This window comes from Polypterus senegalus, chromosome 6 (genome assembly GCF_016835505.1).
Source record: "Polypterus senegalus isolate Bchr_013 chromosome 6, ASM1683550v1, whole genome shotgun sequence".
Taxonomy (NCBI): Eukaryota; Metazoa; Chordata; class Cladistia; order Polypteriformes; family Polypteridae; genus Polypterus; species Polypterus senegalus.
In genome coordinates this window covers 94,065,120-94,209,298 of record NC_053159.1, presented here as the reverse complement: position 1 = coordinate 94,209,298, position 144,179 = coordinate 94,065,120, and the positions used below count along the sequence as shown (strand labels likewise).

The following is a 144,179-nucleotide window of genomic DNA, read 5'->3' as shown; positions in this document are numbered from 1 at the left end:
AAAATCCCTGAAATATCACACTGACAAAAGTATTTAGACCTTTTATTCAGAACTTAGTTAAAGTACCTCTGGTGGCGATTCTAGCCTGGAGTCATCTTGGGTATGATGCAGCAAGCTTTGCACACCTAGATTTGGGGATTTTCTGCCACTCTTCTCTGCAGATCCTCTCAAGCTCTGTCAGGACGGATTGAGACTCTTGGTGGACAGCTATTTTAAAGTCTCTCCAGAGATGTTCGATTGGGTTCAAGTCTGGGCTTTGGCTTGGCCACTCAAGAACTTTCACAAAGTTGGTCCTAAGCCACTCCTGTGTTGCCTTTGCTTCATGCTCAGGGTCATTGTCCTGTTGGAAGGTTAACCTTCAGCCCAGTCTGAGATCCAGAGTGCTCAGGAACAGTGTTCAAATTTGACCAGTCTTCCAGTCCCTGCTACTGGGATCCCCCTCAGCATTATGCTGCCACCACCATGCCGCAATGTTGAAATGGTATTGCACTGGTGATAAGTGATGCCTGGTTTCCTCCAGATAAGACACTTAGAATTGAGGCCAAACAGTTCAGCCTTGGTTTCATCAGACTAGAGTTCTTTAGGTGTATCAGGGTTCCATGTAACTTTTACTGAGAAGAGGCTTCAGCCTGGCCACCCTGTCATGAAGTCCAGATTGATGGACTGTTGTAGGGTTCTTGGTCACCTCCCTTACCAAGGCTCTTCTTCCACAATTTCTCCAGGATGAGTTGTGGTTGTTGCAAATATCATTCATTTGAGAATTATGAAAGTCACTGTGCTCTTGGGAACCTTCAGTGCTGCAGATTTTGTTTTTCTGTAGATTTACCCAGATCTGTGCCTCAAAACAATCCTGTACGTAAGTTTGTCAGGCAATTTGAACTCATGGCTTAGCTTTTTGCTTCAATACATGTTGTCAGCTGAGGGGCCTTCTACAGATGGGTGTGTTTGTGTCCTAGTCATGTCCAGTCAATTGAATTGACCACTGGTGGATCCAAACAAGGTGTAGAAACATCGCAATGATAATTAAAAGAATAGGATACACATGAGCCATATTTCAAGTGTCATAGCATAGGCTCTGAATAGTTGCGTCAGTTCAATATTTTATTTTTAATGAATTTGCCGAATATCTAAAATTATGTTTTTGCTTTGTTATTTTAGGGTATTGAGTGTTGTTTGATGAGGAGAAAAAAAATTAAGAGATTTTTAGCACAAGAGTTCAACATACCAACAAAATGTGAAGGGCTCTGAATAGTTTCTGAATGCACTCTATCTATCTATCTATCTATCTATCTATCTATCTATCTATCTATCTATCTATCCATCCATCCATCCATCCATCCATCCATCCATCTATCTTTAGATCTACTTATTCACCAGCACAGTGCTGAAATCTATCCCATCTTCACAATGCACAAGACAGTAACCAGTCCTGAATTAGACACTTGTTCACACAGCCCACGCACTCTCATAGTGAGACAACCTGGATCTGCTCATCTAATGTGCATGTCTTTGAGGTGTGGAAGAAGAAATCCCATTGCAAACAAGGAGAGAACTCCATAGGGGTAATGACTGAGGCAAGATGCGTGCCTTTTTGTTGCTGTTCTGTTGCCCTCCAAAGTGAATTTGTTTTGGTCAAATGTGAAATTGTTTGAAATTGCATGTAAACAAGGAGAACACACAGTGACTGGACTGAGATTCATACCTTTGTCCTCGTACTAATGTGCAGCCCTTGAAAATTAATTGGTTTTGGTCAGAGATTAAAGTGCTTGAAATGGCATTGGTACCCTGGTTAAAAATGAAAGGAATGAAGAATCTGCTTTAGTTCTGCCAGATTACACAGACATCTACATTTTTTCACTTTTAACTTTGTTAGTTAACCCAGGGTCAATTCCCTGGTCCTCCATTTATGAAGTTTAAATGTTCTCCCTGTGCCTGCGTGGGTTTTCCCTGGGTGCTCCAGTTTCCTCCCACAGTCCAAATCTATCTATCTATCATTAGTGAACTATGTATCATGTCCTATTATTGTTTGCATGTCTCTTACAAATTATACTCTTGTATTTAATTAGTGTAAATGCAGTTAAATGGCATTTAGTGTTCATCAGATGAAGCCATACTGCCAATTTCTGAACCTGCATATAGTGTTGGAAGATTAAAGCCCGTCCTGGAAGAATCAGATTAAAGGAAGGATCCATCCCTGGATAGGACATCAGCCAATCACAGGGCTCGTTTTGGTTATTTGCTCAGTAAAGTGCCCCTCACTTTAACACTTATTTTCTTTTGTGCTTCATTATTTTAAGTGTTTATGTGTGGCATGCTGAGATGGCAGGAGCATAGCAGTGTTCCATTCATCTATCTTATCATATTCTAATATGCTAATCTAGTTCTCTCAATTAGCCTGAATATATTGCAGCCAGAAAGAAACGTTTTACATCAAATTGTGATTATTTGTAGTACTGAAGAGTAAAAAATATCACTTTATAAATGAGCCTCACCTATTGAGTCTGTCTAAAGAATTTGAATGGCACCCTAGTGGTTTAAATGTCTATCTCTCCAACTATTGGGACTCATAGTGTAAGTTGCACTCCTTTTATCCTGATCTCAAACAGATATCTAGATCAGTCTATCAACTAATGTGAACAGGCAAACCAACAGTGCAGAGTCAGTGCACCAGCCGCCCCCTGGAGTTTGTTCTGTTTGCTTTGGCCACCACCTGACTTGGCTGCTCAAAACTCCTCACATTTACAATATGATGTCTTTCTTTTTAAGTAGACAAGTAGTTCAATCATGGTTCATCAATCCTAAACGGAGAGAACCTTGGTAAAGTGCAGCTTTTAATTCCAAATGCGTTCTTTTTTGTTGCTTTTAGCTAATACCTGAAATTAGGTTACACTAAAAGACATGCATCTCTTAATGAGAGCACAGGAATGTAAATTGTTGAGAATATTGATGGTCCATTTCTTTGAACTTCTCTGTCAAGTTCTGACTGCCTTAAGCCATTCGAGAGTTTATTAAAAATTGACCATCTGAAATAGTGAACAGATTTGATTACAAAAATGCTGCACTGTGAGTCACTCTCATTTTTCATAAAGAGTGCCATTGTCAATATTAAAAGTAAATACAACCAAGATTAAATTAGGTGGTCTTGCATGGGCTGAATAGCTTTTCATTGCCTGAGATTTCTTATGTTTCTGAGGAAACACATAAAACATAGTAAACACACATAGCTAATAATGTGCAGCTCTTTGTTCTTTGATGAACACAATACTTTACCCAAATGTTGAGATGATGTGACCATTGGCAGTGGATGGAGGCAGCTCTTGGGGTCAATTGCTTCTTCCCCGTTATCTCCCCACATAAAAGTGTTAATAAACTGGCCTTTTATCAGAGGTCGTCCACCAGGAGATGCCACGCTGAAGTTTCCAGGCAAGTGAAGGTTTCGGGCACTAAGGTTCCCTCAGGTGAAGATGCTGGCAAGACAGATTTGGCCCCCTTCTCTGGAGATATAAAGAATTTTCTATTAGGATAGCTTGAGTCATGAGAATTTCATACTGTATAGCATAGTTTCGAGAAGAGTTTAGCATACTTGTGTGTGATATGAATGAGGTATGGTAGGTAACCACAACAATGAGATTCAGCCATTAGAATGCTGAGCTTCCAAATTACCAGATCTAGAGGAGAGGAATTAAATAAATATTTTTTTATAACAATAAAGCAAACACAGTGGGTGGAAATCCCATTGAGTTTTTGGAGCTGAAGGCAGCTGTATTGTTAAGCCTAAGTGATTTTTTTTCTTTCCTTATCATATGTAAAATATCACTGGGTACATTCTCACAACAAAAGTTCATTACAGCCGAGGCTCCAGAAAATAAGGTTTCCAACAATTAGGCTGACTGACAAATGATTCTCCAGACAGCCCAGAAAATCCTAAGTCTGTTTTTTAAAAGCCATCAAATTAACGTGTTCCCTGAGTTTAGCCCAGCAATGCCCAAGCCTGAAAAGAGCTTGTGAAATGGGAATGCTGCTTCCTTCTTCACTAAGTCATGCCTTGGAAAACTTCATTTTTGATGACCTGAATCAGACACCTTTCCAGGCCACTGACATAATCTCTGGAGAATACCATCTTCTAGTCTCTTTTATCTCATGAGACATTTCAACCTCCACATTACTCCATGTTTGTGATTCCTGTTCTGGTCTTCTATCCTGTTTCCTCTGCTGCAAGTTCTCCTTAAAAATGGATGTTACTCCTGTGGTGACGATCACTGTCCCTTGGTTGTCTCTCTTTGCTTTTTTTTTGTACCATATTTACGGTGACAGTCCAGTTCTGTTATTTTCTTTGGTTTTGATGTCACTTTCACAATTATCTGCCATTTCAACTTGCCTATCCATCCATCCATCCATTTTCCAACCCGCTGAATCCAAACACAGGGTCACGGGGGTCTGCTGGAGCCAATCCCAGCCAACACAGGGCACAAGGCAGGAACCAATCCTGGGCAGGGTGCCAACCCACCGCAGGACACACACAAACACACCCACACACCAAGCACACACTAGGGCCAATTTAGAATCGCCAATCCACCTAACCGGCATGTCTGGACTGTGGGAGGAAACCGGAGCACCCGGAGGAAACCCACGCATACACGGGGAGAACATGCAAACTCCACGCAGGGAGGACCCGAGAAGTGAACCCAGGTCTCCTAACTGCGAGGCAGCAGCGCTACCACTGTGCCACCGTGCCGCCCTTGCCTATCCTTATGCTATTTCTTTTCTCATTCTTTTGTTTCAGTTCTCACTTCTGTCACACTTCTGGGTAGTTGTATTAACAGATAAACTTTAAATGTATCATGCCCCATAAGCAACGAAGCACCAGTGCTGGATATTTTAATGTAGTGGTTTGAATTTTGAACTTGAAATATTCATTTTTGTATGTAACTCACTAGTTGTCTACTGGAACATTCAGGATTCCCAGATTAAATGTTCAAAGATCACAAGTCTTTAAATTATCTAAAAAATGGATTACACTGTTTCTGGAATCCAGGCTATTTTAAAGATGATCAGCTGTGAGTGTAAACTTCATGGCTATCACTAGCTTGGTTTTAACTCAAAATGTTTTTTCTACACAGTTGGTGGAAGTGCTTCTGGATGGAGCGAATTCATGAGCCGCACTGACTGGTAGCATGTAACGTGTTATCACTGCACACACCCTCTGTTCGCTGCTCTTTACAGTTTTTTCCTTGCTATCGTTGCCAATATGGTAGGTTGCTGCAATCTGATCATGTAAGTGACATATTTGTGTTACTGTATATGTGCTTTTGTATGACAGTGTGAAATGACTCAGTTTGCAGCTACATTTAGCACATTGCAGTGAATGTGAACTAGCAGTGTTTCTCAAACTTCTTTTTTTTGGTGTCTTGATCCACTTTTTCCTATATAAGCGTCTTCAAAACCTGCAAAGGAGGGGTCCCCCTGGCATATTGAGCATAATCGTCAGAGCAGGGGATCCCTCATGGTGAATGGAGAGCACAGCTGTCACAGCAGGAGGGGGATAGAGTGACCCACCGCGACCCACTACCAATATAAAAAATAAGAACTCACAAACCCACCAGCGGCAAAAGTGGGTCGTCCATTCTGCTTCAGGGTGTTAAACAGTCTGAAGCATTAAACAATACTGCTGTCGTGTGTCTATTTAAATGAACAATTCTCAAAGTTTAAACGATGGTGCAATGCAACAAGGCACTGAGATTACTCAAAGCATAATTACATTAATTGTATAACAAATGGCATTATTCACTTTTAACAATGGTTGACTGTTAATATTGCTAATTTGTAGAAATGATGCCTTTAAATGTTTTTCAGTGTAGTTTCTTAGCAACTACCCCCTCTGTTCTCCCCACATTTTTAATCTGTTTAGTTCCTACAAGGCAACGTCTTTTATACAATTAGCCGGTCTAAATGTGCCTTTATATCACCTGTACTACTATACTCTGTCTCTCTCATCTTCCATCTATACCATTAACAAAGTCACTTAGATTTCTCAGCATAAATGTTTCTAACTTGGTGCAGGACATTGTTGCCTATACTGTAACTACCACCACGCTGTAAAGAGCATAAAGGAATCTCTCTCGCCTTGCTCTCCTTATCTTTTTGGATGCTTTTAAAATGAATATTAATTCCCCATTTTAATGTTGTCATCAATATTCTCCCCTCTTTATATTGGTCTGAGGTAATATCCTTTCTTTCTCATTTTGCATGGTGTGCTCTACCCTAATACATGTCAGGCTGTTTGGGGGAATGTCCTTACCTTTGGATATAAACCCTCTATCTAATGTGCAGTTTGGATTGACAGTCCTAATTTCCCATTGAACTTGAACTGGCTTCATCTCACTCCACTTCTGTTCTCCTCTTCACTTTAGAAGTTTGGTCATTTTATCTGTTATACTCTCAGAATGTGTTGTCAGTTTTAAGAATGCCAGGGCACACTCACGCTGCAGTCTTTCACATTGAGCCCCTTTAAATCGATGGACACTCCACCTTCTTTCCTGCTTACAATTTCATCAAGATAAAGAGCCAAGAGTTCCTCTGCTCAGTGCCACGTCCAGCTAGCTGCTTGTCCTCTTTGAGACAGCAGTGGCACGATTCAAATTCACAGTCTTTTGATCACAGAAGGGAGCGTTCAGGCAGCAGAGGTGAAGGAGAACTCACACAAAAGTTCTGAAACATTTACATCATTTGAAGAAAAATAAAGCAGTACTTTGTTAACTCTTAGTAACTTGTTATCTAAAAGAGCCACACAATCCATAAGAAAAACTCTACACTCCTAGAATTTGTATTGTCTTTGATACCCCTTTGATAAGAATGGATTGAAGAACAATGCAACTTTATTGATTAATTTTAGCACCTACTTCCTGGACTCAGATGATGGCATAATATATTTTTTATTAGTTAAGCATCCTTGTTTCATTGCATGGTATATAAATCCTAAGTGAATGGTCCAAATTGTCTGTCCATGCAAGTCTCTCAAAACGTGTGTAGTGTCTTGTCTCATTGCAGGATTTTTTTTTATTATAATAGAGAGTTTTTTTTTGCTCACACAAACAAAAATGAACTTAATCTTATAAGGACAGTTAAACCTTGTATCACTTTAAAACAAATGTTTTGCTCAGATGTACAGGATAAATTTAACACTGAAGCCAGGACATCAAAGCATCCTTTTTTCCTGAATTGTACCGGTATCAGGCACAGTAATATCTGGTTAAACAGAGCAGACAATCCAGGAGATGCTTCATGCTATATCCGATTACTTTACAAACCGACAAACAGAAGGAGATGCTGTGGAACTAGAAATTGCCAAACCAGTTTACAGCTTGGGACAGGAAGGTTCGTAAAACATCAAAAACTTCATTGTTTGTGAAACGAACATACTCAAACCGATTAAGCAATTTAAGCAAATTCGTCCATCATATTGATAGCCAGTCAATCCGATGTACGTAACAATCACATGTTGTAAAACTATTTAAAAATAAATATGACGGACTGAACAACAAGAACAGAGCAACATCAGAAGAGGATGAGAGCGACGTCAGGAGAGGGCACCAGCAACGTTCAACCATTTTCAACTGATCGTCAGCTAAAGCATTCCATGAATATTGATTGCTAAATCAATGCCGCCCTGGGACATTCATCTTTGTCAACTTTAATTTTTCGTAAACATTTTCTAAAGACTCTCTCTCTCTATATATATATACACTCACCTAAAGGATTATTAGGAACACCTGTTCAATTTCTCATTAATGCAATTATCTAATCAACCAATCACATGGCAGTTGCTTCAATGCATTTAGGGGTGTGGTCCTGGTCAAGACAATCTCCTGAACTCCAAACTGAATGTCAGAATGGGAAAGAAAGGTGATTTAAGCAATTTTGAGCGTGGCATGGTTGTTGGTGCCAGACGGGCCGGTCTGAGTATTTCACAATCTGCTCAGTTACTGGGATTTTCACGCACAACCATTTCTAGGGTTTACAAAGAATGGTGTGAAAAGGGAAAAACATCCAGTATGCGGCAGTCCTGTGGGCGAAAATGCCTTGTTGATGCTAGAGGTCAGAGGAGAATGGGCAGACTGATTCAAGCTGATAGAAGAGCAACTTTGACTGAAATAACCACTCGTTACAACCGAGGTATGCAGCAAAGTATTTGTGAAGCCACAACACGCACAACCTTGAGGTGGATGGGCTACAACAGCAGAAGACCCCACTGGGTACCACTCATCTCCACTACAAATAGGAAAAAGAGGCTACAATTTGCACGAGCTTACCAAAATTGGACAGTTGAAGACTGGAAAAATGTTGCCTGGTGTGATGAGTCTCGATTTCTGTTGAGACATTCAAATGGTAGAGTCAGAATTTGGCGTAAACAGAACGAGAACATGGATCCATCATGCCTTGTTACCACTGTGCAGGCTGGTGGTGGTGTAATGGTGTGGGGGATGTTTTCTTGGCACACTTTAGGCCCCTTAGTGCCAATTGGGCATCGTTTAAATGCCACGGGCTACCTGAGCATTGTTTCTGACCATGTCCATCCCTTCATGACCACCATGTACCCATCCTCTGATGGCTACTTCCAGCAGGATAATGCACCATGTCACAAAGCTCGAATCATTTGAAATTGGTTTCTTGAACATGACAATGAGTTCACTGTACTAAAATGGCCCCCACAGTCACCAGATCTCAACCCAATAGAGCATCTTTGGGATGTGGTGGAACGGAGCTTCGTGCCCTGGATGTGCATCCCACAAATCTCCATCAACTGCAAGATGCTATCCTATCAATATGGGCCAACATTTCTAAAGAATGCTTTCAGCACCTTGTTGAATCAATGCCATGTAGAATTAAGGCAGTTCTGAAGGCGAAAAGGGGGTCAAACACCGTATTGGTATGGTGTTCCTAATAATCCTTTAGGTAAGTATATATATATATATATATATATATATATATATATATATATATATATATATATATATATATATATCCAGACTTTGCTATCCACATTTTCTTTCATGTTTTTCTTGGATTGTATTATTGTTCTTTAATAAATACCATGGCTTTCAACTTTCTGTACTTTGTCTTCATATCTAGAATGACTGAAGTAATAAGGTAAATTATTTTTGAGCACCTGGAGCAGTAAGGATGAGGCCATATGATCGAGGTGAGGACAAAGAGCTCTGTCTGATAATGTACACTGCATCAAAGCAAGACATTTATTGGCTGATAAATGGCCTATAGCCAATGCTGAGTCTTTTTATGTTCAAATATATTCTTGGAGACCAAGAACAATATTTAGGTCTGAGATATATCTAGGACATCATACACTGTTTGTGCCTATGATAAGTAAGTCTCTTGGAGTACTAGGGAAAGTAATGTGGTATTCATCCTGTACTTATGTGGGTTTAAGTGCTAGGGAATAACGTGCATGTGTATAAGTCTTCATTACGGTACTTTTGTGGTTAGGGTCTGTCTGTCTGTATGTGTGTGTTAGTCTTAAGGTGCGACAGCAGACCAACACTTACCCCTAAAGAAAATAGGTAAAGGGTAAGTAGAGGGAAATATCACGATAATACAATGCGTTTAGTTTGAATGGCATCAGGAAACCTTTGAACACTGATAAACATCTAAACAGAGTTCAGGTGGCATCCAACAGCTGTCATTAAGAAGGGAATAGCACATTTTATCGAGCATCATTTAAGGAGATATGAATTTAAAAACTGCAGTAGGCTGGCACCCTGCCCGGGGTTTGTTTCCTGCCTTGCACCCTGTGTTGGCTGGGATTAGCTCCACCAGACCCCCGTGACCCTGTAATTAGGATATAACGGGTTGGATAATGGATGGATGGATGGATGAATTTTAAAAAGGTGACTTAAACTGTTCAGTATGTTAATATAGTTGTGAGTGAGAACTAGATAGACGGTAACTCATCTGATCAAACTGACACTGTGTCATAATTGGGCTTTTATACTTGTATTGGAAATTTATTGAGTACAAAAATAATGTTCCTTTTATCATTTGCTTGAATTTTGTAATAATTAAGATGTTGTGTTTTGTTTTGGATGCCATTTTTTGATCCTCTGTCAGGTAAACTATCAGAAAAGCCTTGTGCAAAACGTCTTGTGTATTACTTTTGGTATTGACCTCTTGCTTGATCTCTTGACCTCGATTCTTGTCTCTCATTTTGGCTTTGGTTTCTTTTTGCTCTTGTACCCTTTATGTTTTTCTACATGCATCTTCCAGTTGTACTCAAAACGTTTATCTGACAGAACACACTTGCAACAGGATACTATCGACCAGGTGACAATGTAAGCAGTTTAAAAGTAATTAAGTTCAGAAATTCCAAGTTCTTTATAAAAATTAAAGGCCCAGTCAGTCAGGATGGTGTTCTCTGGACTGCACAACTATATTCAGTCACATATAGCATCCAAGTTATAAGGAGCGGAGTATGAAGGCTGCCATCTGGTGGTCAGTCTGTGCTAATGCAGCTTCTCATCAATACAGTGGGGCTTTGTCCCAGGCATTAAGTGGGCAAAATTTGAAAAGGACATGTTTTCATATAAGAACATGTAAATTAGTACCATTTGATTAATTTTTTACAAGTCAAATCTGCCTGAACAATTGGCACCCCTGCCAAAGACATACAAATAAGAGTAGAACAACTGTAAACAAGACAGGCCAGTCATCCCAGCTTAATGAAGGATTAGCCCAGTGTGGGTGAGTGTGGTAAGTGAATATGCCAAGGAAAAGACAAGTGCCCAGCCCTGGTAGCCTCCAGGTGTCTGAATTGAATTAAGCAGGCTTAGAAAATGGGAGGACGCGGCTCTGCCATGGGCCACAACCACAGTAAGAGATACTGCAGAGTCAGAAGCCTTCCTTACTCATTTTGATAATACTATGTAGGACATGCAGGCCTCAAATAGCACCTCCATGAAGGTTAAGCCCTCTTCTGCTAGAAGGGACATGAGGGGTTTATCATGACTTTTCGTTCTTTATTATTATTATTATTATTTTTTATGCATTTCCTTTGACCACAAAAATAATTCACACTATGCAATCAAGGTTTTGGAGGTCAAGGACTCCTTTGATCACATTTGTTTTTCATTTGAATACATTTTTAATATCATAATAGCTAATGTTGTTTTGACTGCTGCTTGCCGTTTTTAGGCAGAACAGCCAGGAGTGTGTGACACGTGACGTCATTAACAGGCCTGTATAAAATGTCAGTGTCATGCACTTCTTGTTTATTTCCAAGTTTGTTTGGATTCAACATGAAAAGCCTCAAGTGTTATTTTTGGGCATCATTTTAATCCCCAGTTAAGAAATCTTTTGTCTTTTTGGTTACATCTTTCATCTTCATATTTTGGCTCTGTTTTCATGTATATATTTGAGCTTTTGACTTTCTTGATACACCCACTGACTACGCCCTGAGCTTGTTTTCTAAACTCTTGACTTTAGTCCATTTATACTTTTCCTTTTCTCCTGATTCCATTTTCTTTCAAAACTGCTGCAGCCTTGTGCAGTCAATAAAGGATTACTGATTTTGAGCCTTTTAACTAGGGTCCACCAGCATAATCCTTCTCCCATATTAAGCTTACCTTACTGCCTTTCAAACTCTTTTGATCTGCTTTCAGTTATAATCGGTCTCTATTTAATACTGTGAGTGTGGCCTACTGGGCACAGGCCTTCACTCTGACTCATAAGGTAACCCCTCAGCATGTCACTTTACCTGTATTTGATCCAATTGTAGAATTATAGTTAAAGTAATGTACCTCTATGCTACTAAGGGGTCATGGGATGGGGGGCACTGTTTATATAAATAAACCTTTATTGTATTACCAGAGGTTTTTATGGTGATTTCTAACATGAATCTGAACTGTATTTTTTCATTGAGGTTAAAAGAAACAAGGCTGACAGTGTGACTTTCAAAAAGTGAGAAGATTGGGGTTGCTACTTGCTCCACTCTCAGTGGGCAGACCGCTTCACAAATATCCATTCAGATTTTCATCCACTGATGTAGACCTTTAATCCATTTCAGGGATGCAGCACTGGGCACAACGCAGAATTTATAGCAGTAAATCCCAATTAACATTCCACTGATCACAATTATATTTGAGTGGCTGCTATTCCTTTCAGATTTATATCAGGAATTTCAGTAAAGCAAGATTCAGCAACCTCAGAGCTTTAGAGTGTTTTTTTTTTATTTTTTAATGCGGATTTGCCGTGACTGTTGCGAATTAGTCCTTGCTGAGGAGTCCTTAATATGAGTACTGTGAGTGCCCCTGTTGTTGAGCTAGAGCACAAGGTAGCAGCCATGTACAAAGGCTTTGCCAACGTTTAGTATCACAACTTTTATTAACAGATCACTCCAGTATTTCAATGCAAACATTCGAATACAGCTTGTGTTATCTTCTTGTCACCTGTTTTCTTACAGGCATATGAGCTCTTGCACGTCTAAATATTTAGAGCAGCTGCCCAGAGAGAAAGAGCGTGTCATGTGTCTCTAGTCGTGTGCAGAACCACACTTGCTTTATGTGTCACATCATTATAATGGGGCCTCTAGAAATGCAGCTCTTCCTTTTATCATCACAGATCAGCTTAAATACCTCGGGGTAAACATCACAAGTAAACATAAAGCTCTTTATCAACAAAATTTTGCCGTCTGTATAGAAAAAATTAAGCAAAGATAATTACAAAGTTTATAACTGATCACAACTTATCAGATCCCTGGAGGTTTTTAAACCCAAATTCAAGAACATATTCTTTCTACTCACCAGTACATCATTGCTACTCAAGGATTGATTACTTCTTTATAGATAATAACTTCTTGCCTAAGATTAAATCTTGTAAATACGATGCTATTGTTATTTCAGACCATGCTCCGATGATCTTGGAGCTGAAATTACTAAGCCCCATACACTCACCCCGCAGATGGCGCCTCAATCCGCTTCTATTAGCTGACGAGAATTGTACTGAATTTATATCCAAACAAATCGAATTCTTTCTAGAGACAAATACATCCCCTGAGATCTCTGCAGGAATACTCTGGGAAACTCTTAAGGCCTTCTTAAGAGGACAGATTATCTCATATCTTTCCCACAGAAATAAATCCGCAAGAAAGTAGCAGAGATAAAAAGTGAAATTACTAAAATAGATGAAGAACATGCCAGACTACCAAGCGAGACTCTACATAAGAGGAGGCAGGCTCTACATTCAGAATTAAACCTCTTGACAACTAAAGAAACCGAACAACTAATTTACAAATCCAGACATCATTATTATGAACATGGAGAGAAAGCTAATAAGCTTTTAGCGCAACAAATTCACAAGCAAGATGTACGCAACGCAATCTCGGTAATTACTAACACGAATGGAGATAAAATCATCGAACACAAAAATATAATGTACACTTTTAGAGACTACTATAAATCCCTATATACTACTGAGTTTAAAGAAGACAATATACAATCTAATGCATTTCTGGATAAATTACAGATACCACAAATTGACGCTTTTAGTGTGGAGGAACTCGATAAACCTCTGTCATTATCAGAATTACTGGATGCTATAAAGTCACTCCAAGGTGGAAAAGCAGCAGGCCCTGACGGCTACCCTGCAGAGTTTTACAAGAAATTCTCCGCTCAGCTAGCTCCCTCCTATTAGCAACATTTACAGAAGCCAGAGATAACCAATCTCTTCCACAAACCTTTCGCCAAGCACTAATCACTGTCTTTCCAAAACAAAATAAGGACTTATTACAATGTGCATCATACAGACCAATTTCACTTCTGAATAACGACGTTAAAATACTCTCTAAAATCATAGCTAGAAGGATGGAGAAAGTGCTCCCTCGTAATATCACAAGACCAAACTGGATTTATTAGGGGCCGACACTTATCTTCAAATCTTCGACGCCTGTTTAATGTAATATACTCACCAACTAAATCAAACACCCCAGAAATATTATTATCATTGGATGCAGAAAAGCATTCGACATGATTGAATGGAAATACCTTTTACTATTTTGGAGAAGTTTGGGTTTGGCCCAACATTTGTGCATGGATTAAATTACTGTATACTAACCCAGAAGCTTCAGTTTGCATCAATAACATTTGCTCAGACTACTTTAAACTAGAACGTGGCACAAGACAAGGATGCCCTTTGTCACCACTGCTGTTTGCAATTGCCATTGAACCACTGGCAATACATTGTCGAAATACTGATCAGATAAAGGGGATTAGCAGAGAAGGACTGGAACAGAAAATCTCATTATATGCAGATGACATGGTACTGTATATATCGGACCCAGAAAATTCTGTGCCTGCAGTCTTAGCAGCACTCACAGAATTTCAAAAGCTCTCTGGTCTCAGAATTAATCTGAATAAAAGTGTACTCTTTCCGTGAATTCGCAAGCATATAATATTAGATTAGACACCCTTCCTTTTATCATTGCAGAACAGTTTAAATACCTCGTAAACATCACAAGTAAACATAAAGCTCTTATCAACAAAATTTCGTCGCCTGCATGGAAAAAATTAAACAAGACTTGCATAGATGGTCAACCCTTCATCTCACACTAGCTGGAAGAATTAACACTGTTAAGATGAATATTCTTCCTAAGCTCCTTTTTATTTCAAAACATACCAATATACATTAATAAATCGTTCTTTAAGCAATTAGATTCAACAATAACCTCATTTATTTGGAATTCTAAACATCCACGCATCAAAAGAGCGACCCTACAAAGACAAAAGGCAGAAGGTGGCATGGCTCTACCTAACTTCCAGTTTTATTACTGGGGCAAATATACAGCGATAAGAACCTGGACACAAATAGAAGAACATACACAGGCATGGACCGCAATAGAAGTAAAATCCTGCAGTACTTCTTTGTATTCCTTGCTCTGTGCTCCAATAAACACACGCTATCGGCAATACACTAATAACCCAATTGTGCTCCACTCACTTAGAATCTGGAACCAATGTAGAAAGCATTTTAAGACGGAGAAGCTTCTTTCTGTGGCACCCTGCAAAAGAACCACCTCTTTCAACCCTCACAAACATATGCAGTTTTTAATATCTGGAAAAATTTGGAATTAACTTGCTTAGAGATCTTTATATAGACAACGCCTTTGCATCCTATGAACAATTACATTCCAAATTTAACATTCCAGCTACAAATTTCTTTCACTATCTTCAAATCAGGAACTTTGTTAAACAGAACCTTCCAGATTTTCCTCATCTTGCACCCTCATCCACGCTGGAAAAATTATTGCTCAATTTCAAGGAGTTAGACTCCATCTCTACAATATATAAAATCCTTTTACAATCCCTTCCTTTCAAAGATCCAAGAGGACACTGGGAAAATGACCTCTCAATTAATATATCAGAAAAGGAGTGGAAAGTAGCAATGCAGAGAATTCACTCAAGCTCCATATGCAAAGCATACAATTATACAACTCAAAATTATATATCGAGCACATCTGTCTCGACTAAAACTCTCCAAAATGTTTCCAGGGCATGATCCAACCTGCGAACGTTGCAACCAAGCCCCAGCCTCACTGGGTCACATGTTCTGGGCCTGCACCAAATTAACATTATTCTGGACAAAAATTTTAATTACCTCTCAGACAGTCTTGGACTCACAATCCCTCCTAACCCATTAACAGCTGTGTTTGGGGTTCTTCCAGAGGGTCTTAAAGTGGAGAAAGACAAACAAATTGTGATTGCATTCACTACACTGTTGGCACGCAGACTTATTCTGATAAACTGGAAGAACCCAAACTCTCCTCTTTAAGTCAGTGGGAAACTGATGTGTTATATTATTTAAAATTGGAAAAATCAAATACTCAGTTAGAGGATCTGTGCAGACTTTTTTCAAAACATGGCAGGATCTAATCAGTAATATTTTGAAATGAGTTTATAAAGCACAGAGAATTTGTTGATTTAGGTATTTTTTACAAGCCTTAAATTTTACACCATTTGGCTTGCTCTCTCTCTCAAGGGTGGGGATCGATCTGTTCTTAGCATAATTCTTTTTTGTAAAACTTGATTGCTATGTATTGATTATAATAAAATTAATAAAAAAAAAAAAAAAAAAAAAAGAAAAAATTAAGCAAGACTTGCATAGATGGTCAACCCTTCATCTCACACTAGCTGGAAGAATTAACATTGTTAAGATGAATATTCTTCCTAAGCTTCTTTTTTATTTCAGAACATTCCAATATACATCAATAAATCATGTTTTAAGCAATTAGATTCAACAATAACCTCATTTATTTGGAACTCAAAACATCCACGTATCCAAAGTGCGACCCTACAAAGACCTAAGGCAGAAGGTGGCATGGCTCTACCTAACTTTCAGTTTTACTACTGGGCAGCAAACATACAAGCTATAAAAACCTGGACACAAATAGATAAACATACACAGGCTTGGTGCGCAATAGAAATAAAATCCTGCTGTACTTCTTTATATGCCCTGCTTTGTGCCCCAATAAATGCAAGTTATCGGCCATATACTGATAACCCAATTGTGCTTCACTCACTTAGAACATGGAACCAATATAGAAAGTATTTTAAGATGGAGAAGCTTTTATCTGTGGTACCTTTCCAAGAGAACCACCTCTTTCAACCCTCACAAACATATGCAGTTTTTAATATCTGGAAAACATTTGGGATTAAATTGAGATCTTTATATAGACAACATCTTTGCATCCTATGGACAATTATATTCCAAATGTAACTTTCCAGCTACACATTTCTTTCACTATCTTCAAATCAGGAACTTTGTTAAACAGAACCTGCCCGATTTTCCTCATCTTGCACCCTCCTCCATGCTGGAAAAAATGTTGCTCAATTTCAAGGACTTAGACACCATCTCTGCAATATATAAAATTATTTTATAGTCCCTCCCTTTCAAAGATCCAAGAGGACAATGAGAAAAAGATCTCTTAATCAATATATCAGAAAAGGAGTGGAAAGTAGCAATGCAGAAACTTCACTCGAGCTCCATATGTGCAAAGCATACAATTATTCAACTCAAAATGATATATCGAGCACATCTGTCTCGCCTAAAACTGTCCAAAATGTTCCCAGGTCAAGATCCAACCTGCGAACACTGCAATCAAGCCCCAGCCTCACTGGGTCACATGTTCTGGACCTGCACCAAATTAACATCATTCTGGACCAAAATTTTTAATTACCTCTCAAGACAGCCTGGGTCTCACAATCCCTCCTAACACATTAACAGCTGTGTTTGAGGTTCTTCCAGATGGGTTTAAAGTGGAGAAGGACAAACAAACTGTGATTGCATTCACTACACCCTTGGCACGCAGACTTATTTTTGAAATTGGAAAAAATCAAATACTCACTTAGAGGATCTGTGCAGAACTTTTTAAAATCCTGGCAGGATCTAATCAATAATATTTTAGAATAAGCTTTTAAAGCACAGTGGAAGCAATTATCTCTGCATTTCTTTGTCTTCTGCATTCATCTCTATTGGCCTATCAAACTCATCAATTTAGGTATGTTTACAAGCCTTAAGTTTTCCTCCATTGGCCATGCTCTCTCTCTCAGGGGTGGGCTTGGGGGAATCGACTTGTTTTCAATCCTATTTTTTGTAAAAATTGATCTATTTGTATGGAATGATTACAATAAAATTAATAAAATAAAAATAAAAAAAGAAATGCAGCTCTCCTGCTTGCCTGATCTTTTCTGTCTGAACTGTTGGTCTTTATTTGTGAGTGCTGAGTAGACAGCATCGTGGTTGGTGTATCCGCTCTACTGAGCATGGTGTTTTAGTTTTAATTCTTATTTTCACTCTGTGGCATTGTGGTTAAAGCATTAAGTGTTGCTGCATCAGTTACTAGATTCAAATGAAGGCCTAGCTGTTTATGTGTGGAGCCAAGGCCAGTTTAAGACCTCCATGGGCCCCAGGGTGTAGAAGCTCAAAAGACCCAATCTCACTAAGCATACACATATACTCATTATCATCATGACTTACTCTATGTCAATAAAAAAATCAGGGACAGGAATTGGATTAGAACTAAAATCTAAAACATTATAATGACTCAGCTTCATAATCTTTTTTAGTTCACTACTGTATTTCAGTGAATCTAACTAATAAGTGTAAGATCACATCTTCAGGAAATCAGCTTTCCTCTGATTGTGCAGTTAATAAACATCCATTAAATATTTTTCAAAGGTCTATTCCACTACATGGAAAAAAGTTGATATAAAAAAAAAGTATTCATGGTGTCGCATATTTGTGACAAATAAAATAAAAGACCAGAAAGAGGATCCATTGTTGGTATTTGGTGTTGTTTGCTTCATCTTATCTAAGGCAGTGGCCTTGATGTCTGCCATGCTGTTGTTCATGACAGTTTTTGTGTTAACGGACTGCACTTTGCTGCTACTAGCTGCCATATTAGCTGTTTCCTGATTATTTTAATGGTCAGTCTCATTAACCTCATCTAGACTCGAGGAGGATGCCTGACTATAGCAGGGAGCCAATCCATTGAATGTCACACTAACACACACTGATTATTGTAACAAATTGATCTCCCATTCTATTTGGCATTTCAACTGCTTCTACACATTATTTGAAGGTGAGAATGTGGTGCTGATGTAAATCTCCAAATCCTTCCTTAGAAAGCAGTTCTCTTCCATTCACTGTTGTCCCTAAATTGTTTCTCAAAAGTTAAATTCAACACAAATTCAACACAAGTGAAAAATATGGCCAAGCCTGCTAAAGAGGAGGAGGAGGAGCAGCACACTCCATGGCACTTACTTTAATAGGCCACCACACTACTTCTGAAATTTGAATTTAAGAATGTCCTCACTTATTGCTCCACTTCTTTAAGTTCTAACCCTCAATGGTAGGCCAAGTGCTGGTCTGCCTCTTTCAAGTTTTACAGTTAACAGCTCCTTTATCCATCCATCCATTATCCAACCCGCTATATCCTAATACTTGGGTCTCAAATCCAGTGAAGACTTGTAAGAAAAAAAATCAACCTTTAAGTAGCTTATTGATTCATATATTGGTGGATTTTCTGAACACGGCAGGCTTGAACATGAAGCCATCCACACAGAACCCTTCTTGTGGAGCACAGTGATAAAGGTGTTTTTAATAGGCCTGTGTGGTGAAACATTGAGAATTCTGTTACTGTTATAGCCAGAGTTGATTGTTTTTGTAAGTTTTTAAATGTTCAGTAGCTACAGCTTTCATTATATCCTGATTTTTGACAAGCTACCTCTCCTAGTGTATAATGATGTGGCCTTACTTATCTCAGTTGTTTTGACATAGATTATCGAAAACACACTGAAGCTTGAAATGTCTCTCCGTTGGCCCATCATTAAGGTGTGGTTGCCATTTTCACATTCCTACAAGCAAACAAGTCTCTCCATAGCAGTTTTCGCCTTTTTCCTTCACACCCATGCCTCGCCTCTAAAGGACTTCTTTGGGTGGAGAAAGAGAGTAAAGTCACAAGATATGAGGTGATACTGGATCACAGGCCTGAATGCCATTCGGTTTAGGAATAAGCAAGCAAAACCAGGTAGGTAAGAGTGAGATGATAGGTCAGGAATTCACCAGGACCGAACTGAAAGGGGAAGTATAAAGTCAAAACAGGAAAGCCATAAATGAAGCTGTCTAGAAGAGGGACTCAGAAAAGTGAAGCAATGAGACAGACACACCTCTGGCTTAAGTAACTGGAAGAACTTGACATATGATCATATTGGCTTCTTTTAGGAGCTCCAGGCTCTTTACACTGTCCAAAAACATACTTCTTTATCACTTGGTGAAAAAAATGCTCTGCTGTTAGTCAGCCCAAGTGCATAATTGTGCTTGTATGTTCCATTTTGGGCTGGCACATCTTTTAAAACAGGTCCCAGCCTCATGTCCATTGCTACCATGTTAGGCTACATATCCTAGTTTTGTAATAATCCCAATAGAATTCAGAGTGTAGAGTTAATGGAACCACTAGGGTCAAGTGGCCATAGTACAGTACAGTGCGCAGTGTTTTGAAAGAGTGCAGATGCTAAGACTAAAACTGTAGCTGATTTTTTTTTAGCTTGGTTGCTTTTAAGTGCTGAGACAGTCAAGGAGCAGTGGAACAGGTTTAAGATCGTTTTACATATAATGCAGGACAGGTACACACCTAAACTTGGAATTAGTAGGATATTTTTAAAAACTCTGGGTTGGTAAAGAGTAGAAGAAGAATCTGCAAAGGAAAAAGCAGTTGTATAAGGCAGGGGTCCCTAACACCCGGTCCGCGGCCCACAAGCAGGCCGTGGCCATCTGACAGCCGGGCCGCAAGAGAACTGCTGGCAATGGAGACTCACTTAACTCACAAAACTGCTGCCCCCTTCACTGAGGACACTTACGCTAGGCAGCAGGCTTTGCAGCGGCACAGAGAGAGGAGAGAGACTGAGCTGAGGAGAGATACAAGCACATACTACAGGTATAATTCTATTACAACAAGTATCTTTACAATGAAATTTTCATTACAACAAAGTATTTTTATGGTCCTGACAGTTTCCCCATATGACACGAGTCTATAGAAATCACGTGTACTACGAAGTACATTCAGCAGATACAGTACTTTCATTACAATGAAGTGCACAAAAGACCTTGAAATGCCTGAAAGAATCATCCACAGAGCAGTTAGTTCTGTGGTTGCAGCTCAGTTGTGCACAACGATCCCCAAACAGAAACATTGTAAAAAAAAATATCTTTATTCAAACCTTCCTCGTACTATTTATTTTGCTGTTTTTGTTTTCGGTGGTTTTCAGTGATACCTTTTGCTTATTTCTCATCAATAATTGAAAAACATCCATTGGAATTGGAACTCATTGTCACCCTCCTATAGAAACGGCAGACATGAAAAAATGATAACAGTTCATATCAGAAAAAAAACTTTACATTTTTGCAGCTCTTAATTGCAGCAAAAAGAAAAAAGACGTTGCTAGTGAATTCGGATTTTCACCATCGACACTGTCAACTTTCTTGAAAGACCGAGCAAAAAAAGAAGAAAAATCTTGGGTTGCAAATGTATGTGAACTGCTGCATCCTGCTGTTCCTGTTTCAAGCTGAATAAAGCTGGTTTTGCTAAAGTACTGACACTCAGCCTCATGTTTTGGGGTGCAAGACAGGGACTTATAGCACGACTCCGATCTTTTAGGATTCGCTTCTGTGTCTCTTCACTGCAGCACTATGAGCCTGTTATTGCCCTGCCCTGGCAACGGACAAACAATCTTACACAGACGCAGCAATTGTGCTTCAGGACGCACTTCAGCATGACGTTCCCGTGTGGGGGGTGTCCCAAAAGAGTTCAGAAGCCTCACAATATGAAGAAGAAGAAAAAGATGATCCAGTTTCTGATTAATAACTGTGCTGCACACAACATGCTTCCATATTTAGATGTTTGTGTTGAATTCCTCCTACTCAGTTGCACAGCAGTGCTTCAGCCATTGGATATGGGCATCATTTGCACCCTGAAAGTGTATTATCGCAAGGAAACGCTGAGAAAAATTCGCATCAAAGTAACTTGTATGCATGAGGAGATTAAAATTAACGTGAAAGAAGCAATTGAAATGATTGCGAACGCCTGGACGCAAGTTAAAGAAAGCACTATAGTGACAAATACAGAATCTCATTACTATGAAATTTTCATTACAACAAAATATTTTTTAGGTCCCTGGCAGTTCGTTGTAATGGAATTTTACCTGAATTTGCACTACAGGCATACAGGCACTATTGGGCACCCCACCTTTACCCACTCTGCAGACTCAGTATCCAGCCAGGCTGGAGGAGTGCTGGAGGAGCATGAGGAGGAATATCTGAGGCAGTAGTGGAGCAGCAGCATGTGGGACAGAGGCAGAAGATACCCGTTGTTCAAGTTGGCAGATAAAGTGGCTGCATTCAAAGCCAAACTTGATTTATGGGGCCGACAAGTAAACATTGGGATTTTTGATATGTTTCAAACGTTAGCAGAGGTTGTTAAAGATACCAAGCCAGGGCCTTCTTTCTCCCAGCTGGTGTATGATCACCTATTCCAGCTTTCAATAGAGTTTGAGCATCATTCCCAACCACAAAAGACCCCCGAAATGGGAAGGAATGGATCCGTGACCCATTTGTGAATAAGCCAGGTGATTCAACTTTGTCTGTGCTTGAAGAGGATCAACTGCTTGAGTATGCAAATGATGGTGGCCTTAAAAGTATGTTTGAGACAACTTCAAATCTCCATACGTTTTGGATTAAAGTCAAGGCGGAATATCCTGAGGTTGCCACAAAAGCATTGAAAATTCTGCTTTCATTTCCAACAACATCCTATCTTTGCGAGGCAGCATTTTCTGCAGTGACAGCAACCAAAACGAGATTATAGAGTAGCCTGAAGATAAGGAACACACTTTGTGTGTCACTGTCTTCCATTGTCCCCAGATGGGATCGTCTGGTTGCAGGAACACAAGCTCAGGGCTCCCACTGATTCTGCATTATGATAAGTAATATCATTTCTATTACGATATTATAACTTAATAATAATAGAAATGTAATGTAAGTTATGCATAAAACTGCCGTACGAACCCGCCTCGAATACCCCCCACCCCCACCGGTCCCAGGAAAAATCTGCTTCTATAAAAGCGGCCCTTGGTGTCAAAAAGGTTGGGGACCAATGGTATAAGGCATATAAGACTAATAACTCCAATGTGAATCATAGGGCGTATGAGAACGTGAGGGCAACCATTAAGAAGCATATTAGGGAGGCTAAAAGGCAATTGGGGGCAGCACGGTGGCGCAGTGGTAGCGCTGCTGCCTCGCAGTTAGGAGACCTGGGTTTGCTTCCCAGGTCTTCCCTGCGTGGAGTTTGCATGTTCTCCCTGTGTCTGAGTGGGTTTCCTCTGGGTGCTCCGGTTTCCTCCCACAATCCAAAGACATGCAGGTTAGGTGGATTGGCGATTCTAAATTGGCCCTAGTGTGTGCTTGGTGTGTGGGTGTGTTTGTGTGTATCCTGCGGTGGGTTGGCAACCTGTCCAGGATTGATTCCTGCCTTGTGCCCTGTGTTGGCTGGGATTGGCTCCAGCAGACCCCCGTGACCCTGTGTTCGGATTCAGCGGGTTAGAAAATGGATGGATGGATGGATAAAAGGCAATTGGAGAGGAATATAGCAGATAAGGTGAAAGATGATACAAAGAGATTCTTTGAATATTTTAATAATAAAAGATCAGTCAAGGAGAAGGTGAAGTGTAGCAGGAAGAGCAAAGGGGAATGTAAAATACAGACAGTGAAAGAGCGAATGCTCTAAACTCATATTTTTCTGAGTTCTTCACATGTGAGGAAGTGGATAGCCTCCCACCCATAAAAAGGGACTACTAAAGAGGTTCTGAGTGATTTGGAAATTGTAGAGGTAGAAGTACTGCTCAGATTAAATTGGCTAAAATCAAACAAATCAACAGGAACAGATAATAGCAGAATGGCAGATATCTAGAACCTGTTGAATCATTACAGAGGGACTTGGAGAGCATACAGGCTTGGGAACATTTGTGACAGATGAGATATAATGTAAGTAAAAAAAGTATTACACGTAGGAAGTAAACATTTTAGGTTTGAATATGCAATGGTAGGTCTGATGATCGAAAGTACATATTTTGAGGAGAATTTAGGAGTCGTAGTGGACTCGACACCACAATATAAACTGCTAGACAGTATTCTGAAGCCATTAAGAAAGCTAATAGCATGTAAGGTTATATAGCACAATGTGTGGATTACAAGTCATAGGAGGTTATGCTGAACCTTTATAATGTACTGGTGAGGTCTCATCTGGAGTCCTGTTTTTGATCTCCAGGTTATAAAAAGGACATAGCAGCACTAAAAAAAGGTCCAGAGAAGAGCAACTAGGCTGATTCCAGGGCTACAGAGGATGAAGTATGAAGAAAAATTAAAAGAGCTGAGCTTTTACAGTTTAAGCAAAACAAGATTAAGAGAAGACTAAGAGAAGATTAAGAGAAGAGTATTAGACTCAATGTACTAATTATGAAGAAAATTAGTCCCGTGGATCAAGATTGTTATTTTAAAATTAGTTCATCAAGAACACAGGGACACAATTAGATAATTGTTAAGAGTAAATTTCAAACAAATATTAGGAAGTTTTCCTTAAGACAAAGGACCACAGACACATGTAATAAGTTACCAAGCAGTGTGGTAGGCAGTAGGACTTTAGGGACTTTCAAAACCAGAATACTTTTTTAGAAGAATTAAATGGATAGTACTGGCGAGTTTTGTTAGGCTGAATGGTCTGTTCTCATCTAGATTGTTCTAATATCCCTGCAATCATGAAATGAAAAGATGGTAAAGAAATTTCTATCCACATTCAAGTCTATCACTTATCTTTAGTTTCTCAGTTCAATCAGCTATTATATGAATTTTTCGTGCTTTTTTTGGATACTCTGGTATTCTGGTTTCCTCACATATTATGCAGATGTTAAAGTAGTCAGTTAACATACAGTGCATCAGTCCTGAATAAATATGAGGCTCTGTGAATTATTTATATTTTTAACTGGTATGTTTTCAAATTGTTAAGAATAATTATAATTTAGACTGAATAATCCTTATAAATAATATCATTTAATATTTAACAGATACTATGCTACACCTTCCAAAAACCTTTCATCTGAAGCATATAAACCAAAACAAGATCATTAGCAGTTTAATAGCACGGATGGGGAGTCACATTCTGAATGAAATCTGGAAGAATTAATGCAAAGTGTTTCAATGGAACTAACTATCCAGCCATCCATTATCCAACCCGTTATATCCTAATTACAGGGTCACGGGGGTCTGCTGGAGTCAATCCCAGCCAACATAGGGTGCGGTGCAAGGCAAGAAACAAACCCCGGGCAGGGCGCCAGCCCACCGCAGGAACTAACTATCTACCTTATAATAGAAGTGAACAGATCAATAATGTCACCTGCAATGTTGTAGAGGAACCACTAGAGAGCAGCACCTTGTCAGTGAAGTGAACAAACCAAAAAGAAATAGGGGCTGTCTATATTAAGGATTATAGATGAATAGATGTGAACTTAAAGACAAGAATACATAAAAAGTCAAAAACGGATCAAAATGGCTATATGAGGATAATAAGAGCAATGCTGTTTTGTACAGGCAGTGTCTAGTAGACTGAAACAACCTGAAATTTCTTCTCTGTGCAGCACTCTTTAAATATCAAGGTAACAGGTTCTCAAGCAGACTCCAGAAAGAAGCAAATTATTTATTTACATGCTAAAATGAAAGCTACTTGATTGTCTGAAGGGAAAAAATAAACTTTCCCTACCTGCCCATCAATACAAAACATATTGTAGCCCAGGTACTCATCTTGTTGTTCTACTTTTAATAGGCTCAGTAACATAATGGTTTCTTATGCATTCCTGCACGTTTTGATCTTACTCACTTTAACACAAGCCCATTGGGGCAAGTGCCTGTCCTGGCCATATTATGTTTTGTAATACTAGGTGAGACGTGGTGTGATAATAATCCACCAAGTGACAGTATACCCAATAGCTTTGGTGGCTCAACATGATATCTGGGCAGGGGGACATGTAAAATGACCTCCTAGGGTCAGTCCTGCTTCTTGGAGTTTCACAGAATAAGTCTTTTTTCAAGCAGTGTGGTATAAGATATCACAACAGGTTTTTCTGAGCACATGCCTTATGGTATTATGGCAAATATTGATATTAAGGCATTAAGAAAGACTTTAAATCAAAGGGTAAATTAAGGCTGCATGGTGGTGCAGTGGTTCAGGGACTTTAGGTTTCAAATCCTGGGTACTCCTTACAAGCAGCTTGGTGAATTAGTGATGCTAAATTGACCTTTGTATGCGTGTGTGTGTGTGTGTGTGTATTCACCCTGTGATGGACTGGTGCCCTGTCCAGAGTATGATCTTACCTTGTACCCAGTGCTTTCTTGGATAGATTCTAGCTCCCCCGTGGCTCTGCTCTGGATAAATGGATTTAGAAAATGGCTGAATGAGAAGGACATTCCCAGAACGTGTGGTCTGGCAATGCTGGCATTTGATGACATCACTTGCAGGTTAGGTCTTGCCCTGAGTATATTTTACAGAAAATTGTGGGTGAGTGTTAGATGAAACATACACCATTTTTAAGTAAACTAAGACTTGCTTAGCACATATTTCACTAGAATGTATTTTAGGAATTGCTATTTTCCATTCTTTTTCTGAATTTTAATTTATGTTTTATCAATGTTCACTAAGTTCATAATTTGTATATGAAACAAGTGTCTAACAAGAAGTTTAAATTTAGAGAGTAATAGTTCAATACATAATCAATACAGAGAACTCTAAATGTTGCGGTCCAGAGCATCTTCTATAGATTGATTGAACACTGCATAGGCGAGAGAAGGCTGAAACAGATCAGTATCGTTTAAATGGGGAAGCAGCTAAAAGTTTATCTGACTATAACATGTATTGTTTTGGGTCAGTAGCTTTAGAAGTTAGACAAAAGATTTTTTACAAATTCTGACAAATATCATTAGTACTTTTGACAGCCTAATGTGGGATTTCTTTTCCAAACTGAGGGCCTACTTGCTTATGACAGGAAAATAAAAAAAGATGAAAAATTAAAACAATTTGAATAAAGAATACAAAAATAATAGCCTTCAATGATTAGTCTCTACTTCAGTGGTTCCCAATCTTTTCTATGCCCTGCAACCCTAGATTTATGTATGTTTGGAACCTTGACAAAGGTAATATCAAGTTTGAAGATGAAGAAGTCAAATTTCACATTTTTTGAACCACAAATTGAACCAAATACTGTACTAGATAGATAGATAATTGAAATAAAAAAAATAAACTTTCAACTCAGGGCATCCATCCATCCCACTATATCCTAACTACAGGGTCACGGGGTTCTGCTGGAGCCAATCCCAGCTAACACAGGGCACAAGACAGGAAACAAACCCCGGGCAGGGCGCCAGCCCACTGCAGGGTGTTCACACACACACACCAAGGACAATTTAGGATCACCAATGCACCTCAACTGCGTGTCTTTGGACTGTGGGAGGAAACCCACACAGACACGGGGAGAATATCAACAACAATATTTATTTATATAGCACATTTTCATACAAACAGTAGCTCAAAGTGCTCAATATGCAAACTCCACACAGGGAGGACCCGGGAAGCGAACCCAGGTCTCCTAACTGCGAGGTAGCAGTGCTACCCACTGCGCCACCCCAACTCAGGGCATAATGTTTTAATATAAATTGAGCTACTTACCTTTATAAATCTCAACAATCTTATAAATGTGTCCCCTGTGAAGCTTAGAGACTTGATTGATGATCCAAATGTTTGGGGTATCTCGTGAAGCATCAAGTGCTGTCAGGAAATGATGGATGTTCAACGATCGAGGGGTCTAGGGGATTGGAGACCCCCCGTAAAGCAACAGGTGCTGGAATACTGCTAAGCAATGGAACACAGTTGCCAAGCTTTGTCACCTGAAAACACTGCACTGGAGTTCAGAAACAGATGTGTCACACAGTTAAACTTGCTGCGCTGCTGCCAAGACCTCCAGCAGGAGAGATGGGCTGACTGTAAACAGCAGGTATGGCATCCAATTCATTCCCCCTTGTCCTTAAAATTTCACATTTCATGATTAGGGCTTGCACAGAAATTATAACTGGACCTTGCCATTTTCTATAGATTATTGCAAGGTCAGAATTCCATTCTCTTAAAAAAGGTTACTCACCTTTATGAACAGCTCCACCCGCAGCAAGGAATCCCCAAGAATGTGCATTTCTGCAGCTCATTCACAGGTGACAATTGCTCACGGAAATCATAGAACAAGAGCACTAACTAATACATGACCTATAAATGATGACACACTGCAAGACACTGACTGCACCTCGATAAAGTCGGACAAATGAACCTCACTCAGTTTTGGCAAATTGTGATGCAGTCTTCCTCCTTGTCCCAGCCTCTGAAATGCCATCTTGCACCCCATGTTGGGAAGCCCTGCTGTAATTAAACACTAATTATCACAGGAAAAGATTTTCATTTATTAATCGTAATTTGTCCATTAAAGAACTAGGAGGAAGATTATAAAAAGCAGTATTGGGGAAGAATCAGTCCTGAAGGCCCCCCGGCCAAGCAACTTAACCTGTGCATCTCTGAGATGCTGGAAGTACACAAAGTGGGAAAGAAAAACTTGCAAGTACATTGAGAACCTGAAAGCTCCAAACAGATAAAGACAGGAGCTGCACCTACTGTAGGTTGCTAGAGCTAACCAGTGTACCGCTATGCCACCTACTGTAACTTTTGATATTTTTTTCTATCCATTCATTCATTTTTAAACTCCTGTAGCACAATTTCAGGGCCACATGAACATTTAACATTTAATATCTGAACCTGTGCTCTATGTTTGTGATGAGGAGTTGGAGGACAATGGTTGCATTCATTAATTTTTGCCTTTTAAATGACTTTATGATGTTACTATTGTCTCATTTGTGCTGCACTGTTTAGAAACAACTTTTCTTCACTTTTATGTAAACAGTATAACAGAGAGTGTACTCTCCTGAGACTCGCCACTATTCTTAACACTTAAATGGCTCAAAAGGTAGAGCTAAATAAGTAAGAACTTTCTAGGCCTACGCCTTTGTCTGTTACAGTGGTACTGCTACTTGAGCACCTCTCACGTACTACCAACAGACTCTCCCTTTTCATCATCTGGCTCTCTCTTTCTCACCACCCTGCTCTGCCATTCTTGAGCCAGTGAGCCAACTTCTTCTCTCCAGTGTTAGCATTGGCCATTTCTGACTACAGGGACTCCAGGTTAAAATTAGTGGTCCCTTTGCACCCCATTAGGTACTAAAGTGCCAGGTTTACAGGAAACTGTCTGCTTTCTCTTTTAGGCAGCAGAGCCGTACTTTAATGAGCTGTGAGGACTGCACTGACCGCCCATACCTATAGAGATGGTCATCTGATCAGTGAGACCTCAGAAATGCAGAAACGAAAGAAGCAGAATGCTGGCCTGTAGCACTCAGCAAGCAATGCAAATCAGAAAGAGCAAAGGCATTTAGAAAAGCTCTGACACAGCAGGTATTTCATGAATGCATATTTTGTTTTAAGTATGTCATCCAAAAACGTAATCAAGTTACAGTTCAGAAAGAAAAGTGTGGGAAGGGGGTATTTGCACAGGAAATGGTGATCAGAAAACACTAAATAACGGAAAATCCAGTAGTACAGGTAAAAGATCAAAGACAATTAGCAAGAAAAATAAAGCGCTCTGCTAAATCAGAAGCATTCACTGAAGCTAAATATGACATTACGTTAATACAATGAAAAAAATCCAATGCTTCGTTTTCATTTTCACTACACCTCCAATCATTTGACTGATTAGTGCTGGTAAGTAATACAACATGTGTGTGTATGTGTGTGTGGTAAAGTAAAATAGCACATGAAAGGAGGGTCTGAAACAAAGTCCAGGCCCGACTCTGACATGCACTGTTTGTTGCCCGTGCCATCCTGGTGGAATTTCACTGCTGTTCTTAGAAGTTCAGGAACCCTCGATAGCTACAATAGCCTGCTTCTATGGGCATCACAGTCAGTTTTACTCTTGTGTGTTTATACGTTATACTACTAGGGCACCACTCATGATAACAGTATCTACCACCCCCTTGTGACCCCATCCCTCTAAACTTGCATGGTGTCGGTACTTGTCTTAAGTACTATTTCATCTTGGCACACACAGCAAATGAAGCTTGTTAAATCCTTAAAACTGGGCAGATCGATTCAAAACACAGGCACTGAGTGAATGAGAATGAGAAAGGGCCAATACATAGTAGGAGAGAAAAGAATGTGGGCACTGAGGTGTAATTCTGGTAGGACCAGAGGTGCTGAACGACAGGACAACATTTATAGAATATGCCAGGCAGGCCAGTAGTCATTAGAATATTGGAACATTAGAAAAATTTTGAGGATGATACGTCATTCAGCCCAACAAAGCTCACCAGTCCAATCCATCTAATTCCTCCGAAATAGCATCATGTCAAGATTTGAAGATCTATAAGTCCTACTCTCTACCACATCACTTGGTATTTTCTTCTTTGTTTCTGTCTCTGATTCTTTCTTTGAAGAAAATCTTTCTAACATCTATCCATCCATTATCCAACCTGCTATATCCTAACTACAGAGTCACAGGGGTCTGCTGGAGCCAACACAGGGCACAAGGGTGCCAGCCCACCGCAGGGCACACAAACACCAAGCACAATTTAGAATCTCCAATGCACCTAACCTGCATTTCTTTGGACTGTGGGAGGAAACCCACGCAGACATGGGGAGAACATACAAACTCCATGCAGGGAAGACCTGGGAAGCGAACTCGGGTCTCCTAACTGCGAGGCAGCAGCGCTACCCACTGCGCCACCGTGCCGCCCCATCTTTCTAAAAATTGCGTGTAATTCACTCATAGTGAGTTTCCAGCTGTGGCCTTTTGTTATTGTTTACCTCCTTTTAAATTAATATCCAGGATCCACTGAACTAATTCATTTTATAATTTTAAAAATTTGTGTCATAAAGCACTTCCAAAAGTGTATATTGACTAATTCAACCAAATTATGCATGGAGGATGAAATTCACCTTCCTGTCATCCAACAGGTGCTGTTGTAGAATTCAGTGGTGTTACCACTTGATTCTCAAGTCATTTCTAGTCCCAGGTCATTCAGTTATTAACTTCCATACTAGGACTTCATTATGTAAGCATGTGGCCTGCCAATTGGTTTGGACCGGCAATTCACTTTACTGCCCTGTTGTTTCTTGTTCTGGTGCTTCTAAAACAACAATTACACAATAAAATAAGTAAATAAAACAAGCCTACTGAATAGCAAAAAAGCAGCTAAAAAGCATTAAGAAATTTTCCTACAAATAACAGTGGGATTGTTTATTTGTTTTAGAAATATATATGTTTACATCCATCCATCCATTATCCAACCTGCTATATCCTAACTACAGGGTCATGGGGGTCTGCTGGAGCCAATCCCAGCTAAAACAGGGCACAAGGCAGGAAACAAACCCCGGGCATGGCGCCAGCCCACCGCAGTATATGTTTATATTTGATATTTATTTATCTATCTATCTATTTAAAGTTCTGAATAATTCTTTCTTAATTTTAAATTGCCTTTGCTGTGTTTAAAAATTGTTATATATTATGTAGAGCTACTGTACTGTTGCTGTGTGTTTCTAGCAACAAATGTTCATTTGACACCAAACTGAACTGGACCGAGCTACCCATCTACTGCACATGCTTAATCCGGGTGTCCCATCAACTGGATTGATCCCTTGATGTTTGTTTTTTCCCTAAAGTAGCTAAAATCGAGTCATGATCTTGACAAATCTGGACCATAACATCAGGGCTACCTACAGTCAGTATGCTGGTGGGGAATGAATGTTCGAGATGTATATTATCCTATCAAAAACACTGCCCTGTAGTCAAAGCTTTATGATGATCAAACCAGCTTTACAGGCTCTGTGGGAACGGCTGGGAGAGAGGAGAGAGAAGTGCCTTGGGCATGCAAACTGCTGAGGTGGAGAAGACGGTTTTAGAAACAGGAACAGTGAATGCTGACGTATATAAAAATGTTATTATGTTCAAGACTTTGTGGCCCAATGGAGCACGTACAGCTGCCCTAACCCGACACAGACAGGCAGGACACAAGTTTCTCCACACAGCACACCTTTGTTTACAGGTGAGAAAGTGCTTTCTTCACTCCTCACAATATCCACAATACCAAAGCACAGTCCTTTTCCTTTCTTCTCTTTCTCTCTTTCTCTGCCTCCACTCCTCTCCCAGCAAGCTTCATTCAGCTACTTCAGATGCTGGCTCCCCAAATGGAGTGAGGCAGCTCCTTTTATTTAACTCCTTGGAGTGCACCAGGTGGCTCATCAGCATTACCTGGAATCACTCCCAGGTGTTGTGGAAGTCCACTATGGGGCTCTGCAGCTCTCCCTGGCAGCCCTCACGGAACCCAGCAGGGCTGTACCAAACTCCAGCTCCCAGCGTGCCCTGCGGGAATCCGTGGTGCCACAGCCACCCAGGAGGGCTGCCCTTTAGCATCCCAGGAGAGGTAGTGCCTCGCAGATACTCTGTACCCTGGTCCTTCCATCCAGCTGCCATCCCAGCCGGGTAATGGCTTAGGCAGCCCATCACAACTGTTAACAGTTGTAGCCTGAATGGGGTGCTCCAGCTTCCCAAACCTGACATAAGAAAAGACACAGGCACAAGTCCAGCAACACACATGGCTTTTATTTGGTGGAAAACTTTTCCCAGTCGTTTCCCACAGCACAGTAAAGTAAGCACAAGAATAAAGCACACCATCTTTGTTTTGTTCCTTACAGTTTTCTTTTCTGTCTCTCTCTCTCTCTCTCTCTGTCTCATCCTTCCTCCAGCAAGCTTCATCCTCTTCCTTCTAATTCTTGTTCTTGGAATAAAATGAGGCTGCTCCTTTTATGCTGCACCCAGGAGTACTTCTGGTGGCCCTTTAGTGTGGTCCAACATAGGGCTCCCCAGTCCCTGCAGCATTCCCTGGCAGCACCCCCAGTAACCCAACAGGGCCAAGGCCACAAACTCCAAGTCCCATTGTGCCCTGGGGGATTCAGACTGCTGTAGCAACCCAAGTGGTTGCCACCTAGCGATCAAGGAGAGATAATGCCCTGTGCATAATCCTTCCACTATGAAGGTGTCCTGGCCAGGTAAGGGCGCCACACAGTATAATGTACTAAGATCCTGCAACTTGGTAATGTGTTGGTTAGCACTAAGATCTCATGGCTCCAGGACAATGGTTTTGACTCCCATTCTGCCCCCCCTGTGTCTGTGGAGTCTTCATAATATCACAGGTTCCAGCTTCCTCCCATGTTTAAAAACTTGTACGGTCAAAAAAAACCCCAGTATGAATTAGTGCAAATATGTGCTCTGGGTTTCCTCCAAGTCTTGCATTGTGGCAAGTTCTCCTGGAATAAGCTCTTTTCACAAGAGTCCCCCCCACAGGCTAAAGACATGCAGGGTAGACTAATGAGTGCCCCATCAAATTCCAGGTTGCTGAAAGGCAGCTTCTGCTCTCAACTAACCTTAAAAACTGGATTACTCTATTATAATCGAAGAGTTATGGATATCACTGTTAGATAATAGGGTCTAAATTCATGTAGTCCAGTCCTAAACAACATCTAGCTGACCCATGGATTTACAACATTCAATACTTAAAAACACTCCAATTTCTGGAACATTAATGTGTTCAGAAATATTTTACTGGCACACCAGACTACCAGCTTGATATCTATCCAAGTTCTGGATAGTCAGTCTTAACAGCATTTGACACACAGAAGGAAATGTCATTGGACAAGGCATCTTAGTGAACTCATGCTGCCAATTAGCTCTCCCGTGTAGGTCTTTGATAGGTATGAGGAAACTAAATAACCTGAACAAAACTGAGGGGGACATAGACAGAGATCGGAACAGCTACTGATCCCAAGTGCACTGAAGCACACCTCATTATGGAGTCATATGGGAAATACTAGTCGCTTTCCAGAAATATGAGGAGCAAGTCAAAAGATTTCCTTTGAATAACCGTATCCTGTTCTGAATGGATGAAGGAAGTGAACCTGTCCTGAAAAAAGAAGCTAATATGGAGGCCTAATCCTGGTCCTCAAATTTTCAAAGCCATCAATAACGCTGATCCAGAATTATTCTTTCAGTTAAACAGGACACCAATGCAAATGCAAATTAATTTAAAGTGCATTCAAGAAGGAAACCACAAAAATGTGGCTATCTGGAATAACATTTTGAGTCATATATGTGGAATGAAGATCTTAAAAGCTTTTAGAAAGGGTCAGATTGAGATATTAGGAGGATGTATCCCTTAGCCTCTCTGACTATGCTGTTGGACTGAGTGCTCGCCTCCTGTTTGTAAAAGATACTATATTTGTCTCACAGAGACAATTTCACTGTTTATATGGGAAGGTTTCAGTATGCATTCAAATTCCCTGCCTGTGTGGGATGCCAGCACATTGAAAAAGCATTTGCACACACTGGGCAAGTTTAGAGTCATAACCTGCTATATATAGACTTTAGTAGGAAACCAAAGTCATGGAAAAAAAGAATACACACAAAGACACTCCAGCCAGAAATCATCCCAGACTTTGAGGGATGTAAGACACCACCATATTGCTCTATATTTATTTATTACAGTATCCGTCCATCCATTATCCAACCAGGTATATCTTAACTACAGGGTCACGGGGTCTGCTGGAGCCAATCCCAGCCAACACAGGACACAAGGCAGGAAACAAACTCAGGCAGGGCGCCAGCCCACCGCAGTTTATTACAGTATATTAGATAATATTCAGATGGAATGCTGTATCTAAATCTTAATAGAGCTTAATTCAAAGTTATTGTCCAGACACAGCTCCCAAAATGACACAACATTTGAAATCTATGTGTAAGTTAAACTGGGTTCTCACAGAACCATAACCCGGTTTCTGTAACTGGAATAAGGGGTTACATGACATTTTGAAAAACAGTTTTCTGTGAATAATCGGGTTATTAAAGCATACTGTACTGTTTACAGATGCTATTGTTCTTTGGGTTTGGTTTTATTTCTGCTTGATAGGCCCGAAGGGTCAGATCAAGGCCAACGCCTCCAAGCAACTGACAGTTGCAAGCAGAAAGCTAAAAACACACTCACACATCAGAGGCAGCGAGGCAGCTCTGGTCTAGGTTGTTGCTACGACAAAAGAGGCAGCTAACAAAGAGGTGGCCTGGGGCTGAGAGGAGACCATTTGTTAAAGTAAAATGATATTTTTCTTTTTTAATGATAGCTTCGTTCTGCTACAGTGCTGTCGGTGATTAACTTTACCCTTTAATCTGTGACACACAACAGTTTGGGTTAAAGTTAATGTTTAAAGCATAGCAGCCACAAAGACAGTTAAGTGTCAGACTCCATTGATCTTAGTGACCTGTTGAGTTTCACATTGATTGCAGGGATTATTTTAAAGTTTGGGAGAAGTCCAAGCAGTACTAGGGTGTTGTACTGTGTTAGCCATTATGAATGTAGAGAAAAGCCAAGCAAAATGACACTTTTTATTGGCTAACTAAAAAGATTACAATATGCAAGCTTTCGAGGCAACTCAGGCCCCTTCTTTAGGCAAGATGTAATTAATACAGAAACTGACGTTTCCTGTGTTTATATCCACACACTAGGACAAGAAACAACAATGGTAAATCTTTAAATGAAAAATCTTAAATGTAAAAAATGAATAAGTTAATTCACGCTAAGTTGAATTAAACAGTAGAGAGAGAGGAACAATGTATGGTCAGGATCTTTAGATAAGATAACTCCTAGAAACTGTTCAAAAGCAGCTATTTCATTTTAACACCCAAGTTCTCATGTTGTCGGACTCTTAAAAATTAAAAATATAAAAATTGTTAATTTTACAGCATTTGAATGTGTTACCATTGAAAAGTCTGCTGTAAGAATTATACTGCTTAAATACCCAAGTTCTAATTGTAAGAGCCAGTCCTGGTAAGTTAACCTTTCACCCATCCATCCTCCTTCCATTTTGTAAACCTGAGCAGTTTGTGGGAGAGCTGGAGCCTATCCCAGCATGCATCAAGCACTAGGCAGGACCAATCCCTGCAGAGGGAGCCAGTCCATCACAGGAAGGCTGACATGTACACACACCAAACACACACAGCTAATGTTAAATTCACACAAGTGTTTACTTTAACTGAACAGAATGTTTCATATAATGAAAGATTCTGTTGTATCTCCTATAGAGCCACCGTGATAATGGTATTGTATTAATTCTATGATATATTTCTGATGTAACAGCAGAATGATCTCAAATATGTCTACAGAATTGTGGGCTGTCAGACAGATGAGATTGTTTGTTTGCAAATGGAAAGGCATAGAGACATGCAGACATAATGTCTCATCGGATGTTTATAATTAGCACCATAAACAGTAATAAATACAGCAGCCTAAAGTAACCCAGCTAAGATATGTAAGCATTAAACTAAAAGCATATAAAGAAGGAAGTTATTTTTGTGTGTATTATCAGTTTTTTTCTTTGTTACTGTTTGAGCTGTTTTTGCACTGAACCTTTTCTAGTAGCTGTAGATTTTTGGAAACATTAGAAAGACACAGCTACACTCATCATATTCCAATGGCTTCACCAAACCATTCCCATTCTGAACCCATTAATTTCAGATTAGGCTTAGGTGATGATGGAGGCTTGTAAATTAAGAAAAATGCTGATTGACCTCGAAAGCAGACAGAAAGAGCCGGGCTTACAAAAGGTTCTGTGCTCTGCTTCTTTGTTTATGCCCACAGACAAGCTGACTGGAATTCAAAGTAAGAGACGCTAAAGCCGAAAGTGAGAAAACTGTGAAAGAATTTATAAAGGCTGTCATTGACTAATGGAGTAAAGAAGTTCACTTCACACTTACGTTTTTGGATAATCGTTGCACTTGTAACAATCCTGTTGCTAAGAAGCCTTTGCTTAAAAACATTGGCAGCTTTTAGTACATTGGTTAATAATGGCAGAGACACCAGAAGGTTAGAATGATGCAGCAGGAAGTGAGCATAACAGGGAATTAGAGCCCAAACAACTGATGCTGTGAAGGCAAAGGACAATCAGCTTTCTAATATAAAGCAAGAAACTGAAAGCCACAAAAGAAGTCATGAATTGCAACAAAGTAGCTAACATGTTTGATACAGAGTTTCGTAAAGCATATATACAGTAGAATTTGGGATACTAAATGAGAACATATTATCTTTACTGAAGGAAGAAGAGGCTCGAAAGAAGTAATGCAGATCTTTTTTGATGAGAGACAAGACTTTAAACGATTTTGTCACAAGCACAGTAAAGTGGGTTTGGAGTACAAGTGAATACCTTGAAAACAAAAATGTAATGTAAGCGTGTTCAAGACAGTAAATAAAAAGCTTGCAAAATATTTTAGCAAATTAATAGATAAGGATAATTTAGAGGACAGCGACCCTCCTGCCCCAGTAAAGAAGCAACTCTTATGTTTGTCCTGTCATGCTGTATTAGCACAAGCCAAAGCTCCCCAGAAGCATATAGAAAGTGAAGCGACTGCTGCAGGTTTACAAAGCCTTACAGAGCTTGAGGTAGAACTGGCAAAACTGAAAGCACAGGTGATATCTTCACACAAGTGCCAGTGCTCAGACTGAAAGAAGACATTTTTATGAGATCCTGCAGAAACAAATTTAATTATGCAGAATCATAACACAATCATTGCCACGTTAGTCGAATTAAAAGCAAGACCCATGCACCACTCGGCAATCTTGGAGGAAGACCCCTTGACTTACATACCTTGCATTAGAGCTTTTTATTACACTGTGGACAGTAGATTTGAAGGTAATCGAGGTAAATGCCACTTCCTTGAGCAATACACTGGAACATGTTCAAAATCGTGAACTCCAATGACCGCATAAATGATAGAAAGATTCAAGGAAACTGCTTCAAAGGAATTATGGCAGTGAGCTGAAAGCAGTTAATGCATATCTGAAGACACTACTGCAGTGGTCTCAAATTCAGTTAGCGGATGGAGGAGCTCCGGGTGATTATTCATGCTTTCTCAATGGCGTACTTGCTGTCATGTCCAATGTCATAAACTGTAAGAATGAATTTGGCAATACTGCAAACAGATGTGCTGTTCCTTCAAAAATTCCATATCAACTGTGGAATAAGTGGAGAAAAATAGCATACAATAATGGAGAAAAAATTATGAAGTAGAACTTACTGATTTGATAAGCTGATTTTATCCTATATCATTTGCATGGGAGCTGCACATATGCCGAAAGAAATGAGAAGCCTGTCAAAGGAAAGTCTCCTCAGGTAGGAGGCCAGAGAGGAAGCAGGTTTGCTACAAGTAAAGAAGACCCCAAGGCACTCCAGTTAAGACTTTTGCAGTCAACTGTGCATTTAAAAGGCCCCGTGTATTTTGACACATAACATTCTCACTGAGTGCAGTAACATCAAAGAGTTACCAAACAAAAGTAGGATTAACTTTTTGAAATCTAAAGGTTTATGCATTTGATACATTAAACATGGGCACCTTGGTAACAATTGCAAAGAAAGAATGAAATGCCAGATGTGTTCTGTGCAGCACGTAGACATCCTGCACAGAAATGAAGAAAATGGAGCGGCGTCTGCTAAAGAAAAAGCTGAGAATGGCAGTGCCCCGTTACAGAGATGGACCTGTGCACTCAATGGGGACAGTGATTAACAGGTTATCATTTGTGGTTCCAGTTAACGTAAACTCTGAGAAGAGTGAGGGATGTGTATAATCGAAAAACAGGCCTCTTTAGGCTCTGGTAAAACAATAAAACTTCACAGAAGACATTCAACACGTGTTAAACCTTTCGGAAGAAGAACTCAGATTCTCTTAAGTACAGCGGGAAAACATAATGCTAATTCAGAAAGTGCAATCAAATACAATCACATTTATTACATCTGAATGTCTCTCGATGATAGCACAAACACTGATTTGCTAAAGTCCCATTTGCAGAACTCTATCCCAGTGATGAGAGAGGACATTGCTAGATGGACGCATCTTGAAGAGGTACAGATGCCGGAATAGGCTGGTCTGTTCCTAAACCCCTGGACCCTTGGCATTATGCTGTGAAGATTGTGCTTGAATGGCCAGTCAGTGGGCCGCTGAAGGAAGGGCTATCTCAGAATAAAACAGAATAGAACAGAAACAGAAAATATGCAACAGTACATCAGCAATACAATACAAGGCATCCAGAACACAGCTCTGAAGAGAAAGTAAAAATGTCACAAGAAGATATCAGTATCATAGGCACACTCACAAAGTTGGCAAAACTGCATACATTTGCCTTTGGAAGATGAGACAAAACCAGGGCCAAAGGTGCAGTCAAAACAGAATGTGTATTGACCAAAGCTAGAATACTGAACATACCAGGGAGTAAACAGCAAATAACTGAAATATTTGTTTTGTTGTCAAGTTGCAGTACTACGAGTAATCATTTCAGTAATTGATAGCTCTTATTGAAATAATAGATAATAAACATCTCTTCTCTCTGCATTAATATGTAAGAGCCAATCCTAAAAAAGTAAAGTTAAATTCACTTAAGTGTTTGCTTAATTAAACCTGAATGTTAAGTTTTACATTGCTACATAGAATATGGAAAATTCTGTTTAATCCTCTATAAGCTAACTTGGTTAATGAAAATTCTTAACACTCTGCTGTATTTCTGATGTAACAGAAGAATGATGTCAGATAAACAGAGATTTGAACAGATTGCTTGCAAATGGAAAGATAGAGTGGCCATATAACATTTCAAATGCTCTATTATATGTGATTAGCAACATAAATAGTCTTGAATATAGTCACTTAAAGACACATAACTAAGATATGTAAGTCTTAAACAAAAACATCAGAAGCAAAACGTTATTTTATTTTCTCATCATTTTTATGTGAACTGTTTTTGCTTTAACTGCACTTTGCCTTCTTGACAGGCTGTCTGGGTGACATTTAAGGTTAAGATAGCATTGTAAATACAGAACAGTGGCCATGGGGCAGTGGGTTTAATGCTTAACACGGTGGCTTCCTAATATGTTGTCCCCTAGTCATGTAGATCATAGATGAAGGCTCATGCTTTAATGGAGCAGTGCCTACTTTTAAAAGAATTAACATACACAGACGTAAATGGATATTTTTTCAGTAGAAAAACACACTACACATCAATAAATGAAATCCAGATAATTTCTTATAACATTAAGTTATGATTTTTTTTCTTGGAGTCATGAGAATAATTCTACAGAATAAAATAATCTTTTTGTTAATTCTGTGTTGTAACATGGCACAATCATTGTCGTCATATAACTGACATTTTGAATTGTCGCTGCTAGATATGTCAATTTCTTGGGTTCAACCGGTTTTTAGTCAGTGCTTGATCTCACCCATCCATCTAACTCTTTTTTTCCCATGATGGGACTCAGAGCCTACTTCAGCAACATCATGCGCAAGGCAGGAACCCACTCTAAACAATCTCATAGTCATTCATGCAGGCTCAGTTTTCAGTCATCAACCAATCTAGTAACATGTCTTTAGATTGTGGTAGGAAAGGAGAGAATACACGTGAACTAGAGGAGAATATGCAAACTAGTAGTGGTGACTAAAGAAACGGGAGTAAAGAGTATATAAGGTAAGCTGATTGGTGTTTTCTAGTAATATAAAAATTAAGTTCTCTTTTTTAAAATTAATTTACTGACAGTGTTTTAAAACTTGAAGATTGGATTGGTGACAATATGCTAACATGCAGAGCATCTGTGTCAGTGCAGATCCCTGCAGGTTTCTTAACCTTGGTGGTTTCTCATTTGCAGCCTGTGTACTACACGGAGTACCAGCTACACAGATGGGAATCCCAGTGTGGAAAGGTTGTTCCACTAACAGTGCCGCCTCACAGCCACTGCAGTGCCAAAATAACCACAACATGAACATAAATCAAACACGACACAAATAACAAGTTCATACTTTGTATGAAACAAACTTTCAGCATAAAAATCCACAATCAGCCTCTCCCAGAGACTTCCAATCACACCTGACAAAGATGAACAAGTTCATTCAGTGCTCCAGCTATTATGTTCTCTGGGTGTGGTTGTAGTGTGCAGAGGTTCAGAAGAGTGGCCGGTTATTGAGGACCACAGCTCAAAAGTGAGGCACAGAGATAGATAGATAGATAGATAGATAGATAGATAGATAGATAGATAGATAGATAGATAGATAGATAGATAGATAGATAGATAGATAGATAGATAGATAGATAGATAGATAGATAGATAGATAGATAGCAAAAAAAAGCAGAATATGGCCCTGGACAGGACACCAATCCATCTCAAGCCCCATTCACACATACAGGGCCATTTTGGAATCGACAATCAATCAAACTCTTTCGGGATCTAGGAGGAAATTCCATTCAGACATTGGCAGAACATGCAGACTCCACACACACAATATCCAGGTATGGGATTTGAACACCCTGGATTTTCAAAAAACATTTGTGGCAAAATAAGTAAGAAGGTTCTAATGTTCCAGATATGCTGATGCTTTATGAGAAAGAGCGCCTTATTTATTTAACTGATATTTTAATCCAAATCCATCCATCAATATATATATTTGCTTTACCCACTTATCCAGGTTAGGGTCATGTGGCAGCTGGAGCAAACATCGGGTGCAAGGCAGGAACAACATCTGGACAGGGTGCTAGTCCATCACAGGGTGAACACACACACACACACATACATATTTTCACAGTTGGTGTACCAGCAGGCTACTGACCTTTTCAGGGTCTCACTGTCCATTAAGGGTATTCAACCCAGAGTCTTGATGTTTGCAGTTGCCGCCTATCTGGGCCTACCTATGCAGATTGTTGTCCATCAGGTATGGCTTTCCCTGTTTCACACCTCCATCATCACTGATCACCATCACTCTCACCTCCTTACTCCTTTACAATCGATACCTCTTGGCCAATTAGTCTTTACCCTTTTCCATGTCTCGACTCAGTTTCAAGACATATTATTTAAAATCTTTCCTAAACTTAAATTCCAAGTTGTATACAGAAGCAACGTAAAAACACAAGGTTTACACTGCCTTCACTTGACCCCTGGATTTACTGTACCCCTGAGCTTGGACTCACATTTAAAGAAGCAGTAGAATCCCACCAGCTGTCCCAGGTGAAGGGCTTCTGCTGCCCCATGCTCCAATGGAGAAACCAATCTGGCTTGCTCTTTCATTAACTGTGGTGCCTTCGGAATCTTAACGCCTGGGCACCTTCATCTGTGGTCATAGCTTGGCTCAGCCTGCTGAAGTCTATATATTTTTTCCATTGCTTTTCTCACCTTACTTCAATTTTCTCTAATAGACATGCAAGTTACATTAACTGGCAAACATAAAGTGGATGAGTATTCCCTAGTGCCCTCTCGAGTGTTTGTTTCTATTGCATGCCATAGAGCACCATATAAAATAAGCAAGGTAGGAGGAGGAATGAATAAATAAATAATACCTTACTGGGATAGCACAGTGGTTAGCATTGCTCCCTTGCCATTTCTAAGCTGTGTGTTGAAATCCACATCAAGTAAATGTCTGAGTGGAGTTTGCATGTTCTCCTTATGTTCTCCCAAGTGCATTTCCTATATACTTTATTTCTTCCCTGAGATCCCAAAAAAGATCTGTCAAGCCAAGACAATAGTGCTTACTATACCGTTTTCTTCAACAAGGTTTCATGAACTGGGTGTGTTTATCACCTTAACAGGTAACATGGCAACATTGAGTAAATTGAAGTTACATATTTTAATACAGTCATATTTATCATGGTGCTGGGGAGTGGTAATGTGTTTTATTGGACAAGGAAATAAGAATTACACTGTACTCTGTCCAAGTAACGATAATACTGCTACTACTACATGCATGTGTGATTAACTGCTAACTAATCTCCTGTGTTGGATTGGCTCTTGCCTTATGTCTGTTGCTACTGAAATAAACTCTACCCCCACAGCCATGACCTACATTAAATATGTATGATAGTGGATGAAGAGATCCGTGGATGGATGGACACCTTCCTAACACAGGGGTACCTACCTCACCACACCAGCATGTGAAGGAGTTTTTCAATTGCCAGTATCAGTATGGGCTTCTCTTCTTCTTTAGGGTGTAAACTGATCTTTCTTGACTTCTATGCCACCTTTGTGTCTTTAACCCCAGCAGCGCCTTTACAAACCATCTTTCAGTTGCCATACTACCATTTGAAAAAGGCCTAAATTATGACAGCCATGACTTTTGAACATGAATTTGTTTGGATCCTTAGTACCATAGCCTGCTTTATCACATGCCCCAAAACTACCCATTTAATAGCCAAACTCTGTTAGAATGAATTCGCTGAAATTTACTACCTAGGAAGCCAACATTGTAAACTTCCACCTACTAAACACGTCTCATCAGACATCAAACCAAAGGCAGTCAGACAAGTGTTGCCTCCAAGTGTGTGAGTATTGGTGTGCTGGTCTTGTAAGCTGAAGTGCACTTATTAGAAAAAAAATGAAACAAATTAGACTTGCTTCTAAAAGTTGGTCATTTCAGGACACACACATCAAGTGACCCAACTGTCATGTTTTATGACCAGTGGCACACCATGAGTGTGGGAACCATAGAAAGGCACTAAATTTGCCATTATGACCCAAATTTAAAAGGACTGTGAGAAGGTGTGATAAACTATAGACCTTAAAAAACGCACATCAACTGCATGAAGGGCAAACGATCCCCTCCTGCTATTGTTCTAGGAGGATCTCACGCTTGCCTGAGCAGTTGACACTCGGGGGCGTTTGAAACTGTTAAGTTGTTGTGCCTTTAGGAGTGTTTGAGCTCCTTACTTTAAGGGGCCTATATCATTACAAAAGGGACAAAAGCCTCCAGGTTACCAACAACAAAACCTGTTGGTAGTTACTGACCAATCTAGGACTATAAAAAGCAGATGGTATGCCTCAGTAGCAGCATCTTCTGAGGTCGATTCCTAGCTGTCACCTTGAAGTCATACAAGCCGGAGCACAATGGTGAGAGTTCACTCTTTGACAATTCATTTTGAGGGGTCTACTTTTTTGGTTTTGATCTGTTTCTTGGTTATTTTTATTCCAGTTTAACTGTTAATGGTAACTTATTAGAGTTGGCTGAGTGAGTTAGAAATCTTTAAAGTCCACAGTGCTACTTGTGCATTGTCTAAGAAAATTATTTTAAAAAGAGAGATTAAGGTCCAGAGTTATAAGTCATAGTGCCTAAAATTACAAAATGAGCTAATATTTAATATGAAGTTAAGAAAATATGTCATTAAATAAACAGAATATAACACAGCAGAAGAAATAACCAAAAACAATAGAAAACATGTTAAAGTAAGTGAGCAGGGCTCTAAAGAAGACATTTGTCCACTGAGTGACGCCGCACTTCTTAATGGGGACAGAAAGACGCACACTTCTCTGGGTGATGGGGGTTAGCTGTTTCTCAGTCTGAGTCGAGTAAATGTTATTGAATACTGGAGTAAGCAGTGAGCTTAGGGAAAATAACAAGCTGGCAGAAGTGTCCCTATGGATCAATGGGCATGCAACTGGGAGAAGAACAGCAGAGATGTGGATCTCATGCTGCTGAACAGTTGTAATGCCTAGGCTTTCAGATACAGGAGTCAACATAATGTACTCATGACAACAGGGTACAGGCTTTTAGGAGCCACAGAAATCTAAAATATTCTCATAGTTAAGATCTGGTGGTGCATTGTGGCAAGGGTGGAACTGATCTGCTGTTTATGTAGTTGTGCTACCCGTCTTATATGGGGAATAAAAGAGAATGACTTGGCAGCATGACGTGATTTTGTCTTGTGCCATTAGCCCAGAGTGTTTGACTTGTGACTCACCAGGAGAATACAGGCCAAAGAGCACCGGCAGAGCCTTTATTGCAGTATAAAGTACAGATATCAGATGACCGTTGAACCATTTATTTTATAATACCTTTCATGAGAACACATCTCTAGATATGGAGAGACACTATGCAAACTGAGTAGTGGAAAGCCAGTAACAATCAGCAAGATCCGAGCCTTGGTGGACACCTGTCCATTGGACAAGAGACAGATATACGTATCTTAGCAATTAGAACACATTTTGCTGTGATATTCATTTCATTTTTACCCTACTGTTTTGTAAAACTTTGCTGAATTGAAGCTTAGAGAATGTGTTTTTGAAATATTTCTGATTTCACATTAAAATATATGCTTGTGGTGAATAGAATAATACAGAGTGACAGATGGATGGATGGAAAGATGGACAGGTTAAATGACAACTCAAGCTCCTTTTCACATCACCTTGTTTTTATACAGAATTCTTTACTAAACACCAGCTCACCATACTTACACACATTTAAAACCCAAGCTTGTGTTGACTGATGGAATGGGTTAAATGACTTGAGTTACTGATGGATGGTTATTTGCATGGATTCTGTGACTGAACTGAATCAAGTCAAGTTATTCTTTTATAGCAGAATTACTGTGCTTATACAGATTTACAAATTCTGAGTATGCACTGATGGATGGAAGGTTCAGTGACATTAAAAAAAATACAGTTCAGTTTCCTTACCCTGTATTACTTCTCTTCTTCAGCGTGAGTGCATCTCTGTCCATGTCGGCCAAGCCGGAGTCCAGATGGGCAATGCCTGCTGGGAGCTATACTGCCTGGAGCATGGGATCCAGCCGGACGGACAAATGCCCAGTGACAAGACCATTGGGGGTGGAGATGACTCCTTCAACACCTTCTTCAGTGAAACAGGAGCTGGAAAGCACGTCCCCAGGGCAGTTTTTGTGGACTTGGAACCCACTGTAATTGGTAAGAAATTCTTTTGTCTAACTTAAAAAAGAGTAAAAGACGTTAGTGCAGTTACCTTAGAGTTCTATGACCTCCAGTCTTCTCTCCATTTAGGTGGAGTTTGGACATTTTCCCATATCTGTGATGTTTTCTAAAGGTGAAATGGCTTCCCGCCACATTCTAACCTACTAAAGATAGGCACGTTAGCTTAATTGGTGGCTATCAAGGGTCTCCATAGAAGATTATGTATGTTTTAAGGCTGGATCCTACCTACCCCCATTAAGGACTCCAGCTCTCTACGACTATAGTGTAGATGTAGTTAGAGGTTGAATGGAAGATAATGTTTCACTAATCACTGTGGCATTGTTTTGAGGATCTGGTAAAGCATCCGTTGCTTCAAAGATAAAGGTGACATATAAGAGTTAGACCAGCCCCCTGTAATTTACTTTGGTGAAGAAGTCTGCCATTTACACCCTGCCAAGGGGATCAGACACTTGTTAATCCTTAATTTGGTACGCCCCCTTTATCATTCAGGTGATTTGTGTGAAGAGTTATGTTACATACTGTGAAACTGGATCACAGCCACCATGTCTTTAATCATATTTTCTCACCAATTCTTTGAATTCATAATGTTGTGGGATGGTTGAAATCTTATTTTTTTTCTCTCTCTCATCCCTGTACAGTATTGAGGTGTTATCCAGTGTTTTGTATTCTAATATTTGACTCTTTGCGGCCTGAAAATGTATGGCAGTATTTCTTAGTATGTTGAATCAGACAGAAGGGACAAACTGGATGTCTCCCTATCCTGACACTTTCAGAATTTACATTCATTTTCTTTATTTTCATTCACAGATGAAGTTCGCACAGGCACTTATCGCCAGCTGTTCCACCCAGAGCAGCTCATCACTGGCAAGGAGGACGCAGCAAACAACTATGCTCGTGGCCATTACACCATTGGCAAGGAGATTATTGACCTGGTGCTGGACAGAATTCGCAAACTGGTATGAAATTCCTAAGCCTTTTATAAATAATTACTGTAGCTGAAGTCTGTGTCTCTCAAAGTTTAAATGCCCTACAGTTCTAGCAACATGAAAGGCCAATCTGTCTACTTTCTGAGGAGAGAATCATTAATATGTTAGACTCAACATGTCACATCTCAAAGATTTACACTGAAGTATGGTATCCAGCCCTGCTCAATCTCAGATGAGCAAAGCTTTAATAGAAGACCATCTGATGCCAAAGACTTGAATCTTAAGCACTGAGTAGGCTACTCCTGTACAATCCTAACAATTTCATTTTTTTTTCAAATGATAGATGCTATCTAATGTCAAAACTTACATGTTATGACTACTTGGGGCACTGTAAAGCAGATTCCTAAATCAAACACCTCTTAAACAAATGTACAGACCCTCTTGAGCCCCCACATGGTGACAATCCATTAGCTCCCTCCTACCTGCCAGCCATTTCCTACCAGGTGAGCCATTCACATCCCTCCACTTCTAACACTGGCCTTACCTGAGCAAGATTTATGAATGCTTTTCAAAGGCTGACTGTGGACTGCATCTTGTGTTGGGCTGACACAACTGAGAGGCCTTTCCAGGCCATCCTGATGTTGAGGCTATCTTGTTACAGCTCCATTGAACAACCCCAGCTTTCTCCACCAATAGGGCTGCCTGTTTGAATTACATCTCCCAGGAGTCTGCAGTATGGCATCAGATGATAGTTTCTATGATTTATTACCTGGGGAGGCAGTTTTAAGATATATTAAAGCCTGTACTGCTGCAATAATCTATTATAATCCCATTATGTGACATTATAGATGTGATATAAAATACATATAATTTCCATTGCCACCATACTTGTTTTTACAATGTTTTGTGTCATAAAAGAAAATATCATCAAAACATGTAGGCCTTTTACAATTGAACATCTGTCTTCATGATGCGTTACAAATCTTTCTAATACCAGACAATGGAATGCAATATCTTATAAAAGACAAAGAATATGACATATCATATTTTTTTGTATTTTTCAGGCTGACCAGTGCACAGGTCTTCAAGGCTTCCTCATTTTCCACAGTTTTGGAGGTGGCACTGGCTCTGGCTTCACCTCCTTGCTGATGGAGCGTCTGTCTGTTGACTATGGCAAGAAATCAAAGCTGGAGTTCTCCATCTATCCAGCTCCTCAGGTCTCCACCGCTGTTGTGGAACCATACAACTCCATCCTGACCACCCACACAACCCTGGAGCATTCCGACTGTGCCTTCATGGTGGACAATGAAGCCATATACGATATCTGCCGCAGAAACCTGGACATTGAACGCCCCACTTACACCAACCTGAACCGTCTGATTGGCCAGATTGTCTCCTCCATTACAGCCTCCCTCCGTTTTGATGGTGCCCTCAATGTTGACCTCACTGAGTTCCAGACCAATCTGGTGCCTTATCCCCGTATTCACTTCCCTCTGGCCACCTACGCTCCAGTCATCTCTGCTGAGAAAGCCTACCATGAGCAGCTCTCTGTGGCTGAGATTACCAATGCCTGCTTTGAGCCAGCCAACCAGATGGTGAAATGTGACCCACGGCATGGAAAATACATGGCCTGCTGCCTGCTGTATCGTGGTGATGTGGTACCCAAAGATGTCAACTCTGCCATTGCTACTATCAAGACCAAGAGAACCATCCAGTTTGTAGACTGGTGTCCCACTGGCTTCAAAGTGGGTATCAACTACCAGCCTCCTACAGTAGTCCCCGGTGGTGACCTGGCTAAGGTACAGAGGGCAGTGTGTATGTTGAGTAACACTACTGCCATTGCAGAGGCCTGGGCCCGTCTGGATCACAAGTTTGATCTCATGTACGCCAAGAGGGCCTTCGTTCACTGGTACGTTGGAGAGGGAATGGAGGAAGGAGAGTTCTCAGAAGCTCGTGAAGACATGGCTGCTTTGGAGAAGGACTACGAGGAGGTGGGAACAGACAGTGTGGGTGATGAAGGTGAAGCTGAGGAAGGAGAAGAATATTAAAATAATCTAATGAAGATTTCTGAAAAGAACCCTTTCTGGAATTGCTAAACAAGCTGCAAACATCACATTTCCATTTCCGTGCCCTTCTGAGTAATGCAAGATCTTACTTCTCCATTTTGAAAATATCTTTCATTCATAATGGCAAAATATTGCATTTTCTGTTAAATTTTTTTCCCTTTGCACTAGTTGCATTGTTCTTTTAATCATTTTGCCCTTGCATAGTTGTACAAACAGTATGTTATAGCTATTTAATAAACCATAAGTGTGTGCTTTATTTGATTTCTAAGAAATAAAGAAGTAGCATATAAGGATTTGGAGATATCTGTTTTGTTAATTTTAACAGGAAGGGGTGACCACATAACAACCCTCCTCTCCTAGAATGACACCAAGAAGGTGAAAAGTATGAACAGTTGTTAACAAGAAAAGAGAAAATGAAAGAATAAACAAAAGAGAAAACCAAGGTATAAATTAAAAAAAATGAAAACAACAATCCTGCAGCCACTCTGAGCCTGTCTATCATGTGGGATGACCTGCCCACTAATCTACCTCAAAGTACCACCACAGCACTAATGTCTCTATTTTGGCCTTTCTCCCAACAATAATTTGCCCCAATTCATTTCTGTAATCTAAACTCATGGTACCTCTGAATCAATATGTCATTTAAATCTCTGGAATGAAATACATCTAGCTAAGCCCAAAAAATACTTCTGAGATCAGAGACTCAAAAATACATAACCCTCTGACAGGCCCTGTGACCACTGAATTCCATACCTCTAAAAGGACCAAGACGTTTTGGCAACTTCTGAATTGCCTTTATTAAAAGTGCTACACTGTCCTATTTATTTTACTCAGGAACCATGTGCTATCTCTTGGCCATCTGGAGGTTAACTACAGGCCACTCACTACTCCACCTGAATGTCACCTTTAAAAGTGCAACATAGTCCAATGTCAACTGACCTGGAATCCTCTGCAGCCTTCAACCAGGAAGTATTCTAACCTTATTGCCAGACATCCATGGCATAAACTTAACTCCACAAGAAGGTCAGCCATGCTGTGCAAATGTTGAGTCACTTGTAATACAGCAACCTGGAGAAATTTGCCTATCTCCTCCCATGTTGCATTTCTCTGTCTCTTTTAGATGAATCCGGTCTCTGTCCACTCTCTGTCCAGGTCTCTGTCTCTGTCCACTCGTTCCTACCTGGCAACCTCTTGTACAACAAGCAGTCCATAGTATAGCATGCAGTATATCAGGGCCTTCCCAATGAACAATTTATATGATATTTTTGAGGCTGCATTAGAAACTAATGGTCTGCCTAGTAGCATTGCTTTGGGAGCCTTTCTTTTATCTCTTTTAAATACAGTCAAATTATTTTTTTCTTGTGTATCAGAAATAAATAATACATGTGAGATGTATGCTTTAGAGGTGTTTTTTCTGCTTTACTGACCACAGTCATGTAGGCGTAATCATTTGGCCTCCATTGTACAATCATTCAATACTTTGATTAAAGAAACGATGAAGACTTGATATGACACAAAAATGAATTTCCTTTATAACACTAAAGAAGCTTTTATCAGATGTCTGCTTTAAGTGAACCAGTATTTTTTTAAGTGTGAATATGGATTTTCAGAAAAGCACTTATACGCAAAACTGATTTAAAATGTAATATTTCTTTGTGTTCATTCTAGCTTCCTTCTTTTGTATTACTGTTACCATTATGAATAGAAAGAGCAAAATAGGAGGTGGCATGGTTGTGCAAAAGTTAGCAGTGTTGCCTCACAGATCTGATATTCTGGGTTGGAATGCTGCACATGGTTACTGTTTGTGTGGTATGCACTTGTTTTTCTATGTTCTCCCCCAGAATTTTCTCCAGGTATTCTGCGTTTTCTCCCACAAACCCAAGGTGTGCTTGTGTTTTTTGAATTGTGAGAATAAATGTGGCTGAATGCATTCCTCGCTCCTGAGATTGGATGGTGCCTGTCACGTTTGGTGTCTACTTTGACCTTTGGTACTGCCGGGATAGGCAAAGTGACCCTGAACTGGATTAGGCATGATTATGACAGTGGACAGGTATCTTTTAAAAAGAATATTTAACAGTTAAATTTAGAATAGTCTAGCAAGAAAATGCACCACATGTCATTTACAGAAATGTATTTTTACACTATGAACTTTTATAAAATTGCATATTTATATAATCTGTCCATTATCCAACCCATTATATCTGAACTACAGGGTCACGGGGGTCTGCTGGAGCCAATCCCAGCCAACACAGAGTGCAAGGCAGGAAACAAACTCCGGGCAGGGTGCGCACACACCCAGCAGACACTAGGGACGATTTAGAATCACCAATGCACCTAACCTGCATGTCTTTGGACTGTGGGAGGAAACCCACGCAGACATGGGGAGAACATGCCAACTCCACGCAGGGAGGACCCGGGAAGTGAACCCGGGTCTCCTAACTGCAAGGCAGCAGCGCTACCCACTGCGCTACTGTGCCTCCCTATTTATATAATACTCTCTGCATTTATAAAATTTATAAAATACTCTCTGCAATTATAAAAAATAAATATTTAAATACAAAAGAAGAATTGCATTTAATAAGGAGCCATCTGTCTAAAGAAGTTGGTGATGATGACATCAACCCAGAACTATTTTAGTACACATAGACTAGATGATTCACCATACATTAGTTCAATATTTGGTCAACGCCTTTACCTAAGGGTACTTAAAAGATCAGGATACATTATGGTTATTCATATATTGTACATTTTTTAAACAGATAGAACAGAAGAGGTTTAAATGTCTTTTTGAGGGTTACACAGTAAGTCTGAGGAAGGAACTGAACAGGCCGTAACACTTTGCTTATAACTTGAGTTGGACTCAGTTCTACCAAGATTCCTGGCAGCCCTCTATTTGGCCTATATGACATGGTACAGCTTTATAAAATGTATGCGTGTATTTTCCAACAATTGTTGCTTTGAGGTATAGTTTGGGTAGGGGGATTAAAGATTTTAATGGCAAAAATAGAAGAAACACTTTTTTTATTGTCCCCTATTCATTCAGCTTTAAAGTGAACAACTGCTGCTGTTATCACCTCTGCTGTCCCTAACACAAATCTGCATGTCTCCATGGGAACGGTGGCTCGTTTGCCTGCTCCTTGGGGCACTGAAGAGCGGCTAGTCAGGTGTCAAGGAGACGCCCTTCACTACAAGTGACGCACAGAGGCCTCTCCCAGGAGTAGCAACTGGAGCAAAGAAAAAGGTCAAAAAACAACACGAAACAATTCAGAGGCTTGCATACATTAAGTCATATACATTCTTTTAATTTAAACCATTTAGCTAGTGTAGCTCTTTCTTTTTTTAATGTCAGGTTTGTTGTTTAATAAAAGGGTGTATTGTGTTGTATACCTGGTTAAATAATAAACACAAATAAGTGAATTATGTTAACATATTCATGTTACATGATCTGTTTAGAAATAATTTGATTCCTTGCATTTTTAATTTTCCTTAAAATTATAAATTAGTGTTTAAATTATATGTAAAAAGAAGATGATTGTATAACTCTACCTACTTTGTACAATTGCATGTTATACAGTAATATCAAATGCAAACATACTTTCTTAAACAATTCAAATGCATTGGTTTTAATTTAACTGCTGAAATAACATTAACACAACATTATCAGACTCATTCAATGGGATTCAGGATTGTGGGGATTGGGTACAAGGCTGGTCAGTGCCTGTCCCAGCAGCACTGTGTGCACTGTGCATACACCCCAGCTTACAGGAGGCAAATTTGGAAGTGCCAATGAACCTAGCCAGCATGTCCTTAAAAACCCACATAGACCTGACTACAGCATACAAGCTCTGTGCACATAATGCCTGACTACAGAATTTAAATAAATATGGAAACAGAAACTTATAAAGGTCCTATAAGTACACTGAGCCTTTCCAAAGTAATCTTAGCTCATAAGCAGTGGTATTAACAAAGGACTAAACTTCTGTATTTCAAATACTGTGTGGTACTTACATCATGAAAGATAAAGCACAGTTTTTTTCCCCCACAGATATAAAGTCAAATGCATGTAGCTTACAGCTTCTCAGAAATGATTGTCCATCAACCCAATTTCTGAGTCTGGCTTTTCAATTTTGGGGTTGTAGGGGTCAAAAACAATCCTGTAACACTTATTGCAAAATATGAATCAACCCTGGACAGAGTCCATTAAAGCTAACATTGACTCATACTAGGTCAGTTGGTCTAACTGCATGTTTTAGAAAACTGGAGGAAGACCAAGGATCATCATACAATACATGTATGATCCCACTGAAAGCAGTTTAAGTATAAACATATAATAAATCTTCCTACAAAAGGTCACTTTTCAAATTAGGCTATTTGCTGTATATTTGTGTTTACAAAATGCAGCAAAATCAAATCATCAACAACAACAACTGTGTGCAAAATATGGTTTGTCATATAAACAGAATTTGTTGAAAATAATTGAATGTTCTTGCCATCTTCAATTGAATAGAATTAATGATTTTTACAAAGTAAGTTCTAAATTTGTTGAGTGCATTTATGGCTGCTGTTTTAGGATAGCATTAATCTCATACTGCTGGCCAGAATTGCTTCCCAGTGATTCTAAATTGGTTAAAAGAAATTTTAAGTGCACAACTAATTGGATGTAAAGGGTTGGCAGGCTGGGAAGATGTTTCTCTTCTGCAGAAGACAGAATTCTACACTGTAAATGAGAGAGCATTCAAGGAAAGATCCTCTCATGAGTGACATCCACAAAGTAAAACTTGGGGTAGTTCCAATGACAGAGTGAGTGACAGCATGAATGGGGAGCAGGGTCAACACCCCAAAATGGCAGAGGGCAAGCAAATCAGCTTATGCTAAGGGTTCTTGACACTTAAGCTGACAGCAGGATCATAGAGTACTGCCAGGAGACCAATACAATTCACATACAATGTATACAAAGGCATTTTAATAGTTCAGAAACTACTAAACAAAGGTAAGTAGGTTTCACTTAACATAGAAACAAATCAAAGTATCTTCATGAAATGCTTGACTTACTATCTGACCACTTTGGGTAAATTCATAATGATCTAGAATCTGAATGTATAGGAAGTATGATTAGCATTGCTTTTGCATTTGCCTGACACATGCCTTTTTCTATCTTGGTGAGGCTGTTGACTTCATTTGTTTCTACCTCAAAAACAAACATGACATCTATTCTATGTTTCCATATTTCTACGATACTAATAGGATAAGATTTCCAACTTTTTGATTATAACTTACATCCCGTTAGATTAGATTAGATAAACTTCCACGGGGAATTCAAATGTATACAGCAGCAACAACATAACAACATAACAAACAAAAATGAAGACTCACAGGACAGATAATACAGTCGATCGATAAATAAATAAACTTAACAAGTATTTTAGGTGGAAGCACTTAATTGGTGATACCAATTGGTAGAAAAGACCCCCAGAGGTAATTCTTAGCAAAACATGGTGGAATGAGGCTGTGGCTAAAAGTGTTTCAAGAGAGCACCACCTGGAGGGGATTTTTCATGATGGCATCCATTTTTGCCACCATCCTCTATTCCACAACAGCTTCCAGTGTGTCCAGGGTTCACCCTGTGATGGAGCAGGCCTTCTTGATAGTTTTTTCAGGCATTGTGCTTATTTTGTGCTCAGGTTGCTTCCCCAGGAGACTCCAGCGTACAACTTCACTTTGGCTACTATGGACTGGTAGAACATTTTCAGCAGCTTGCTGCACACATCAAAATACCTGAGTCTCTTTAGCAAGTACAGTCTGCTCTGGCCCTTCTGGTACAGTACTACTGTGTTGTCAGACCAGTACAGTTTGTTGTTTATGTGAACCCCCAGGTACTTGTAGCTCTGCACCACTTCCATGTTCTCCCCTTGAATGGTGACTGGTCTCAGAGGCTTATTAGCACGTTGAAAGTCCACCACCAATTCTTTTGCATTACTGATGTTCAGCTGCAGGCTGTTGTCCCTGCACCGCAAGATGAAGTCCTCCACTACCAACTGGTCTAAAGTCCTTCTTTTTTAATAAAACATTTGTTAAAAGTTTGAATCTGTCTTAGAAGCAATGGGCACAAAGCAAAAATCACCTCTAAGCAGGACACCCATCATTTGCACAGCAGGCACACAGACGCCATCCTTCTTGACATTTGCCTGTTAACCCTAGCTAAGAGACGAGGTAAACTCCACACAGATAGTAGCAGTATTTATGCACAAGTTATAAAAATATAATACAATTTAGAATTAAAGATCATTTTATTATTAACATATTATTAAATGTAACAAATGTTTTAACACTGAAGCACAACCAAAAATGTACAAATGACGAAATTTTTGATATGCACTGCCAGGGTGTATGAAAGTAGGTATGGTAGTTCTAGCTGGTTGTTGTTTAGGGACTACAGAATTTGATTTAAACAGTGACTATGCCAGTTAAATCCAGGCTACTGATTAGTGACCTTGATAGTCAATAAACTTACCTATAAACATATATATGTGCCCATTAACTGCATTGTTTACATGAAAAATAAAAAATGGCACTTCTTTCTCTCAGTCTTAATGCAATCTGCTAACTACCTTTCTTTGACTCCAACTTTGTGCAAGAAGAATAATCTAGACTCGTTCTTCACTTACTCAAATACATCTTAGCAAAGATACAAATATATGAACTGATTATTTTTTACATCCTGCACGTACTGTATACACTATAAATTATTTTAAATGAACTGTACTTCCCTTTTATTAAAATCTACGAGGTCTGTCTATTATATACCGACACAAAGCAGTGAGAACTGATTATGAACACTTGCCATTCAGGTTTAAACCTGTCCAAACCTGCATGACAAACGACAACACTCTCTGCCGTTTAGTTGATTGTCAATCGCCGTTAAATGCAGTTGTGTTTCCCTTTGTTGCCGGAATCATGCTAAGTTTAAAAGTTGAGCAACGTGTTAATTTGAAATTTTTAGTAAAACTGAACAAAACACCAACTGAATGTTTTCAAATGCTTACTGGGGCTTATGGGGAATACTGTATGTCTCGTGCGCGTGTATTTGAGTGGCACAAAAGATTCAGTGAAGGACGTGAGAACGTGGAAGACAATGAGCGCCCTGGACGACCTTCCACTTCAAGAACCGAAGAGAATGTAGAAAAAATTAGACAGATGGTTAGAAAGGACCGCCGACTCAGCGTCCGAATGATAGCTGAAACCATAAACATTGACAAAGACACTGCGTGGAAAATTTTGCGTGAGGATCTCAATATGAAAAAAGTTTATGCCAAGCTGGTCCCCAGGGTGCTCACACCAGAACGAAAAGAGTGCCGCAAGAAGTTTGGGCCGACATTCTGCAGCAAGTTGAGACGGAGCTTTTTCAAAAAGTCATCACATGTGTTCAAACCTGGATCTTGCAGCACGCGTATGATCCAGAAACAAAACGACAGTCAATGCACTGGAAAACATTGTCATCACCAAGAATGAAAAAAGCGCGTCAAAGCATGTCCAAATTCAAAGCCGTGTTTTTTGACATGAAGGGCGTAATTTTAGCAGAATGGGTCCCAGAAGGCACAACAGCAAACTAGCATTATTATGCAGCAATTTTCACAAAACTCAGATAAAAGAGTCAGAAAAAAACGGCCAGAACTGTGGAATATGGTTTTATTCTTCATCAGGACAGTGCTCATTCTTACACAGCACTTTCTGTGAAGCAGTTTTTGACCGACAAACACATTACTACGCGGAACATCCTCCATATTCGCCAGACTTGGCACCTTGTGACTTTTTTCTTTTTCTTAAATTGAAATCGGTGCTTAAAGAAACACGTTCCGAGTCAATGGAATGGATGCAGTAAAGAAGAAAATGAGAGATATCTTGAAACAGCTGACAGAAACTGATCTGCTGCACGCCTTCGACCAGAGGAAAACAAGACTACATCGGTGCGTAACTGGGAATCGGGAGAACATTGAAGGGGACAAGCATTAGAATGGTTATATAAATAAAAGTGAATTATTGTGTCAGTCTCGTTATTTAATAGACAGACCTCGTATTTTTTATTTTAGGATAATTTTTATGGTACTGAGCATTAGATCTAGAATTAGGCCTAATTCTTGTAACATATATATTTTAAGTAAGTAATAAAGCCCTGAATTTATCATTGACTTGTTTCATAAACCTGAAATGCCATTCTTCACTGCATAATAAAGTAAAGGAGGCCATCATATGGTAGTAACACAGTGGCTTCCATGCACTATACTAGTGAAATACAAAAGTTCTACATGTTATCAAAAGGACCCAGCCTGAAAGTAATGAGTATGACCAAGACATGAATACTACAAATAACTAAAATATAAAGTTTAAAACATTTTGATGTATACCTTTAAGAAATACAATGAATAGGGCACATAACCCACTACAGTGTTTAAATATATTTTATAATTTCAAATTGCCTCTATAAAAATACAAAATAGCAAGAAAAATCAGTGCACAATTATCTTTAAATTTCATTGTCTTGCCATGTCATTATTAACCACATTTGCAGGTAAATACATGTGAGAAACAGCCACTTTACTTGTGTATTTTTACACATAAACACATTTCATTTTTGTTCAGTTGTTACTAGTGCGCTTTAAGACTAGAAGTGGCTAATACAATTTGTATTTCTAGGTTTATACCTGATTTCTCATCTTATCTCTTTAAATGTTTAATTTACAAATCCATCTTGTTTTAGTAATCCGCTAATATTTTAAAGAAGCAATCATCTTCAGTCCAAAAGTCATGTTTTTTGTTTCTACATAGGCAAATTCAAAACTAGACAGGCACACAGATGAACATACTAATTTTGTGATTTTATTATACATAGCTACCAGTCAAATGTTCTGGAAAGTTTTTTTCTGGTCTCGTTATATGAATTTAATTTTGTTCATGAAAAAAAACATTTGCTAAAAAAAGAATAGTAGCTAATATTAAGCTTTTAATATTTCTAAAAAATATTAAGATACATTACTGGATATGACCATAAATGATAAAAGAAATTTACATTTTAACTTATCTAGTTGAAGTAGTATGTCCCAAAACATAGGCTCATCTTATTGTAACTGAATATCCCTGGATAAAGGTAGGCATTGTAAAACAGTAAGGACATTTAGATAGCAAACCTCTAAATTTAAGATTCCAGAAAGTAATCTTGTGGTTTTGAGATAGCATTCGTTGTACTTGGAACTACATCATATAAAGATGACTCGCTTTGTTTGTTTGTATTGATTATATGCAATACTGCTACTTCTCAACATCCTGTTGACCAAATTTCAAAGCTCCCCATGTGGAGTTTTCCTGGGTAATCAGGGTTCCTCCCTTTACCTAAACAAGAATTAAGATGTTTCATTAACATATGTATATGTGTTAATGTTGATGGTGCAAAAACACCTAATGGCCTTTTCAGGATCTAGCATACATAGCACTCAGGTTTCAGCCAGGATATCCTCTATTTTTACTAACACAAATATGGTATGAGCAGTGACAAAGGGTCAGCATTAGCACATCCATCCATTCATATTCTATACCTGAGAGCAGGTTCACAGGGAAACTAGGGCTAACCCAGCAATATATATTAAGCATGAAGATATACTGTATATTAAATAAAACAACATAAAACAATTTTAACACAAAAAAAACACATTAAAACCTACTCTAAGTAAAAAACAGAAACCACTGAATGATGTGATTTCAGCCCTAGGAACACTCTCATGCACAATAACTCTCCTTACACACACACTAATTTAGACACCTATTAACCTAACATTAACATATTTGAATTATGGAAGAAAACTGGAATTTCTGGAAAAAATCAATACTGCATGAGAAGAACATGGTTACTTCTGATAGACAGCAAACTAATCAGTGTTGAATTCTAGTAATTGGGGCTGTTAGGCAGCAGTCTAAAGCACTGCATTACCATATCCCTCAGAATGAGAACACAGTTAAGCAAAGTTCAAAATTTCCATCAATGGCTTCTGCTTGGTATGCACATTAACAGTAAGGGCTTAAACTGGATAATTCCGCCACAGTCAAAGATGCCAGCTTTTCCACTACAATGCACAAAGCTTTATTGTTAAGGACAATTGTACCAATGTGACTTTTGCTGCAAAACCAAGTCGGACCATCACATTAACTGCAGCCAAACACTTTCAGAAACAGAAAGGCTAAACAATGTGTTATTTAACACATTATCATAATCTATTTAAATAAAGAACAATATGACAGACCATCAGAGCACTTTACAAATAATGATACCTCCCAGACAGAGGCCTTTCAAAAAACGTCAATGTCCCAGCCACCTCCAAGTGCTTGAGGCATAAAGGGTAACTGGTGCTTGAATATGAGTTGCTTTTAGCAAGAGATGTTCCTTTATTCACGTTTTCCAAGTACAGTGCTGTGAAAAAGTTTTTTCTCTTCCTGATTTAATCTTTACTATAACCTGCAATTGCTCCACCCTGGATATGATGTTAATCTGCATCCAGCTCTGCAAGCAGGTCCTCCAACCTGCAGGGAAAACTTGGGGGTTGGTGGCAGGATTGGCACTCTAGCCACTGTAAAAAAACTCACACTGTTCCAATGTGGTTTAGAGGTGTCACCCACTTCACTCAGGTCCCAATCCAGATGGTTCAGCGTGTGGTGGGTGCAGCAATGTGCTATCCTCTCTCCTCTATAATTTTTTTAAGAGAAAATATTTACTCTTCTTTAACCAAAAACCAACATCAGATAAGGGACACCCGAGTGCAAAAACTGTTACAGGGCACAAGTAGGATTTACTTAAGATTTATGTATTTTGAAATTACTAATCAAGAAAACAAACTAAATATCAAAAGGTTAGAACAACACTTTATGTGATCTATGAAAAAACAAGTGATATCAGACAGCTTCTCATGTTTTACTAATTCTGTATCTTTGAATAATAGCTTCAACATATTGAATGTTTATTAACTGAATGCTGTAGAGTATCAAATACATGAAATTTGAAAAGGAGTCTATTTTCAGCAAGTTTATCATAAAAAATATTTTAGTATATTAGTTATTATGTGCTTTAGATATTGCTGAAGTGTACACATGGAGCTACAATGTTGAAAAAACAGAAAAAAGAAAGTATGGTATTTGAATAGTTTAAAGAAGGCCTTTGGTTTTGGCAGTGCAGGTCTGGGCCTGCCTAGCACTCAGACAGTGAAAACAGGTCTGAGAATGTATGTTTTTTGTGCATTGTTATGAATGCTTAAGTGTTCATTAAAATTGTTGAAAATATCGGAAACATTTAAAGACAAACTGCATAAATGAAGATTTCTGAAATCAAAGCCCACAAAAAATATAATTTCCAACCCTTTTAAAAAAGTACATAGTGTTTTCAAAATATTTTTTCACTTTTGACACACACAGCATGTAATAGGTTTCCCAAGCAAAACTACCAGACACATAAAATAAGGACCATAGAAAAAATAGTAATTCAGTCTCATGTTTCATAAATGTTTTTAAATTGATATGTTTTCCCAATATACAAAAAAAAAAGATTAAATAAATACAAGAGGCAAATACAAATGTACTGATGTCTCTCAAATAGATTTTAAAGTGAATATATGGCAATGACTTAAAAGAAAATTTACTGAATATTACCTACAGTATGCCTACCACTGGACTACTCTGGAATATAAATGACTTCATCTTATAATATATATTAATAATAAAGTAACCATCAACCAAGCTTGTAAGTCAATGCTTAAATCTTTAAAATTGTACAAAAAGAATCATTTTTATGTGTAACAAGAAACTGTGACATATTGCATAATTGGGTGAGGAGGGGTTTAAAGGCTAAAAGAGGAGACAGAAAACATTCAGAGCATAGTGCACACTGAAAATACAATGCCAGCTTCCTTCTTATAATTGAAAAAAGCTATCTAGATTTTTCATATAAGAAACTTATTTTATGCAGAATAATTAATCTCATTTAATTAATATCAGACTTGTTTTCTATATAATATGCTTAAACGAATCTAGAATTTATTCTGTTTAATAACAGAATTATATAGTATACTGTGAAAATCTAAATATTATATACACACACATATAGACATCAATGCTGTAACTTTGAACAATTGTGCATTACGCTGGAAATGACTCAAGCTAATTTTAATTTTTCACTTACTGTATCTATACTGTATTGCCTACATGTGTATGTTTTTAAAATGTACGAATCTGACAATCCATCAGTTAGTCTTAGCACTTTGGCAGACTACCCCTAGGAGTCGCATGTTTTCCCCGTGTCCATGTGGGTTTTTTTGGTGCTCTCCGATTTCCTCACACATTACAAAGACCTGTAGGCTTGATGGTTTGTCGACACTAAATTGGCCTCCACTATAATGTGTCTATTCACCCTGCGATGGGCTGGGCAGTGTCCCTGTCCATGAGTTTATCCTGCCTTACACTCGATACTTGCGGCAAATGGATTTGGCTTCCCCGTGACGATGCTCAGGTTTGAAAAATGAATGGACGCGTGTTCAATTTCAAACTGCGCTGAGTTATGCCTGTCCCGGAAGAGATTGGAAAACAGGGTGTTTACCCGTCTTTGGACGTAGTGCAAGAATTCTTTCACATGGCACACTGAAATATCCATCTACAGTCACACTCAAATCACACCGTGCATATCAATTCTTAAGACCAACTTCACGATTTGTTAAAATACAATATTTCATGTAAAAATTATTCTGCTCAATGACATCAGAGCTGAAACTTACAGAATCAGGAACTTTAGTCAAAGCAGTGGTTAAAAATTCTCTGCGCATGCGTGCACGGCTTCAACGTTTTACGCTACAGCAAAATGTAAATATAGTTTGTGAAAACATTCAAAGTAAATATATTAATAACCTTCATTGTTTGGGACGTTGACCGATCCTACGTAAATAATTCAATCGCAATAAATGAATTGCGCATATATATATATAATGTTTTACTGGCAGAAGTTAAACTTGAAATATTTGGATGGGGTTTACACAAAATATCAGTAAATGTGGAATGCCTTAAAGTTACTTATAAAACAAAAGCCGGACATGAACCGCAGGTAGCACGCCAGTGCAACCCGTTGAAATTCCCTCACCTCACGCGCCTTCTTTGAAAAACGATAGGCGGTGTCAGGATGCCGTGTCTCCGCCCAAACCCTATAAAGACGAACTGCGTCGCCGCTTCCCTCCATTCCCACCTTCTCTAACCGAGCACCTTGACGTCGGAAAGAAGGAGCACATTTCAAAAATGGTAAGGCCAGTGTTTTGTCGCCAGACATCTCGAGATGTTGTATTAAATTGTTCGAATTGAAGAAGTGAGTTTTTTTCGAAGGTCTGCGCGCACTGTGTGCTTTTCGCGGCAGTATGTAGAGTAGGCCCGTTACATCGCAACTTTCACATTGATGTGCGCTCGCTTGACTAGGGCGGATTTCCCGCCCACGCTGCAAGGTCTTACGAGCCGCTGAATGTTGAAACGTGGCCATAAAGCGGGCTCCCGCTTGTAGCTGAATAGATATAACCTTTTAAATAAGATTTGTAGGTGTTGTATTGTTTTAACTAAACTTGTGTAAAAAAAAAAAAAAAATGAGCAGCGAAAGACAGTTCTTTAGTATAACTGATTATCTTTACAAAACATTTTTATTTTCATCGGCAATCGAGTATCTTACAGGCGTTACGCCCTAGCATCAGGGGTGCACGCGGAAATTTTAGGCCGCGGTCGAAACTGATGTGCGAGCTGCCTGATCCCATGATGGCGAATGACGTAGTTAATGGGGGTTCGGATTTCGGCGGGCTTCTGTTTTCTCGAGTGCCACCTGCGTTGCAGAAAAAAGTTGTAACATTCGACTGAGATTGAAGAAAGCTGCGCCCAGTTTTTATATTGATTTGCGATGCATAACTGTCGCGTTTAAATTGAGAATGTGGAAAACGCCCTTGTCCTCGTTCCTTTCGTTTAGGCTTGGCCTGGTTGCGAGTACCACATGTAGCAAGCTACACACGAGCAAATCGTTCTCTTCGGCGAATTCCTCGATTTGCGAGTACGATTGACTCGATTCAGTGGCGCTTGACGGGTGTGTTAAAGCGCGCGCATGTAGTGCGTCTTTAGCTCCTCGTTTCGCTGACGTTGGTAGATATGTAAAGCGCATGTGCAAGAACCGCCCGGGTCGCAACCCGCTCCACTTTTGTATCGGCGTTCACACTTTGTCACCGGTTCTCAAATTTATCATGCAAGTACAATACAGTAACCCGGAAATGTGTGTTTTGATATGTAAAATTCGTTATTGGAGTAGCTTCAAACTGTAAATAAACTAAAACTAATACGTTTAGATACTTTACATTGAACAAGCTAGTCGCAAAAAACCGAACACAATGTTCTTATTTCCTAATAAATATTTGCTTTTACATCTCTTGTATACGATTTGTGTCGACTGTACTAGACGTATCATTTGATTATTCGTTCAGACTGAATCGTTAAGTGGTTGCACGATTTTCGTTCATTTTGAATCGTGAGCAATATCCTATTTATGCATCTTAACTATGCTTACCTATTTTTGTATATTCGAAACGGGACAATGTGTTGCATATGTAAAATGTATATACGCAAAATGTGTGAATTGTTAAATTTTGGGGTGCGATTGGTAAAGTGAATCGAAATTACTGTTGGGAGTGTAGGTTAGACCATTTGTATTGTAAAATATGCAAGCTATAGGTTTGGTTGTAATGGCAGGTTTTACTGTTAAACATACAGCGTGATGTTCATTAGATTTTTAGTTATTAGTTACAGGTACACCATTTGCTGCTTTCTCATCCAAACGGTTCTAATGCTTTAGGCAGTGTATGAAGGTTTGGGACTGCAAATAGATAATTACCCAGACCCTAAGGGATAAGGTTTAAAGGAGTCTCAATTTTCCCCATCCCACAGTGCTTGTTTCTGTTGTAGCCTATAGAAACAAACTATGCATTTTAGTGCAAAGAATACTTTCATAAAAAATTTCTTCTCTCCCCCCCCCCTTTTAGCGTGAGTGCATTTCCATCCATGTCGGCCAAGCTGGAGTCCAGATGGGCAATGCCTGCTGGGAGCTGTACTGCTTGGAGCATGGGATCCAGCCAGATGGTCAGATGCCCAGTGATAAGACTATTGGTGGTGGAGATGACTCCTTCAATACATTCTTCAGTGAGACTGGAGCAGGAAAACATGTCCCTAGAGCTGTCTTTGTGGACTTGGAACCTACTGTAGTTGGTAAGTATTTAATCGGTTGACATTCTTTTCATATTGCTGTCTTGTTTATATAGCCAAACAATCAATATTCCACTGCAATGCCAATATGCTACAGTACAGTGTTCATTTTTGTTAATGTCTACTGAAAGTCCATTAAAGTCCATTGTTTACATACACATAATTTTTCCAAAGGATGTGTTTAAGCTTGGTCTAAGTGGACACCACAGTGTGTAAGGAGTTGTAATATGGCATTTTGTGGTGTATTGTTTTAGCTTATTGAAAGAGTAATGACTGTACGTGAAGACTTTGTTAAATTGTTTTACTACTAAAGGGCACTTTCCCTTTTGGTGCATTTTAAATTCAACCAGAAAGGACAGAAGACCATAGACTAATCAGTGGCCACAATGCTGTTGCATAATTCACCTATCCGCAAGCACATTTAGAGTGACTAAATACTTGGTGATGGTTTCGTGGCAATGATTAAGTGCATAATAGTTGAACACTAACATTTAAGAGGACTAAATATTGTTAATTGCAGATGAAGTCCGTACTGGAACATACCGCCAGCTTTTCCATCCTGAGCAGCTTATTACAGGCAAGGAAGATGCAGCCAACAACTATGCCCGTGGACATTACACCATTGGCAAAGAAATAATTGATTTAGTGCTGGACAGAACCCGTAAGCTGGTAAGACCTTTGGGGTGGGGTGGCGTGGTTTTTTTTTATTATTATAAATCACTTCTCTGGGAAGTGACCAAGTTTGTACAAAGGTCTTTAATGAAGTAATGTTTTTTTGTTTCAGGCTGACCAGTGTACAGGTCTTCAAGGCTTCCTCATCTTTCATAGCTTTGGTGGAGGCACTGGCTCTGGCTTCACCTCCTTGCTGATGGAGCGCCTATCTGTTGACTATGGCAAGAAGTCCAAGTTGGAGTTTGCCATTTACCCAGCTCCTCAAGTATCTACAGCTGTTGTGGAGCCCTACAACTCCATCCTGACCACCCACACAACCCTTGAGCATTCCGATTGTGCCTTCATGGTAGACAATGAAGCCATATACGATATCTGCCGCAGAAATCTGGACATTGAGCGCCCCACTTACACCAACCTGAACCGTCTGATTGGCCAGATTGTCTCCTCCATTACAGCCTCCCTTCGATTTGATGGTGCCCTCAATGTTGACCTCACTGAGTTCCAGACCAATCTGGTGCCCTATCCCCGTATTCACTTCCCTCTGGCCACCTATGCCCCAGTTATCTCTGCTGAGAAAGCCTACCATGAGCAACTTTCAGTAGCAGACATCACAAATGCTTGCTTTGAGCCAGCCAACCAGATGGTCAAGTGTGACCCACGTCATGGGAAATACATGGCCTGCTGCCTGCTGTATCGTGGTGATGTGGTACCCAAAGATGTCAACTCTGCCATTGCTACTATCAAGACCAAGAGAACCATCCAGTTTGTAGACTGGTGTCCCACTGGCTTCAAAGTGGGTATCAACTACCAGCCTCCTACAGTAGTCCCCGGTGGTGACCTGGCTAAGGTACAGAGGGCAGTGTGTATGTTGAGTAACACCACTGCCATTGCAGAGGCCTGGGCCCGACTGGATCACAAGTTTGATCTCATGTACGCCAAGAGGGCCTTCGTTCACTGGTACGTTGGAGAGGGAATGGAGGAAGGAGAGTTCTCAGAAGCTCGTGAAGACATGGCAGCTTTGGAGAAAGATTATGAGGAAGTGGGAACAGACAGTGTGGGTGAAGAGGATGAGGAAGGTGAAGAATATTAGTTTAAGAAACCTTCCATGTCATATGACAAACAAAGTTCACTGCTTTATAGTGCCTTGTTTTGACATGATCAGTTTGTTCTGAATATTTGCAATAAATGGTTTTAAAGTTTTTGATGTGGTGTGTGGGTTATTTTCCCCTCCTCCTCCTGGTGAATTGAATTAACACAATAGTCCAAGAGGGCAATTTTGGTTTTTAGGTCTGAATTTCTATGGAATAGTGTAAATCGAATTTTACTGATCCTGCAGCTTAAGGTATTAAGTGTGTGTTTTTTGGGGTAAGCTCTTTACCATGGTGGTGAGTAGACGGTGAATGTTGAAAGTGAGCATTTCTTTGTATCTATACATTTAAGATTATATGGCTAAAGTATACCCCAATGTATGTTCTATACCTGTCTAATTGAGCTTGGAGTGGGCCGTTGTGTACACTTTTCTGTTATGAAGTGGTGCCAGGTTACCTGTTGGAGATGCAAAAGTCTTGCACACAACTTACCCAAGGACTTCTGTAATTTCTATCTGATTCTGGCTTGTTAATGTGTAGATCAACAAAACACTGGATAAACCTCAGGTATCTGTTTCATGGGAGATGGTATGTATGACGCACACACTGGGGGTCATTGTGTTGCGACACGGTTCCGTTCCAACAACAGTGATGTAACCCGAATTTTGGTGCAACATTAAAAACGGGACAAATATACTGTAGTAACACTGAGTGAGTGTATATTTAAAAAAAAAAAAAACACTATTCCTTATCTAAGTTTTTATGGGAGTGTCAAACTCCATGTCTAAAATGTTGTAACCCGAGGACCCCATGTGTATGTATATATGTACACACAGTACAGGTTTGCATTTTGCAGCACATTTTATGTATACAAGTGACCAAACATGACTCTTTTTTTTTTTTTTATAAAAGCAAAGCAACTGCTCCCAAAAAAGGCTATCTTGAGGCAATCAAATAGGACTTTTGTCACACTTGAAGTTCCTCTGAGCTCATTGATGTGGTTAAGATTTTTATACAAAAATGGCTGCATGGGTACACGAGACTCCATCACAGCAAGTATTGGACACAAATCTGGATGAATCGATGGGTTGTGGGTTTTTTCTCTTTCAATCAAACTAGTGTTTTCTATTGAATTTAAACAAAGCAGCTCCATGGTTATATCTAGTTTTAAGTTGGATGTTGGCAGCCTTACATAAGGCCCTTTATGTGCATGAAATTATGGGGTGTGATATGGACTACACTAGGAGTGCTGTATAAGGTCGGTCAGTCCGTCATTTTCTAAACTGCTTTGTCCTGAACAAGGTTGGTGGGTGTGCTGGTCCCGGCTACAATAGGGTACAAGGCAGGAACAAACCCTGGGCAGAGCACTAGTCCATTGCAAGGCAGAGGCACATATAAACACACACACACCATCCGTGCACTCGGTCGAATTTTGTAGTGCTGGTCTTCCCTATTTGCATGTCTTTGGACAGTGGGAGGAAACCCCTGCAGACAAAGGAACATGCAAACTCCGTGCAGTTCAGGTAGGACCTGGGATGCAAACCTGCAAGGCAGCACTGCTACCACCGGCCCCCCAATATATAAGGTATTTAAGACTAATACTTCTAATGTGAATTGTAAGGCAGATGAAATCATGAGGGCAACTATTAAAGAAGGACTTAAGGAGGCTAAAAGACAGTTGGAGAGCCAATAAGCCAAAAGATGACTCAGATTTTTTTCAGTGTTTTAGAAGTAAAAGAACAGTCAAGGGGAGGTGACATACACCAGGGATAGTGAAGGGAAATTACAAACAGTGAAACGGCAGATGCTCAATTTTCACATTTTTATGTACAGTTGGGTCCATAAATATTTGGACAGACATCTTTTTTCTAATTTTGGTTCTGTACATTACCACAATGAATTTTAAATGAAACAACTCCGATCCAGTTGAAGTGCAGACTTTCAGCTTTAATTCAGTTGGTTGAACAAAAAGATTGTGTAAAAATGTGAGGCAATTAAAGTACTTTTTTTAACACAATCCCTTTATTTCTGGGGCTCAAAAGTAATTGGACAAATTAAATAACTGGAAATAAAATGTTTATTTCTAATACTTGGTTGCAAACCCTTTGCTTGCAATGACAGCCTGAACTCATGGACATCACTAGATGCTGGGTTTTCTCCTTTTTAATGATCGGCCAGGCCTTTACTGCAGTGGCTTTCAGTTGCTGTTTGTTTGTGGGCCTTTCTGACCAAAGTTTAGTCTTCAACAAGTGAAATGCATGTTCAATTGGCTTAAGATCAGGTGACTGACTTGGCCATTCAAGAATTTTCCACTTCTTTTTTTTTAATAAACTCCTGGGTTGCTTTGGCTATATGTTTTAGGTCATTGTCCATCTGCATCATGAAACACCACCCAATCAATTTGACTGCATTTTGCTGGATTTGAGCAGACAGTATGTCTCTGAACACCTCAGAATTCATTCGGCTGCTTCTGTCCTGTGTCACATCAATAAACACTAGTGTCCCAGTGCTATTGGCAGCCATGCATCCCCAAGCCATCACACTGCCTCCACTGTGTTTTACAGATGATGTGGTATGCTTTGGATAATGAGCTGTTCCACGCCTTCTCCATACTTTTTTCTTGCCATCATTCTGGTAGAGGTTGATCTTGGTTTCATCTTTCCAAAGAATGTTTTTCCAGAACTGTGCTGGCTTTTTCAGATGTTCTTTAGCAAAGTCCAATCTAGCCTTTCTATTCTTGAGGCATGTGAGTGGCTTGCACCTTGCAGTGCACCCTCTGTATTTACTTTCATGCAGTCTTCTCTTTATGGTAGACTTGGATATCAATACGCCTACCCCCTGGAGAGTGTTGTTCACTTGGTTGGCTGTTGTGAAGGGGTTTCTCTTCATCATGGAAATGATTCTGCGATCATCCACCACTGTTGTCTTTCATGGACGTCCAGGTCTTTTTGTGTTTCTGAGTTCACCAGTGCTTGCTTTCTTTCTCAGGATGTACCAAACTGTAGATTTTGCTACTTGTAATATTGTAGCAATTTCTCGGGTGACTTTTTTCTGTTTTCGCAGCTTAAGGATGGCTTCTTTCACCTGCATGGAGAGCTCCTTTGACCGCATGTTGTCTGTTCACAGCAAAATCTTCCACATGCAAGCTCCACATCTCAAATCAACTCCAGGCCTTTTATCTGCTTAATTGATAATGACATAACGGACTTGAACACAGCTGCCCATGAAATAGCCTTTGAGTCAATTTGTCCAATTTCTTTTGAGCCCCTAAAATGAAGGGATTGTGTTAACAAAATGCTTTAGTTGCCTCACATTTTTATGCATTCATTTTGTTCAACCCACTGAATTCAAGCTGAAAGTCTGCACTTCAACTGCATCTGAGTTGTTTCATTCAAAATTCATTGTGGTAATGTACAGAACCAAAATTAGAAAAACGTTGGCAGTCCAAATATTTATGGACCTAACTGTAGTCTTCACAAAGGTAAAAGGGACTACTAGGGAGTTTCTGAGTGATTTGGAAATTGTAGAGGGAGAAGTACTGCTCAGATTGAAATGGGCTGAAATCAAACAAATCACCAGGGGTCTCATGCCTAACGCTGTGCGTTGAATTCACACAAAAACATGGTGTACAGACAAAATCGGAAATGTTCGTACGCACAAAATAATCCAGATGCATAAATCTGTGTGTTCGCCAACTTCCATGTTCTTCCACTCCATAAATCCCGGTCAGCATGAAAAGTAATGCATGTGCATGCACCTGCTGCCACTCCCAGAACTGTGCCTCTTTGAATATACAAATCAATACACAGTGGTGTGAAAAACTATTTGCCCCTTCCTGATTTCTTATTCTTTTGCATGTTTGTCACACAAAATGTTTCTGATCATCAAACACATTTAACCATTAGTCAAATATAACACAAGTAAACACAAAATGCAGTTTTTAAATGATGGTTTTATTATTTAGGGAGAAAAAAATCCAAACCTACATGGCCCTGTGTGAAAAAGTAATTGCCCCCTGAACCTAATAACTGGTTGGGCCACCCTTAGCAGCAATAACTGCAGTCAAGCGTTTGCGATAACTTGCAATGAGTCTTTACAGCTCTGGAGGAATTTTGGCCCACTCATCTTTGCAGAATTGTTGTAATTCAGCTTTATTTGAGGGTTTTCTAGCATGAACCACCTTTTTAAGGTCATGCCATAGCATCTCAATTGGATTCAGGTCAGGACTTTGACTAGGCCACTCCAAAGTCTTCATTTTGTTTTTCTTCAGCCATTCAGAGGTGGATTTGCTGGTGTGTTTTGGGTCATTGTCCTGTTGCAGCACCCAAGATCGCTTCAGCTTGAGTTGACGAACAGATGGCCGGACATTCTCCTTCAGGATTTTTGGTAGACAGTAGAATTCATGGTTCCATCTATCACAGCAAGCCTTCCAGGTCCTGAAGCAGCAAAACAACCCCAGACCATCACACTACCACCACCATATTTTACTGTTGGTATGATGTTCTTTTCTGAAATGCTGTGTTCCTTTTATGCCAGATGTAACGGGACATTTGCCTTCCAAAACGTTCAACTTTTGTCTCATCAGTCCACAAGGTATTTTCCCAAAAGTCTTGGCAATCATTGAGATGTTTCTTAGCAAAATTGAGACGAGCCCTAATGTTCTTTTGCTTAACAGTGGTTTGCATCTTGGAAATCTGCCATGCAGGCCGTTTTTGCCCAGTCTCTTTCTTATGATGGAGTTGTGAACACTGACCTTAATTGAGGCAAGTGAGGCCTGCAGTTCTTTAGACGTTGTCCTGGGGTCTTTTGTGACCTCTCGGATGAGTCGTCTCTGCGCTCTTGGGGTAATTTTGATCGGCCGGCCACTCCTGGGAAGGTTCACCACTGTTCCATGTTTTTGCCATTTGCGGATAATGGCTCTCACTGTGGTTCGCTGGAGTCCCAAAGCTTTAGAAATGGCTTTATAACCTTTACCAGACTGACAGATCTCAATTACTTCTGTTCTCATTTGTTCCTGAATTTCTTTGGATCTTGGCATGATGTCTAGCTTTTGAGGTGCTTTTGGTCTACTTCTCTGTGTCAGGCAGCTCCTATTTAAGTGATTTCTTGATTGAAACAGGTGTGGCAGTAATCAGGCCTGGGGGTGGCTACGGAAATTGAACTCAGGTGTGATACACCACAGTTAGGTTATTTTTTAAACAAGGGGGGCAATTACTTTTTCACACAGGGCCATGTAGGTTTGGATTTTTTTTCTCCCTAAATAATAAAAACCATCATTTAAAAACTGCATTTTGTGTTTACTTGTGTTATATTTGACTAATGGTTAATGTGTAACAAACATGCAAAAGAATAAGAAATCAGGAAGGGGCAAATAGTTTTTCACACCACTGTAAATCGCCTTTAAGCTCAGCTTTCTGTGAAAAGACAATGGCAAAAGCACAGGGGAAAACAGAAGATTTCATCGAATACCAAGTGGAGGCAAGGAAAAACGTACAATTTGTTGGTTTAAACAGTGGTATAAACAACAAAAGGAAGTTGATCTAATGACATACAGTGTTGGAGAAACTCGAAAGTTCAAGTTCACAAAGTCGCACAGTGCCCAAAATAAAAAAAAGTTGTCAGATATCAAAGTCGCTGTGAAAAGGCGAGTTGTAGCCCACCGTCTGAGTGTCATACGGAAGCTTATTAGGGTACAGAGAAAAGAAAAAAAAAATAGGCACACAAATTAAGCACAGAACTTTAATCTCAAAATTTCCATTTTATTCACATAGTTTACTTTGTCATTAAAGTAGAACATCATAAATTTCATCTTAAGATCTTTAAATTTACTAGTTTCTCAAATCCCATCGTAACTAAAGTAGCACGTTAAATGCTTTGCTTTGTATTTGATCTTCTATGTGCTCTGTGTGTGAATCACTACGTGATTCTTAAACAGGCTTTCTCTTCCTCCAACAGGACACAGAATCCATTACATTAGTGATATTAAAGCTTTCTGAATAATTTAAACAATGAGATCTATACTTGTTATCATTTTCGTGATGATAGGAATTAAAGCATGTATTAAACATGAGAACACGGTGGCGCAGTGATAATGACAAGCTGGCGTCTCGTCCAGAGATTGTTCGTGCCTCCCGCAAGATGCTTGCTGTGCCGTGCGTGACCTTCGATGTAATAATTTATTGCAGCAGTACTGTCTCTTTCAAACATACTAACCCCCAATTCCCGTTCTTCCTTTTCCTTATCCAAGTAACCAATCGTCACACGATCAGCTCTGTAAATTTTTAAGGAACATTGAAATATCTTCATAGTACATGTTTAATTATTCTATTCATCTATCCTTTCAGTGTCACGCCAGTCCCAGCAAGAATACGACACGAGGCAGGAACAATCCCTGAATAGGACACCAGATCGCATGTTTAATTATTAACAATTATTAGATTATTTAAATAATGTTATCTGTATAATGTAATAAGCATATTTTGCTGCATTTCGTCTTAAAAATTATATCGTCATCGTATGTAAATACATGCTTTATAAAGTGGCTCAAGTTGTGCAATATTGTAACTGTAGTGCAAGTTTACAGTGAGGTAATTGTACTTATAAGTACAAACAGTTCAACAAGAAGGTGCAGTGAGAGTTACAACACTAAAGCAGCTATAGTATTTGGAATAGTTTGGCTATTCCGTGGACCATTATATTCTTACAAGTTAATTACAATCAGATACCTTAAACTAATAAACAATATGCGATTAATTTCAGTGTATTTATAAAGCCACGTCAGGGATGTGGATCTAAAAAAGAAAGGGAAACCACACAGGAACAGTAGCACTGCTTTGACGCTGGGTGTCACCAGTTTGCAAAACCAAGTGGAGAACTTGTGTACGCCAGGGATTGAGTTAGCATAAAAATGTGCGTGGCTTTACACCAAGTTTAGGTTTTATACATCGTGATTTGAGTTTGGAAACAGGAGTACACAACATTTTTGTGCGTACGCACCGTTTATACATGAGGCCCCAGGACCAGATAATGTTTATCCTTGAGTTCTTAAAGAGGTTAGCAAGAACATATATAAACCCAGGATAAACATTCTTATGAACGACTGGAAAATGGCAAATATTATCCCTTTATTTGAAAAGGGTGATCGGGATGATCCAAATAGCTATAGGCCAGTAAGCTGGACGTGCATCACTGGAAAATAAATGGAAGGAACTACAGATAAGATTGAGCAACACATGTCAAGTACAGGCTGAACAGTCAGCATGGGTTCAGAAGTGGGAGGTCACGTTTTACCAACATGCTGGAATTTTATGAGGAAGCATCAAAAGGATATCATCAAAGTGAAGTATATGATATTTATGTAGACTTCCAGAAAGGATTTGATAAGGTGCCACATGAGAGGTTGGGCGTCAAACTAAGAAGTTGGAGTTTAGAGTGCGGTGTGCAGAATTAGGTCAGACACAGGAAGCATAGGGTTATGGTGCGAGAAACATTATCAGAATGGGCTGATGTTAAAAGAGCTGAACCTTTTCAGTTTAAGCAAAAGAAGATTAAGAGGAGACAAAATTGAAGTGTTTAAACTTATGAATAGTATTAGTACATTGGACTTTAGAGACTTTCAAAACTAGACAAGATTTTATTTTGGAAGAATTAAGTAGATAGGACCGGTAAGCGTTGTTGGGCTGAATGGCCTTTTCTCATCTATAATGTTCTAATGACTGTTGTAGTTTTTGAAAGAGCGTGTGAGGTGGTACTAAAAATGGAGTAGATGTCTGCTTATTAATCACTCGGAAATGAGTGAATGTAAAGTAGTTCAAATATGAGAACGTACAGGAACACTAAGTCATTATGTAAGAATATGAAAAACAAGGAATCTTTGCAGATGAGGAGTCAAACAGACATAAAGGATAATACTGGTTTGATTGGAGCAGCATTTTGATGTATAAAGTCAAAACAGTCGAGGTAAGAGCTATTATAAACTGTATGTGTAGGCTTAGATAATGTTTTGAAATGGTGAGAGAAGCTAGTTGAGCAGGATTGATGACTTTAGATCTGAATGAAAGATAACCCAACAGTTTTGCAAAAACACAATAGCTGATTTGATCAACTGTGTTGTCAGTGAATATTTCACTCTGAGTAACCAACCAAACACTGCTTTGTTTTTGTTATCGCTAGTCTTGTCTACAGCAAAGCAAATGAGTAGGAGATGGTTTATGAAATGCAGTCTTAACTGTTGAAATTCATGTCAGTCCCTTGCCTTATTTCCTTTATTTTTCATACATTACATGTTAAGTAAATGGTCTGGAATCCACTAGTTCAGATCATTCTGTTTAAAGTGCCCAAAATTGGCTAAGTTTTTATTCATTGGAAATATTACAGATTGTAGTCACAAGTGAGCAGCAGATGTTACAGTCTGTCTGACTTTCCCCAGGGTTATAGTTCTGCTGCCAGGATAGGCTCTGGCCCACCACACCTCCAAAGTAAGCAGGTTGAAGAATTTAAATTTCTTAATCACACTGTGTGTAAAATACAGTAGTCCTCTCATCTTGGCTAAAAGTTTGGAGAGACTTAAAAACAAATCCTGCCCAACTATCCCGAGCTAGAAGCGTTAAATAAAATCATATCTCACAAGTGCCTTTCGTTTTTTATCAATGGTTTCTTACTGTGTGGACCTCACTCTATGCTTCTTACTTGTGCACAATTGTCTCCAGCAGAGGGCGCTTGCTCCCTGGGATTGTGTTCTTCCTTGCATGCAGGACACACTTGACTCTTATACTGTATATGTTAAGGGTGAAGCCCAAAAATGGGATAAACCTAGCATTACCTGCGTGAAGCTCACATTATCCAAAATACCTGGGTAAAGCCAGAATAAAATATGAGTTTCTAACTTTACCTGGGTAATCTTAGGTTTATCTACCCAGATGAAGCCGGATTTTAACAAAATGTTATTTCCAATTCCAGCTTTACCCAGGTAATGCTAGTTTTATCCAGTTTTCTGAATTTACCCATAACATGTGGAACAAAAAGATATATATGTTAGCGACAATGTGTGGAAAGCAGGTATCGTATAGAATGCCTGGGAAATCTATAGAATGCATGACATTTTTAGGCAAAGCATGAAATGTCTGTTACTTTAATACGCTATACACTTTCCCTAGGCATTGTATATAATACCTAGGCATTATACAGAACAATAACTACTATTTAGGCAAAGTGTGAAAAGTGAGTCATGAAAAGGCCTTTATTAAAAATACATATATGAAAATGAACAAAGAAATCCACAATACATTGTATAGGACTTTCTTACTGAAAAAAAAACTACTTGTTGCAATAAGGAAGGCTAGAATAGAATTTTGAATTGCCTTTAATTGTCTTTTTCACACAAGACCACTTCATGTTTTGACACTTGTTCTTTAATATACACCTAACAAAACCTTGACCCGCTTCTTGTGGACTGAGCAGTAGCAGCTGATCAAAGAGGTATTTCGTGATCAGGAACATTGGTCACTAGCATTTTATACTTTGCCAGTTTGCCTTTTGGCATTGCATAGAATGCCTAGGAAATGTTTGAAATTTTAAACATTTCATACTTTGAAGTCCCATTTTCGGGCATTCTGTAGATTTCCTAGGCATTCTACACAACGCCCAGTTTCACACATTGATGGTAACATATATATTTAACTTGCTTTAAAATGTAACTTTCACTCCCAATATACATCCATCCATCCATTATCCTAACTACAGGGTCACGGGGGTCTGCTGGAGCCAATCCCAGCCAACACAGGGCGCAAGGCAAAAAAACAAACCCCGGGCAGGGCGCGCACACACACTAGGGACAATTTAGAATCACCAATGCACCTAACCTGCATGTCTTTGGACTGTGGGAGGAAACGCACGCAGACACGAGGAGAACATGCAAACTCTACGCAGGGTGGACCCGGATCTCCTAACTGCAAGGCAGCAGCGCTACCCACTGCGCCACCGTGCCACCCTCCCTATATACAGTGCAGTATAATTATTTATACATGCATATCCAGGCCGATGAGAAGTCATTTTAGCAGTGCAATCATCATCCAGTTCTTCAATGGGGAATGCTGATGATTGTACGCCCAGTTTAGCAGAGTGTAAGGCGTCATTTTGTAGACAGCTTCTGGCTGATAGATGGTTCCTCTTCATTATAAATACTCAAACATTTTGCAAATTCAGTGAGCTTTTTATGAAACTCACCAGGTATGGATAACTACCATCTGAGCTATGTTATATAGGGACTGTGCCCTTCTAATACCCAAACAGCATCTTTTTGTTCCTATCTGTACACTGTGCTCCTGCTCTATTCACTCATGGCCTCTGCCTGAAAGTGATGAGTCAGGCCTGCTTTAATCAACCAAAATCCCTGCCTGAAAGAACTATCCCATGGACTCTAAATAGCATAGCAGACAGTGGCCCCTGGCCATATATTGATCATCACCAAACCGGGCACATCAGCACATTTAAGTATCCTGCCTGAATTGCCTCCACTTGTTTCTGTCCATCTCCCTGTCAGGTTCTTTCCATCAGCTGATTTAATAAAATAATGTGTTTGGAATGATGATGGCTAATCAATAGTGCCATCAGCAGTGTGTCTGTCAGCGGTGAGAACATCGACCAAGTTGAGAGGTTTACTTACCTCAGCAGTGACATTCATGTTTCCCGTGACTCTTCCTATGAAGTCAGCAGACAGATTGGGAGAACATATGAGGGTCGTGAGGTCACTGGAAAGGAGTGTGTGGGGCTCCTGATATCTTTGCTAAAGGACGAAGCCCTGAGTCCTGGTGGTCCCTGTTTTGCTGTATGGTTGGGAGACATGGGTACCATGAAGTGATCAGAGATGAAGACCAGACTCCTTCAGTACCGTGTCTTTTCAGAGAATCCTTGGGTGCTACTGGTTTAACTTTGTGTTGAATGAGCGATTTATCATGGAGTCCGGAATGAGGCACATTACTTACCTTGTGAGGGAGTGAGGGGGATTTGTCTCACAGGATCCTCATTGCTGAGGACCCGAACTGCTGGACCAGGCCAAGGGGACGCCCACTTAACACCTGGCTGCAGAAGATAGATAGTCATTTCTGGAGGCTGGGACTGGACCGTGTGTCTGCCTGGGAGGGTTGCCAACCAGGATTTCAAGCTTTGCTTACAACAGTACATGTACAAGTAATGAATTTCCCCTTGGGATTAATAAATCTATCTATCTCTGCATACTGATGAAATGGAAGAGTGAATTGAAAAAGGGTATTCAGTGTATTGTGTTATGTTTTTAAAATGAACTATGGAGCTCCAAGTGTTATTTGAATTTCTCTCTACTGCCCTTATTGCACAAGTTACATGGAGACAATTAACCAGCAGTAGACTCTGTGATTCACTGCCTAGAAGGCTGGGCTGACCAACCACTTCATCATATCCAACTCGTAACTGTGAAATACCTCTAAACCTCTGTCAGAATTTTCGGACTATTGTGATTTCTATTTCTAGTCAAAATGAATTAGAAAAAGTTGAACCAACATTCACATTTATTTTGCAAAGTCTTCATTTTATTTTCCTTCCAATTTCGAGTCCTAGACATTGTAATAGTTAGCAACAGATCCATTCCATAAAGGAAAGTAAAGAGAGAACACACAAGTTGACACACTTTCGAAAAGCATACATGCTGTATGTAAGCTGAGTATTCCAGGGGCTATTAGTAACCTAGCAAGCTCCCTTCCCAGACAGAACTATCTTACAAAATGCATGACAGATACATATATAGTGCGTGTATTCAGATGCACAGCATATATAAATACTGTATATGTATTTGCTTATATACTGGCTTCGCCCCCTGCTCACTTCACTCGCCAACTCCTTCCCCCCGGCCAGCGCTATGCGTCATTGTGAAGAGTGGGGCTGAACGCACCCTAAGGAGACGCCGCCTCTCCTCCATAACCCCTCTTAAATGGTGATATTATGGGAAACAAATACATTTTTTTTTACCTCCTCTTTGCTTGATCAGCTGCTGGCTTCCTGCTGCTGCCATGCTTCGTGACCTGCATTTCGTGCGGCGCTTTAAATGTTTAAAAGCCTGTACAACACCTGTCCTTTTGTCTTGTCCCTCTTGTCCCCCAGACACCCTCAAACACTATGTAATCTCTTTTTGCTGTTCTGTTATTTCACTGAGTAATATTTTCTGTTTGTTTGCGCTAATGCAATTTTTACTCTCATTTTTTTGAGACTTTCGAATTTTCCTACTTCCATTATCTCTAATCCTGTGGTGGGCTGGTGCCCTGCCTTGTACTCTGTGTTGGCTTGGATTGGCTCTTGCAGACCCCTGTGCCCCGGTAGTTAGGATATCGTGGGTTGCATGGATGGATTATCTCTAACTTGCTCTGCATGTGTATCACAGGACTTTCTTCCAAAAGTATCATGTGACTTGTCCGTCTCGTTAAATGTGAAAGTGTCTCTCTGTCTCTCTTCAAAAGATCTCTCTTCGAAAGATCACGTCTTGTCACAAGTTTTTTTTTATAATAGAGAGCTATCTATTATAAAAAAAATCTTGGGACTAGACGAGACATGACTTTCTCAGAGAGACACTTTCACGTTCCGCAGGATGAAACTTTGTGCCAAGAGATCTAACCATGCCCAGGGCCGGAAATAAAAGACAAAGAGTAGATGACAAAGTAGAATGTGTTAAAGAATTCAAAAACGTTGGTGTGATATACCTGCAGAGCAGGTTAAAGATAATGGATGTACGAAAATTTGAAAGTCTCAAAAATATGATAGTAAAGGTTGCATTAGCACAAACATTATTACTCAGTGAAATAACGCCACAGTGAAAAGAGATTGAATATATTGTTTGGATTTAAACTTTAAATCAGAGACTTGTAGAGCGTCTAATTCATGTTGCCATTAGGGAAAAGTAGTGTTTCTTCCCAATGAAGAAGCGTATCCGTGAGAATGAAAAGATTTGTTGTTTGGTGAAAGTGAAATTCACATACGCTGTCATGCTTGGGCCACAGAGTTGCACAGATACACAGGAGATTTTAGAGACAGAGACATTATTCAAACACTTCAAACAAACATAAGTCTCTTTCAGGAGTGAATCGAGCTCCATGTGTAGTCGGAGGGGACTGTTCTGTCTCTCAATTAAAAGAATAGAAAATCTTCCTCTTCATAGGGGCGCACCTCGGGAGCGGGACCCCCAACAGGAGCAGAGGATGTCTGGGAGAGAAGAGAGACAAGGCAGTGAGACAAAAGGACAGCTGCTGTACAGGCTTTTAAATGTTCAAAGCGCCGCACAAGATACAGATCACTCAGCATGGCAGCAGCAACCCAGCAGCTGATCAAGCAAAGAGGAGGTAAAAAAAAAATGTATTTGTTTCCCATTGTATCACCGTTTAAGAGGGGGTTTCGGAGGAGCGACTGTGTCTCCTTGGGGTCCTTAACTCATTCTCTGTTTCCTGTTTACTTAAAAAGCTGAGATTTGCCAGTACAGTATTGCACATCTAGGGCAGTAGGCATCCACTAAGAAAGGATATTTCGATATATCCTTATTTAGAAGTAAAACCCTGCTACAAAATAAAAAGACTAACAAAATACCACAAAGTCACAAAAATGCCTTTAATGATTTGATTGAAATTTTGTGATGTTATAGAAAATTAAAATTAGTTGGTCTGTTTTTTTAATTTGCTGATATTTATTAATATGATCTGTGCTGTGCTGACAAGGGGCTTTATGCAAAAGAAGGATGCAGTAGAAATTGATTGATGTTCCATATGTGAACAGCACCCCTAACCAATAGGGTGGATGGACGACTGAGGATGGCACAGTGTCCTGGAACAGAAAAAAAATATGTGATCATGTTTGGTGTGTACAGTCAGGTCTGAAACGCAAGGTGAAAGTACAGTGAAGGGCAAGGAAGGTGCAGAGCTCAATGGTGAGCAAGCACATTATAAACCTCTAGTGCTGGTGACAGGCGCTATAGCTGTGAACACTAGAAGTGAAATGGGAGGGAGATATATGTAGAGGGAGAAGTGATATCCTCAGGCCCAAGAGCAGTCTGTACGAACAGCAACTGTTTAAACCCATATGAGCTCCTCCACTGTAATATACACTCAAATCTACAGACTGAAAGGAGGCCAAAATCTTTTACATTTACATCCGCATCTGCTTATTTTGGGATGCCCCACACCCTCCACTCACCAAAATTCTTTACATATACATTTGCTTCTAGGGACTTTAAAAAAGGGACCACATGGAAATGTTGAGATACACAAGAAGAAATACTTGAGTGTGAGATGGAAACAAGTGAAAATCGTAAGCATGTGATGTTTATAATAATAACATTATACACTCAAATTTCACATTATTCCTACTGATTACCCATTTCAATTCAAAAGAATACATATTCCTGCAAATTGCATTTTGAAATGACTATCAACAAAAGCCAAGTCACTAGGAAATGCAGAAATTGATCTAATGAGGGAATGTTTTGCTATTGTGCAGTTGTATATAGCATGTTGAAGAGTAGGCAGTTCCAGTGACCTAATATTATTTCTTATTTGGCTGACACCTTTAACCAGGGTAACATACAACATTTGAGACACAATTAGTTTCATTTCTTTTGGTCAAATAGTATCAATAGCAGGATCTGCCTAGTTCCAAAGCCTTAATCACACCACAAAGTCTGCCAATAATATTAGCCCTTGGTTAAAATATATATATATATATATATATATATATATATATATATATATATATATATATATATATATATATATATATATATATATATATATATATATATATATATATATATATATATATTGTAATAGTATACAACGGGAGTGCACCATATAAAAATGAGAATGAATATGTAATATGATCCCTAATTCTTTGCAAAGCAAGCTAAGCAATATTCAAAATAATGTCTGATGATACTACTGTTCTTGATATCTTTGATTTATATAAAAGGTACTATATACAGTAATGCTTGATTAGACTTATTGATTGTTGTGTGCAACACTTAGACAGCGTTAAAGTTATGAAAAGCACTATATAATGTACAGTATTAATTGTAATATTACTTAAGATTATTAGCACATTTCTTTTTGACATTTCTCAGAGCAAAAGGAATTATACAATATAAACACTGATGCTCACATGGATTCTGATTTCATGGCCTGTTATTTTGTGCAGAGCCGTACGATTAGAACGTAAAGTATAGTAAAATAATTCATCCTTAAGTATAGAAACAATTCAAGTTTTTTTGCCTTTTATTCTACCTGTGTAACAACTTTTCTCTATTCTTGTGTGGACTGTTTGCTTGAATTTTCCCTCAACCTTTTTAAAACTAACCTTTTTGGACTGAGAGATTTCTTTTGGGGCAGCATGGTGGCACAGTAGGTAGTGCTACTGCCTCGCAGTTAGGAGACCCGGGTTCACTTTCTGGGTCCTCCCTGCGTGGAGTTTGCATGTTCTCCCCGTGTCTGCGTGGGTTTCCTCCAGGTAGTCCGGTTTCCTCCCACAGTCCAAAGACATGCAGGTTAGGTGCATTGGTGATCCTGAATTGTCCCTAGTGTGTGCTTGGTGAATGGGTGTGTGTGCCCTGCATTGGACTGGCACCCTGCCCAGGGTTTGTTTCCTGCTTTGCACCCAGTGTTAGCTGGGATTGGCTCCAGCAGACCTCCGTGACCTTGTAGCTAGGATATAGCGGGATGGATAATGGATGGATTTCTTTTGGCATGCGTCTGTCACATCATTGATCCTGCTTTATTTACCATCAACTACACTAAAATTTTGAAACCGTGCGCATCCTGGGTAATATAAAAAACATTATATAGAATAATGTATTATTATTTGTCCTTGATTATTTGCCCTACGTTTGATTTTACAGCATATAATGCCTGATTATTTTAAACTGCCAAGCACCAATTAAAATAATTTTCTGTTTATTCCTTTGGCTTTTTGCTCTGGTCACAAGCCCATGGAATAAAATGCAACATGGCCACTCTCTGTATTTAAATCAATAGGCGCTTTGATAAGAAAAACTAAAAAAACAATTTAACCTCATGTAATTACTTGTCTTACTGTTTTCAACTATTTACTGTCTTCACCAAGTTTGTTTTTAGGCAATTCCAATGGGGCATAATGGAAAAATGTCCATCCAATCATTTTCTAAAGGACTTACCAAGTTCAGGGTTGCAGCAAGCCAGGGCTTATCTTGGCAGAACTGGTCCTGAGCCAAACCTGGAAGGATGCCTGTTCATCTCTCGCACACACACACACACACATCAGGCCAGTTTACACTCACCTGACACACATGTCTTTGGAGTGTCTGAGGAAAATCCATACACAGGTAGAACATTCAAACTCTACGTAAATAGTACCTCTGCCTGAAATTTGAAGGGAGAGATTTGCCCTGGTGCCACAATTCCTCAATATATATTTTAAATACAGATGAGTTAAGGAGAGAAACTATTTGTAAGACTGGTGGATTAAAATTATGACTGCATAGAAAAGAGGAGAAATATTACACTCCCTGCCTAACTCACATTAAGTTCAGTAAAGCCATGTTGTGTGTTATTCTTCTGATATATTGGTGTTAGCAGTGGGATGCCAATCTATAGAAGCAGCACTGCATGATAAAGTTAACATTGCATGACTGGTGATGTGACTTCTTCATCCTATAGCGAAGTATACTGGTGGTAGCATTGGGAAGCTACTGGAACACTGTTGGAGTTAGGCAGGCTTAATAGTGGAATTTCTTCTCTACAAATGTTGACGAAAAAGAAAGTCATGGTTACGTTTAGGAAGAGAGGCACATGCAGCAACAAGGTACATACTACACATAAGAATGGACACCAGTATGTATATGTATGTCTAAATCATAATTATAAAGAAAATGTATTTGTTGTATCTGTCAAGGGATTTGAGGGCATAGCTGCCTGTTTGCCTGCATGTTACAGGGACATAAGTAAGTTGATAGCTAACACATAACTAAATGCAATAGTTCATTAAATTTAAAGTGTCATTTTTATTTTATTGTCGAGAAAGGTATTGGCCCACCAATGTCAAGCTCACACCTTCACAGTTATTCTCATTAACATTTGGCTTTTCTCTCCCTTGAAGTAATTTTTTATGTCAATTCTTTCTTAAGCAAATCCCTTCCATTATGTTGTCTTTCTGACATGTTCTAATACTGTATGTCCACTCTTTAATAACTTGCAGGTTATGATTATTCGTTGCTCCTGATATAACATTATGCATCACTACTGGAAACTTCAGCTTTGCAGGTCTATTTTAATATTTCCTAGGACTGTTACCCTGGAGCTCAAGTGTATTTTCCTTATCACTGTCGATCTTGTTCATAGATGTATTTTGCATTTCTTTAGAATAATGCTGGCTGCCTATCTGAGTGAATTGTCTGACACTCTAAACAAACCGTCTCTACAAACAAAAGCCCCAGGGTCCTGACACCCCGAGAAGCTCCTAAGCTATTTTGCCTGGAGTGGAACAACAAGGTGCAAAGTTTGTGTCTCCGTGGCTATGCTGTCACACAGGGGTGGAGGCCTCGCATCTTTCAGAATTCAAACATCCTTTCCCTAGAAAGCCCTGCAATTCTTTGTATTATTATTACTGGGCTTTAAGGAAATTGTTTTTTGCACCCAGGACCTACTTAAATTAATCAATCTGCTAATTTACATTCATGACTCCATTTTGCTTCCATAGAGATGTCCCTTATTTTATCATTTCCAAATCAAAACATCATCAAAAGAGAAGAACCTTCTGGTCCAAAATCAGACAAATAATAAAAATATGTACACCTGACCTTAGAGAGACGGTCTGTCACTTTTTGGAAATTGTTTCTCCTTAGCTCTTCTTATGTTATTATTTAGATTACAGAGTTGATTGTGAGTTTTCTTTTCTTGGTCATGAAGGCTTCTGTTACCCGTTGAACCTACTATAGCAAAACACAAGACAAAACAAAACAAAACATGGATCAGGATACACAGGTCTTAACAATCTTCCATTCATATTCATTTCCATCGTAATCCATTTTAGGACTACAGGGGCTGGTGTCTTCCCAGTGGCGTAGCATGGGTGTCAGCCGCCCGGGGCGGAGGAGAATTTGGCCGCCCCCTTATTTAGGTATTTTCAATTTAAAAGACTAAAATATACAGTAATTCTTTGCCACCCCCTAAAAGTGCCGCCCCCACTACGCTATGCCACTGTGTCTTCTTTGGCAGCACTGAGTGTGAGATAGAGATCGACTATGACGGGGTCCACTAACACAGGGCCACTTCAGGGTGTCCACTCAGCATAATCTATGTGTCTTTGGGTGTGGGTGGAAAAGAAGAGAAAGACCAATGCAGAAACCGGGAGAACATTCAAAGTTCACTCAGACAGTGTATGGGCCAGGACCTAGGAATCAGTTTAAATTTATACAAAGGGAGCTGAGGTTGAGCGATTTCAGGTTGATGGCAGACTCTAAATTGACCCCCTGTGACTCAATCCGCCCAGGTTTGTTTTGCACCAAAGTTTGTATGGAGTTCAATCAAATGAAAGCCAATACAGAAATGAAAGCACTTGTCATTTTCATGTTTAAATTTAACTAATCACAATACTTCAAATAAAAAAATGACCTGTTCACTTTTGTGGACTTTAAAGCTTACTTTCAGCTGTTGACAAAGAACATGGAAACATGAGCCCTTCAGTTTGTTCCTTTTATAACCTGAAGTAAAACAATAGCACATCATAGCACGATCTGTGGAGTACAAGTCCAAGGAGGTTATGCTCAACCTTTATAATGCACTGGTGAGGCCTCATCTTGAGTACTGTGTGCAGTTTTGGTCTCTTAGGCTACAAAAAGGACATAGCAGCACTAGAAAAGGTCCAGAGAAGAGCGACTAGGCTGATTCCAGGACTACAGGGGTTGAATTATGAGGAAAGATTAAAAGAGCTGAGCCTATACAGTTTAAGCAAAAGAAGATTAAGAGGTGACATGATTGAAGTGTTTTAAATTATGAAGGGAATTAGTACAGTGGATCGAGACTTGTATTTTAAAATGAGTTCATCAAGAACACGGGGACACAGTTGGAAACTTGTTAAGGGTAAATTTCGCACAAACATTAGGAAGTTTTTCTTTACACAAAGAACGATAGACACTTGGAATAAGCTACCAAGTAGTGTGGTTGACAGTAAGACGTTAGGGACTTTCAAAACTCGACTTGATGTTTTCTTGGAGGAAACAAGTGGATAGGACTGGCGAGCTTTGTTGGGCTGAATGGCCTGTTCTCGTCTAGATTGTTCTAATAAATTCTAATAAATTACTACACATCCAGATTACAGTTACAGTAGTTAGAAGTTTAAATGCATATAAACGTAATGCTGTTGATTTTGCTGTGCAGTAAGTATGATTAACACTTTGTGTTTTCTTTCTTATACAAATTGACAATGCAAAAACATATTTTTGCAAAAATAAACTTTCTTTAAGGAATGATTTTCCTACAACACAGGAGATAATTTCCATAAAAAAACATTTAATTATGAAGGAAAGAAGAACTGTAACCAGATATGATTGGGTTTTACAGTACAGTAACCTGGACTAAGCTGGCTCACAACATTGATACATGGACCATCTAACCTTACAAAAGGCAGCACGGTGACGCAGTGGTAAATGGTGATGCCACCCAGCTCCAGACTACACAGTTCAAATACGAGGTGTGGCCACTGCCTGTGTGGAGTTTGCATGCTCTCCCTGTGTGTGTGTTGTTCTCAAGGGCACTCTAATTTTCCTTCCACATCACAAATTAAACTCTGAATTGTCCTGGTGTACACGTGAAAGTGAGCACTGTGTTTGAGTTCCATTCCAGGCTAAATTCAGACTTGTTACTGACACTGCCAAAACACTGTCATGTAATGGAAGCAGCAAGCTTACAAAATGTACTCATAGAAATACAATAGTTTGCCTTCATCTTAATATATGCATGCTTCATCAAATAAACAATGTAAAATGTCCCCCGTGCATATAATGTTCCCTGCCCCAGCCATTAAATATGCAAGAGCAGCTTCCCATCTCCTATATTCAAAAACAGTCCACATCACTTTTGTCCATTTTCTAACATACTCATCCAATTTGGAGTTAAGAGGAGCTAATTAGACTGGGCATAAAGGGGGAACCAGTCGAATTTAGGCCACGGTCACACAGACACACACATTCACTCATACTGGAGAAATTTAGAACAGACAGACAACCTAACCTAACATATCTACATGTCTGTGAAGTGTGGGAGGAAAATCCACACAGACACAGCAAGAACCTATAAACTTCTCACAGGCCATGATATGAATGTAGAATTCAGCAGATGTTAGAGAAAAGGTTTATTATGGACCATGTACATTAGAAACACCACTGAATTTCACAAAATAACAAAAAGAGTATTTTGAAAATTGTGAGGAAAACCGCAGTGAGAAGGCTAAACTAATAAAGTACATACAAACATTATACAAAAAGCTGTGATTCAAGACTCTGTTCTGAACTGAAATATATGCGTTCTTTAGGCATTGACACTTCAGTTGGAATGAAAGCTCATAGAACACGGCGCCGTGTGTGTCTTCCCGCCGACATAACAACATAACCCACTAACCCCTTCGCGCCCCCGCAAATCATCGACCCTTGCCCACATGTCAGACCAGTTTCACACGCAAGGGCGGATAGAGAATGTGTGCCTGCCACATTGCCCCGAGCGTGTTGTCCTGTGTTGGTAGTTACCGGCCTTTCATTGTGTTGGTCATCGTGCTCGTAGGAATGTCGCCCATTTAACCCTTTTGTGACAGTGGGGACTGCGGCTCGTTGCTACGCGCGTCTCCGAGGAAGAGCGCCTTTCCCGGTCTTGTTACCAACAACAAAGCAGGTACCTGCTAATCAGATGTTCCTTGGCAGCCTCTATAACTAGCAGCGGCAGCCCAACTTGGTCATTTGCGACTTCTCACCAGACCAACCAGGACAGAAGACAAACCATACATACACAATGGTGAGTTCACTTCGTCGTCAGCTTGTCGCGGGTTCTACCTTTCAGATTATTACACCATTAGGCTTTTAAAGATCGTTTTCGCAGAGCACGTAGATGCGATCGACGCAGCTGGAGAACAAGTTTGAGGCTATTTAACATAGCCGAACAAATTCGATTGTCCTCTTACGCATGTATACTGCTATTTGAACAAGACTTGAGACTGTCATGAATTTAGTGCAAGAAATGACCAAAGGATGGCGAATTGAGAAGTTTATTAGTTGTGACTATTTTTTGTAATAAGTGTCTATATATCCCCTTTAAGAATTTTCATAATGAACTTCATCCACCCATTATCCAACCCGCTATATCCTAACTACGGGGGCACGGGGGTCTGCTGGAGCCAATCCCAGACAACACAGGACGCAAGGCAGGAAACAAACCTCGGGCAGGGCGCTAGCCCTGCACCGCAGTCATAATGAACTTATGGAGGATAAATCTCGAATCGTGCGATCAACGAAAATTTGAAATGGACGAGAAATGCAATATAGGTGTAGATTTGCTAGCTGCATCGCTTATTTTATTAAGCTACACAAATACCGGATGAAGCATTTGACAATGTGAGCAGATACACAAACGGGGTAACATCCACACTTTAGAAGTTCACAAAGCTTCGATTTAAACACAGGCTGACTGCCTAGCCAGACCTGTAATGTCATTTCCGTTGTGTAGTGAGTGTAGAGCTGTTGTGTGGAATTCAAAGTTGCGCTTTTGATGAATCGTCTTGACCCTGCTGAACTGCCAATCATTTAGCCGTCAAAAACGTCAAGAAGAATAGACCAGTGGTGCTTATAAAAGTAAAAATTATGCCTTCATTAATACCAAATTGAACTTCTGTAAATAATATGTTTTACAATTATTTCAGAACAATAAACGAGTGTCTTTAGTGTTGGCTATTTTACATTGTAAAACAATACAATGTTAAAGTTACAGTTGAATCCACCATAAACAAATCTATTAAATAATTACACATACGGTGTTAGAAACAGATCTTAAGTGTTTACTGTAGGTTTACAGTCTTTAAATTTAATATTTTTAAATTGTATTCTTCTGTTTGTTTGACCGGGTTCGCTTCCCGGGTCCTCCCTGCGTGGAGTTTGCATGTTCTCCCCGTGTCTGCGTGGGTTTCCTCCAGGCGCTTAGGTTTCCTCCCACAATCCAAAGACATGCAGGTTAGGTGGATTGGTGATTCTAAATTGGCCCTAGTGTGTGCTTGGTGTGTTTGTGTGTGTCCTGCGGTGGGTTGGCACCCTGCCCGGGATTGGTTCCTGCCTTGTGCCCTGTGTTGGCTGGGATTGGCTCCAGCAGACCCCCGTGACCCTATTCGGATTCAGCGGGTTAGACAATGGATGGATGGATGGATGTTTGTTTGATACAACATCATTAAGCGTCTCTGAGCAATCAAATGACATTGGAAGCTGAAACACTGCTTACATGTAAATATACTCGTACAAACATTTACTTGTTTAAAATATGTTTAATTGCATTGTTATTTGTACTGTGGAAAAAAAGAGTTTTAATGTATTTTACCGGATTTTTGACAGTAATTATGCTGGATAATTTCCTAATTTAATAATAGTTTAATTCTTTAATAAAATAAAAGTGTCCATTTTTGCGTAACGTGCAGTCGGGATAGTGGGATCGATAGTTGGTGCGCATCTTCAAGAAGGCCACTAATTAAACAACAATCTACGAAGAATGTTTATGGTGTCGGACATTTTATTATGCCGACATTTAAGATTTTGTGAACTTTTATTAAAATGAATGCTGAATTGGTACATTTGTGCACATTTTCAAAAAAGGTTTACAGTAGCCCTATTTATTCATTTTTGCATTAATTTATATAATGAGGTGACTAGCATCAACTCTTCATCAACGATATAAAAAGGCCTCTAGTCCTTAAATGTATGCGAGTGAATATTAACGGTGTATATTTTTAATATTAACAAACAATTACTTTATATGCAATTGGTGCACATATAAGACCACAACAAAAACAAACACGTGCAGCTGAAAATGTCTGAAATCTGGGCATTGACACTTTGTTCATGATAATGTGCTTGTCAAATGTATCCTCAGATCACTACACAACTCCTTCTCAACCAGATCTTACTTTTCTTTGCTCTTCTGTTTTAGTGTAGTGAACTATTTAGTTAATTTTCCATTAATTCATTGCTCCTGAAGAGAAAACTATCCATGCATAGACCTTTCACATATACCGCACCATAATTGTCTAGTTCTAACAGTAATTACACGACACACATTAGTTATAATTGTCTGAGTCTAAATTAAAACTTAAAATTAACACGATATTTTTTCAGTTATAATTACAAAGACTTTGTCTCATCCGTGCTTATTTTTCATGATAAATAACTTCCCAAAGTATGCCGGGAAGTTGAAACACGCAGCCTGATTGGCTGAGCACCGCTGAGAGAAGTGTTACGCATGGGTCAGGGGCGGAACCATAAACATGAGACCTCGCCGTGTCATATACTCCTGCATAGTGGCAAATATGAAATGTAAACCGATTTCAATGCAATTATTTTTTTCGTTTTTTTCTTGGTCTTTCCGCAATTCATTATACTTATATACCAGTTTAAAATAATAAAAACGTTTTGTAAACACTCTGACATACAAAACAAGTTAAACATGGAAATATCCACCCTCATTTATCATTCACATTTTCTTTCTTAGCGTGAGTGTATTTCCATCCACGTCGGCCAAGCCGGAGTCCAGATTGGCAATGCCTGCTGGGAGCTATACTGCCTGGAGCATGGGATCCAGCCAGACGGACAAATGCCCAGTGACAAGACCATTGGGGGTGGAGATGACTCCTTCAACACCTTCTTCAGTGAAACGGGAGCTGGAAAGCACGTCCCCAGGGCAGTGTTTGTGGATCTGGAGCCCACTGTAATCGGTAAGAATTCTTAACACTGTACACTGAACCTTAATACTTCATCACAAATACGTTAGAAAGACGGTAGGTTATGTGGCTTGCTCTGGGTCACACAATGAGCTTGCAGTGATATTATTGGCTTGTGACTTTAAAGATTCAAGTCCAACCTCTTTGTCATTATACTACAGTGTAACTCTTTCACATTCTTATTTTGACAAAGTCCTAAAGCTGGAGTATTGTTATTGTGATTTTGCTCATCTTCTTCAGCTTCTCAAATAATTCATTTGTGAGTCAGAACAGAAAATACCAGCTGCATAATAAAACGGATAATGTGGATAATATTTACACATAAGGAAAGTCAAATTAGACGTTTTATTCAGATAAAGATTGGGAATGATTAATGATTGATAGATAGATGTTTCATTTCGTTGCCATTTATAAATACAGTTATGCATAATGTACATAGTGTTAATAGTCCATTCAAGGCTTGTCCCTACCTAGATCCAACAAGGTTCTGGTAGTACTGTATGTGACATAAAATGGCATATATATAATATATATGTATATATATAAAAAGTTAACCAACCACGTTTACTTTCCAGATGAAGTTCGCACAGGAACTTACCGCCAGCTGTTCCATCCTGAGCAGCTCATCACAGGGAAGGAGGATGCAGCAAACAACTATGCTCGTGGACACTACACCATCGGCAAGGAAATCATTGACCTGGTCCTTGACAGGACCCGAAAACTGGTAAGAGCTTTGTTATAGTCACAAGACATCATTTTAAAATTTTCGTAAACTTTCTTTATACCTGTTTAACTTATATTAAATGCTAGTTTGTGATATTCTTCTAAGTGCCATTCCTTTAAGAGGCGTTGCATTCACCTGAACAGTACAGCTGAAGCTTTTATTCTTCTACTAGTTTATTCAGTCTAAGTGAGTGAGGATGAAGTGTGTTGTATGATGAAATGATGCCAAGACTAACGTTACATCTCTTTCACATCTACTGTTAGATATGGGTATGCAATTCAGGGTGTGCAGTACAGGTTGTTCTTTGAGGGCAAAATAAATATTTTAGCTGCACGTCTTCCTCTTGTGAAACTCAATGTGATTATTATTTTCAGACAGAGATCAATTGGTGTTACCTAATGTAACCAGCTTTTCATAAAACAAAAATGTAAATGATGCCACTTGTCACTCCACTCTGCCAGCAATGTGTGTGAAATCTTTCTCTTGGCAAACATGACATCTAGTGGCAAGTTGAAGGATTAGCAAAAAGACAACTTCACCTAAAATAAAAACTTTCACACTAGGAGCTTTTATACTGTAAATTAATTGTGGGCACATAGGAGCTGGGAATTTAATTCTAAGTAGACATTCAGTTCTTAGCCATGTCCCATTAATGGTAGAAATTCACAAAATGCCCATGACCTGGGGGACCAAGACTGTAGATCATCCTTTTCAGATACAGTAGTTGCTCAATTTCTGTTTACAGTGGCACAGTGGTTAGATTTTTGACTAGACATCCTTATTTCCAATAAGAGTTTACAGCTTCTCCTGGCCAATAAATAAAAATAATCCTTCAAGTGTCACATAGGCCTGTTCCTGAGTTTTCCCCAGTGGGATCTGCCTGAAATATCCAATGTGATTACCCCACATCAAATCAATTTTTAAGTCACAGCAGAGCCATGAGATGTGATTGTTCCCTTACTGAAGAGAGTCTAAAAAGGATACCCTGCAGGGCATCAAGCGAACAGTTTGCTTTACTGAGTGTATGATCCACACAGATTCTGGGCAAAGCTGTTTAAAATTGTGGTGTTTGTTGTGAAATCATGAATGTGTTCAATTATGTATAGTTCTTTCAGTAAAATGCGTATAATTTATGTTTTTCAGGCTGACCAGTGCACAGGTCTTCAAGGCTTCCTCATTTTCCACAGTTTTGGAGGTGGCACTGGCTCTGGCTTCACCTCCTTGCTGATGGAGCGTCTGTCTGTTGACTATGGCAAGAAGTCAAAGCTGGAGTTCTCCATCTATCCAGCTCCTCAGGTCTCCACCGCTGTTGTGGAACCATACAACTCCATCCTGACCACCCACACAACCCTGGAGCATTCCGACTGTGCCTTCATGGTGGACAATGAAGCCATATATGATATCTGCCGCAGAAACCTGGACATTGAGCGCCCCACTTACACCAACCTGAACCGTCTGATTGGCCAGATTGTCTCCTCCATTACAGCCTCCCTTCGTTTTGATGGTGCCCTCAATGTTGACCTCACTGAGTTCCAGACTAATCTGGTGCCTTATCCCCGTATTCACTTCCCTCTGGCCACCTACGCTCCAGTCATCTCTGCTGAGAAAGCCTACCATGAGCAGCTCTCTGTGGCTGAGATTACCAATGCCTGCTTTGAGCCAGCCAACCAGATGGTAAAATGTGACCCACGCCATGGTAAGTACATGGCCTGCTGCCTGCTGTATCGTGGTGATGTGGTGCCCAAAGATGTCAACTCTGCCATTGCTACTATCAAGACCAAGAGAACCATCCAGTTTGTAGACTGGTGTCCCACTGGCTTCAAAGTGGGTATCAACTACCAGCCTCCTACAGTAGTCCCCGGTGGTGACCTGGCTAAGGTACAGAGGGCAGTGTGTATGTTGAGTAACACCACTGCCATTGCAGAGGCCTGGGCCCGTCTGGATCACAAGTTTGATCTCATGTACGCCAAGAGAGCCTTCGTTCACTGGTACGTTGGAGAGGGAATGGAGGAAGGAGAGTTCTCAGAAGCTCGTGAAGACATGGCAGCTTTGGAGAAGGACTACGAGGAAGTGGGAACAGACAGTGTGGGTGATGAAGGTGAAGCTGAGGAAGGAGAAGAATATTAAAAGAAAAAGAAATGCATATTGTTACTTTTCTCTGTTTAGCATCATTCTTTTTATCTGCATTTTTGTCAAAAAAGATATTCAAAAAGAAATGTAAAAAGTATGCCTGATATTGTTAATACACAGCCTATTTACAGCCTTGGAATGGAAATTATTTCCGAATAACAAAATAAATTATTTTTCAATAAAATGGTTTGATTTTAATCAGAAAAGGTGTATGCATGATTAAATATTTTATATTCTCAAAAATAAAAACAATCACCTTTGTGAAGTATGTATAAAGAGTCTCAGACAATCCCTTGCATAATGCATGGCCCGTCACAATATACACTGTCACTTTTTCTTGAATTGATGGTAACCCAAAGTGAATGTCATAATTATGTTAAGAAGGTTTTTAAAAGGGAATTGGTTTTAGGCTCTGTGTCAGTTCATTTTATTTAATTTTATACAGTTAGAGCCATTCCCTTTGTGAAGGTCCAGAATAAGTAAAATTTGTGGAAGTAGGTCTTGGACTGTCCCAAAGATAAAACCTAAAATAGTTCATTTTCAGTGTATATGTGCAATGATGAATTGCGCCTCCTCAGTGCAAGAGGAAGTCAGTTTAAGAAGCGCGTAGAGATTAACAACTGGGTCAGGGAACACTTAACACAAAGCATTTAATGTGCTACATTAACTTATGACGGGGTTTGAGAAAATCTATTAAACTAAACATTCATTTTAAGATGAAGTTTAGTTTGCGAACATTCTACTGACGAAATAAACTACGAGAATAAACTGGAAATGTGGACTTTAATTTCGACATAAATGGCGAATATAAAGTGGAAATGGTGAGAATAAAGTGAACATGTCGACTTTTACTTTTTTTTCAAGCAAAATTGTATATTAAGGTAAGCCACGGTTAGGTGGATTGGCGATTCTGATGGCACCCTGCCCAGGATTGGTTCCTGCCTTGTGCCCTGTGTTGGCTGGGATTGGCTCCGGCAGACCCCCGTGACCCTATTTGGATTCAGCGGGTTAGAAAATGGATGGATGGACGAAGTTATCAAATACGGCTGTGTTTTTTGCTTTAGATATTTTGCGCCATTAAGGCCACCGTAGTTATGACCTGGAAAGATGACAAACCAGGAAGTGCATCTTTTAAAGCGGTTGTCAATGTCGCCGAGAGGTGGTTGACCGCAAACGCTGTCCTTGTGTTGCAGTTGGCATCGGTATCTGCGTGGATATACACACGTTTCTCGTTCAGTGTGAGACTACCAAACAATAACGGCATGTCTTAAACTATTTAAAGAGGAGAAAATGACAGAGCAAATATTTGTAGTAACATTTCCATTTACGGTATTTTATCACTCAGAATGGCACGTACTAAAATAAGTATTGAGAAAGTAAATGGGTATACATGTGTAAGTGAACCATGCCCCTTATTGTAATTTTCTTTTGGAAAATAAATTCGTTTATGTGTTCACTTGCTGTATCTATCTATCTTGGAATCGATTACTCCACTTGAGCCCATGCTTAAAATATTTTTTTAATTTTCATTGGCTTTAACCGTTTCTTCTTGTCATTTTTTCCAAATCACTATAGTTACTTTAATCAACATTTTTAGAGAATTAGGGTTAATGAATGGGGATCACTGAAAGTGTTAAATCTTAATTATATATAACAGTTGTTAAGTTTTGGTGTTGTTTAGTATATAACAATATTTTAACAAATTCTGTGCAAGAGACTCTAGCAGATATGTAATGCTAGAATAACCTCGATAAGAACAGGCCATTCAGCCTGTTATACATATAAATCTAAAATTGCTTAAGCGTGTGAAAACTGGTGAAAAAGTAAACCTGTTGATGTCTTTTTATTTTGATTTTATTTTTATTTGTTTTTATCTGTATTTACTTTTTTATATTTTCCTTTGTTTTATCTTAACAACTGATATTGTGAAAATGGCTAGGTGCCAGAATAGTGTTTTTTTTTTTACATTTTTCGTCCCTCTGTCATTCTTTAATGGATGGTTTTTGATATTTAACGTGGTGTACTATGCACTGATGGCCATCAAGTATAATTCTAAACTTTGGCATTACATGCTGTATTCCTGTCTATTATTCATAATCTCTGATGCTGTTTTTGGTGCCATCCAGACACCTATTACATATGCACATACTACCTGCTGCTCTTGTGGACTGCCTATTCAATGCCTATTGGGAGCCCTGAGAAATGGTTCAAGCCCAGGGTCCTCTACATCCTATGTCCGCCCCTGTACATAACAGTGCTATGTAGACATCATAGACCACCATGTTCTGTAGTGATCAGAAAAGTTCTAAGAAAGAGATTGCCCACTCACCCTGAAGTTACTGTAATACCGTAATAATTTATCTACTATCAAACCAGGCTTGAATGAGAATCAACCGTGAGGTTGCTGGTCATATTTCATATCGCAGTGTCATAGAGGACTTTGCAGTAAAGGAAGTCTAGGAATGTAAAACCACAAATGAAGTTCTCAATGTTATGTCATTCCTTAAAGTTTGATGTATGGCAGTTGTGAAACCTCTGCAAATACTGTTTTATGCTGAAGTGATATCATATATAATATAAAAGTTGTTCCAGAGATAGTGCTGGATTTTAACTTGGTGAAGCCCTAACATATGTCAACCTTGGTGGCCACTTGTTTAAAGGTTGCACAAGAAGAGCTCACAAAGGTGCATACCAAAACAGGACCTTGGGTTGAAAACATAAATATGTCTTTTAACAATTGATTAACAAGGTGTTTAAAGTGAAAAATACAACTTGTTTTCAAATTAATACATTTACTGATTACATACTTAAAACTTCAGTATACATAAAAAGCCACAGAAAATTTTACAAGCCAAGAAAAAAACAATTCTGAAATTTTGTGAGGTGATTGTGAGGCATTTTGCACATGTCTAGTTTGCCCTTACTTTGGTTTATTATATTAAACAAAAGCATCTGTGTTTTTACATCATCCATTGTTTGTATATTTTTTGGGAGTGGGTTTCACCAGGGATGAACCTTGCCTACAGACTCGACATATGCTTTGACCGGTTTAAAGTTCTATGACCAAAGCCTTAACCACACCACACTGCCTGCAAATACTATTAGCTTTTGGTTTAAAAAACAAAGAAAAAAACTACAAATGTTATATACAGAAAAGCACTTTGTTACACAGCTCTTCTGATACACCTGATTGACTGATGGCACTATAACTGAAGTCCATGTCTTACAAAATTTCCTAGGGGGCAGCCAGGCAACACAGCTGGTGTATGTGTGTGTGTGTGTGTGTGTTTATATTTACAGTACAGGCCAAAAGTTTGGACACACCTCCTCATTCAAATTCATTCATTCTTTATTTTCATGACCATTTTACATTGGTAGACCCTCACTGAAGGCATCAAAATTATAAATGAACACATGTGGAGTTATGTACTTAACAAAAAAAGGTGAAATAACTGAAAACATGTTTTATATATTCTAGTTTCTTCAAAATAGCCACCTTTGCTCTGATTACTGCTTTGCACACTCTTGGCATTCTCTCGATGAGCTTCAGCAGGTAGTCACCTGAAATGGTTTTCACTTCACAGGTGTGCCTTATCAGGGTTATTTAGTGGAATTTCTTGCTTTATCAATGTGGTTGGGACCAGCAATTGTGTTGTGCAGAAGTCAGGTTAGTTGGACGATCATTTATTTTTCAACAGGACAATGACCCCAAACACACCTCCAGGCTGTGTAAGGGCTATTTGACCAAGAAGGAGAGTGATGGAGTGCTGTAAATGGTCATGAAAATAAAGAAATCACATTTAATGAGGAGGTGTGTCCAAACTTTTGGCCTGTACTGAATATATATTATATACAGTCATATGAAAAACTTTCAGAACCCCTCTTAATTCTTTGGATTTTTGTTTATCATTGGCTGAGCTTTCAAAGTAGCAACTTCCTTTTAATATATGACATGCCTTATGGAAACAGTAATATTTCAGCAGTGACATTAAGTTTATTGCATTAACAGAAATTATGCAATATGCATCATAACAAAATTAGATAGGTGCATAAATTTGGACACCCCAACAGAGATATTACATCAATACTTAGTTGAGCCTCCTTTTGCAAATATAACAGCCTCTAGGCGCCCCCTATAGCCTTTGAAGAGTGTCTGGATTCTGGATGGAGGTATTTTTGACCATTCTTCCATACAAAATCTCTCCAGTTAAATTTGATGGCTGCTGAGCATGGACAGCCTGCGTCAAATCATCCCATCGATTTTCGATGATATTAAAGTCAGGTGACTGAGGCAGCCATTTCAGAACATTGCATTCCTCCCTCTGCATAAATGCCATTGCAGATTTCGAACTGTGTTTTGGGTCATTGTCTTGTTGGAATATCCAACCCCTGTGTAACTTCAACTTTGTGACTGATGTTTGAACGTTATTCTGAAGTATTTGTTGATACTGGGTTGAATTCATCTGACCCTCGACTTTAACAAGAGCCCCAGTCCCTCAACTAGCCACACAGCCCCACAGCATGATGGAACTTCCACCATATTTGACAGTAGGTAGCAGGTATTTATCTTGGAATGCGGTGATCTTCTTTCGCCATGCAAAGCGCTTTTTGTTATGACCAAATAACTCAATTTTTGTCTCATTAGTCCAAAGCACTTTATTCCTAAATGAACCTGGCTTGTCTAAATGAGCATCTGCATACAATAAGCGACTCTGTTTGTGGTGTGAGTGCAGAAAGGTCTTCTTTCTCATCACCCTGCCATACAGATGTTCTTTGTGCAAATTGTGCTGAATTGTAGAATGATGTACAGATACACCATCTGCAACAAGATGTTCTTGCAGGTCTTTGGAGGTGATCTGTGGGTTGTCTGTAACTGTTCTCACAATCCTGTACATATGCCGCTCCTGTATTTTTCTTGGTTTAACAGCGACTGTGCCTGTGGCCTTCCATTTCCTGATTACATTCCTTACAGTTGAAACTGACAGTTTAAACCTCTGAGATAGCTTTTTGTAGCTTTCCCCTGAACCATGATACTGAACAATCTTTGTTTTCAGATCTTTTGAGAGTTGCTTTGAGGATCCCATGCTGTCACTCTTCAGAGGAGAGTCAAAGGGACGCACAACTTGCAATTGACCACCTTAAATACCTTTCCTCGTGATTGGACAAACCTGTCTATGAAGTTCAAGGCTTAACGAGCTAATCCAACCAATTTGGTGTTGCAAGTAATCAGCATTGAGCAGTTACATGCATTCAAATCGGCAAAATTATAAGGGGACCCAAAATTTTGCACAGCCAGTTTTTCACATTTGATTTAATTTCATACAACTAAATACTGCTTCACTAAATATCTTTGTTCCGAAAACACCCCAGTACTCAGATGTGCCTAGGAAATTAAAGACATACAACTGTTATCTTTTTTGTTGAAAGCAGTGTAGATTATTATACAGGCTGAGAAGGGTTCCCAAACCTTTTTGTATGACTGTGTATGTATATATACTGTATATATATTATATATATATATTAATAAAAGGATTATTATGTCTGTCACTCTGTGAGTTCATCTGTTTCTAAAAGATGGTGCATCACAAACATTTATACTCCTTTTATGAATCCCACATAAAATGGCATATAACAGACAGGGCCGTCTTAACAGCACTGGGGCCCCTACCTGCACAACCACTCAGCAAGTCACAACATGTACACAGTAGATTAGCATGGGTCCCTATGCTGGTGGGCCCACTCTCTCTCTCTTCTCACTCTCACTCTCTCTGAGAGAGAGAGGGAAAATAGAAATTAATGAAGGCAAAGTTAGCAGAGACTGCATTTTTAATCTCTAATATTGTACATTTAAGAACAGTATTTAAAATCCATCAATATAGTTTACATAGGCATTGTGTCAGGACACCTCCAGGTCCAGGCCACCTAAAAATTATCCAGTTGATTTTTAGAATACTTATAAATCTGATACGGAAGCATGGTCAGTAAAACATTTTTAGAATTGTGTTTTATGTTCCGTAACTATTTAAAAAATTGAGAACACGATAAAGAAATAATGGCCACAGTGGTATGTAGCACTGCTGCCTTGCAATAAGGAGACAGGGGTTCACGTGCAGGTTGTGCTCATAGTCAAGTTTGTATGTTCTCACTGTATGTCTGTGGGTTTTGTACGGTTACTCAGGTTTCCTCCCGGTGTCCAAAGACCAAAAACTGGCATTGCTAAATTGGCCCAAGTGCGTGTGTGTCCGTACGCCCTGCGATGATCTTGTGCCCTGTCTAGAGTTTGTTCCTGCCTTGCTACCAGTGATTGCTGAGATAGATTCCAGCGGCCCCGTGATCCTGCTCGGGTAAATGGGTTAAGAAAACTGGATGGATAAAGAATTATAAAGAATTCAGTAGATCACTAAACAAATCTGTGCTGAAAAGTGCCTTTTAAAAGCTGCAATTCAGGCTATTTATTACCTCTTTATTCTCTTTATTATTTAAAAGGTTTTTAAAAGAAGCCTAGCGATGACTAGTAATTTCTAGACTTTACGGGAGGTTTAAAATTTCGGAGTGCGGCGACTGTTTTATTTGCACACATTCCCATGGTTAGATTGTCACTAAGGAGGTGGGCCATAAACGTTAATTTTTGTGTCCCTTCTACTTCTTCACCCATTCTTTACTTGGGCGTTTTATCCATACATGTTATCGTTTCTTTACCAGTTTTGAGAGAGGTTTCGTATGCGCCGGATCCTACACGGCTAACGGCTAACGAACCGCTCAATCAGCTGATAGTACTGAACACGCGCCAAAATTAGAGCGCAGATGGGGCGGGGTCAGAGTGACGTATGGCTGTCTCGCGGCATCAGTCACAACCCAGAGAGGTAAGGAATGTGCCAGAAAAGGAGAGTTGGGCACGGGGAGGGGAGAGTGGGCGGAGCGTACGTGCAGCTAGGCGTCCTGGAGGGATCTACCAGCTGGCAGAAACATACTGCCTGACAGTTGAGGCACTCAAGCCTGGTAGTTGCTGTTGGTGTCCGGACACTTTTATCCGTCATTCTGTTAATGTGGTCCTTCCATGTCGTCTATTTAAGGTAAGAGTCTAGCTGGCCTCGTTTGGGATATGTCCGAGAGTACACCGTTGACTGAATGTACATTTAGGTTGGATGTCTAGGTGGTCGCGACTCTGTTAAGAGTGCCAGGCCCTACTGGGCATGACGCTAATGGTCTGCTTGGTTTTCACTGTCCTGTCGGTGTTATGTTTTCGTATTTTAAAGAAAATAATCTTGTCTCTCAGGGTCTTCTCAGACCTCTACAAAGGCACAGCATAGCTAAAGTGATAAGAAAATATGTAATAGTAATCTGAAAAAGTGAGCCAATAGTGAAACCCTGGAAACTCCTAGCTTAACTACACCTGCAGTAAGATGGAAGAAATAACATTACCCTCCTTGATAACTTTGGATTATGTCAGTAGTTTTCCTGGCAAATAACAAAACGTGTTTGTGGAATGTGAGAGGAAAACCAGTGTATCAAGAGAAAAAAACCATGCAGAATGCTAGGGGAACCTGCAATGTCAGTGATAGGAGGAGAATTTGAATCCAACTGCCTGAAGCTTCAGGGCAAAAGCATTAACTTCAAAGCCACACTTACTTGTAAAATGTCATCTTGTGATCTCCTTTTGCCAAGACTTCTCTCCTTAAGTCTCTCGTTATAGCTCATACACCTCAGTCCAGTAGTTAAAATAGTAGCTAATTTCTGGACCTTTTTCTAGCAATTTCTTGTCCTTTCTTATAATATGAAGAGTAGGGATGCCACTTCAGTACCAAGTCAGTAGAAAAATTCTAAAAATATAACAGTAGTTTTTTACTTTATCAGTAATACAGATTTAAAATCAGTATTACATGGATGCTTGACTGCAAGTAGGTACATTACTTTGGAAGGCACTATAATACATGAGAAAATCTTAAGTAATAACTTTATATAAAAATTGCTCATGGTGGTGATACAGCACCACGTCAACATGTCAAAGAAAAACAGGAAAAGTTATGCCTGGAACTACTTTGTGTTCCTGGCAGGAGAATTTCTGCATGTGATTGTAGGAATTGTGTTTGTTTTTAAAAAAAGCCAACACACACACAGAGGTTTTTAGAATTGGCATTTTTATATGGGGTTAGTTCAAAAATAGATTTGTGTGTTCTTTGAGAGCACAATGATGTGACTGATCAGATGTGAGTTGTAATGATTTAACTTGTAATGTCACAAATTTGTACGAGGAGATTAATCACATTTTAATACATTGTCCTTCACAGTCGTAATAACAGGGCATAGGCTTCTCAATCATGCTGTGATTGTAATGAGCACATTTACATATGTCCATTCAAGCATCCATTCATTTTGTGACCAGCTTATACAGTCAGGGGTTGCAGGGGAACCCTTGTATGCATCCACAATTACGCATGCAGGACTGTGGGATGTGAGACGAAATAGTGCATACTGGCAGTGCTAACAGAAGTTGTAGCAAGTACAAATTGAGGCAAACTTCAATGGAAGTGACAGTTTGGGTTGTGTGCACCTGCTTTGAAATGAGCTGCTACATTTGTTAATACCAAAATAACATTCATATAGTGTTTCAATATTTCCTAGCACAAAGCACTTCTTCCTATTAATACAACTTGTACTGTGTTAGCAGAAACATGTAATCACAGAGACCAGCAAAACGACATAATTCATTGTAGAGTACAAATATGCAAACACTAAATTTGTGTAATTATGTTTGGTTTTTGAAGGAAAAGTAATGCTCATGAGTATAACCTACAAAATGTGATGAACACAGTTAAATCATGCATGTAATATATTTGCATGGTTATGATTAGTTGGCCAAAGGAAATGTCAGTCCAGTTAATTTTTCTAATTCTGAATTTGTACTTAAGCTAAGCAATAACAAAGTCTGATCACTTAAGAGAGGTACTTTGAAAACAGTGCAATAAATGCTATTTTATAAGAATTCTTAAAAAATGGATTAATGAAAAAAAGTACATGATCAATTTCACACAGAAAGCATTTAAGTTTGAACAAATGTAAAAAAGGAAAGACAGGTATGAACAATTAAAGCCTGAGGAGTTTGTGACATTTGAAATTTGAATTAATTTGTCTCATCTGTTAATTATTACTCTTTGCTAAGTTTTTGCTCAAGATAAAGATGCAAATATAAATCTTACAACAGCAAATGTTACAAAACTAGTAGAGCGATTCTCTGACAAACCACATTTTAATAGCATGTTATTAGAAAAATAGTTTAAATGAAAATACCCTGAATTATCTTGGAGTACTGCAGTGGGCTGGCACCCTGCCCAGGGATATGTTCCTGCCTTGCACCCTATGTTGGCTGGCATTGGCTCCAGCAGACCCTCATGACCCTGTGTTAGGATATAGTGGGTTGGGTGATGACTGACTATCTTGGAATAGTACAGATATACTAATGTTTGAATATAGTATTGTTTTTTAAGTAGTATTTATGTTTCACTTACTGGAAAAAATATCCATCCATCCATCCATTTTCTAACCCGCTGAATCCGAATACAGGGTCACGGGGGTCTGCTGGAGCCAATCCCAGCCAACACAGGGCACAAGGCAGGAACCAATCCTGGGCAGGGTGCCAACCCACCGCAGGGAAAAAATATCAGAAAATTAATTTAGAATGTGTACATAGTAAGATAAATTAGGTAGTCCTTCACTTTCTTTATAAATTCTATGCTGAAATCCCTATTGTTACTCTGTGGGAATCCCCACGTCATTCACATGTTAAAATTAGCCCAGCATTGCACTTTGATATTTATGAATGTTAGGGCTAGTTTATGTAATGATATTTGGATGACTAATAGATATTCCATTATTTTAAAACTGCTATTACTATTAATATTTAGATGTTCTATTATACTAAAATTCACAATATTGTTCATTTTTTAATGGAGGTGCTTTTAATAAAAAGGCGCTGAATGGGATTTTTGTATTTGCCATGGTATCGAGCAGGTATCAAGTATCATTTAAATTTCACTGGTGTTGATATCAAAAACAAACGTTCTGCTTTGTTGACATTCCTAATGAATATTAAATTTCCAACAATATTACTTATATGTCCTTACCAGTGCAATATAAAGCCTAAACATAGTCTGTTTAATGGTTTGCTTTGTGGTCAGTGTGGCCCAGTGTTGCATTAGCAATTTTTACCGTTTTTGTTCTATTCTCCTAAGCTGTATTTATGACCTTTAGGCCCCACCCTGTACCATTATATCTTTTATTCTATATATACTGTAGTGTACAGTACAATGTACAGATTCTAATCTGCTGAAGATTCCAAGTATTTTATATTTTTTGTTAACAAGATTATCAAAACTATGGACTGATCTGTCTGCTTGTGTATGACATGTCCTAATGTTCTCAGCTTTTAAATCTTAGCCGGAGACCCTCTAGTTTAGTCCAGCATACCCTGATTAAAGCTGCTGATTAGCTGTTCATATGGAAATTCTGGCTGCTAGTTGCTGGCACAAAAACGTAAGTGTGACAGTCATCATGAACTGTTCAACATTATACTTCTGTGGTACTTGGTGCCACTGTTGTATTGCAGAGCTGCTACTGCTGTCTGTGGGAGGTGATGCTAGAGGTAAAGGGAGCCTTGGAATCCCACGTATGAGGGGAGTTCACCTTCTTATTAGAATGCACAAGAAAGGATTGATGGTCCGTTGGTCTAGATCATCAGAATTGTGCCTCGTTCCCCAAAAAGATTTACTTTCTACAGGAATGCTGTTGACTATAGGTTTTTTGTTTTCCGTACTCTGTTGTCAACTGGACATTTCTCAGTTCTAAGGTTAGTAGACATATAATTTATGTTAACTAAATTGGAATTGTTCCCTGCCAGTCACCTGAGCTCCGACATCAGTTAAGAGCATTTTACAAAAATACATTGAATACTTTACTCCTTATATGTAGTATTTTACCTGTTTTTATGTAAAGTTTCTCCATGCATCTGTTGAACTTTGAATACTATTCCAAATCTTTATATTAATAGTTAAAGATCACCATAGTGTCTGTTTTTCCTATGAGGTTGATGTGCTTTTATTTCTTGTCATTTTAAGATAGCCTTTCTATGTTCTTGCATTTTTGTCTATGTTGCCCAGCATGTATGCATTATGATGTTTGATTTTTCAATGGCAGTTGATTTATTTCTTTGGAGGAAAGTGTGGAGTAGTCTTTAATGGGAAGTTAGGGCCTAGGGTTGGCAGGATAACCATTTTACTTACTGTTTTTGTACAATGGGTTTCTTAACACAACAGTAATCATTGAAATTAATGTGCTTTTTCATAAGCCATGAGAAGAAGAAATATGTATTTTTAAAAGAAGAGGTGCTGATATTATGGATGGTTTCTATTTCCAGTATTTATAAATAGCAGTATGGTGTTGTATTGTGTTAGCCATTATGGATGGAATAAGATGTCAAGCAAAATGACACCTTTATTAGCCTGGAGAGGTCTATTAATTTTTTACATTTAAGATGTCTCACTGAAAGGTTTTCCAATGCTGTATCTGTACTAATGTCTATACAAAGACAGGGAATTCCAGTTTCTGTATTACATCTTGACTGAAGAAGGGGCCTGAATTGCCCCTAAAACTTGCATATTGTAATTGCTTGACTTCTCTCAGTATTTATAAAATAGTAGATGCTAGATCCATTGCAGTAAGTTCTTCTGTTTTGTTCTTGTTCTGTGTAAACTAGGGATGTTGAATAAAATATTACTATTTAAATATAATTCAAATCTACAAGAAAAAAATCTTATTCAAAGGCAATCGCTGACATTTGAGTGTAAAAGAACAATCATTTGTTTTACTTCACACTAATTTCACCCTTGTGTTCTCCAGACATTCTGTGCTGCACTATTTCTGTATTTTGCGTGTGTTTTTCACATCACTTGAATGATTAGCGTTTTTTATTTATTTTTAATTGTTAGTTTGTGTCATCATTTATGAAACAGACAGACTTTTCTACCACACTGCTTTCATTATTGGTAACGGATTTAAACACTTCTGTTGTGTATTAAAAGTACTCATTTGCTGTTGGTTTTATATTAAATCTCTTAAGCATTAGATGTAGCAAATAAAAGCTGAATTGCTTTCTCATTAAACATAATGGGAAATAACAGTTAAATCATCATTATACAGTAACTGCTTGGAAATCAACATTTTCTGTTTAATGAAAGCATACCAAGGTGTGTCTTTTGGAGACTGCTGGCTTGACACATGATTCCTAAAGCAAAGGCAAAATGAAAAGTAAGCATGAAGGTTACATGGATTATATTTTTTCTGCATACGTAAGGTATTCTTTGAGCACTGGCACCTCATCCTGCAAACTTCACAAATTAAGATGATCTGCATGCTACCTTTCAGTTTTTTTAACTATAACCTACACTACTTTTGTTTGATTAGTTATAAAATTTTGCTATGCACTTTTTTTACTTAGTAGCAGAATTTTTTAAGTTGTTGTTAATTAAAGTGTCTGCTAAATTTAAAAATACAATGAAAACAAAATAAACTTAAGTATCATTACAGTGGAACATGTAGTACACTAAGTGATACTATTAATAAAACACAAATAGATTCACTTTGTCTCCATATATATACAATATAGATGGGCACAGACCATGTCTTTCGTCTCCAAAGACAAGAAGGGTACTTTTGAGAAGCACAGGGCTGATGGGGAGGGTGGGAAAAAAATGAATGTGTGCGTTTAATGTATAAGTAATCAGGAATAGTCATGAGCGAACTCCACGGTGTTTGCTTCACCTAGTATTCGGAGAAATCACAGAAGTGTTCACGAATGTCGCTGCACTCAGCGAAATGCTTTGTAATCAGTGGGGACAGACTAACTGAACTAGATTTGACAGGTTTATAATGGTTCAATCATCTTTAAAGTGTCCTGAGGGCTAGGAGAACATCTGCCAACTGTACTGGACCAGTTATTGTGGCCAGAAAAGCAACATGAGCTGTGTGGCAGCAGTGCGAACCACTCACTGTACCACCATGACTCCCTGAGATCAAAGAAGAAAGAACGTAGAGTCTCGCAATCATATACTTCATCAAAACAAAGTGGAAATCACGAAATCTAGTCAAAAGTCAAAAAAAATACAAAGGTTTTTAATGTTGATTTATGTGACAAACTATTGGTTTGTCTGCTTTTCAGAAAATAGTCCTGCAGCAGCTTGCCTCTCCGGCCCCACACACTGCTGCTGTGGCGCACAGGACAGTGCACGCAGAAACAGACATTTTATGTTGATTTATGTGAGAAACTACTACTTTGTGTGCTTTTCTGAAAACTGAGTTTTTTGGAAAAATATTCAGCCCTGGCAGAAAAGGAAAAAAACAGCCTTTACAGAGTTAAAGGCAGAAAATTAAAAGTGTAGTGTCATGACTAAAGCCACTGGCCTGTTCTGTTTTCTGAAGTTGTTCTGAAGGCTCTCCAAAATTTCTGTACTGATGCTTTGCACTTTTGCTTCTATCAAAAAATAAAAACGTCTTGTAAATAGTAATATATTTTTTGTTGCTATTATTATAATTTCATAGTCTCCTGTGTTTTAGCTCAGGTTCTCCACGTGGCCTAATTACGTATGCATATGGCACATGCCTCCTTCTCTTATATATTGATATGGAACTTGAATATCAACCTGTACATTTGGAGACAAGCAAAGATATCTGATTATTTAAGCTGTATATGTTTCATAAATATAAAATTTGAGAACCTTCATTATTTACTTATCTGTTAATCTGCTTAAATTGAGTTCACCTACACTATACATTATTAATATTTTATAACAATTGCTTTTATGGAAATGTAAAAAACTGATATGAATACTGATGCTATAGTAGTTCACCAGCTGCCGTAGCACCAGTCTGCATGGACTGTTTATATCTGCATGAGTTTTCTCTGCTAACCCAAAATTTATCCCAGTGTTCATATCTGTAGTGTGTCAGCCAGTAGACTAGTGATACTACTTGTGAGTGCAATCGTGTGGTCTTCGTAGTGCCAAACACTGCACACCCATGCTTCACTGAGATCAAAGAAGGAAGAATGTAGTGAAGGATACTCGAGCTTCGTAACCAGTCTGTAATACAAATGATCAGCATTATATAGTGGAGTCGGTCCCATCCAATGTTGGCTGTTATAGCTCTGGATGGATTTTGTGCTACCTCATAAAGCATTATGGGATGCTGGAAAAAAAAGCGTTCTCTTAAACTGGCCAAATTATCAGTAAATAATTTAATAAACAAGGGCAAATTTGAATGCAGCAAATTTGCTGTAAATAACAATTTAGTGAAATTCGCTGGTCAACACTAATCAGTAGTGATTTTGTGTGGGTTTCATATATACATTACAGACATGTGCAGTGTCCCGGTTCCACTTTTCTGTTTGATCATGTTACTTTCCTTGCACAGATATTCCAGTTTTTGTGAAGGGTTGTGTTTTACATATAAAGGCTGCTTCATCATGTGAGTCATAAGCTCTGAATGTTTTGTTTACAGACCTCAAGCAACAATATTAATAATAGTGAAGCATAGAGAGGCACGTTAAGTACAAATCTACATGTACTGCAGTAGCACTTAGAACTTTTAACCTACATTCAATATATTTTTGAATATTTACCTATTTTTAATATTTGTATTCAAACCCATGTATTTGTATACTTTGACAGCTCTAATGTAAATTTCTCAAAAATTCTGTATTGTCAGAAGTGCAGTGCAAAAAGCTGGGTTTTGCATAATTTGGACTGTATGAACTAAAGTGTAGAATTTTATTATGCTCAGTTTTGACATAATAAATTGTAATGAAACAATCATAAAAATTTTGCTTGGTCCGAGTATGTACTCTATTTTTTTAACCTGTCCTAAAAAACAAAAAAAATGCTTAGGTCTATAAATGTAAATTCTGCTTTTCGTTTTAGGTAATTTCCTGCACATTCTCCTTGTGTCTGCATGAGATTTTTTTCTGGTGCTTATGAATGACTGACATAACTGGGTTTCATCCCACATCCCCAAAGACAAGTGTGGCAGATGGATTTTCTACTCTGAGTTGGCCCCTGTGTGAACGTGGTTGCGGCCGTTGGTGTGTACATGTGTCGGCTGTATAGTTTTCTGCTTTTCACTCAGTGCTGCCAATCTTGAATAGGATGAAGTTTGAGATTGTTATAGTCATTCAGTCAGTCAGTCATTGTCCAACCCGCTATATCCTAACACAGGGTCACAGTGGGTCTGCTGGAGCTAATCCCAGCCAGCACAGGTTGCAAGGCATCCCGAGCCGGGCGCCAGCCCACTGCAGGGCACACTCCCACACATCAGGAACAATTTAGGATCGCCAATGCACCTAACCTGCGTGTCTTTGGACTGTGGGAGGAAACCAGAGCACCCAGAGGAAACCCATGCAGACAGAAGAACATGCAAACTCCATGCAGGGAGGTCCCGGGAGGCGAACCCAGGTCTCCTTACTGCGAGGCAGCAGCGCTACCACTGCGCCACCGTGCCGCCCAATTGTTATAGTATATAAATGAAAAAATCGGTTATTAATGCCTAGTGTAAATCCCTTAAGTTTTTCATACATCCATCCATCATCCAACCCACTATATCCTAACTACAGGATCACAAGGGTCTGCTGGAGCCAATCCTAGCCAACACAGTGCGCAAGGCAGGAAACAAACCCCGGTCAGGGCACCAGCCACCGCAGCCTTAAGTTTTTCTGTTCTGAAAATACATGAATGAAAAGCTGTATTAAATGAATAGATAGATAGATAGATAGATAGATAGATAGATAGATAGATAGATAGATAGATAGATAGATAGATAGATACTATTAATCCCAAGGGGAAATTCACAGTAGGTTTATTGATAAAGGAAATGTTTGAGTTAAATATACAGTAAGTATTTTCTCATGACACTATAGTTTTTAAATTTAGGCATGCTACAATATTGTAATATATCAAATAAGATTATTTTCTATATAGGTGAGCAACAAGACAAGACAAACTTGACCTTTTTACACACAGCTTACTGTTAACAGTTACTGGGGTGGCTGTGGTGAGATGCTGTTTTCTGTGTTTGTGTCAGCATTCCAAGTTTATTTTTTATAGAAACTTTGAATACCTTTTCAAAATAGTTACTTGAGCAACAGAATAGCATAGGTTTGTCATCACAAGGGGTGCTGAAGTCACTGAATGTCATTTTCTTAAAACACAGATGGATGTTGTTTTCTCATGTAATTATTTTGGCCATTAGCCACTTAGTCTTCATTTGCCTCAAGTTAATTTTTTTGACATCTTAACATTTTAATGTAGTTAAATAATTATAACCTTAAAATGTATCAAATGATTATCCTGTGAAGCTAATGACCAGGATTTTGATGGAAGTTTTTCTTTAATTAGAAACTTAACTGCAAACACAAGCACAAGTATATAAATAAATAAACCAGCCTGTATTTCATAGAATGTTAAGCAACAACTTCCCATTTATCAGAAAATTCAGTAGTCAGTATTTTTTTCTTTTTTATCTATTAAGTACAACAGTACAATTGTTGTAAAGTGTGATGTATAATGTCCTGAGATCCCTCTGCAGGAAGGAACAGCATATTGGTAACAGTAACTTACATTTGTAGTCTTCTTTCATACATAGAACTTGAGACATTCTACTGTTACCACCCCAGCAATTTTTCTGAAATTTGCTTATTCATGTGTCAGAGTGACTTCGAAAAATAGTGTTCACACGTGACAGTCCAAGGTAAGAAGGCAGGAAATCTGAATGATCTATAAAAGATACACAACCGCTAATTTCAGACTTGTTACGTTAAAGAACATTTATGGTAATGTGCTACTTATAATTTATTATTTAATTTATTTTTAGCACATTGCATATAAAGAATCATTCACAGTATTACCTGCTCTATGGATGTGAAACTGAAAAACAGAACCAAATAAAAATGAGCAGCAATCTACAAATATGCTACAGAATCTATATATACAGTATAATTCACTAAGGCAAGACAACCATGGAAAGCGGCGTGGATTCACTGAGCCGCCGACAAGTAAGACACCTATGGCGCACGCAGGAAGGAGCCACGCCGGAGGTGAGTCTCCATATGCAGCGTGTAAAACGGTTTGCGAAGGGTATCCCATGGGATCCTTAAAACAGTCCTTTACAAATGAGGTTAAAACACAATGAAGTAAGCAGTCTTTAAAAACCGAGTTTTCGGTTACGACGCACGACCGCGTGCATCATAGCAAACTGTTTTACACGCTACATACAGCAATTCGCATCCGCGACAAATGTGCGTCTTCTTAGATGCTCCTGCAGGAACACGGAAAGTCTATGTGAGTCACAGGTGCATCTGGACTGTGCAAAGACGACAACGACTCAAGTGACGAGTTGGAGGTGGGCACATGAGTGATGGCAGTCCGCCAGTTTTCAGTCACGTACAATTGTGTGTTGGTTCGTTCCGTGCATTGTTACAATGTTGCTTTTCTTGCTGATTTATTTATTACATTACCGATTTTTCAAATGTTAATTTTCTCCATGTGCTTAAAAATCATTAAAAAACCGGCCTGATTATGTGGCGTATGGTACGCTGCGGGTTGGGTAGTTTATATTATTCCAGATAGCCGCATGAAGCTAACTTTTCATCTAACTGGCTCTTTCTACCCTCATTCTCACCTTTGCTTCCCTGGTGGATGGAAGAAGCTAATTGCCGTATGCAGTTGTGTCTGGTGGAAAATAGGCCTCAACATTATTTCTTTAAACAGATTTCTGAAATAATTATATTCAATTTCAAGTTATTATTCAGTTAGCATATTTTACCCAGTAATTGTTTGTAAAGCTAGTTAGGTGTTGTTGACAAACTTTCTTCTGGTTGTATCTCTTGCATCAATATCTTTTTAATAAAACATTTCAGTTCTTGGAATAGTAACATAACATTCTGATACCTGTTGAATTCAATTTAGGTTCACAGGGGTCTGTAGCATATCGTGATAGTACTAGCTACACCACTGGATCAATATAAATTATAATTTCAACAAAGAAAATCCTTTCATATTTTTCAGCTAAGTCAAATGGAAACTGGGGATGAAACAAAGTAGTAATGAGGTCCTTGTGTTAGTCTTAGAAGCTAAGCAGATGTAGGAAATTTTGAATTATTTTTAACACATATTTATGTATAAGTGTTGTTTGCTTTCAGGGAAATATAATGTTTATTGTTTTTTAATATTTTAGTTGAGTGAAGATTCCAGGAAGTCCCATCCTTGAAAAGACAGCAATGGTGGATTACTATGATATTCTTGGAGTGTCGCGAAATGCTTCTCAAGATGAAATCAAAAAGGCGTAAGTTATCATCTTTGGCTTGTTGTTTGGAGATTAGCTCAAGGTTCAAATTCTATACTTTTAGTGTATGTACAGTTTATTTTTTGTGGCACAGTGGTAGGGCTACCGCCTCACAGTAAGGAGATCGTAGGTATGAGTTCCAGGTCCTCCCTGTATACCGCTTTGAGTAGTGAGAAAAGTGCTATATGAATGTAAAGAATTATTATTATTAAATACTAAGTAAAACATTTAAAATAGCATCATTAAGTTATAATTTGCTCTTAATGGAAATAGGCATTTATTTTGAAGAAAGTTAGCTTCGGGTGGGGGGAAGGGTCCTGACTGTTGTTTGTGCGTATGTGCCGAACAGCAGTTTGGAGTATCCACCCTTTTTGGAGTCTCTGGAGGGGTGCTAGAGGGCATACCTTCTGGGGATTCCCTCGTTTTGCTGGGAGACTTCAATGCTCACGGGCAATGACAGTGAGACCTGGAAGGGCGTGATTGGGAGGAATGGCCCCCCCGATCTGAACCCGAGCGGTGTTTTGTTATTGGACTTCTGTGCTCGCCACGGATTGTCCATAACGAACACCATGTTCAAGCATAAGGGTGTTCATATGTGCACTTGGCACCAGGACACCCTAGGCCTCAGGTCGATGATCGACTTTGTGGTGTGTCGTCGGACTTGCGGCCATATGTCTTGGACACTCGGGTGAAGAGAGGGGCGGAGCTGTCAACTGATCACCACCTGGTGGTGAGTTGGCTTCGATGGTGGGGGAAGATGCCGGTCAGACCTGGTAGGCCCAAACGTGTTGTGAGGGTCTGCTGGGAACGGCTGGCAGAGTCCCCTGTCAGAAATAGCTTCAACTCCCACCTCGGCAGAACTTCAACCACGCCCCGAGGGAGGTGGGGACATTGAGTCCGAATGGGCCATGTTCCGTGCCTCTATTGTTGAGGCGGCTGACGGAGCTGTGGCCGTAAGGTGGTCGGTGCCTGTCGCGGCAATCCCCAAATCCGTTGGTGGACACCGGCGGTGAGGGATGCCGTCAAGCTGAAGAAGGAGTCCTATAGGACTTTTTTGTCCTGTGGGTCTCTGGAGGCAGCTGATAGGTACCGGCAGGCCAAGCGGAACTCGGCTTCGGTTGTTGCTGAGGCAAAAACTCGGGCATGGGAGGAGTTTGGAGAGGCCATGGAGAATGACTTTCGGACGGCTTCGAGGAGATTCTGGTCCACCGTCCGGCGTCTCAGGAGGGGGAAGCAGTGCAGTGTCAACACCGTATATGGTGGGGATGGTGCGCTGCTGACCTCGACTCGGGACGTTGTGGGTCGGTGGGGGGAGTACTTCGAAGACCTCCTCAATCCCACTAACATGCCTTCCAATGAGGAAGCAGAGCCTGGGGACTCTGAGGTGGGCTCTCCCATCTCTGGGACTGAAGTCACCGAGGTGGTCAAAAAACTCCTTGGTGGCAGGGCCCGGGGTGGATGAGATACCGAGTTCCTTAAGGCTCTGGATGTTGTAGGACTGTCTTGGTTGACACGCCTCTGCAACATCGCATGGACATCGAGGACAGTGCCTCTGGATTGGCAGACCGGGGTGGTGATCCCCCTCTTTAAAAAGGGAGACCGGAGGGTGTGTTCCAACTATAGAGGGATCACACTCCTCAGCCTCCCTGGAAAAGTCTATTCGGGGGTTCTGGAGAGGAGGGTCCGTCGGATAGTCGAACCTCGGATTCAGGAGGAACAGTGTGGTTTTCATCCTGGTCGCGGAACAGTGGACCAGCTCTTCACCCTTAGCAGATCCTGGAGGGTGCATGGGAGTTTGCCCAACCAGTCTACATGTGTTTTTGTGGACTTGGAAAAGGCGTTCGACCGTGTCCCTCTGGAAATCCTGTGGGGGTGCTCGGGAGTATGGGGTACGGACCCCTGATAAGAGCTGTTCGGTCCTGTACAACCGGTGTCAGAGCTTGGTCCGCATTGCCGGCAGTAAGTCGAGCCCGTTTCCAGTGAGAGTTGGACTCCGCCAGGGCTGCCCTTTGTCACCGATTCTGTTCATAACTTTTATGGACAGAATTTCTAAGCGCAGCCAGGGTGTTGAAGGGGTCGGTTTGGTGGACTCAGGATTGGGTCACTGCTTTTGCAGATGATGTTGTCCTGTTTGCTTCATCAGGCCGTGATCTTCAGCTCTCTCTGGATCGGTTCGCAGCTGAGTGTGAAGCGGCTGGGATGAGAATCAGCACCTCCAAATCTGAGACCATGGTCCTCAGCTGGAAAAGGGTGGAGTGCCCTCTCAGGGTTGGGGAGAGATCCTGCCCCAAGTGGAGGAGTTCAAGTATCTGGGGTCTTGTTCACGAGTGAGGGAAGAATGGATCGTGAGATTGACAGGCGGATCGGTGCGGCATCCGCAGGGATACGGGCTCTGCATCGGTCTGTCGTGGTGAAAAGAGCTGAGCCGTAAGGCAAAGCTCTCAATTTACCAGTCGATCTACGCTCCTACCCTCACCTATGGTCATGAGCTATGGGTAGTGACCGAAAGAACGAGATCGCGAATACAAGCGGCTGAAATGAGTTTCCTCCGCAGGGTGTCTGGGCTTTCCCTTAAAGATAGGGTGAGAAGCTCAGTCATCCGGGAGGGGCTCAGAGTAGAGCCGCTGCTCCTCCGCATCGAGAGGAGTCAGATGAGGTGGCTCGGGCATCTGATCAGGATGCCTCCTGGACGCCTCCCTGGTGAGGTGTTCGGGCACGCCCAACGGGAGGAGGCCCCGGGGAAGACCCAGGACACGCTGGAGGGACTATGTCTCCCGGCTGGCATGGGAACGCCTTTGGGATTCTCCGGAAGAGCTGGAAGAAGTGGCCGGGGAGAGGGAAGTCTGGGCTTTTCTGCTTAAGCTGCTACCCCCACGACCCGACCTCGGATAAGCGGAAGAGGATGGATGGATGGACATCTGTATGGCAGGTGATGAGAAAGAAGACCTTTCTGCACTCACACCACAAACAGAGTCGCTTATTGTATGCAGATGCTCATTTAGACAAGCCAGATTCATTTTGGAACAAAGTGCTTTGGACTGATGAGACAAAAATTGAGTTATTTGGTCATAACAAAAAGTGCTTTGCATGGCGAAAGAAGAATACCGCATTCCAAGAAAAACACCTGCTACCTACTGTCAAATTTGGTGGAGGTTCCATCATGCTGTGGGGCTGTGTGGCTAGTTCAGAGACTGGGGCCCTTATTAAAGTCGAGGGCTGGATGAATTCAACCCAGCATCAACAAATTCTTCAGGATAACGTTCAAGCATCAGTCACAAAGTTGAAGTTACGCAGGGGTTGGATATTCCAACAAGAACATGACCCAAAACACAGTTCGAAATCTACAAAGGCATTCATGCAGAGGGAGAAGTACAATGTTCTGGAATGACTTTCACAGTCCCCTGACTTTAATATCATCGAAAATCTATGGGATGATTTGACGAAGGCTGTCCATGATCAGCAGCCATCAAATTTAACTGAACTGGAGAGATTTTGTATGGAAGAATGGTCAAAAATACCTCCATCCAGAATCCAGACACTCATCAAAGGCTATAGGAGGCATCTAGAGGGTGTTATATTTGCAAAAGGAAGCTCAACTAAGTATTGATGTAATATCTCTGTTGGGGTGCCCAAATTTATGCACCTGTCTAATTTTGTTATGATGCATATTGCATATTTTCTGTTAGTCCAATAAACTTAATGTCACCTCTGAAATACTACTGTTTCCATAATGCATGTCATATATTAAAAGGAAGTTGCTCATTTGAAAGCACAGCCAATGATAAACAAAAATCCAAAGAATTAAGAGGGGTTCCAAAATTTCATATGACTGCATTCTACGGTTTTTACAGGAGAGACACAATGAACATACATGTTTTAAATAGTAGTCTTAAATCTGTCATTAGCTTGATACTGCATTTTCAAGCTAATGTCGACCAATAAAGTGGTAAGACTAATGTATCTTGTACTTGGTTTTTTTTCAGAGTTCTTATGAACCAAAGCGCCAACTTCTTCTGTCATTTTTTTTCCTTTTACTTAGGATTCTGTTTTTCACTTTTCTGTGAAGAAACAGGGTAATCATATCTACAGTATGTATTTAATTTATTTCTACATTTCTGTTTATTATAAATCTGTTTATTTTTAGTTACCGGAAACAGGCACTGCGTTGGCACCCAGACAAAAATCCCGATAACAAGGAAATGGCAGAGAGCAAATTTAAAGAAATATCAGAAGCCTATGAAGTATTGTCAGACAGTAAGTATCTGTACTTGACCAATGAGATAGTTAGGCCATTTGCTTTAATGTGAACAGGGTGGTTATACGAAAGGAAATGTTCAGGTCAAGCATTAAATTAAAAGCATGACAACACAGCCACTGCCCTGCCAGTTTACTGCATTTTTGTATAACATATAGTTTTTGTATCAGTGTAGAAAGGTTTGTTTTGTGTAAACCAAAAATGTTGTGTACACTCTACATACAAGATAAATAGTCCCTATCAAAGTAAAATATTTTCAGAAGCCACTAAATATCTGTAAATCTTGCTATCAGTCCTGTCTCCAGTATGGCAGGCTTGCATCTGTAGAGGTAATGTTTTCAAAGTTATCACAATATGCTCTAGTTAAATAAGAGGGATCTTTTAAGGGGGGTCTGTCTGAAATGGAGATAAAGGAAGAATAGGCCTTTAGCTTTTTTGCATCAACAGTTACAGCTCTTTTTAGTTTTATAGATTTTGAATATTGTAAACTTGAAGGGTTCAAGAACAAGCATATTTAAATACCATTTAAGGTGAACAGATATACAGTATTTACTGTAGTGATCATTTACAAGGCTATGATAAGCATATGAATGAAATGTTCATTTAAATAACACCTGAATATCAAGGCCTGTTTACTCAAGACAACTTACACCTTGACACTTATCCAGTTTTCCATTAATGTCGATGTGCACAGAGAGTAAAAGAAGTCAGATTGCATAATACTGCTCCCAGTCTTCTCAAAACACACCATGATTACATTTTAAAGCATGTCTATGTTTATATTTAGCACTTTCACTTTCACTTTGCTTGTCGTGTTGAAGATCTTGGTGGCAGAAGGCCATGTTGGACAGTCCAAACCACCCTGTCTCCTTCAGATATTTATAAATCCTCCTGGGGAATGTCCAGATGCACCAAGGCCAGTCAAGAAACTTAATTTATCTCAGTGTGACATTCCTGGTACCTCCCATTTTTGGGAAATTCACACGGTCATCCTAACTATATGCCCAAAGCACAATGATCATGAGAAGCAGTGGTGTGCTGCTAAGTGCTGCCATATTGCCAAGCTTGTCATCTTGTCGAAACTCACTGCAGGATTCCCATTTCTGGTAATTCTACTTGTAATGTAATTTTTGTTGGTTGTGGTCCAGAGCTTGTAGCCAGAAATGAAGATGCAGGTGTAGACTAACTGGTAAATCAAAAGCTTAGTCTGAGGACTTAACTCAAACTTCACCACCATGGTCTTATACAACTCTATATTAGACCATGGAAAACTGCTTAGCTACACAGACTCAATAGTCAATCTCACAATAAACTCTAGCCTCACTCATGAACAAGACCCCACTTACCTGACAAGAACAAGGCACTCTTTTCTAGGACCAGATCCTGACCTCATATTTGTGGATGCTTTTTCTCATCCCAGTTGCATTACAGTTATTTGTAAACCATTCCAGTATGTGTTCACACCCTAAAGAGATGAAGACAATAACATCATCTGCAAATTTTACAAGTACATCTCCTTGGTTTCCAGACTGGATATCCTCTAAACCTCAGATTATTAGTCTTGAGATCTTGTTCAAAAAGATCACTAGCAGTAGAGGAAATGAGACACACACTTAGTAGACTGTACCCACATTGAACTATCTTGAGTTAATGCCAAGGGGGATAATACAACACTCGCTCTGGAAATACAGAAACTCAATGTCACACAACAACAGCCTGAATTCTCATACACTTGTAGCACCTTTCACAAGATAATATAGGGTACCAAGTCAGTAACTTTTTTCCATGTCTACAAAATCCATGTAGCCAAGGTTTTCCAACTCCCATGATCCCTCAGATATCTACACTGACGAAAAGGCATTGCACTGGAGAGAGTCCATCTTGCTCCTTGCATTGGCCTTTACTTTGTCATGGCAAGTTTGACAAAGGGGAGGGAATAGAATAGAAAAATTTTAAAAATGACTCAAGATCCTTGTGCAGAACAAGCACTTTGAGCATGGAAAAGGGACTATATTAATAAAATGCATTATTATTGTTATTATTATTCAGCCTGAGATAGCTGAGTGGGCAAGTAGTGAAGATTGGTTACAACAAATTTAGCTGATGAGCAGGAGACTGTGAAAATGTAAACTGCAAAATAATATATTGTAATCAGACTCCCATTATGTTTCTTTATGATATCTTTTAAGGAAGCAAAAGAGAAATATATGATCGACGTGGAAAAGAAGGATTAAGAGAAGGTGGTGAGTATATCTTATATATTTCCTGAATATTCACTTTTGCACCATTTATAAAAAGTATTTATTTTATAATAGGTTATATAAAACAACATAAAAAAAACTGAAAACCATAGATTTAAACTGTTACAATAAGTGCAATAAATATGTAGTATCAATGGCTTATCAGAGGGATCTGTATTACAAATGCTAATGCATACTATAACGTTTTCCAGTAATAGTGGTTACTTTTAGATAAGATATATATTTTTACTTATGTCAACAATCTAAAGCTTTGTTTGTTGAACTGAGTTTTGAATTCCCACAGTTTTTCATATTTATACTTTACATATATTGAAAGCCAAAATTCAGCATAGTTTGTGGTAACACAGTTGTTGGATTTTACATTTTGCTGATCCACAGAACAGTACTTCTAAGCTGAGGTAATCCTGATGCATCCCTGGCACATTCTTTTGATATATCAGATCCTTGTTTATGCTGGACTAATCAAAAACACTGACTTGCTTGTCTTTTCAAAAATTGTTTATGCAGGCAATTCTGTATATGTACAGTATTTAGAATAATAGCACCACTTTATTTACTTTTAACTGCACCCTTACATTAATGATTGTACTGTATACCATTTTCTAAGATTTAAGTAATATTGTTTCCTTGCAAACTTCATTGGATTAAAATGTATTAATTTGTAATGAATTGTACATTTCTTTATAACTTTGGAAAAAAATTCTTATTGTCTAAAAATGAACTGGTTTAATATAATTGTTCATACTATAGACCAGTGTTTCACAAACTTTTTTCTGTGGTGGCACAATTTTTGTAACCAAAACATCTCAAGGCACACCACTGTTCTACTAAGTAGAACACATCTTCTGCTGTCTGAAGGGGTGGGACAACCAGAGAAGCCAGTAAAAAAGATAGCTGCTTCATCCCCTTACCCACCCCTCTCTGCCTCAGAGGCAGCCCAGGCCCCTCATGGACCCCGTGATCATCAGAGGGTGCAGACCTATAAATACCCGGGAGTGCAGCTGGATGATAAATTGGACTGTACTGCCAATACTGATGCTCTGTGTAAGAAAGGACAGAGCCGAGTATACTTCCTTAGAAGGCTGGTGTCCTTCAACATCTACAATAAGATGCTGCAGATGTTCTGTCAGACGGTTGTGGCTCTATTGTAGACACGTTGCTGGACAGTTTGACATCCGGAGCAGAGTGACGGGCACTGAGCAGTCTCCTGTCAATAATGGAAAATCCACTGCATCCACTGAACAGGATCATCTCCAGACAGAGGTACAGCTTCAGTGACAGACTGCTGTCACTGTCCTGCTCCACTAACAGACTGAGGAGATCGTTCCCCCCCCACACTATGTAACTCTTCAATTCCACCCGGGGGGAAACGTTAATATAATTGTCTGTCTGTTATACCTTCATTGTTATCACTCTTTAATTTAATATTGTCCTTTATCAGTATGCTGCTGCTGCCTCTTGGGATTAATAAAGTATCTATCTATCTATCTATCTATCTATCTATCTATCTATCTATCTATCTATCTATCTGCCCACCAGTCCTGTGAGACTTGCTGGTTTCCACACACCCTGCCAGATGGACTTTAGCAGCCAAGAAATGCCTCCAAACTGCTGTGTCTGCAACATAGCTGTCACAGAGCTGCTTTTATGCCAGTTCTCCACGTAGTTTTGTCTTCCTCTGACAGGTCTCAACCACCTGATGAGCTGGGCACTCTCAGGTTTAGATCTCGGCATACCTGCGAAGCTCTCATGATGCACCACTGAGCTGCAACACATTAGTTGAAAAAGACTGCTGTTAACAGTGTGACATGTATATTATACCTTTTTCATGAAATGGTAGTTCATTTTTATAGAACAAACATTTAGGCTTATGATACTTTTGATGTTGTCCCCTTAATACTTAACAAAGTAAGCCTCATGTTGTGTTTTATGCTGTTCCAAAGGTTTTGCCGAATCTGGATCTGCAGATTTCCCTGGTTTCCACTTTACATTCCGCAGCCCAGATGAAGTCTTCAGAGAGTTTTTTGGAGGCAGAGACCCATTTGCTGATATGTTTGGTGAGTTCTGGATATAACAGTGACCATTTTGCATTACCCTTTGATTCTGTTATCTCACGCATAATTTAAAAACACATTTTTAAACACCTGAAGTACTCATAGTAGGAGGAGTTAATTTGGTTCATCTGTTTATTTGCCTGGTTTTGAAATATACTCATATTTCTCAAATATTCCTTTAAGAGCCCACATATATTGTTTTGCCTGTGCTGACTCAGACTTTTATTTAAATTTTTAAGTTTGCTTTTATCAGTTATTGTCTAGATCTGTTTTTTTCCATTTCTGCACCTACTTCATGCTGCCATGCCAATTAGCAAGTTTTAATATAATTTTATACACTACCTCTACTCATCACAGTTAGTAGCTTGTTCTATTAATATTAGATTACGACAATATGTAGCTCAGCATAAGGTCTGTCAATATTTCCAGATAATTTTGCGCATTAAGAGTCTATGTGAAAGTTTAAAAATACTATAGTTAGAAGTCATTGGGGTGAATTTGACTTTTGAAGCTGGAACAGTCTGAAAACATGTGCGTGTACAGTATAATACTTATGTACTGGCCTATACAAATACAGCCAATTTTTTTGTAAAAAAAAATTTTTTTTTGTTTATTAACTAGGTGTCAGCCCTCTTGTGACAAATCAAAAAAAAATGGAGAAAGACAAGTGTTACTATAATAGCATCATCTCCACATAATCTGAAAAAGCACAGAGACCTGGACCTTACAATCAGATTTTTAGACAAAGGACAGAAGTCACCCCTAGGCATAATGTATTCTTCAGTTGTATATGGCATAACTTCTCTTTTAGGTTAGGCTGTCAAAAATATACGCTGGACTGGATACTACTTGACAGAGATGTTTTTAAGCTCCTGACTCCGTTAGCCTCATGTTTTGACTTTGGCCTTACTTTAAAATCTACTGTACTATAATTTTCCCTCTCCTGTCAGACAGCTTCATGGTCATTCAGTCAATCAGTCAGGGAATCAGTGTGTTCTTTTTTTCTTCTCTCTCCTCCCTGCTATGTTGAAGAATTGCAAGTGAAATTTGATTCTGGTTCTGGTAAACAGAAAGTTCAGCAGTGAAGGTTACGAAGTTTAGGTTTTACTTTCACCGTACCTCTTTCAATTGCAACATTACAAATTGCACCATAATGACACTAGGTGGCACCTTTGTTTCCAGTAAACAGAAGGGAATCAGAGAAATGCAGTCAACATAAATCATACAGCCAACACAGCTGCAATATGTGATTGTGTGTATTTTTATCTGACATATTTAAACATACATTCAGTCCTGTTGAGCATTAACTGTAATTTTACTACAAATGAATGTCAAGTTGTGTACAGTACATGCATGTAGAATATACACAACAAATGTGTACTTTTTCTATCAAATTGCTTTGATATGACAAATGTTGTTTCCTCAAATGAATGTCATTTCTTTTTTACCAAGAGTCAATAAGGTTGCTTCAAAAGGCACATGTCTTTAATGTTCTTTTTAAGCATATTTTGTACTTGTCACCTGGTGTTTGATGTGCACTGGCTACATGCTCTTAACCCTACTACTGATCATGGACGTAAATATTTTAGAGGAAAAAATGGCATTAAATTAGTTGTTTTACTTCTTGTGGAAAGCATCTTTGAATTGATTTATAAAAACTAGTTTTGGAACTCAGTCTGGTTTAACTTTTAGTGATACATAATAGTACGGTCTTCATGTTTTACATGAGTTTCATGTAGGAAACATGTACATTTCAAAATTTAGAAGCAGTAAGAAGTTAAATAAAACGCTGATTTGAATAAATGAAGACCTAAAAAGGAAGCTACAAAGGAAAAGACAGCGGACTGGTAAATGGCACTTGTTGTTCCTATCTGGAAAGGGAAGGGTGATCACCTGGATTGTGGCAACTACAGGGGGATAACACTGCTAGGGTCATCCTCAACAGGATTCATGATCACTTGCTCACCTACCAGTGACTGGAGCAGTCTGGTTTTATGCCTAAGAAGCCTACCATTGATCATCCTGACACTGAGGAAGGTTCTCATGGAGTACAAACACAAATATCGGCAGAGTTTCTTAGCAGCCTTTTGTCGATTTTCATAAAGTGTTCACCCTGTAGGACATCTATGACTTTGCGGGATCCCCTTGCCTCTCTTCAAATCTGTCTCTCTTCAAAAGATCGCATCTCATCACCAGAAAGTCTCTTTTTTTTATAATAGAGAGATATAGATTTTGTGTTCACATGTTTTATGATGACCAGCACATGAAGACCCTGCTTTAAAACATATGTTGTAGAATAACAAAACAATTAACAGTATATCAAGTTTTAGAGTAACTAAGATGGTGATTAATCTGTCTTGCTCTTGCTATCAATTCTTGAAAGAAGAATTTTGTTTTACCATTTATTAGTGTCTCTTCTGGCAGGACAAATAAATGCCATCTGTTTTTAGAAGGCTTGGGATAAACCCCTCACTTATCTATCTGTTCCTTTTCTAGATGATTTTGGCCCATTTCCTGAGATGAGCAGAGGAGCCTCTCATGTTCAGCCTGGTTTTAGCAGTTTTTTCTCCTTTCCAATGGCATCAGGTACTATTTGAACCAAAGAATCCTTTAATGCTAAGCTTGCAGTAATTGTTACACTCTTCATAGAAAGACATGTAGTATTTTCATTGATTTTTTTTTTTTTAAATATCAAGGAGATATCCAAAACCAGGTAATGGTAATTTGCACCAGCCAGACATGTACTGCCTGTCAGGAAATGAGAATGTATTGCTTTTGAGTACAAAACAATGATAGAAAAGAGTTGCTTTACAACCCTTTTTTTCTGAGTTCTTGTTTTAATAACAGAGATCTATGACAGTTGCAGCCTTATACAAAGTCTGATCTATTCACCACAGCTTGATGACTTTTTCTGTCGTTTACTTAATTCTGTTGTGTTGTTTAATTGAATTGTGGGAGATATTTAGGGGTTTCATAATCTTTTTTGTTTTGTCTCAGATATGCATGTATATTTTTATTTCAATGACTGCTTGCTGCAGGTTATTAGTTAATTATTGATTAGCCAATGCTCTTAGAAATCCTGTTGTTAATCAGCATTTCCTCATTTGTACTTATACTTTTTATATTTATTTTTTCTTTAATAGATTTTTCTTCATTTTCATCCACATTGGGTGGCTCTGGTGGGGGTTTCCGGTCTGTATCAACGTCCACTAGAATAATCAATGGGAAAAAAACTACAGAAAAAAGGTAAGCCAAAACCATCCACAAACTAGGGCTTCATCCATACATCTACTTCAATTACTTTTTGGCTAACTCTTGAGAAAACAAAAATGACACTGGGCTGAAAAACGTTTTTGTGACAAGTGATTTCCTCCATTTCTGCTTAAACGTTGCCCTAAAATTGGCTTTTTATATTAAATGGCTAGTCTTTTATAGTGAAATATCAAATGTACTTAAGCTAAATCTACTAGGGAGAATATTTGTAAAACTGATGAATGGTCAAAATGTAATGCAGTCCAGTCAACTCATTTAATGGATTGTAAACATGCACATTGAAGAACGTGATCATTCTGGTACACTCATCTCACACAAATAAAACAGTGGTGACAGATAGTGCTCAAGAAGTTTGTGGAAACTCAACTCCATAAAGTAGACGTGGGTACTGCCAAGACCCCATGATACTTGGGTATTATTATGGTTACACTTATTTTTTAAAATAATAAGTGTTACAGTTCAGTTCTAGAATAAATGGCAATATATTATTCCTTTTTATTTGACGGAAATTAAAGTTGAAATCATTACAGTGCCCTCCATAATGAAAAAGAAAGCACTGAAGCAAGAACCTCCAATGGAAGTCCCAAACATTATGGTGCACTGAAATGGCTGAGGGACCCCTGTGTAAAAAGTGTTGTAATTGCTACATGGTGTGACCAAAATACTCTTAATTGAAAATCTGCAATGTGCACTTTAATCACGTCTGAATTGTATGATTAGTTATTTTAAACTGTGGAGCACAGGGTTACATCATGAAAAATGTGTTTTTGTCACAAACATCATGCAGGGCACTGTTGTCTAAATTTAACCCCTGTGAGATGAACTCTTATGTTTGTAGTAAGACATCAATGAAGAATTGAAATTGCAGTGCTTCATTACGTGAATGCTGTGGAATCTGAATCATTGGCAAGAGTTTGCCAACTTTGACTTCAGATGAGGTTTCTTGCTCACTGTGCTGTCTTTTGGTTTACATCAGTTTGTAAATTCTGAATGCAGGATAAATCATCCTCTGCTGTTAGAGACACAGCTCTGGTCTGGATTAATTGCCAGAGCACTTGACTGTAGTATGACAGTTCTTTCAAAAACTACGTTTCATGTCAAACTCTTCTTTTGTTGTAACACTGTGAAACCCAAAGTAAAACAAATCCAGACTTTTGATTTAAATATGAGCAGAATTTGGTAGAGGAAATTCTGCAGCAGCTGTAATTTTTACAGTATTCCCTCTGTTGGAATTTTGAAGCAATCTTCTATGCAAGTACGGTACATGCAAACAGTAGCAATGATGCAAAGCTTTTTGGCATAGTGCAAAGGCAGGAAAAATGCAAAAATCATCTTAGTGATTTTCCTCAGTGTATTAGTGATTTATCATGATGAAAAATGTTGCAATAATCTATTGTATTGATTTTCTCCATCACCTTTGCCACATACCTCAATGCATCATGCTAGCAGCATTACTGCTGAGTGTACAAAACTGTTAAAACAATTAAATTGACAGATGATGTTTTAGATGCCATTTCATGCTGTATCTTAAAGTTGGCTTGGAGTCAGCAAAGGAACACTCGGATTTACAAAAAAAAGGTATACAACTCCAGGTTCCCATTAGGCTCGCCAAAAGGTCAAGTTCAGTGGTGGAACAAAGACAACCTTTTAATATCACGGTGTCTCTAATTTCTTTAAGGATAGTTTCCAATTATTAACACAGTATCACTATTTTAAGTGTAAATATTTGACAACAACATACTTTAATATTCAAGTCTAAATCATCCTCAGGAATGCACAGAGTGTAGTGTAGTAAAAGCTCCAAATCCCGACTTGTTTACAAGATGGCTTACAGCCCACTGAAGTACTAGAACCTAACGTTGGTGTGATTACTTTCCAGAAGACTGCGTCACAGAGTTTGGCCGTAATTAGTTACTGATCTATCAACAGAAGGGGTTGCACCACAAATCTTGGTGTACAGGGCAGTGCTGCTGCTGCTTGAGGAAGCAAGCATGAAAAACGGGTTTTCTTTTTTATTTTTACTTTTCTATCGACATTTTGTATCCACAAGACACTTTACATTAGTGTACAGTGATACCTTGGTATACGTCCGCTTTGGAATAAGTCCAACTTGGTATACATCCTGTTCGGACATGAAAAATTTTGCTTGGTATATGACCTTTGTTTGGAATATAACTCGCGTCCAACCCTTGTTTGCCTCTCTCTCGAGACAAAGCCACGACTGCCCACGAGCGTCAGTACGGCAGTTACTAGCATTCAGTGAACAACCCGCGTGCTACCTGTTGTATATGATTGTTCAATGATGCTTTTGTCCATTGCTTTATGTTCGGGTGTTGATTGCTATGGTCTGCGTCTTTTGAAACGTATGACTGCCGAAGGGAGGGGTGTGGTTTAGAAGGCACGCTGTATGGAGAGTTGGTTAAACATGGTTCAAAATAAACAGCATTAGATACGTTATTCTGATTGTGTCGCTACTTCAGTCTAGCACTACACTATCCTTGTTTACCTCTCGAGAGACAAAGCCACGACTGCCCACGAGCGTCAGTACACCAGTTACTAGCATTCAGTCAACAACCCGCGCTATAACTCTCTGTGAATTTTCACATCATTTTGTGTTTTTTTGAGTAAATTTGAATTGATTGTTGAAAAGTATGAAGGTGGCATGTGTTTCCAGGACATGGCTACTGCATACCGTATGCCGAGAACAACGGTATCTATGATTGTGAAAAACAAAGACGTTATTAAAAAGTAAAGTGAGGTTAAATTTTCATTTATTTCATCTAATTGCTTTTGTATTTATGTATTTTAGTATTAAGCAGTGTTTAAATTATTTTATACAACACCATCAATGTAAAATATGCCAATAACAATAGGATTTTTTTTTCATGGGAACGGATTAATCATTTTCCCTTTATTTCTTATGGAAAAAATTCATTTGGTATACGTCCTGTTTGGTATAAGTCAAAGGGTCTGGAACGGATTAAGGACGTATACTGAGGTACCACTGTATTTTTAAACATGCAACAATTGATGACAGTTCAAATGCCGTCTTATTCAAGACTGAAGGATGGCAGTCTGTAGTTAAAAAAGTGGAAAGACTCGCAACCAAAAGTAATCAAAAATGAGGTTATCACATTAACAAGTAAACGTTCTTTCTTATGATTTCTAGTTTGCACCTTTCCCAAAGATCGACTGCGTGTCTCAGTTTCTGTTTAGTGTATCCTAATCTCTGCCTCCCAGCTTCAGTAACTCATTCTTTTCATGGAAACAGACCATGGGTGCTCACACATTCATAGAATCTGTTGGGGGTTTTTCAATTTCTTGTTACTTTTGTTATTTCAGATTACTTAAACTATACTTATAATAGTTTGTTTCTGTAAATCGCTTTGAGTGAAGATGCCCTCTAAGTAATAATCTCTATATATAATCTTCATTTGGATCTTGATCTTTGTTTGTCCTCGAATGAATTAAAAGAAGCACTAGATGGCAGTAGAGAGACAGCTAAAACATAGGCATTGCATTAAGAATCTCCTCCAGGCTTATACTACTGAAGACTGTAGTACGCCAGTCACACCTCAAAACACAGACATTCAAACTAAACAAATTGTTGTGCTTTAAATCAACTAAAGAGATCTTCATTTAGATCTTGATCTTTGTTTGTCCGCGAATTCCACGCATGCGTAGACCACCTTCCAGTTTAGTACATTGTTGTTACTTACGGAAAATGAAAGGGGTGGTGGACAGTGTTACGCTGGTTAGCTCCTGAGGCCTGGTTAGAGAATGAGATTGCCGAAGATAAAAGGTATGTGTCTACGTAACATATGAATGAAAGACAGTGGGTAAAATGAATGACAACGTAACAGCACGTTCTAGAAATTATTATTGTTACGTTGTAGCCGGCGAGTGCTGCACGTCTCACAGTTGTACCGTGCCTTGCTCACATGTCAGTGAAGTGATCCCTATTTATGCTTTAAAGAGCCTGGATACCTATGTGTCCCCCTTTTATAACCATTGCTCCGTGTATATTGCCTTACTCTTTGGATTGCCACAAAGCAACCTGCGAGATTAGAGAAAGGTTGAGAAATTGTGAGAGGAAATGACACAGTCGTGTAAACGAGATGGACTGTGAACGGACAGAAGCAGAAATGCTCCTACACCTCCACGTAATTACCATTCGGACAGTGACTCTGAGTAGGTCGTTCCTATCGAATCAATGTCCAAGGGTTTTCTTTTGTAATTTTGTTTCCCTTATAAAAAATCATAATGCTGTGCGACGAAGGGCCCAGTTCATGACTGGCAGCCGCGTTTAAACAGGGAGCCCTTCACAGACAACTTTAAAACGCACAACGTAGTTGGGCGCACATGGCTAGTTATAATAATAATAATTAACATTCTGAGTAGACTGATTAAAGTTGGCATGGGTAAAGTGGGTTTGGAAAGGCCACTGGAAAAACAGCAAAGATATAGCTAATATAAAATAAAAGTGGCAGAGCAGGAGTTTTCAGACATTTTGTGAAGAGTAATGGAGCCCCACAGGCCGACCTCTGGGCGAGTGTAACATGCAGTGCAGGGGCCGCAATGCTTAGAGCGTTCTACGGAAACCAGGCTAAAGTTTCAATAAAAAGAAACTCTTGTGCTTTTGGCTGAGTGAAGTTTCAGCAGGTAGCTTTGGTCAGTCCATGACTGAAGTGATCGTAACTACTCAGAGCTTACATTACATGGTAGTGCAATATCAGGTGTTCTGCTCACTAAAGATAAAAATGGCACCACAAAGTGGGATTTACTTGAAAATATCCAGATGTAAATTTAAATTTCTAATTATAATGAAGTTAATGATTTCCCATCTTTTAAGTGCAGTCCGGCCATTAGGCATTCTGCGCATTTCTAAGTTTGCCATCACCCCAAGATGTCAGATCTTACAAAAAAAATCACTTTTTCTTTGAATAATTGAGAAAAATGTATTCTCATACTTTGAAAGTTTTAAGTTCAATAATAGCCCCTGAAGAGCCAAAGCTCTGTTTTGTTGTAAATGTTCATTTCTTTTGGAATATTTTTTTTCTTTTTTGTTAATTGTGTTTTGTTTCCCATTTTTTTAGGATAGTTGAGAATGGCCAAGAGAGAGTGGAGATTGAAGAGGATGGGCTGCTGAAGTGTATTAAGATAAATGGTAAGGTTGTGTATTTTGGATGCACAACATACTTAGTCAGTCCTGGGCTTGGAGTTTGTCAGTGACACTCTTTGTTAATAGAAAATGTCTTTTAATCTGATTTCTTGCTCAGACTGACTTTGTTTAATATCAGATTTTAATAACATGGCATTTTTACTTCTCTTTGTAATTCACAAAGATGCTTATTGTTGACCTAGCTCTCAGTATGCAGGAGTCTGTTCGTTTTTTTAATCATTGGCTTCATTTTAACTCAGGTGCTTGTTAAGAATGTTTAAACCATTTATGATTTATTTATAACATGCCAATAATTGATAATGCAGCGCACATTACAGTTTGGTAAACTGTGTTTGTCCTTATGTACTATCTTCGAAAATGTGAGGGGACTGAGTAACTTAAATTTTCTCCAGTTCACACAACAGTCTCATTTTTCTTTTTCTTCAGTTCACACAACAGTCTCATTTTTAATCCACACAACAGTAAAATATACAATTATGTGAATTTACAAAACAAAAAGAGATGGCAGGTGGCCTAAGCCACAAAAATTGGTTTTCAGTTAAAAATTAACTGGATTGATAACCAGTAGCCAGTACAATCCGCTGCCTCCTCAGACCAGAACTGATCTTGAGTTTAGATTATTTAGAAAACCATACTTTAGTGAGAAATTAATGAAAAATCTCTATCTTACATTATATTAAGCAGTGGCGGTAATGTTTGGGCAGTGGTTATTCTAGGGGCTGAGTGACGACAAAGCAGTGGAATTATGAATTAACATGCAAAAAGTATAATCAGTAAGCAAAGGAGATAACATTAAAACTGGGAATAACCATGAAGATGTAGGATTAGACTCTGATACACTCAGTGTCACTGATGTTGACCAGCAAAGTGCTCCCCTGGAGAGACCCTCGTGGCTGTCCTAATGGCTCGACACCCTAACTGACGTTAAGAAAGCAAATCTGCCAAATTTGTGTCCATCTGCTTGCTGCTCTCGTTACATTCTATTAGAACTTCCCCTACCCACCCCGTGATCTCTACATTTTAATATTAAAAATATTATATTTGAGCATTCTTTCAACTAGTTGCTATAATGTATTACATCTGTTGAAAACAGCATTTGGAGTTTTGGATTAGATTATTATTGAAATTTTTTTGGCTATTTCTTCACAATTCTGTTTCTGCTTCTCACCTTAAATCGCTAAAAGCTTTTAACACCAACAGTGAAAGCTAAAAGGGTGTCAGTGTGTTTCTGTGAGTCTCAAGCTGATTGTGTCTGACTAGTATTTGTGCACTGTATGCCTGAAATGAAATGAAATGCAATGGGATTTTGTAATTTGACAAAAATACTGCTTGTTACTAATCAGTTGTAAAACCAAACAAATTGACAATTCACTAAGCAACGTAATGTGTAGATTTGTATAGTGATTAAAGTGTGAAATTATTTAATAAGACTATTTATCAAATGCTTATTAAACAAACATAATTTATTTATGAATTCAACTTTCTGTTATTTTAATAAAATATTACAGAGAAGTCAGTGAAAGCTGAAAATACACTGCAGAGCGGTGTGGAGGTGTGATGTGGAGCAACACTCGAGTCTTGGAAATAGCATGAAACTTCTTACTTTATAACAAGAGGTCAGAAATGAGTACCAAGCCATATTCTTTGGCAGAATTAAGACTTTACAAATGCAGTATTAAACAAAATTAATTGAAAATGTAGGTTTGGTCCTGACCAACAGAGCAGCTAATGAGCATACTGAACCACAATTCAATGTGTGTTTCTAATTCTTGCTACCAATTCTACTTTGTAGCCTAATAAATGGTCTTTTAAACTCTTAATGTTACTGATATAATAAATTGCTTTGTCACTTATCACTTATCCTAGTAATAAGAATTCTAAAATGAGACGTGTTAGCCCTCATTTTAAAGATAATTAGTTGTTGTCTAACTGTGTATGTATGACCAGACTTGGTGACTCAGTTCTGCACAAAATACACGTCAATCCTGGAATGAACTCCAGTATAATAATAATGTGCTGACACATATTAGCAGTGCAATTGATTTGCCTCAAAGAATCTGTCCCTAACTTGTGCTGATAAATGAACTGCAAGAACCAGCTTCCCATGAATATACAGTGCCTATATATGGAAGGTTTCACATGTTACTGTTACACAACAGAAAAACAAGAAAAAAAGGCTCATTAACGTTAAGGTGAAAGAGATCTCTGCAAGGTTATCAATTAATTACAAATATAAAACACAAAATAAATGATTGCATAAGTATTGGCATGTGACACACCTAAATCTTCACTGGGGCAGCCAATTGGTTTCAGAAGTCACATGATTAGATCACCTGTCTGAAGTTTCAGTTGATTGCAGTATAAATAATCTGGACATTTAACTTGTGGTCAGCCAGTATCATAGCCTAACCTACATAATGATGATAAATGAACAAGCAAGTCTGTGAAAAGAGTTTTGAAAAGAGCAAGTCAGGGGATGGACAAAAGAATATCCCAGTCACTCAATGTCCCTTGGAGTCCAGTTAAACCAATCATTATGACATGGAAAGAGTATGGCGCAGTTATATATCTGCTTACAGCAGGCCTTCCACAAAACCTGAGTGATCATGCAAGACAACTACTGAGGAAGGCCACCAAGACACCTGTAAGAGCTCTGAAGGAGTTACAAGCTACAGTGGGTGAGGCAGGAGAGACTGTGTATGCAACATCTGTTGCCTGGGTGCTTCACTGGCTGCAGCTTTATAGCAGAGTGGCAGAGAGAAAGCCACTGTTAAAAAAACAGTGAGTTTGCCACATGGGATACTCCGAAGTCAGCTGGGAGAAGGTTCTGTAGTTTGATGAGACCAAAATTGAGCTTATTGGGAATTAAAGTAATCCACACACTGCACATTACCAAAAACACACCAGCCATATCATAAAGCATGGTGGTGGCAGCATCATGCTTTGGGGAGCTTTTCTGCAGCAGGCCCTGGATGGGTAGAGAGGGTAAAATGAATGCTGCAAAATACAAGTTAATCTTTGAGGAAAACCAAATGCAGTCTGCAAGAAACACGGACCTTGGGAGGTTTGTTTTCCAGCAAGACAACGACCCTAAGCATAAAGCCAAAGCTACATAGGACTGGCTTTACAACAGCAATGGTAGTGACCTGGAGTGGCCGAGTCAGAGTCCAATTGAGAATTTGTGGCTGGACTTGAAAGAAGGTGTTCACTCACGATCACCATGTTACCTCACAGAGCTTGAGCAGTTTATATAAAGAAGAAGAGCAGGAGCAAATGGCAGCATTCAGATGTGCAAGGTTGATACAGAATGATCTGCAGACTCAGATTCAAGGCTGTCCTTGCTGCAAAATGTGCATTTACTAAATTCTGACTTGAAGGGAGTAAATACTTCCACTTACATGATTAATTAGTTTATGTTTTGTATTTGTAATTATTATTAATTTAGATCACTTTGCAGAGATCAGTTTTCACTTTGATTTTAAAGAGTCTATTTCTGTAAATCAACATCAGAAAAGTCTCATTAAATCCACTGTAATTTGAATTATATAATAATAAAATATGAAAACATTTTATAGGCACTGTATTGCTAATTTGTGGTGCCAGACACATGCTACTGGCTATTGTTGTTCATGATTATTGGGTAGAATTACCATTTGACATTAAACTGACATACATACATCTTTTGACTTCTATATCTTTAGTCCTTACATTGTGATTTAGTGAGCAGTGAATAAGGGGAAAAGGGATCTTCAGTTCAAAAGCTCAATCCCATATGAATTGTGTTCCCTGTCTGTGATTTATGCTGATTTTTGTGGAGGTATCTGTTGAACAATATTTCAACAAAGACCAGTTAAACTGTAAAGTGGCAGATTTGTGGTCTGAGAGTGATGTGGATAGGACGGAAACATTGCAGACAACAGTGGAGAGAGACTTAAGAGACAAAAATAGCATCTAGTCCAGACTGAGATTGAGAAACAGGAATATTCTTTGGGGGAGGAATTTATCAATCTGAAACAATCTTTCAAATTTAAGTCAGAAGTAAATCTGCAGAGAGAATGATTTGAGTAGGGGGCGTGCAGTTATGCAATGTTCCTAAACAGTTATCACCACGTGGATTTATTTCATTGTTTCATTGTCAGGTTAACTTTGTGAACAGAGTGTCTGTGAAGATTCTCAGTCATCCAGGTGAAATTATCTGGTAGTTGAGTCATGGCAACTGGACTTCTTTCTTGTTAGGTAGATACGTTTCACTGCTCATCCAAGCAGCTTTGTCAGTCATGAACAGAGTTTATCCACCACAAACAAAGTGAAAGAAAGTGGCTACAAAATGTTGCTTGTCATCACAGGAGAAATTGCCCTAAACAGCCCAGAAAGCATTTTCTGAAAATCTTTTTTATTAATTCAGGAATCCTTGTCATAAAATGGTAATTTTAAAATTGTTTAAAAGTAAACAATTCAAAGAAGTTTGTAAATGTACTGCATGTTGTCATAGTCACACCAGTTATCTCAGGGACCACTTGAATCAGCACTGTTCATGTGTCCATGTTCTTTTTAGTCACTCTTAAACAGATCGTAGAAAATGTCAGTGCATGACCACAGTGCTTGCATTCATTCTGATATATTTGTGTAAAACACAGACTTTTAAATAAAGCTCATGCATGTTAATATTAGCTAGCATGCATGATTTTGATGGTACACAGCAAGGGATTTCAATGTCTTACTTGCTGCAGTGCAAAGGGCCAAATATGTAACCTTCAGAATAAAGAGGACGGGCCTATCAGAACAGAGTTTACTGGTGTGTGAGCTGCCACCTGAGCATCTCTAAAGAGGCCAGTCTTGAGCTGCGATTAAAATGCTGAGGCAGAAGGTCTCACTTATATTGGTAGATAAATCAGTGTAGATTCTTGGGACTGCAATAGGAGAAGTGAGGACGTTGGGTAAGGTATTCATGACTTTCATGTATTTTAAAACCTGGGCCTGGAATTGCTGGGTTATACTTGATAGTTTTAGCACTTTCTTTTCCCCGTTGTTTTAAATTAACTTTACAGTACTAATAGAACCTTTGGACCAGAGAGAGAGATAGAGAAAAGGAGAGGTTATGAGTACACGCTGATACAGCATGAGAGCAAAGCTATTCAGCAATAAATTTTGGATATATACCAACCAATTTTTGTATATTGTACATATTAAGAAAATAATAGTGTTTGCAATATTTATAACTCAGAGAAAGCAGGTTAGAAATAATACAGCGTATAATTAATGCACATTTGACACTAATCTATTAATACAGAATACTTACCCGTGTGTCACCATCAAATTACCCCACTGGCGCCCAGGATTTCTCGACCTGCTTCCTGGTCTGAGTGCTACAGATAATCTCTACTTTTTACATTCATTTTCACTCGGTTTCCATCATACCTGTATTCTTTTTTGGAGTATCAAGGTCTATGTAAATCCTGGCTGGAAGAAGTGTGTGATTTTAGAAATCTGGACTTGTGCCTTCAACACAATTTAACAGAACAAGTATAGTCAGCAGTTAAACTGGAAGATTCATGATCAGAATGTCCCAATTTCAAACCTGGCCAGTTTTAGTTTGAAGAATGCAATATCCCCTGTCCACACTGGAAACTGAGCCTCCTAGCAGCCATACCACCTGCACTTCAGAACAAGTAATTCACCCCAAACTCTAAGCATGTTTAGGCCTGGCCAGTATTTGGATGGGAGATCATTTAAGAAAGGTTCAGTTTCTGCAGGAAAATATGCTGGTGAACCAATCAGGGGACTCTTGCCTTGTGGTCTATGCGTGAACCCTGTACCCCAGAGCAGTGACAGAACACTGCTATAAAATTGGCAAAGTCCTTTGGATGAGATTTGAAGCCAAGGTCCAGACTCTCTGTGGTCATAAAACATCCCTGGACCTCTTTTGAAAAAAGTAACATGTTTCCCGATTTCCGGACTGCCGTGGCCTAGTCATTCTGGCCCCCTAATTATCCACTGTCTCTGCTTGGCTATCTCTCTGACCCCTTCACCACCTGATAGCTAATATGTGATGAGCGTACTGGCAGAACAATGTTACACATTGGTGGTGGGTGAAGTAACTCCCCATTGTCAGTGTAAAGCATTTTGAGTAGGTTAGAAATGAAGACAGATCTGCCTCTGAGCCAACCGCTTTAATGGCCTGGCATTTGAGAAGGGTCTTATTATTAGAAATACTTTTATGGTGTCTTTTAAACATTGATTGATGAAGTGTACATCCTGATATGGCTGGGAGAATTTTATTATTGAATAAATCTTTAAAAGCACTATGTCTGTGTCGTTTCTAGCATATCCAGCAGGCATTGCTTAATGAGAGGGTACAGTGTGGCCTCAGTCATGCACTTTGTCATGGCTTTCATTTGCATGTGCCACTGGCCATTGGTCAATCCTCATATAGTTAAGCAGGCACTGAGCCAATCCATGTTTGTCATGAACTATCGATGAAAGGTTGGACTAGTTTTATAACACAGAGGAACTTTCTTTAATTTTGGGTAGCGACATCCTTCATACCCGTCATGCGACAGTCTGGAGGAGGATGATGATGTGAGAATGCAGTAGCTCAGTTGCAGCTCAGTGTAAATTTTTCCATATCATCCATCAAGATTTCACCATGTGGTTCAACAGCAAGATTTGATGGTAAGAGCAGTGCCATCTTGTTTTCATAGATTAGCATTGGCAGAGGTTGATCCAGTATAGTAAAGGCACACTTAGTGACAGATTGTCATGGGAAGAAATTTAACAGTGTGCTCTTAGCACTAGAAGCACCATGGCCAACACTAGTAGGCATTGTGTTCCTAAATCTGGAGTTATTTCATCAGCCAACAAGCCATGCTCCTGTTCTTCCTTGATATTTCCTAATCTGCTGCACTGCAAATGCCCTTATTGTTGTACCTCCAAAATTAATTTCAGTAAACATAATTGATTTTGTTTTGTTTAATAAACAACATAATGGTGTGTTTCCTTTCCACTGCAGGGGTTGAAGACAAGGCCTTGCTTGCGCTGGAACTAGAGAAGAGAGGCATCAGGCACTCAGCTGGGTCCGAACAGCCTGTGCAGCACTCCTTCAGCAGCTCACCTTATGTCGATATAGATGAAGAAGATGAAGATCTGCAGCTGGCCTTGGCTTGCAGCCTCTCTGAAATGGAGGCAGCAGGCCAACATGGAGCAGGTGCACACAGAACAGGGGCCAGACAGGGGAAAACAAAAATGGGTGGGGGCAAAACAAGTCCACCTGTTTCTAGGGATGTTTTAAAGAATGGGGGCAAGGCAAATCAGACACCCTGTAAAAATTTGCAGGAGACAAAGGAGGAAAAGTTAAATGACAATGAGAGCACTCCTAGAACCACAAACCTGACAGACAAGGGAGAGACTCTAAAGGCAAGAGAAGAAAAGATAAAGGACAAAGAAAACACACCAAGTTCCACAGACCCTATAGATGAGGGAAAGCCTGTAAAGACAAAGAAAAAATGTTGTTCAGTAAGCTAGGGAGAAAGTTAAAACTGACTAATGTGAGGAGAAACTCAAGGAAAAAAGCCAAAACCAGCATCTTGTATCTTTATCTTCTTGGATACGAGACCCGTAGCTTACATTTAACACACAATCCCAGTCATTCTGCTTCTGCAGCAGTTGACCACTCATCCATTGGGTTAGAGCATATAGGGGGCCCATCTGCAAAGCCTCCAGAGTTGAGGCTGTTGTGTGTGTGCTTATGGCCTACAGTTTTACTTGCTAATTTGTAGGTTTAAAAAGGACTGATGATTAGACTAAATACCAACCATGATATTATGGTGCCTGTTTTTTATCTTGTTGTCAAAATACGATTTTGATACCTGGTCATTTTGGTTCTTTGCTTACTGCATGTCTGGTTCCTTTAGTCCCTTTAGCCAACTAAGAGTGAATGCTTTGGCGTTTGCAGGCTGTCATGATAGTAGAACTGGTCTTGCTTTGCAGCGTTTGCCTCTTGGCCACCTTTGTCAAGTTTCAAATGTTAATTTTGCTGTCAGTTACTGCACCAAAATATATGGAAGGTGATTATTATGGGAGCAGTTTATCAAAAAGACTAATTAGTCCTTAAAAAGAGGATGATGAAGAGTGTAAAAAGTGCAGGTCTAAATACAACAGGCTTTCAAAACGTTTAACATTTCAAAGAAACTCCTTCATGTTCCTTTATAAACTTTGCTTTTTCTAATTCATACCAGTTCTCAACAATCAATTCTTAACACAGTAATAACAATGAAGCCAAATTCCGTCTGCTTGTTCTGATGGTGCATGTTTTTAGTTAGCAGGTAACTAAGTGTAGTTCGACAGCTTTGAGGATTTGAGGTATAGGCCGTCAGTGTCTAGTGGTTAAGGCAATGAATTATAAAACAAAAATGAGCAGTTTAAGTGTTCCTCATGAACTCCCTAGATAACTATGACCCGTAAATTCACACTTACTGTAAAAATGGGTAGAAACGGAATACTCATGACAAACCTTCAAAATTGAAGAACTTTTAATAAACTGAAGGCCACAGTGTCATTTCAGTGGAGGAGCGTGTATTGCAACCACAATGCAAGTATTATAGTACTCTGTACACGTCAATACTACTACTGTACAAATATATAAAGGTAAAAAATGGTGAACATGATGTGCACTGTGCAGCAAGTAACTGCATCATTTTGTTCAATACTACATACAGCTCTGGTTGCTCCCCTTGTTGCCACGTATTTCTACCCTAATTATGCGTTGTTCTTAGTTGTCTTTTTCCTACTCTGTATATTGGAGCACCTGCAGCTTTTACCATCACATGATCAGCCAGAAGTCATACAGAGCAGAATCCTACTCATTACTTGAGCTTTGTCACTGTACCTCTGTAAAGTGCATACGTCTTGGATGAAATAGATGGGCTAGTGGTTGTGGTCGGAAACCAAAGGTGTATATTGGCCTTTTATAGCAGCTGGTAGGACTCAATTAGAACTGTGCCTACAAGTACAGTATGTGCCTTATGCATCTCGCCTGTCATTGTGGGCTTGTATCGCCCACCCCAGTCATAATCCTAGAGAAAGGTCACAATGATTTGTAAAGTCTGTACTGGTTGTGAGAATTCATCTGCTGCTCTTGGCTACTAAGGCTAAATATGACTGCAGTTGAATGTGACTCACTTTCGGATTTCTGGCTCATAATGCAATTTTTTTGAATTGACTGTTTAAATTAATTTGTCAGCAACTGAAATCCAATATAACCATGTACAGTATTGATATCTATCTTGAATCAAACAAATGCAGCGGCAAGTGCTCAAAAGTGCTTTTAGTGGAATCATTAGTGCCAGATCTGTAAGGAATAAAAAACCTGGGGAGACGAGAGAGGAGCCATAACTGGTGGAAACATCATGTGGAGGTGTTTGGTGCAAACGTTTAAGTTTCAAAATGTTAAGGGGAGCGTTCAGTTAGGTATGGAAGCATCTGTCTGCAAGATTCTCAGAAAAATACACATTTGAAGAGCAACATTTCGGAAAATACATAGCATAGCAATTGAACTGTTTTGGCAGGCTTTTGTTTTCTTTTTGCATTTTCTAAAAAGATCAATTTTGTGTCACATGAGTATTGTTATATTTGTTGGATTGTTATTTATGTTGTAGCCTGTAATGTGTTGCCCCTCAAAGTTCATGACCAGTTGGTGTTCATCCCAGCAGTAGCTACAAGGTAGTCTCTTTGGTCTTCATATTCAGTAGATACATAGCAGCAATATTACATTTTAAACAGTAAAAAGAAAATTTTATATCATTGTGGATGAAGAGAAAATCAGTGTTAGTTAAAGAAATTGTTTACTGTTCACTAAGCCTACCTCTCATTTTTCAATTTTTACCAAAAGACAAAGGTTGCACCATTCAGTGATTTATTTGCACTGTTCTGTGGTCTGTGCTGTTTGAGCGAGTCCCAGCAGATTTACAGTACAGTAAGCTTTTCAATGAATTCGACCTCAACTGCCAGACGTGGCTGTGATTATTAAGCAGTTTACTGTACAGTTTGTAACTAATATTGGAACCAAAAAGCAGTAAGAGTGAGTGTTGATTAAATTTCAGAAATGAAAGGCATTCCCCTCGTTTTAGAGGAGCAGAGGAGTTACCAACTAAGGGATTTTGTAACTATATTTAAAAAGATAATCATGTTAGAATTATAAATCGAGAACTAAATTAGCTCTGGAAGGCACACTGGTCAGCACTCCTTCCTCACTCTGGTAGATTCCCTCTCTTGTTCTTCCTGCATCACTAACACAATTGAAGCGAGTATGGCCTTTAATGAACTGGTGTCTTGTTCAGGGTTCATTCTTGCCTTGCACCTCAATGTTGCTGCACTCTGCCAAAACCCTCCGTTAAATTAAGTGGGTTGGGTAATAGATGGGAGATTACTATGCACACGCTACATTTTATTTTTTAATTTCTGGGCCTAAGAAGGATACAGACAGTGCCTTACTACAGACTCTGAATTGTGTTCTTTTTAGTTCAATACTTAATACATTTAACATGGCTTTGAGGCACTAGGTGGTGCTGCACAGTAATCTAAATGTGTGTTATTTTGGAAAGGACATTGGAATATGAAGGGCTTCCATTACTATGTCAAAAGTGAATGTAAACCTTTGATTACTAACAGCTACAGAACTCGTCACCAAATCATGTTGCCAAAATGTGTGGTGGAGAAAAGCTGTAAGTGGCAGCACTGTGGGAGGTGGGAAGGAACTTCTCAGAATATGAGCCTTTGTTCATAAATCAAAGGTGGTGCTTTGTCAGTTTAATAGAAGTTGCCAATATTCAAACCAGATTTGGCTCTGCCAACTCACTAGATGGCAGATTCTTTGGTTTTTAGATATGTGCCATGCTTACTTGATTTTTTTTTTTTTGCTTTGCTGGCCCACAGACATATTTGCTAAACCAAAAAAAAAAAACATCAGGGCTGAAATCCTGGTAGATATTAATGTTCATTTGACAAAGCTTCTTCATTGCCAATTTTGTTTGGAGTTACTGGTTGCTGTGCCCTTTTTTTACCACTTCTTGGGTTGTGTAGTGTTGTAAAACAAGGCTGCAATAAAGTTTTTACAAAATTGAAAAAGAGCAGGGTGGCGTCATGAATGGGGTCCCTCTGGTGCCACACACAACTCACTCCACAGTACACACTTTACAGTGATATGTGGATAATGGCAGTATGTTATTTGTGAGCATAGACCTGGAGTACATGATCCTGTTATGATTCATTTTCATTAGTGGAGTTTTAACGAAAGTTAACCTCACCTAAGAATGGAATCTCCCCGTACCACGCATTGTGAAACACTGAGGCGTAATAAAAACATCTGTTCTTAAGAGTCACCCACCAAAAACAAAACTTACTCAATACTCACACCTAGTCTACTGTCGGGCTGTACAGCAAACGTCTCACCCCAAGAAACAAAATCTGAATTAGTGTAAGCCATCTTACAATGATTTACTTTATGAGGTAGTACATGATAAACAAGAACAGTCACACCTGATATTTGAAATATTAAAATATGTGCTTCAATTTAAATATATGAAGTCTCAATATTTTTTATTGTAATACAAATTTGTCATTTGATACCCGCTGATAGAAGATCGCTAGAAAAGGATTAAAAATATCATTATATTCATAACCTTTGGCCTTGAAATACTCTAAAATGATACCCCACATGCTTTTGTTTGAAATTTGTAATTTTCAACCTTCTGGGAGTGGCCCTTAGAGGTAAAGAATTAAATATCAAAAAGATTATCAAGTTCATGATCATCAACCTTGAAATCGCATAACACGACACTCCACATCCCTATATTATCTATTACCTTTTTTTTTTGAAGTTTTGTGAAAAGAATTAAGTTTGATCCCGGTATTCCATTAGGGGGTGAACGCTAGGGCCGGCTCATGTGGCCTGCACAACTTCAAGACATCTATTGGTTTGCTCTTTATCACAAGAGTGTAATTTTCTACACAAATTATGGTCCAAAAATGGCCCCTAAAAACTCAACATCTTGCATAACTAGACATCAAGACAACTTGAATGGGATATAATTAATCGATGGGGTTTTCTTGTACCAGTGAGTCAAGAGGTGCCAGAAGAAAACAAACTGAAGTGACTGCAAAGTATTCGGAAGTAATTCATAACACAAAAAAACAAAAATGATGATGCCTACCTAAGTGTTGTGCGGTTTACATGTTATTACAGTTTATCAGATGTACTCATTTGAGTGCATGGTTGGCTGTCCTAGACCTGGCACTGTCGAGCCTGTGCTGGCCATTATCTGCTGTCTTGTCACGGCTTCTTGGAGGTCATAGGACGAGGCTGTTGTGTTCCCAGGCCTGATCCCACCTTGGGTTAAACCCAGCAGCACACATTTTCAGTTTGTCCTTCAAGGCTGAATTTGAGCTGTTGACCTCTCCAGGTCCCTTCCCTGCATATCAAAGTTCAGGTGGTCTCTTACTATAAGGGGTGGGCAAGATTTTGACATTAATACTCAAGTGCTTAACTTCCCTTTAGCAGACTGACAAGTTCTATTTGGTGTCACCTTACTTCTTAAAGGCCAAAATATTCTTTTTTTTTTTTTTTCAAACATCAGGGTGGCTCCCTAGTTATGCTGTCAGTTTTATAGGTGAGGTGCACATCAGCTTTACATTTTCTCCTTCCCTCTCCATTGCGAGTTTTCATCCACAAAAGTGTGCGTGTTTGGTTAACTGCGCTGTTCTGGCCATGTGTGTTCCGCTGTCAAATGGCATCCTATCTAAAGTCTGTGATGATCATTCCCCTGATGCTGCTGGGATAGGCTTCAGCTTCCTGCAACCCCACAGCAGACTATGTGGGTTCAGAAAGTGGATGGATGAATCCAACAGTCCCACTGATAAAGGAATGTATGTCATAGAAGAAAACAAAGACATCCACTTCAGTTCACAAGGGCTATGTTATGAAATTTGGTGTGCTGACTTTCCTGCCTTTGTGATACAGTTAAAGTAGGCAGTGAAGAGTCCCCAAAGTACAAGTGTGCTCCATATTTGGATGCTTCCGTGAAAGGGCTGCTCTAAGATGGAAGTAGGCAGCCAGACAGACACCTCAACCCGTTGATGTATGTGTAACCAGGACTTTATTTATTTCTACCCTTCACAGGTGTGAGCTGATCGATTGCCGTGCAGCGTTTCCCCCGGAAATCCTCGCTGAACTGGTGTTTTTGATTTTGGTTTGGAGAGTCATCACATTGTTATGGCCTGTCACATACATGTGTGTTGAAGATAAAAAGCAGCTTCACATTCTCCTAAGCTAATTCTTTCCAGAGGTATCAAGTAGCCGAGTAAGCCTATAGTCCCAGCTCTTCGATTTTACTTTTTGAACATTTTCAGGGTGAACGTGAATAGGCCCAGTCAATGGTGCAGGACAAATAATCTGAGGTATGAAGCAACTTCCAGAGGATCAAGTCATACACAGGGTTCCAAGCTTTCTACCTCAGATCAAACCAAATACTTTGACACTGAGAAATATGGAGACAGCAACATCAGTGGAGCCGTGTTTAAGAAAAACAAATCTGAGCCTGTGGCTGGAAAAGTGGTGGGAGCCATCGGAGTCTGAAAAAGCTTCTTAGTTTAGAAGCAGTTTGGAATAAACATTAAATGCTGCACACGTCCAAAAATATTTCTATTTAAAGTAGATAAACAGTTTATAGGATATTTAATATATTTCTGTAGTTAAATCTGTTTTTTTAGGAAATGGGTGTATATTTTTAATTTAATGTTCAGACTGTGAATAAAATAAAATAAAAAAAGCAATCTTCCCTTTTGTCACGTATTACATTTGGTTATGTTCTGTCAGTGACAGACTTAACTGATGGCTTCAGAGAATTAGGGTCAAGGTCAGCCATGGAATTCTAACAAAAAGAGTTGAACACCAAAGTTATCTTCCTTCTCATGTGTCTGGCCTAGTAGAAATGTGTTTTATATAGTGCCTTTCAATAGGGATGTCATTCCAGGGTGCTTTAAAGTTTCGGGTGCATATAGTTTTTACATTTGGAGCAAAGGCAGTTTAAGTGACATGTTAAAATGTAACCAGTATCTTTGTGGTTAAAAGTTCAGTTCCTTAGCCACTCCACCACTGCCCCTGACATCAAGTCCATGTCTGGTGTAAGGAGGGCTTCAGGCGAAACTTCATGTGCCCTTTCAATGATAACACAAAAAGACCACTCTGGAAAGAAGTAAGTTCAACATCAAGTGTGCAGGGGGCAGTGAATAGACCGGGTCCACTCGCAGTGACCCACAGTATGGTCCAGGCACACGTACTCATTGGCTACAGCTATATGGGAAATGTCATTGCCCTGCACTGCACCCCAACTCCCAACTTGTGCAGTTCTACCATAATAAACGGGAAAGCTTTCTCATTACGACACATTTAACAAGCATGTCGGAGCGGCATGTCAAACAGGCAAGCTGCGGAGAATGGCAAGGTGCCAGAGGATGCCATCTGGCTCGTATTACTTATTCTTGCTTTGCTTGTTTGCTGGTTAATTCAGCTGAATAGAAGCAAGTCCATACTTCCATATACAGTTCCTTTCATATGGAGACATTTGATCATTTTCAGTCCCTCTGGATTTGACGTATGTGCAGGCGTGGACACTCCTCATCAGGGGACTTAAACCAAATTCACGTTTGTTGTGTGGAACTTAACTTTTGGTATTTCAAATTCACCGCTTAGAGCCATTAGTTCCACCCAGATCTGCTTAGCCAGAATGGGTCAAAACAATTTTAAGTATTAGGAAAACAACCACACTGGAAGTTAAGGAGTTCAATTTCTGAATATATTTTTAAATTAATTACAGGAAGGTTTAGTGTCCTATGAGTTTTTGAAAAGCTTTCTAATAATAGTATACATATTTTATCCTTTTAGCACATCCTGTATATTCAAAGTCAACTTATCTGTTTATGGTAACCAATGAATTGATAATTAAACACTACATTTGCTGTGTGAGCTCCTTTAAAAGGACTATCAAGAATGAAGTCCAGCTTACTATGCATAAAGCCGTTTTGTCAGTAAGTCCTGTTTAGAATTGGGACCTTTGCTGTGGACATCTGAGACATGCAAGTCATGGGAAGATCTGTCAGCCCTGAATGGACATGCTGCTCTCTTCAAGTAAAGCTGTTCATGTACATTACAGAAGTACTTAAACTTAAAATTTTGAAAGTTTTGAGCTGCTTTAGTAACTGTAAGAAGATGAAAAAAATTTGGAAGACCTCCGCTAATGGATTAATCGATGAGTGTACTTTGGTCAAGGAGCACCGGTCTTGGCAAATATACTGGAAATCTGTTGAACCGTTTACTCCACCTGACGAGTTCAAAGGTCCTGAAATCCTTATCTCTCGTGTCACAAGCAGGCAGAACTTAAGCCGTACCACCATGACCTAGCAAGACCCCAAACAGTGTCAAACTTCAGCATTGTGTTTACAAAAAGCTAATGTTTTAACTTTGTGCAAATGCAAATCTATCATATCTTTACAAATTTTCTTTCACAGTCATAGATGGTGGAGCAAAGAAACATGTTTGACTATCTGCTCTTAAAAAAAAGGAAGTAGATGGTTAGAGTGCAACATGACAATTTTATGACTAGTGAAACAATACGAGCAAAAGGCAACTTCGGTAAATGGTTGTTTGTTCTGCTTGTTGTGTCCAAATTACTTCCCCGTTCTGCACTGTTCTTCACAATGTCCTGCCTACATGAATTACTCGTAACCCCAGGGTGTTGGGTGTTGTCTCCAAGCTATGGAAAATGGGTTATGGCATTAATCGGTTTGTAAATGACTTACTACAAAAATATCCTTCTGTTCAGGCAACTGACAAATGATCATTTTGGGCTGAAGTGCCCACGTGTCCAAAAGGGTAAACTGCCCCTGTAGTGCTACTTGGACACGTAATTATACGAGGAGCGTTCAAATATAAACAGGAATTTATGCGCTATACTTAATTTATTGAATAGAATGAAACGACTTGCACACTAATTTTTCTATTTAGTCTCCTGCCACTGCAATGCACTTGTTCGAGCGCTCAGGAAGCTTCTTAATCCCCGTGAGCAGAAGTGTTTTGACTGCATGCTGACCTATTCCTGCACAGCGTCAATAACCTCCTCATTCAACTTTCTTAAGTGGACCGAGGAGATGATTGTCCCTCTCTGAATGACTTGCACCCATCGTACACTCTGGACTAGAGAGACAGAGAGAGAGAGAGACACTCATCCCCAAACTGATTTTTAAGTCTCGAATAAATCACAGATGGAATGACTCCTTTATTTGTTAAAAACTGAATAATAATGC

The 144,179-nt window shown here is 39.2% G+C and overlaps 5 protein-coding genes across 6 annotated transcripts; all 5 read left to right on the top strand.

Moving 5' to 3' along the window:
* The first annotated feature begins 43,631 nt into the window (after window positions 1-43,631).
* LOC120531273 (tubulin alpha-1D chain-like) lies at window positions 43,632-48,802 on the top strand. The gene is made up of 4 exons (XM_039756531.1): window positions 43,632-43,684; window positions 45,271-45,493; window positions 46,325-46,473; window positions 47,508-48,802. Exons 1-4 carry the CDS (start codon window positions 43,682-43,684, stop codon window positions 48,489-48,491), a joined length of 1,359 nt encoding a protein of 452 aa, XP_039612465.1. The 5' UTR covers window positions 43,632-43,681; the 3' UTR covers window positions 48,492-48,802.
* A 6,626-nt stretch (window positions 48,803-55,428) lies between these two features.
* On the top strand, window positions 55,429-56,688 carry LOC120530576 (protein GVQW3-like). Its single transcript, XM_039754997.1, has one exon. The coding sequence runs from the start codon at window positions 55,464-55,466 to the stop codon at window positions 56,016-56,018; it is 555 nt and encodes a 184-aa protein (XP_039610931.1). The 5' UTR covers window positions 55,429-55,463; the 3' UTR covers window positions 56,019-56,688.
* Window positions 56,689-61,717: 5,029 nt separating this feature from the next.
* On the top strand, window positions 61,718-65,680 carry LOC120531272 (tubulin alpha chain). The gene is made up of 4 exons (XM_039756530.1): window positions 61,718-61,826; window positions 63,590-63,812; window positions 64,330-64,478; window positions 64,594-65,680. Exons 1-4 carry the CDS (start codon window positions 61,824-61,826, stop codon window positions 65,569-65,571), a joined length of 1,353 nt encoding a protein of 450 aa, XP_039612464.1. The 5' UTR covers window positions 61,718-61,823; the 3' UTR covers window positions 65,572-65,680.
* A 20,839-nt stretch (window positions 65,681-86,519) lies between these two features.
* LOC120531271 (tubulin alpha-1A chain-like) lies at window positions 86,520-92,565 on the top strand. The gene is made up of 4 exons (XM_039756529.1): window positions 86,520-86,607; window positions 89,338-89,560; window positions 90,142-90,290; window positions 91,434-92,565. The coding sequence occupies exons 1-4, from the start codon at window positions 86,605-86,607 to the stop codon at window positions 92,415-92,417; spliced, it is 1,359 nt and encodes a 452-aa protein (XP_039612463.1). The 5' UTR covers window positions 86,520-86,604; the 3' UTR covers window positions 92,418-92,565.
* Window positions 92,566-99,349: 6,784 nt separating this feature from the next.
* Window positions 99,350-142,139, top strand: dnajb2 (DnaJ heat shock protein family (Hsp40) member B2). 2 transcript variants are annotated; one of them, XM_039756527.1, is made up of 10 exons: window positions 99,350-99,493; window positions 110,694-110,801; window positions 114,946-115,055; window positions 117,246-117,299; window positions 119,261-119,374; window positions 121,868-121,957; window positions 122,515-122,617; window positions 127,741-127,811; window positions 134,836-135,030; window positions 140,998-142,139. In XM_039756527.1, the coding sequence occupies exons 2-10, from the start codon at window positions 110,737-110,739 to the stop codon at window positions 141,006-141,008; spliced, it is 813 nt and encodes a 270-aa protein (XP_039612461.1). In that variant the 5' UTR covers window positions 99,350-99,493; window positions 110,694-110,736; the 3' UTR covers window positions 141,009-142,139. The 2 variants fall into 2 exon arrangements, with proteins under 2 accessions (XP_039612461.1, XP_039612460.1); XM_039756526.1 differs by lacking the exon at window positions 140,998-142,139 and having other exon boundaries at window positions 99,352-99,493; window positions 134,836-138,839.
* The last annotated feature ends 2,040 nt before the right edge of the window (window positions 142,140-144,179 follow it).

Bases quoted from the DNA above. Each gene is read 5' to 3' on its own strand.
- LOC120531273 (XM_039756531.1), top strand. The intron at 45,494-46,324 runs GTAAGAAATTCT...TTTCATTCACAG, and splicing joins CTTGGAACCCACTGTAATTG to ATGAAGTTCGCACAGGCACT. The intron at 46,474-47,507 runs GTATGAAATTCC...TGTATTTTTCAG, and splicing joins TGGACAGAATTCGCAAACTG to GCTGACCAGTGCACAGGTCT.
- LOC120530576 (XM_039754997.1), top strand. From the start codon at position 55,464: ATGCTAAGTTTAAAAGTTGAGCAACGTGTTAATTTGAAATTTTTAGTA.
- LOC120531272 (XM_039756530.1), top strand. The intron at 63,813-64,329 runs GTAAGTATTTAA...TGTTAATTGCAG, and splicing joins CTTGGAACCTACTGTAGTTG to ATGAAGTCCGTACTGGAACA. The intron at 64,479-64,593 runs GTAAGACCTTTG...TTTTTGTTTCAG, and splicing joins TGGACAGAACCCGTAAGCTG to GCTGACCAGTGTACAGGTCT.
- LOC120531271 (XM_039756529.1), top strand. The intron at 89,561-90,141 runs GTAAGAATTCTT...TTTACTTTCCAG, and splicing joins TCTGGAGCCCACTGTAATCG to ATGAAGTTCGCACAGGAACT. The intron at 90,291-91,433 runs GTAAGAGCTTTG...TATGTTTTTCAG, and splicing joins TTGACAGGACCCGAAAACTG to GCTGACCAGTGCACAGGTCT.
- dnajb2 (XM_039756526.1), top strand. From the start codon at position 110,737: ATGGTGGATTACTATGATATTCTTGGAGTGTCGCGAAATGCTTCTCAA. The intron at 117,300-119,260 runs GTGAGTATATCT...GCTGTTCCAAAG, and splicing joins AGAAGGATTAAGAGAAGGTG to GTTTTGCCGAATCTGGATCT. The intron at 119,375-121,867 runs GTGAGTTCTGGA...TTCCTTTTCTAG, and splicing joins CCCATTTGCTGATATGTTTG to ATGATTTTGGCCCATTTCCT.